Source organism: Haliaeetus leucocephalus, unplaced genomic scaffold (genome assembly GCF_000737465.1).
Source record: "Haliaeetus leucocephalus isolate CR32 unplaced genomic scaffold, Haliaeetus_leucocephalus-4.0 Scaffold0, whole genome shotgun sequence".
NCBI lineage: Eukaryota > Metazoa > Chordata > Aves > Accipitriformes > Accipitridae > Haliaeetus > Haliaeetus leucocephalus.
In genome coordinates this window covers 25,708,510-25,852,688 of record NW_010972436.1, presented here as the reverse complement: position 1 = coordinate 25,852,688, position 144,179 = coordinate 25,708,510, and the positions used below count along the sequence as shown (strand labels likewise).

The 144,179-nt window shown below is 39.3% G+C and overlaps 1 protein-coding gene across 1 annotated transcript; it reads right to left on the bottom strand.

Moving 5' to 3' along the window:
* Positions 1-46,744: 46,744 nt before the first annotated feature.
* FAM188B (family with sequence similarity 188, member B) lies at positions 46,745-127,320 on the bottom strand. The gene is made up of 18 exons (XM_010561253.1): positions 127,204-127,320; positions 125,040-125,159; positions 123,630-123,838; positions 119,738-119,996; positions 118,287-118,705; positions 102,974-103,032; positions 102,513-102,622; positions 101,259-101,375; positions 97,648-97,736; positions 92,924-93,025; positions 91,871-91,934; positions 90,433-90,498; positions 90,110-90,177; positions 70,537-70,600; positions 68,447-68,608; positions 57,190-57,370; positions 52,306-52,378; positions 46,745-46,793 (listed from the first exon to the last, which is right to left on the bottom strand). Exons 1-18 carry the CDS (start codon positions 127,264-127,266, stop codon positions 46,745-46,747), a joined length of 2,274 nt encoding a protein of 757 aa, XP_010559555.1. The 5' UTR covers positions 127,267-127,320.
* Positions 127,321-144,179: the final 16,859 nt, after the last annotated feature.

Sequence of the window (144,179 nt, the reverse complement as noted above, 5' to 3'; positions counted from 1 at the left end):
CCATTTTCCTTCCTTGCAGAAAAACATCAGTGTGCAGAACGATGGAGTCTATGTAGCAAGTTTGCCAAAACTCAGATGAGTTAAGTTGCTGCAGCAGCAGTCTGAGATGCTCAACTGGAAAAAAAAAAAAGTCCATAAATAATATTAGGTCCCAGCTTTACTTCAGAGGAGCAAAGCTGAGATCTAGGAAGCATTAAAAGTTTGGTCCTTTCCCAAAGTCATCTTTCAGTTTTGTGTTTGTGTGAATCTGTTCCCATCTCACCAGTAACGAATGGTTCCTATCATATTACCTCCTATTTTTCCATCTCTTCCTGATGTTATAAGAAAATAAGACTCAAGTGTTAAGAGCGTGCAGATTTGTACTACTCTGTAAAGGCATGCTAACACCTCACTGTTTGACACTGTGCATTCACGCTGATTCATTGGTGCTGCATCAGGACATAAAACAGTGATCCTGGCATAAAATGAGCTTTTCTAGAGCTTGCTGTAGTGGTTTAAGACATGGCTGCGTCTAGTGCCATCCCTGCACCGTATAGTCTCCATCCCACAGGTAAATTGGGGTCTGGGTCTGTGTTCAGAGGACACTCAAACGTGTTCACAAAGCAGTGACTTGAAATAAACCCTTTGGCTTGGACAGAAATAGATTACGAATGTGCACATCGTGTGGTGGTGTGTCTCAGCTAGCTGGGTAGAAACTTTCCTTTAACGGATGGTAAAAGACAGCCGGAGAGGAACCCACTATGGCTAATGTGGCATAAAGAGAGCTGGGTCACACCCTTAATTTGTGCATTCATTCCCTTCATTCAATGAAGGCTGGGATAATTATACCCCCCACTAGGGTTTGCAGAGCTCTCAGTAATTCCAGACTAAGTATTTATATTCTGCTGTGAAAGTGTGTGTGTGGTTTTAGATCACATAGTTTTCCAAGCTTTTTCTTCCAGTGGGACTATCAGAATACCTGCAAGTGGTTCAAACAGTATCTCTGTATGTGCTCATTACTGTTTAGCCAATTACAGCATGTAGCCACGTAAGTATTGCATTGATCTGTTAAATTCCCAGAAAGTGAATTAAAAAGAAAAACAAAAACATTGCCATATGCCGCAAGATTGCTTTAAAGGAGAGATTCCAAGAAATAAGGCATGTAAGGCAAAACCTAAGTAAAATAAAGTCAGCAGTAGGCATGTAAATTTATAATCTGAATACCTGTTAATAGGGAGAGTGGCTTAAATGAGGTGCTTTTGAGTGAATTGCAGGAGTTTGTAGAGATGCACCCTGTGCTGCATTCCCACTTTGTTACATGGATTACATGGCAGGAAGACTTGTGTGTCTTCAGGGAGGGTGGAAAAATGGAAGGATGACACTCAATGGCTAAGACTTTCTGAACAAGGAAGAAACAGGAAAAATCAGACAACTGCCTGGTTCATTTCAAATAGCAGATTTCTGCCATAATGTGGGATAGTGTATCCACTAGCTCCAGGACAAGAAGAAAAGGGAGAAGTCTGTGTCAACATTCATCTCCCAACGATGTAAGAGAGGAACAGTTGACTTGCATGAGAGTTGGATCAGACCATCATGGAATTGGATGGAGGTTGACTTTCTTTGCATGTAGCGGCTCTGCATCTCCTTTTTGCCTTTGCTGGACAGGAGAGGAGATGGGAATATCCTACCAAGTCCCTTCGGTTGGCCTGAAAGAACGGGGAGAATTCCCATAGTCTGGTGGCATCCAGCAGAACTACTCAGGTTTTGACCCTCAGCTCCCAAGGGATTTCCAAGGCAAACATTTAGCCCCCTGCCCCCTAGTCTGCTCCAACCTGTAGAAGAAGGAGCCACCTGGTATGGAAATAAGTATAATGACCAGGGATTTCAGAATTTGCACTGAGAAAGATGTGTGTCCTGGAAGGATGTGTCTCTGCTCAGCTGGTCATTTACAACACAGGCGAGCAACAGAGGCTAAACAGTGTTCCATAAATTGTCTGCCCCAGTAATTAATTCACTTTCTCATAATGACTGGATCAATGGTGGGAGGAAAAGAAGAGTGAGACTGGGTAATTTTCTGTGTTCTGAAAGATAGTACAAATAATAGAATTTGGCAGGTTTGAGTAAGCACGTAGCTTGGACTAGTGGGTCAACAGCACGAAAGTAAATAGTAGCTATGGGGGCTTCTTATATCAACTGTTCTGGAATTCAAAGCCTCCCAAGCTTCTTAAGGCACAGCTGGACTCCTTAAAAGTCAGGGACATTTTCTATTAGCATTTTTATTAGCAAAGCAGCTGCAGATCTGGATTAGGGTGTGAACCTGTTTTCTTTTGGTTATCCACAACCATAGATCCAGACAAGTGGAGAGCTAGGAAGGGAAAGCTAATAATCAAGCAAATGATCATTGCACAGTTTGGCTCAACTGTGTATGATGTATATTAGAATTATGCTAGGATTGAATATGGTGGAAGGAAAAATGTCAGTTTATCTGAGAGAGGGAACCTCAAGGGAAATAAAAAAGGAACAGCTGGGCTTTGTTGCTTGCATATGCAGGTGGGTTTGGCCGGTAATGTTACACAAATTGTCTGAGATGCAAACATTAGCCGAAGATCAGCAGGTCTTGCTAAATAGCTGCTCCCAAAATCAGAGTACACTGGCCCTCTGGGAATACCCAGCACGCCTTCCAGATTACAGTCCTTTTAGTGCTGTACAGATATAAGGCCAACCATGGCTGTAACCATGTAGAGGTCATCAAATTGTTATAATCATTTTGGCTTTTATGAAAAAGGAATTGCAATAGCTGAAAAGAGCAGTTTCCCCTTGCCCAGCTGACACATGATGACAGGGACTGGGACTGACACAGACTGTGATTCAAGTTATTTAAAATAATAGTTATACCAAATGTAGCCCTTACTCTTTCTTCCTCTCTCTCTGTGCAGTGTGAGGAGCCCGAAATGGGACTGAGATGGGCAGTAAATATGCAAATTGAACAATTTCACACCAATTAAATGGACGTTCTTCAATAATATTTCAGATGCTAAGTTTTCCAAAGGATTGGCAGTTTGCATTATTTTGTTCACATTTGATGTCTTCTACTCCTAAAAAACAAGTGATAGTAGGGATGTATGGTGGACACAGAAAGTAATAAAGTAGATGGTTATCTCTAGAATATCTCCTGCCATCTGGACAGCCTGAACATATCCAATAAGATGTAAGATTTGGATAGAAATTTCTGGTGCGTCATCCCATCCCAAAACAGAGTTGGACTCAAATACTTCAAGGTGTCAGCATGCTAGTGTTTCTTTTCATCTTCCACATATGAAGCCTGTTACAGGTTTTCTCCAGCCTTCTCAAAGAGATGGGGATGATAGTTCCAGGTGGAGCCTTTGGGACAGCTAGAGGTTGTGAACCAGGAGTTGTTTTCATCAGATGGCATCGTGCCTTAGCCTTCCCTGCAACAAGCTGAATAAATTAAACTTCTTAGGCTACATGGTGAAAGATTTATTTTCCTGCCTTGGATTGTATTTGCAATTCTCCTTTGAACTCTCTCCATTGTTTAGATGTCTTTTCAAAAATGTGTACTCCAGAGCTGGATACATCATTTAACAAAATGGTGTACTTCATAGAGGCAAGGTCACTTCCCGCCTTCTACTGAATCTTCTCCACATACATCCAAAAGTTGCACTGGTCTTTTTTTTTGGTAATAGTTCACATTGAGACAGTTATCGATGCTTCATTTGCCATTTGCCAGATAAATTTCTCCCCTCTCACACATAGAATCTGCAGTCTTGTCTCCCCAACATTTTACCCTCAGTTTGACTTTATTAAAACAGATTTGATTGGACTGTGAATATTTAGTCATTCCTGTCCTATTGATTATTTACTAATCTACCTTTGCTGTGATACCAGAAAACTGAACACACAAAGATATAATTTTCTCATGGGGTGTTTCCTAAGGATTAGATAGTATTGGACCAAGATTATCTTTAGCTTTTTCTCTCTTAGGTGCTTTCCTGAAGCCCTGAGAACTTGAAAGATCTCTGGAAAACTGGATCATGTAAAGTCATGGGGTGACATCATAAATCACTTCCAAAAAGGTCTCTTCTGCTGACCACATGATCTTGTTTATTCTTGATGCAGGATCCTTCATTTTCTTAGCAGAGGAACAGCTAACTGTACTGCTGTTGGCTCATTGAACAACATTCTGCCTAGTCTTTCCATCTTTTAATATATAACCTTTATTATTTTAGTGCAAAGATAGTCTGTCTTTCCTACCCAGTTCTGGAGGCCTCTTTAGTTCTGTCTGATGTCTACTGAGTTTAAGCTAAACAATTTCTTAGTTGTCTCCTTTATATCCATATCTGTGACTTTTCCTGTGGCAGGTTCTTGCAGACTGTTCTCTTCAAATATTTTATTTATTGGTTCAGGTTTTGAAGATACACTTTTTTTTCCCCAACTCTCAAGTTCCTAATGTTTGTATGCTCCATAGTCTCTCCTTATCCCTTGACTCTTTTGCACTCATATGCAATCTGCAGCAGTATTGGGAAAAATCAAAAAAACTCCCCATCAAAAATTTCTTTATGAATCTTTATGCCAAAAGCTATCATTACAAATCAGACTTGCAAAACAAGCAACTGGTGAAATTACTTCTCTGGCTCACTGCACTGTGTCCACACGGTCTGGAGAGTGGGTGAGGAATGGCTGGGGTTCAGGGCTCACACTCCCATCCTTCTGTGTGCTCAGCAATACTCCAAAATTCTCCATTAATTGCAGTTTTATGGGTTTCACTTATGGTGGGGGCAGGAATCGGGGCGCTTGAGACGTGCGGGCTCGGGGTCTTACAATGTAGTTGAGGCCCAGCTGAAACTGTTGATCTTCTAAACATTCATTCACATTGACTTTTCCAGGACAAATGCTGAGAGTGGCTCACTCTAACCACAAAATCTGTGAAAGAAGGGGAGAGTAACGCATGACGCAGAGTCCTAAATGATAAAGATCTTTCATACTTGTAGGAATTTTTGCTTGCACAGTGGTGGGTACTGAATTGCCCAGAGAGCACATACACTGGCAATTACCAAAAGTCTTGATATCTTTGGCAGGATCACATCAATAATGTTTCTCCTAGAATAACATGTTCTTGAACTGTTTCTCCAGTGTATTTTCTGCACATATGTTTCCCATCAGTAGCAGACAGGGAAGTCTTACCCAAAAGCACTTGTATATCCAGTTTACAGAGGTGAAAAGGAGAAAACCAAAAGATTTCTAACACTGACTTTGATTCTGGTTTGAAAACTTTCTGATCTGCATCATGCTTCTTTACAGTTGTGTATGTGTTAAAAGACATGAAGCCCGTGCAAGACTTTTGATGCTTTAGGACCATTTCCGACACTTGTGATCTCTGATAATTAGATAATTCTGTAGGTTAGGAGTGAAGCAAAATGTTAAACACAATTATCATTGCAATATTATTATAAACTAAAACAAAGAACCCCTCTACATTAGTCACTGTGAAGTAATCCCGGCTTAAGTGGACGTGGGGGTAGAAAAATGCTGGTGGATTAGCAGGTTTATATCAGGAACACACTGCATGGTAACTTCATATTGTCCAATGAATTTAGACAGCACAGTCAGTGGACTCAGGGGAGTCAGTCAGCAGGGCAGTACATGGTGCAATTCTTCTGCCTAAAAATAAGTATCTGGCACCATTTTATGCACTGCAGTCTCTTGCCTGGCCTCCAGCAGCCGTGCCAGAAACATGGGGTCTCCTTGTGCTCTCTCTCTGTCATATCTGCCAGCCTTAAGTGGATATCTCAGCTACCCAATGGTAAAGAGTTCCCTGGCTTAAATGGCTAACTAATGATGTGGGGGAATTTAAAAAGCAATGCCCAGGTGTACAAAAGTTGTGTGGGCCACTTTACTGACAATAAATAAAGATGGACACAGTCAGATGCTAATGCACCCTGTCCCAGTACAGTGTCCAAAACAGGTGATGCAAACCATTCCCTGGAAGTACCAGCTTCCCACTGGAGAGGAACCTGCTCCTTCATTTTCAGATGGCTGAAGATGAGGTGGATCCCAAGCTTCACATCACACTCAGTGAACATTTGTCCAATACTGTTTCTCTTACCGGCAGAGGATGAAATGTAACTCAGCCATAAGGAATTACTTCAGCCTCACCTAATTCCCTTTGGAAACCTCTCTGACATACACACAGGCTTGTGCTAGCACTTTCCACCTTGACAAACATACAGGACTGAGACAATCTCATTCCAGGGTTGGAAACATAATTAATGGTGTGTCAGAATGACTCACATCACTGCTTACCTCATGTTTCCCCTTCTACATCTTAATTCTGCATCGTCTCATTTTCCAGCTGCCACCCCTGTGCAGGTGGCATGCAGACCTGTCCGCTCTGAATTCTCCTCCTGCTCAGCGTGGCTTCTTCTCTTCACCTCCCTTTGAGGAACTAGAGATAAGCTGCAAAGTTTCATAGTTTTCAAAGTTTCCATGTTATTGGGAAAGACTATGTTGTCATTAACCATCCCACCTTACTCCAGGTGATATATTATTGGAAATGACTTTTTCTGTCCGTCCACAGAAGGGCAGATCTCACTTGGATTCTTGTCACCTTGTATCTTTTGTCTCAGATCTTATCCTATGTAACCTTACCTTGCTACTGCACATCCTGAATTTTCCTCCACCTATCCTTAACCGGGAGTTACTGATGTGTCATCTTTCTCCTCTGATCCCTCGCCTTACTCCTTTTCTATCACATAAAAGAAACTGCTTGTTTTCAGTCTCAGAGCCTTTGGTCGAGGTTATTTATCTTCTTTTCTTTCAGTATTAACGAGCTGATACAAACCTCTAAGCAAGCAGTGAGGACTATTTATCTCTTTCTTTCATTTTCACATAATCTCATTTTAGACTTTTTTCCAGGTTACGTTTTACACACCAAAAAATTATTTGTATGCGTGTTCAAAACATTTCTATTGTTCTTTACTCCCCTCTCCACAGAATCTCAGAATGGCTGAGGTTGGAAGGAACCTCTGGAGGTATCTGGTCCAACCCTCCTGCTCAAGCAGGGCCACCTAAAGCCGGTTGCCCAAGACCATGTCTAGATAGTTTTTTAATATCTCTAAGGAGGTAGACTCCACAACTTCTCTCTTTGAAACCAGCTTTCACTGTGAAGCCTGCAAAGCGCATGAGAACAGACAGCTTGTGCTGAGTTGTGAGAGAGAAACCATCTTGTCCTTTTCACAGCTATAGCCTGCTCCATGAGAAATGATGGTTCAAATCTCTGTAGTAGTAACATAACAACATATGTCTCGGTATTTTATTTGGCTACACATTTCAAAGGGTCAGCAACTGCCAGAAGCCCAGGTAATAGGATCTCTCACAATCTCATTTCATGTGATATACCCTTCAGATACCACACAAGCTAGGATTTGGGGGAAAGACCTAACAGTCCAGTATTGTGATTGAAATATGTCTCCATGGATTCTTTTTTTTTCCTCTAGGAATACATTGTTCTGTTATTGGTAGCACTATAATCTCTTCCAAGACCAGCTAAGAAATCATGAGATATTCACATCTTAAACTGAACATCCCAAAATGTCTGCCAAAAGAAACAAACCTATATGTTGAAAAACAGATTACCTATGTCAAAATCAATGCTCTTGTTAGGAACACCATGATTTTTACCTTTATTTTTTTATTTAATGGTGGTTTCTGGTGGCATTCAGCTAAAAAAAATCAGAAATCTCAGTGTTCATTTCTACATGTAAACTAGCTGCCTATGATCCCCTTATATTTAGCTGAGATCTGGAATTTAGTTCAGTTGCCTTAATATAGGCATCAAAGTGGCATATTTTTGTGTCAAGGGCATTTGAGATTCCTTTTCCCATCTGCTAACCAGCTGCTAGTCCATAAATTTGTAGACCCTCAGTAATGGCCACCATTTCCATGTAGATTCATCCCAAATGGCACTAGACCCTATCTTTAGACAACTGAATCAATTAGCAAAACCAATAGAGCCTAGGGACTTTTGAAGCTTATGTTGTAGAAAATGCATACATTTGACCAGTTGAATTATTCTCTAGATTCCACTAATTATATTGACTGGAAATCCACAGATTGCAATGGGACACAGTTCCATGTAGACATCTAGATGTAAACATCTAATCTCTGAGGTGAAACCCAGTCCATATTCCTAGACAACCTGCTTGATAGCATGCTCTCTGCATCCCAGCGTCCCATTATATTTCTTGAGAAGACACAGTTTCAAGTAACAGCTGGAAAAAACACATGGAGAAAAAAAAATACCAAATATTTGTCACATATTCTTTTGGAGAGCTTTTTTTTTTTTTGGAAGCAGAAGGTTTGGAGACCTTCCAAGGAAAGTGTAATCAGTATATATTAGGTTTTGTACAACAGCCAAATGTTACGGACAATTCCAATTATATATGAAACTGAAAGAGTCATATTGAAAGGGTCAGTTTATTTCTTGTTCCAAGAAATTTCTCAAAAATAATACCAGGATGCAAACATTGAGAAAGTAAATGCATTCACTTCAGACCATTATGAGCCTTTTTTAATTGTGATATTTATGTATCAACTGTACACTTGCTTGCTACAGTATTTTTATACTCCTTTATCCAACCTGAACTTAGATCTTTTAATTGTGAAAAGTTATTTACTACCCTTGGAAAACTCTTCCAGGACCTGACAGATCTCACTATTATAAAGCTGTTTATTGCATTACATTTAAATTACTTTTTGTCTTCCATTTTGTTCCATCTTCCTGGTTGTATTTCACTGCATTAGTAGCACTGAGTCCCTTTTTCTCTGTTGCACTTATCCTTCTCATTACTTTAAAATTGCTCTTAAGCCTGTCAACCATTGTTGGATTAAGTTATTTATAAAACTTCTTTTTTTTTGTTTCATAAATCTTAGCCTTTTCATAGCCTTTGCTGTTTCTCTGAATTCATTCCACTGCATCCCCATCTAGATGTTTTACATTTAGAATAATGTAGTTCACAACAGTTTTTCCAGCCACAATATGTCATATGTAAGTATTAAGTATTAAAAAAAAAATCTTTCTGTGGATTTTCTGTCTGTATTTTAGGATTATGATGTTGCTATTTCCTGCACACTTAGCATCTTTCATTGTTTGACAAATGTGATAAGTCTAAGTGCCTAAGTTCTGTGTTGCATCAGTTTTGAATCAAGTGTTCTCTTCTGTAAAGAGCTGTATCTATTCTGAAGAGAAATGAGAGGTTCTGCATAACGTTTTCCATCATGGATTTGCAGTGCCATTTGGCAAAGTAATATGCCAGTTATTCGTAAGAACAAAAACAAAGTGAACCCAAAATATCCAGTCTTTTTTTTTTTTTTCTTACCGCAGGTTAAAATTAGAATAAAATAATCGGCTAGATATAAACTCGGTGAACTTACAGTTTCCAGCTGCATTTTTCCTTTACCACCTGAAACTGCGAAGCTAACTGCCCTGGATCCAATTTTGAACCTGTTTACCCAAATGTAAATAAGCAGTAACTTTGTTGAAACTGAGAACATATAGAATGCAAGAATAGTAAGTTGGGAGCCCTAGGTGATATTATTTGCCAGCACAGATTTTCCCAGTACAATAAATGGAAATGATCCAAGAGAAGAAAACAATGAAGCTATCTATGGTGGTGTACTGTGAAAGAATAACAGAGAAAAAGCATTGTTGTTGGAGAAAGCAGCTGGAGTTGTAAGGTTCCCCTTCTTGCAATGTATTTCTGACGCTGTAATCAATTCCCTAAAAACCAGAGCATTAATGAATGGGCTATTATACAGCAAGTTACTCCAAGGCCTGGTTCTTTTCCAAGTGATTGTCAGCTTCACCCTGCCTGCAGTGTGAATGTGTTGGCCCTGGGCCTTTAATTCAAACCTACAAGTACTATTCAAAGATGCTCCTTCCCAGTGCAATTCTCCCATACACTACAAATTGCAGATTCACGGTTAATTAGTCTGCCACTGACCGCAGCAGGCCATGGTCTACAGCAAAGCCTGTATTCAGAGAGATTAAATAACGTACAAGCTTTCTTTAGGGCAACACCACACCATGCAAATAGTATACTAAGGCTTTCCTTGCTATGTGGCAAGCCCACCCTCTGCTTTATGTCTGCTAGCAGAGCAGAACTGCTCTTGTGTAGGGTCACAAGAAAACGGGTGTAGGAAGACAACCTTTGATATTCAGGGGTCGCACCATTTTTTTTTTTTTAAAGTATTACTATAGCAACCGACACAGGTTGAAAAACACTCTTTGATTTTGCTGCACTTCTTACGAAGTACCTGTAAAAAGTTAAGTTACAGCAAAATAGTCTCAATAGCAATATCTATGATGACAATGCATGGAAATAGAATATGAGAAAAGAGGCAAAAAAGAGGCCTAGAAAATGAGAAACAGAAATTAATCAGTGATGCATGGCCTTGTTGAGGACAGAGTGAAAGCAGATTTCTTGCATTGTTTTGAAGGTTTCAAAGAAGGAAAAAATAGTATATTTCAGGCTGGGGTTTAACTGGTATTTGGAGGACTTCCAGTGGTCACTGACTGGTTGAGCCTTGTGCTTTAAAATAAAATACAAATGGCTTGACAAACCACTGGGAATTTGCGTAGCCAAGGAAAAGAAGGGCGGCGGGGGGGCAGGCAGAGGCACATTCCTAACTCTCATCTGGATGGGATGTTAGAGTGCACCAGTCCTTGCCTTGCGTCAAGGATTTCTTGTAAAAGCAAGTCTGGGGTTGTAAAGGACGTAGGGGCCGCAGAGCTCTCAGAGTGTTTCCTGCTGATCCAATAGCCAGCACCTCAGTGTTCGCTGCTCTGCACACCCACTTTTTTCTGTAAAAGCATTCAGAAATTGTGTTTACATGTTGAGCATGCTAAGTAATAAATGCACAAGACAGGTGTGCTCAAATGAATAAGAATTCAAATGCTGTTTTCTAGGATTTATAAATACATTTATTCAGTATAGAGAATTAAAGCCTGAAAATTGTTCTTAAGAAAATAATCACTCAAAGTAATTTAAAAAAAACAAAAGGACATGAAGGTAGATGATGCAGATATTGCTCTTAGTTGAGTTATCAGTGCCAAGGGACAGATGGCATGCACTGACGCATGCTAATAATCATACAGATCAGCTTTTAATACACTAATTGTCAACATGAAAAGAAAAACATGATAGATAATCTATTGTTATTTTCTATTATTTTCAATCGGTGCTGCTGGGAAACTTGTATTACTGGGGCTGTACCATACATCAGTAATAGTGAGTGTTCAGCTGAGCATGACTCCACATGATGACAGAAAGTTTATTTTTAACTTTCTGCTCCATACTTTTCCGCATTCTACTCCATATTCAAAAGCAACTTTGAGACTAAAGGGCCACACTCAAATCAAGTGCCTATACAAGTGCCTACAACACTCGAACAGCACGTGCTGTTCAAGAGAATAATACATGAACCACAACCACGTAGGCTCAACTTCTCTATACATTCAGTGGGGAAACCAAGACCAAGATATCATTAGAAATTTAGTTAGATGCCTTCCACCAACACAGGTGAGAACCAGTGAACTCCAGCATCCCATTCTCACAACTATGGACAGGGACTGCAACAATGAGGTTCTCTGCTTCAGTGTTTCAGCCAAGAATTTGGGTGGGTTCAGGTATTTCTGAAGAGTTGTTAGCCTACCTCTCCCAGCGGAATGTCCGGGGAGCCAGCCACACCATGCTAGAGATGTTGGTAGCAACATAATGATATAAACGGTTGTCTGCTGGAGACGCACCCCAGGCCTTGGTCCCATTCGGTTTTCTAGTACAAACACAGGCAGTTTCAGTCACCTGGATCCACAAGGTACAGTTACAGGAGATGACAGGCTCTGATCCGTGGCTGGAACTCCTCTGGGGACTTTCAGCAGGACTGCTTTTAGTTCACCTGCGCAGGCATTAAGATGACCTGAAATATTCCCCATTCTAGCATTTGTGCCACAGCGAGAAAACCGAGATGACATCAGCAGCAAAAGGATGGATGAACCTCTTCAGACATTTGATTTGGAGGATTCTTGTTACTTCTGCAGTTGAGGGTAGATTACATGGTTCCTGCCCCAAAGGCTTGCTCCTAACTACTCTAAGGAAGAAGCTACACTATACTACACTATAATAATGTCTCATCCTTCCTAGTAGGCTGCCGTGTTTTTCCATTTCCATTAGCTGGCTTGGCCACAGGGCTTCTGAATTTTTTAGTTTATTTTTATGTAACAAGAATACAAGGTAGTAAGATCAAGTGGCTTGATGCCTGGCTGATTCATCGCTTTTAGGTTTATTAACTACACCAGTGTGGAGCATTAGAGGGAGGTGGGTAGAGAGAGGGTGGGGTGGGCATGAGATATTATTTGCAGATTCTTTAGCTCCCTATTGTGTTCAGTGTTTAAAAGTGACAAACACCGGTCTCCCCACACTGTAAAATGCAGACAAAATTTCCCTACTTTTGACTTTTCTCAAATACTGGATTAATAAAGTAGTAGTACCATATTAGCAGTATACTAGTAGTAGCCTACTAGTAAACAGTAGAAATATAATCAGCAAGCACTAGAAAAATTCCCATGATGACAACAAAGGGTTTGTACAGTACAGGAGGTAGGAATAAAGGATCTAGTCTAAGATCCTTTTTTGGTCTTTTCTGGCCATGAAAGCCAATGAAGTCTAATGCAGCTTGAAATCCCTCAGGCACACCAAACAAAGTCCCTAAGAGGAACAGCTGTATTGAATTGGACTTAAAAGCCACCGTCCTTGGCACTGGCCAGTAGTGTCTAGTACAGAGATGAGTGGTGTGATTTTCCAATGCGATAAATTATAACCTGCTTCCAGTTTTGACTCCACTATTTCAAATTTATGAGCTGATTGAAAAAAGGGTTCTGATATTGCTGAAATGCAATAAATTGGGCCATGAAGGAATAGGCTTAGCTATGCATCCCCATAAATTAAACTGAGATAACTACATAATTTTTTCAAACATAAAACAGCCTCTTCACTTTCTGAGAACTACAGTCTGATTTCAAAAGCTCTCCTCTGCTGAAGTCTTCCATATCCTGTCCCTAATCTCCTAAGCCATCTCAGCCCCGGAGCACAAATATTAGAGAAAAACAGGGAGATACATTTTCATTCCATGTGCTTCCTCCGCTTGGATGTGAATGGCGTTCACAACATTTCAGCTAGCCCATGTGCAAAGGGCATTGTCCTTGGATGCTAACCAAGACTGTCAAGCCATTTGCTGCTCTCAGAGACTTTTAGCTGTTCACTTGGAGCGTTTTCCACTGAGCAGAGAAGCAGGATATTGGAGTCAAGATTAAGTCCCCCCATCTCCCAGCACTGTATCAAATAAAACCTTCTCCCACCCACACATTGCTATCTCAGCATAACAACAAAAACAACCTGCCAATCTCTCCCCACACAGAAACCTTCAGAGTTTTCATCAAAAGTAAAGGAAAGGTACCGCAAAATTTCTCAAGCACACGAGGCAGAAATTGCCACCATTCCTTTCAAACCATCTGCTGTTATTTTCTTTGAAACCACTGGATGAATCAGATCGGGAACAAGGGAGTGGTTTTTTTCCTGTACCAAAACCACTCTACAAATAAAGACAAATTTTCTCCTCTCTAGAGGACCACTTGTTGGCCAGAACTCTCCATGTTTGCTGAGCAAAAACTTCAGTCCGGAAAGTCAGAGGCAAAACCAAATGGGAGCCTTTAAATGCAGTTGTAGGTATGGGGGAGACTAATCTGGGAAAGGCTATGAACACAAAAAAAAGTAAATTCAAGAAGGGCCTACTCTAAACAGGGACAACAAACCAGACAGGACAATAACTGTGAGATTCAATCTTGATAAAGCTGAGACAGCTAGGGAAAAGAAAAGCATCCAAAACATTTGCACTGACAAGGAACGAAGAGAACTAAAGATGAATATTCAGAGGCTGATGGAAAGAATATGGCAGAACAAGAAACTGAATTTAGGTCTTCCCAGTCCTGGTTATTACTGTAGCCATGGAGCTGTGGTGACTTACTAGAAGCAAGCTGGAGAAATTAATGAATTTTAATAAGGGATTTATAAGGGTCAATTTTTTATCCAAGCTGTAGGGTATGCAGAGTTTTGGGGTATCATATCACTTAATGATGTGTTAAAAAAACACAATATGGAACTTATTTGAACCATTCACATTATTTTAAAACTTTCTCTGTATGCCCCTCTCTAATCTGCAAACATGGACTCAGCCCATGAATTTAGCTGGATCACATTATCCTGCAAGTCTTCATTGGCCACATCCACACTCATGAATAATGAAGAGGTTACAGACCATTCTCAGGACAAGATGTGGCCACACTTTTAAGCCACCCAGCTAAAACCCTCATTGCCCTTCTGCTCCTCAGGTGGCCTTATCCATAACACACATTGTGAACCTGTGGTACCCACCCAAAGCATAGCTAGGCCCTTTCGGGGAAGGTACTGCTCATCCCAGACCAAAAAACCATTAGGGATTTTGCGGGCAAATTACACAGTCTGGACAACTGTGAGCAGGCTACTGAGTCCCTCTCCTGGCCCTCTGCACTTTAATGGTGTAGGTGTAGTTTTTGGGGTACACATCCAGCTGTGCCAAACTGAAGGGCACCAGCATACACATGGATAAAGGTGACACTTAAGTAAGTCATCATAAGCAGCAATAGTCCTTATGGGCATGTTTTTTGCTGAACAGACAAGGTATGAGGACCACGCTCAGTAGATAGAGGATGTTGGAAGATGCACAAGCTTGAACATAACTTTTCTCTTACTTGTGAGTCAGTTAACAAGTTGGGTTTTTTTTTTTTCACAGCCTTCTCTGCTATGAGACAAGATTAATTACAAGCTGTATAGGATTATTCTTTGAAACCACTTTGTCAGTTAATCTTGTTTTTCAGCTAATCTTGTTTTTCAGCCTCTGTGCACTATGCTGTGCTGCAAGATGGACAAAACAGAGCCTTTAAGCCCACTGCACTCATTTCTTCTTTGGGTGGTTTTGATGTCATATGAGAGCGTGTATAAATTTCATGTGGTTTTGTTCATGTAAACAGACCTTGGCTGATTTCAACCAAATTTAAAAGGGTGGAAAACTCAGAGATGGTAAATTTCTAAAACGCTTATTAAAATAGGCAGCTGAGTAGAAAGTCCTCTTAGTGAACTTTAACTACCTTTCTAGACATCACAAAACCTACTCATTGGGGAAAATAAAGAAGAGAGGGAAAATATACACAAACATGACCAGTGCAAACCAGTCTTCATTTATTCTATTGCTCATAGAACAAGTACTTTTTACTTTAAATTTAAGTTTCATTGCATCTTTAGCCTTCTGGTATTTCATGCAAATTGTCACACAGGAAAGTACATTAATCTAAGATTTCCAGCCATGACACAGTTCCTGACATTTATATTGAAGTGAAATCTGTGAGGAATATGAAGCCAATTACTAACTGCTATATACATGAGAAATAAACCATGTCATTGTCATTCAGGGTGTTTTAGACCTCCTTTTTTGCTATCACCATAATTTTATAGAATTTATTTGTAATTTGCTGACAGCTTTCTACTATTCAAACTTAGAAACTGCAAAACAGTATTTAATTTATCCAGCTTGGGCATTTTCTATTAATAGTATCTCTGAAATGTAGCCCTCCACTCAAAAACCGCCAACAAATGCAGCAAAAGAACTAGCAAAATGTATATATACACATGTATATAAATATATATGTATATATGTCCTTAGGAAGAGAAAATCTAGGATAAATTATTGAGGTGGAGAGGAAACTTTCCCAACAAGACCTATTATACAATAGCTCCCCTGGGGAAGTGATGAGCACATAATTTCTTGAAATACTGAACATGAGCTTTTTCAAAACCAACAAGTGTGCACTGGAGAGAAAACCTCTAGCAGCAAGGAATTGGACCATTTAATAGTCCTTTCCTGTCTCTACAGTTTGTGAGTCTGTGAAGATCCCTAGGGGCTAAACGAGCCACAGATTTTGACAATGCTTTCCAGTAGTCTGTTATCAGTCACAAGTTACGAAACAGCTGGGGAGTTACTAGAGCAGTTCATGCAATTTCCCAAATCAAGTCAGACCAAGCAACCTGTCACCTCGGTACATCATAGATCCAAGAGTGGAAGTGATTAATACCATGTAATATCTGACTATGCTACCCACACTGGTCTGCTGTAAACACCTGTGCCCTGCTATTAACAAAGACATTGTTCATTAATTCCTTATTAATTTCATGAAGAAAAATCAGAAAAACAAGGATGAAGACAGTCAAAAGTGAGGAGACAGGGGAAAGATATTTTTTCCCCAAGCTTTCTGTTCAGTCCACCCCTGTTGACCCCCCTTTTTCCAGGCCCTGGTCTGCAACCAGGTAGACAAGGGCAGCAGCTTGCTCAACAAACAAGCTTGTGTACCCACTGCATGTGGGTTTTGCCTATGAATCACCTTCTGATGTTGTTCCAGTTCTTTTCTGTGCATTTATTAAAAACCATTCCAAGAGTGGGATGGACATCAGACAAAGGATGGCTCAGTAGAAGAAGCTGTAATTTCACATGGAATTGCTTCAGGACTTATCAGTCTGAGGAAACTGCACAGATGTTGTATTTCTAAGCATTAACTTATCACTGAATAGGCACTATTTCAACATAATTTATATTTCAGTCTTGGGATTTCTCTGACAACCTCCTCCAAATCATTTCTAGCTGTTAATGTCCTGTCAGATTTAATGATTCTGGCTTCTCTGACAGTTTTACCCTTAATGTGAAATAAATGCCTTCCTGATGCTTCACTCAGTGTTGCTAATGGGGTGGTAGCTTAAACATTTTTCTTCATGTTTGTCTTTTGGTCTTCAGAGGCTAATCAAACTTGGCCACTGAAGGCCACTAAATGGATCCTGCTGGTAGCACTGAAAGTTAGAGAAGTCTCCTGGCCAGGTGGGACTGCAACAGTCACCGAGGCAGATGTGGAGGGGGATAAATCTCAAAGGAAGCCACTCTTACTGGATAACTAAAGACAGATGAGTTACTTGAGAGACAAAATATTTTTGCCAGAGGAAGTAGAAAGAAGGGAAAGTATTGGGGCTCTTAGGACATCATCACAGGCACAGGATCAGCTGCATTAAGCATAGGCCAGAGGAAGGAAAGTTTTTGCCCGCTAAAACTTCTTTCACTCTATACAACCAAATATCCAGGTTTCACAGTGCACACAATCTAGTCACAGCGCCGCAACCTGAATAAACAGCCCTCACGCACCAACCACAAGGATTAACTATACACACAGAGAGGTTTGGCATTTCTTTACTCAGGCCTTGTAAGAAGTAACATCCTTGACTTAGGTCAGAAATCTTCCATAAGACTGTCCTGATTCCCTCTGCTCCTGTAATGTAGTAGAAAATCTGTTCAAAAGCATCTTTGAGCTACAATTCCCTGATCTATCAAATGCTTGATTTATCGAGACTGAGCCCAATCCAATGCCAGCAGGATAAATTATTGTCTCTGGGAAGTTACCATCTTTGCAAAGACTAAATCTGTTCCTCAGGATTTGTCTTTGCTGGGCTGCAAGTCCCTAGGGACTGATTATTATGGGAAGAGAATAATAGTTAGGCGATTTATCTCCTAGATGTCGATGTAAAGGGAAGCTCCTCCAGAGGCTGTCACCAAACACTCATACCTCTTCTTTGAACAGTACATGGAGCCTAAAGTGCTGACTTCTGTGTCAAATTTTGATGCTTAAAATTAAGTGACATGAATATCTCCCTCCCCACAGTGTCCCTGCTACAGTCAACTTTCATAAGGATCCAGGAAATTTGAGGTCCTTAACCACAGAGGTGGAAGATTGTGTTTCCATCAAGAAAATGGTGATCCAGGTGACACATCTGTATAGAATACTTGAAACATTAGCAGCATCTTCTAATACTGACAGAAGGTAGACATTTCCAAGCCAGACTTCAAGGAGTACAAATTCTCTTCCCCTGTATTATGCAGATTACTGAGGGACGGACATTGTTCTACAAACATGATGACAGAAAAGCAAGACGCTCAAAGAAGCATTTTCCCCATGGCAAGACTTGATTCCTCCTTATTTGGGCAATTTTTCTGTGCCTACTTAATATGACCGAAACTTCTTTAGAACAAGACAATGCAAGAAAACAAGCTGGCCCAGAGTCACAACATGTGAGGTGGAGAAGGGACTTTTGTCTCTAACACAGCAAATATTTTAGACAACCTCATTTTTCATACTCACTGTTTACTTCTCTGATTTTTTAATCTTTTTTTTTTCCACAGAATAAAATAAGCCAGACCAAAAAATCTCCCCAAAAACAAAACCTTCTCAAAAGGTCAGAATGAAGAATGATATTTCATACTGCAGGTTGTGGAGCCATAGCATTCCTTTTCAGCAACACCAGAACCACATGAGAAAGTTTGCAAATACCATTTAAGATAGCAGGGAATGAGTCACCTTACATAGGACCTCACTGTCTTATTTAGGTAATACTCGGCTTAGCTAAAATTCTAATAACTGGTACCTGCTACCACTATTAGTAACAAATACTCCATAAGTAAGTTATCCCTTAATCTGCTGGTACCACTGTCAACATTTAATTAATCTGCCTAAAGGCCTGGTGCTGCCTCAGTGAGGTAAAGGAATGTTTTGCCATTTATTTAGAGCTAAAATATAACCCAATTGCCATTTTTAGGCACTTGAACATTGATTTTCCAGATGGGCAACACCATTTGTTTCAACAGCACAGCCAGCTAGCTTGTTTCTAAACAGATTTAGAAGCCTAATTTCTGAGCTGACAACATTTTTTTGTAATGTCTGCAATGTTTAAATACCTGTCACTCCAATGATCCTTGGTCATCATTATTTTTCTTCATTCTGTAAATGCATATTCATGAAATAATTAATTCCCAGGGCACAATGGAGGGATAAACTACTTGTGCTTCACATGCAGTTTATGTATGTGAGAAACTCCAGCTTTACAACTTTTCCTTCCACTTCTTTTCCAATTCAGTCAACCTACTACAAGGGGGATTTGTTACAGAAACCGGTCTGGTACGAAACCTATTCAACCCATAGGCTGTGAATGGAAAATGCTGGTATCTATATGAAGGGCTCACATGGTGTGTCCTTATGTGTTGGCCCATTTTAATCTTCAAATATAAAAGACACCACTATGTGTGTAGTTACTGTTTTGTGATAGAAATAGTCTTTTTTGTGTGTGTGTGTGTGTGTGTCTGTGGTATCAGCAGGAATTTTAGCAATCACTGTAACAGAGTGAAGTAATTTATGTCCACTAGGTCTTGATTTCATACAAATCCTTTCTCAAACTAATTTCTGATTTTGAATCATTTCTTTCAAGAGCAAGAAAAACAAAAAAGTAAAGTTGTTATATTCTTGTGATTCTCCAACAATCAGTAATGCAGAAACATGGGAAATAATAAAAAAAAATTACTTTAAAAAAACCCACATACATTCGCAAACTCCCCCCGTTTGGCCAATGACCACACCCCTCACAACCTGGAGTTCATCCTGTATCCATTTGTTTAAACAACTAAAGAACAATGAAACATTTCTGGACATTCCTGCAATCGCCTTCTATCCATCAGCTCTGGCAGCTGCTTGGCAACTCTTGATTTGGCCTCCAAAGTAAACCCACCCTCTGAAGAAAACACTGCAAACCTCTACAGCCAGCCTGTTTGCCTGCAAAGTGATTAATTTTGAGCGCCTTGAAACCAAAGCCAGTGTGCTGATAACATGAAGCAAACAGAGGGAGCAGCGTGTTGAACAGCTTGGAACGAACTGTTCCTGCTTTGCAAGCCAGGCTGATATTCTCACCACGCATTAGTTTTTCCAAGGAATGGAAAATGAGCACCCTGGGCAAGTTTGAAAGGCTTGAGAGGAGCTCTACCTCGTTATCCACCTCCTCATCTCTGTGATTGTGGAGACACCCTTTTGATAAACGTACATTAAAGCTCTTCATGTTGCTCAAGTCTGAGATCAGTGTCTCTGCTGAAATTCAGGGGTTTCCCTCTCTGAGACTTCCCTGAACATTCCTTCCACTATTCTATTGATAAAACAGGAATATTTCATATAATAACATATACTGATAAGACATGAAGGCTGAGATGAAGAGGTCTCTTATGAAACCCAGTTAAGAAACACTTGGGTTATCGCAACCAGATGTTATTAAACTCACCACAGGAATTACTGGCTTAGGTATGCTGGCCTGTGTTAGGAAGCATTCAAGCCACATAATTAAAACAGTCTCTTTTAGCTTTAAAATCCACAAATCCTTGCAGCTGTTGCACTTGCTAACTCCTTCTCTGGAATTCATATGACAATAACAGTTTATACCATCTTTCCAGAAAAGCGTTTGCAAAGAAAAGCTTAAAAACATCAAGAGAACAAAAGATTCCCTTTTCCTTTAATAATTTTCAAGTCACTATTACAATCTGGAGGTATCTGCCTCAGGATTTATGAGCTATATGAAAAGTTAGCCTACTTACCTACCATGTACGCTTTTATCTCATGCTCATCCCATAGTTTCTGGACATGCCCAGTTGTAGCCAAGGAAAACTTAATTAATCTTGACTTAAGTCAAGGTAAACAATTTAAAGCATTTTAAAATGCTCTCTGGGGCTCAAAAAAAAGCAAACAAGCTTCACTAACGGAATACATGCTTTCATTCCCCAAGCTATTGCTGAGGTTTCTTCAATTTGGTTGAACATCTGTAATGATTTTCCAAAAAGAAAGCAATAACTATTGTTTGTAGCTAGAGGGCTTGATTTCATGTCCCATCCATTTTTCCTGACAGTCCTCAAGATGCTCCTAGGAATGTCCTGGTCTTTTTTCCTTTTTTTTTTTTTCCTTTTTTTTTTTTTTTATTTTCTCCCCACCCCTTCCTTCACGTATAGCAAAGCACTCTGAGGAATCATGACAGACAGGGAATGGAGGTGTCGCCTGCTTGTTCACTTTTACAAAGCCAGTGTGCCCACAGCATGTTATACACAATATCAGAGGCACACATGGGGATGGTATATCTAGGGTCCCTTTATAATGCTGAGTTCCTCTTGCCTAAGTGTTTTTGGAAGGAGACCAAGATGATGTGTCATTGCAACCAGCTTCTAGCATGCACCTGTGTTTACTTAACGTCAAAACGAAGTCTGGGCTGGACATTGCTGGATAAGGTGTTATCCTCTACAAGCTGGTTAAACTCTTTATTTTCCTTAGAAAAACACTGAAATTAAGTTGTTAAATACAAGTCCTGAATACATTTCAGAGCATACCAAAGGTAATCTAAGTGGGTGGCTTACAGTTCATTGAACTATCACACATTCACTGCTCCCATAGCCTGGAAAGTTTTCCAAGAAATACAAACCAGTGAGGCAGGACCCAGCAAGAAGGTGTCGGAGAGCTGAACGGGACTGTTTACATTGCTGTCAAGACCCAGGCATGACCAAGGGCAAGAGAGGTACCTGAGAAAGGTGCTCACATTGAGGTCGATGAGCTAGGGCCGGAGACCAGCTACAAACAGCAACTTTAAAAGCCTCCAAGGACTTTTGCCAACATTTGGTGATGCCATTGGGAACCCAGTCATGGCTCACAACTTCATCTTTCCTACGTAGATAACAACAGCAACCTGTCTGTGTTTTGTCCTGAACATCAAAAGCACAACGTTCATCACATTAAATTAGCCAATACAGGGTCGTGACTCTCAGAGACACCAGAATACAGCTTCTAAGGGACTCTAAGGAAAAAGTATTATCTGCTGCTCTGTCTTGGGCTTTGGCATCCCGAAAAGAAAAGGTTATGGAAACTGTACCCTAAGCAAAATGCAAAAGGGGTGAAAAGTTGGGTTTTGTTTGTTTGTTTCCAAATACAAAATGAAGGGAATTCCCTGTTGCCTTATACAAGGCTGTGCAGTTCTGGGCAACAAAAGCTAGTGACACTAAATTTCAGTGCTTAGAAAACCATATCTTTAGAAAGCTGAGAAAATTTCACTTTAAAATTCCTAAACAGTCTTAACATTTCCCATGTACAATATCGAGATCATGAGAATAATAGCTGCAAACTGCTTTTCCATGTAAAATCTTTCGAGTGAAAAGAAACACCGAGGTATTACTTGTCCTCTTTCCACTAGATATGGGAAGGAGAAGGAGAATGATTTTAAGGTAGAATTAGATTTTTCTTTCAGATAAAATTCCACGTTCTGTTAGTCATCACAAAGGAAATATGGTGTAAATCAGCCATAGTCGGTTGAGTTCTGCATTCCTTAACTCTGCCTGAATTTGAGTCCTTTGTTATTCACACAAATATAGAAGCCTATAAAGGTCACTCAAAACCAAGCAAGAATGATACATTAGTATATCCTCATCACTGCAAGGTCTCAGCCTATGAAGCCTTTTGGTTTTCTTCTTTATGTTCATTCCCATGCCTGGTTACTTCATAACAATGATTCACTGTCCTTTATTTCTTCACTATTCTTTTATTTCAGAAATGGTTTTATATTAATTTCTCTTCTTCATATTTGATTGATGTTCTCAAATGTTAAAGTTGCAAAAATTATTTTTTAATGAAATATTCTTTAAAAATGAAGGAATTAAAATAATCAGAAAATATCATCCTGGTGGCGTACATATGCTCAATTTCTGAGCACTGTTATTTATTCATTTTGATAAAATCTTTGATTTGAAAAGACTGTTTATCATTATAGTTCTGGCAGGTGACATCTGCCTTTTTTTTTTTGTTTGGGGGTATTTTTTTGAAAATTAACTTACGGGTGCTTTAAAAATGTAAATGTAAAAGATCTCTATGAAAACATAAGATGAAAATATAACATGAAATGTCCTGGTTCTGTGCCATTGCCCTATTCTGGATTAAATATCATTGATTTTGTGGTTTTTTTACTTCATGGTAACTGTGTCCAGGCCATAAAAAACACACACTTCTAAAATATCAAGAAAATTTCCAACATTAGCTGAAGAAAAATTTTCTGTTTGGTGGGGTAGGGTGGGAGCAGAAAACATGTATCTATTATTTCCACCATGAGCTGTAAACTTCAAGTGTCACAGTAACGGGCACTTGCTCAGAAACAGTCCACACATTTATTACAGCCTATAAAAGCAATGTCCTGTTCCCATCCCTTGTTTGCTGTGAGCAGTGAGTGCCAGCACAGTAGCGTTGGTGTCTGATGTACCAGACCAAAACATCCCTTGGCAGAATAATTACCCTGTGCTGAGATCTCTGCTGCCGTGGCTGTTTCACCTCCAGAATGAGAGCTGGCTTGGTCGAAGGTGCGAGCTACACTGGGTGTACAGTGTGAAATACGTGCTGTGACACCAGTCGTATCTCATTTACTGTGCACATCAAGACTTTAGAGTTAAATTTCCGTTTTCTTATTGCAAACAGGGGTTTACTAATGCAAGGAAGCTGTTTGTTTGGAAGAAGATTTAAGCAATCAGCATTTCACAGCAAGCACTGAAGATCTACGCGACTGCAGCATTAGAAAGGTGAGGTTTGGGATTCCTAAAATCTGAAGTTTGATCTATCTGTTCTGGAAAGTGGGAAAGGAAAGAGAATGGGAAAGAAGTTTATCTTCCAAGCTGCCCTGACTTAAATATGTTTGTCCTCCCTGTTCATGGGTGCATAGTCTCTCCCCTCTGCCCACAGAGATGTCAGAAGCTCCTATAAACCTTCCACCTAGCAAAACCCCCGAAAGAGGCTGCTATCATTTGTCATCCTCCTCCTCCTGCAAAACTAACCCTCCGTCCACGTGTTCCACTGTACATCACCAAAACAGATAATAAAGACACCAAGAAAGGTTATTTTCTGTATTCTTTTTTCTTCCTGTTTCACACAGCTTCTGTGAAAAAACATGACAGGTTGTTTGAATAAAACATCCTACGTGCTTTCTTTGTTTCATCAAAAGGCTGACAAAGAATGGCTTGTCTGTCGCATCCCTCTTGCAATGTCTCTACTAGGACAGGCTGAGACAGAGGCGTTTTTGGGAGCAACAGTGCTCCCAAGCATTTCTGTATGGCTGGCCGGAACAGCATGTGTGTGCAGATAGATATTTCAGACTGTTTTGATGCACTGCGGGCCAATAACTTCTCTATGAGCCAACCAGGGGTACCAGGGATTTATTACAATTGAGGCTTGGCCAGTGGGTGTCACTAAAAATTAGCTGTAAGGGAAATAAAACAAATAAAAAAAAAAAAAAAAAGAAAAAAACATGGGGGCAAGAGAACCTGAATATTGAAAAAGCATTTCAGAACTTATTTTTGGCCCCAAGCCTTGTTTTGAATCCTTCCTTTGGTCAAACAATGGCAATGAGATCAGAGCCAGGCATCCAGTGCCCACTAATTACTATCTGGACTGACGCTTGCAGTGAATAGCTGGTAGGAGGCCCGGATTGGATGGGAAATGATTTTGCTGAAGTATCCCGCGTGGATTCCCCGGTGGTGGTGGCATGTTTCTTTATGGGCTTCCTACACTGCTCTCCCTCACGCAGTGGGGGAACGCAAGCCAGGTGACTCACTGAGATTCTGCCCCATGTTTACTGTGACGGCAACAGTCCCCTCTCCACAGGGACTTGCTCACCGTGTGGAGCCTGATTTTCCCAAGAGCGTCTCAAAGGGCTAATTTTAAATTAACAAAAGCTTTGGAAGGCAGGGAGAAGGGAAGGGGGAGGGGGATTTCTTGCAGGAGGAAAGAGATGGCAGAAATAGACTCCTTCCTTTTTCCTTTCTCTTGTCCAAGATAAGGAAACATCACATGCTAAAGGCAATTTAAAAACAACTTAAAAGGCAGATAAATTTAGTTGCAAGTATTCCTCTGGGTGGACAATCGAGATATAGTACGAGTCTTGAGCCAGAAGGTTTTTAGGAAAAACTACCAGTGGTCAAGGCAAAGGGGCAAAAATCAAGGAAATACTGTTCATATTAAAACTACCATAGGCCCAGGTCATAAACCCCTTTAGGGGAAAGATGGTCCAGTAGTTAACACAATGGACTTTAATTTATGCATTCGACCCAGGTCTCCTGCTCCAGTCTAGGCTTCCTCTCTAACTGTGACAAAGTCACTGCAACTTTTCTGTGTTTCGTTTCTCCACTCGTAACCTAATGATATTAACAGGAAGATGGCTAGGACCAACATACGAACAGCTACGCGCTTTGCTGAAATTATCATTGCATCAGTAAGAAGTTGCACCCAGATCTAAAGAGGCCTATTGTACCCTGCAAAAAACAAGGTTGGAGGATTTCATTGGGGAGCTCAGATAGTCCTGTTACTTTCCAATTCATGGTCCAAGTTTCTAACTAATTGATAAAGACTAAAACATGTAAGCCCTGCAAACTGGTCCTGTAGATGATGAGATTTGCTTCCTGAGCACATGAAGCCAGTGGCATGCTTTCATTGTGTGTGTCCTGGAAAGCTGGAAGTCAACTCATTTGCCCATGGAAAGGGGAAGCTGAATTGGGATGCCTTGATATATTTTGCTTGGAGGTGTCCTTCTGCAAGAAGGTGTGGACTGGCACATGATGAGCAGCAATGCGTAATCTTCAGAAAGCCTAAGAGATGTCCTCTATCATATTAAAGAGTTCACATTCCAATTCTATCAAGACTCAAACTCTTTCAAATCTTTAAAAGAGTGAAGAAATTTGTTACTTGAAGAGATAAAACCTGAAGATGATGAACGAGTTTCACATCAGGCTACAGGCTGATGGTTCTTCTGTAAAAACTTGAAGGGACTTGTAGCTCTGAGGCAGAGGGATGCCATCAGAAAATGACACTGGCAACGATTCAGTAGAAGTAGAGGTTTTGCATACAAGGATTATAGCAAAGCCCCCTCTTTTTATGTCTCTTGCCAACTGTCTTGCTACATTTATCGAGTGTTTTCTCAGTGGTCTTTGGGTTATTTGGAATCTGAGCCAACTTCTAAAGTTTGATGGGCCAACAAAGATACTCTATCCATTATTGTGGTGAACATGTATCAACCACAGGTCAGCACTAGCTTGAGGAAGTCTGTATAATGCTCCATCGCACTAAGTAAACATGTCTTTAATCTCTCTGTACCATCTGGAAAATAATAATATTTCTTTGATTTTTCCCTTTTGATTTTCTTTTCTGTTGAGATTACAAGTATTAAAAGGCAAGCGCTTTCTGTTATTACACAAGGATACATGAACGCGAGTATGACAAACAGGCCAAGACCTGTTCCTTGGCCCTGAAGGCAAGTGGCGTAATTAATCTCATGGCCATATGGCTAAACTTTCCTCCATGTGAAAAAAAGCATAGCCTCACCCATACTGCCTACTGGGAACAGTCTCTGATTTGTGATATTACTTGAACCATCTCTGAGCATTGTCTGGGAAAAATTACATGGAGCAGAACTATTTCAGGGATGGTGCTAACAGTTGATCACTATGGAAGATTGCAGGTTGTCATGGTTTAACCCCAGATGGTAACTAAGCACCACGCAGCTGCTCACTCACTCCCACCCACCCAGTGGGATGAAGGAGAGAATCAGGGAAAAAAAGTAAAACTCGTGGGCTGAGACAAGAACAGTTTAATAGAACAGAAAGAAAGAAACTAATGATGATAATAACAACAATAATAAAATAAAAATAATAATAAAAGGATCAAAATATACAAAACAAGTGATGCGCAATGCAATTGCTCACCGCTCACCAACAAATGCCCAGTTAGTTCCCGAACAGCGATCCCCCCCCAGGCCAACTCCCCCCAGTTTATATACTGGGCATGACATCACATGGTCTGGAATACCCCTTTGGCCAGTTTGGGTCAGCTGCCCTGGCTGTGTCCCCTCCCAAATCCTTGTGCCCCTCCAGCCTTCTTGCTGGCTGGGCATCAGAAGCTGAACAATCCTTGACTTAGGCTAAACACTACTTAGCAACAACTGAAAACATCAGTGTGTTATCAACATTCTTCTCACACTGAACCCAAAACACAGCACTGTACCAGCTACTGGAAACAAAATTAACTCTATCCCAGCCAAAACCAGGACACAGGCCATCCCTGGTCTTCTTTACTTTAACAGCATAGACCAAATCCAAGCGTACAATGACCAAGACAAAGGGCCACAAGGTTGATTAGGGCCTGTAGGTATTACCATAAAAGAAAAAAAAAAAGCATGTATTTTTCCAATTGACTTTTTGATTTGGCTTCCAGTAATTCAAATCACTAGTCACGAACACCTCCCTGAAGGAAAATACCAACTCGAAGGCAGTCTCTACACAATCACTCCTTCAGCGGATGTTCTAGTGCATTCCCAGCCATTCCCTGCAGGTTTTCCAGCTCTGGAAAATTAGCACAATATGTTACACCAGCGCATGAGAGGAAAATGCCGTTGAAGAACATGACTCTCTTGACCGAACAGCGGAGGTGTGTATTGCTTGGCTTGTCTATCGTGCACTCCATTGGCGTCTTTGAAGCACACGACTGTGAAAGCAACATTGCTCAGATAATCCTTCCCAAGTGTAGTGAGAAGGAACTGCTGGTGCCACAGAGCAAAAAAGATTTCCAAAGATTGATTCTAATTTCCTGATTTTTTAAAAAGAAATTGCTCATCTGTGGCTATTCATGTTTGCACCCTTTGCTGTCTCCAAGAGCAATATTTTCTGAGGTACTTTTAATGAACTGAACAGCCTCTCAAAGGCTCATGAGAGACAGAGAGACTATTAGAGACAAATCATTTCACTTGATTATGCGTCACAAGATTTTGGTACATTCTTAACAGAAAAGAACACAGCAAAGATTGATCCTCCTCCCACTTAAATCAGTTGGACTTTTTCTCTAAGGTGGTATCAAATCCAGAACATATTAATTAGAAATGTGTTTTGATGAAATGTTGTTATGTAGTGCGAGGCGTGTGACCAGAAAAGCAGATTAGGTTACAGGAGAGACATAGCTGGAGGTGACTTCCAAAGGGAAAAAGGCCAGGAGAGGTCAAGGTGGTAGATTTGAAAATGGAGAGCTCACCAAGGAACAAGAAGGGGAATCCACACAACCTCAGCCTCACTTCTCGTGGGGGCTTGGACCCTTCTGACTTGCAGGACATAGTGCCATAACCCCACCTACATTCTCAATAGCTTTGCCAATAGATAAAGTCATTTATTTATAATGAACTATATTTCATGTGCCTTGGCAGAAAAGCACATAGTTGCTGAACAGTTGGGAAAGTGTTTTGTCAGAGACAGTCTGGTTGAAGACTTGCTTATAACACTGTTTTCTAGAGCTCTGTTAGGCTACTTTTCTCATTTACCATCTGCTCTGGTTTTGCTGTTTTGTTTTCTTTAATTATTATTTCTAATCTGTCTAAAAGAGCACTCTTCCCCAAACCCAAATAAAATTTTCAAAATTCTTAATTTAGTCATTCAGCAGCAAATTCGTGCAATTACCAACAGGTAACATGGTCTTGATAACAGGAAATTTCATAAACTCCTTTGACAGAAATCACAAGAAATCGTCTGCACTTCTAGGTACAGTCTGTGGTTTGTCTTCCAGTGGATCTCCCACTTCCACTCTCTCTCTCTTTCTGAAAGCCAAATATTGCATAGAATTTGAATCACTAACATAAAGTGCAATGTTGTCAAGGGTTTATTCACAAGGTATAGATTCAGTCCAGAGAAAAACAGACTTTCCTTTCTGCTCTATCCTTTTGATGATAAACTACTTTTGAACAAGTTAAAACCCATTTAAGTTTTCATCTGTACCTTTACTGATAAGTGAAAAATTGACTAACTCATGAAATAATGTTTTTTCTTACATGTTTTCTTTCTTTGGTACAACTGAGATTTGGCTAGGACAGAATGTCAATCTGCCAGAATTAGGCGGAAGGCGTAGGATTCGTGGTATTTCAGACCCAGTCAACACAATTAAGCAAGCTTTGTTCTATTTTAAATTCACAGAACACATCGATCACCTTAGAAGTAACTTCCAGAAAGTTTTGTTTTGTTTTGTTTTGCTCTTAAACCATGCTAGTTCCAGGCTGATTTCCAGAACATTTAAGTTTCAAACCTGAATAAGAACTGAGGAATCATCTGAGCTGAACTTCCAGGTCCTTGACAAGACGTACCTGTTGAGAATAATAGACAGATGTTCTCCACACACAGAGTTCTGTTTAGCTTGAGGCCTCCCTGTAATATCTTCTTCTGTCACTGCAAAATTAATATTTTCAGCAGTTACTAGCCTCTTTAGGAGAAAAGTAGAGCAAAAATCTTCAACAACTGTGACCAAGCTTGTTAGGCAAATGAAAAATAAAATACTCTAAAAAGCCCTCCGATGTTCCAACAGTGCTTATCTATGCTCATGTAAAAAAATCTCAGATGCCTACATCAAAAATATGAACCATTACTCTATCTGTGTTTTGCTATTCGATTGTAAACTCATTCAAACAATATCAGGTTAAATCTAACTAAGCCTTTTCAGAGCTATAATAACCCCAAAGAAAATTACATCCTCAGCTTGCTGACAGGAGTCTTAAGGGTCAGAACTCTAAATTCCATCACTTTGGTGTAGTGCCAGGGATTTGGGAAAGAAAAAAAAATAAAAAATCAAGTAAGCTTCATATGAGTCTTAACAGATGCAAATAATTTTACTAAAACTAAACTGTTGCCTGGGACTATGTGTACCCTAGAGTCTCATCCATGTTCTATTCTGACATGTAACATGCTTTATTCTGGCATGTAAAATAAAACCTAATGAGAAGTTACCATAGATTTATGAGAAGAGAAAGGAGAATATTATTTTTATTTCATTTCTGTACTGTTGTGGAGCCAGTAAGGGATAACAATGATATGTGCCAGATACTATGATGTACAGCTTAGACTGTGGTTACTGAGCATTGATTATTATATCATATCAGCAGAAAGACATGGAAAAAGAATAATTACAAGGCATCTTCTGGGTTGCTGTACCCTGAGTTTCAGAAGATTTTTTGTATCCATTATGAATTTAACTGTTTATTTACCTACTAACTCTTAATGCTTCAAAATTACAAAGCAGGCTTCCATAGTACAATATATATCAAGTGAGATGCTTATACCTGTGGGAAAGTAAATGTTCAGGAAGAAAATCAGGTCATTTTTCTTGAGATGTTTGTGTTTGGAATAAAGCATCAAACTCAGGAAGCCCAATTTTGGTGGTGTTTTTTTTCCTGCTGGTGATCTAACACTGGCACGGACTCTTTTCTGATATTTCTCATGCAGCAGAAATATGTTTTCCCTTACAGTTTGCAACTGAATATTTACAATTTAGCTTGAGGAATTTCCTCAGGTATTATTGTGCTTTAAGAAAATTGTTCAGACAGCACTGGCACAATTTGCTGAAGGTGGCAGAAATAAGCAGATCCTGCGAAATGTTTTGCTCACCTAGGTTGTTAGTAGAGGAAAACCTGGGACATTGGGATTCAAAGCATGGAAGTCAATCACTCAGACTCCATTATCTGGCAACAAGCTCTTATTGCTTTCATGACCCAATTCTTAGAGGAGAATGTGAAATCGGAATAATTTTTTTGAAATAATCTCTCTCTGTATATTATTGGAAGCATAAGGCAACTATACCATAACCTAGACACCTCAATCAGATTTTTAAATAGAAATGGGATCAATCTGGTCCATTGTTTTTAAGCACAAAGGTAGAAAGTGAGGGAGTCCTGTCATTATAAAGCCAGTCCCTATAGCTCTCATTATCTTGACAGTTGTAAAATTGTGAAAACCATTAAAAAATGTCATTAGTTTTCCAGAAATGTCTTTTAAAAGGGGGGAGCTGGGATGTCTTGGGGATTCTCATATTAAAGTGAACTGTGCGTGACAGGTTTTTGTTCTCTTCTCAGTTCTTATCTTACAGAATAAGCCTAGGGAAAGGTTGATTAAATGCCGCAGATACAGAGTAATGATTCTTTTTGCTCCTTGGCATGAGAAGGCTCCGGGATTATCCACTCCACACGGCTTCCCTAAAAGGAGAGGAGAGCATGTGGTGCTCTCTATAAATTGCTTCCCAGGGAATGTTAAGTGAGCATTTAGGCAGTAATGATTCTCTTGTGCCTCCTTGGGCAGGGAAAGGTCCCGTTTGCTCTGGCCCAGAATAATTTTTCAGCACGTTTGCCTTGGTAGCAGCAGTGCTTTTTTCACATGCCTATTTTCTGGTGAATCAGTGATTTGGTTGTTTTAGTTCCAAGTTTTCTTAATGTTTTCTTTTCTTTTTTTTTTTCCTATGAACCTTGGTAAACAGTTCTTCATTTGTTAGGTCCTGACTGATTGTTTTCACCTGGCTGATGACTCTACATTTTTCCTTCTTTGGTAAACACTGCATGGATGTAGCAATTTATTCGCTGTTGCAACACTTTTCACTCTAATTAACTGATAAAAAGAATATCTTGGTGTAGCTTATTCTTTAGTCAAATGGCCACAGTTTTTTATATCAAATGAACAGAATTTTTCTGTTTAAATCAAGGCTGTATTTTGTCTAGGAATCTGTAACTGCTCACCTAATTAATCCATCTGGAAGTGGCCATATGATCATTTGTGTGGGGGAACCACCCATCATTGACCATGATCCTCAACTAAGCACTGACAGTGCATCGTGGCTATAAAACTAAGTGCAGCTAAACTAGGCTAGCCCAATGGACTAACACACAGATCTTTGACTTCCATTGGCTTACACGCTATTTTGTTTATTTTATGCTTTGGGAGCTACCAAATTAAGAACATATTCTCAATTATGGAGTTTTATTTGATTGCACATACCTCAAAGCTGATTTTTTTTTTTTAAGTGAAATCCTATTCATTATGAACTCAAATCATATTGATTTCAACAGGAATGGAATTTTACCTGTAAAGCCTTTTAATGGGGTACGGAAATTCTAAATGGAGTTAGTTTCTTTCGTTCCTTGTCAAAACCCTTTTTTTTCCTCAAAGAAGCAGATGGGTAGAAATGCAGTCAGCCTCATCAGTTGGTCATTAGAAATGTGTAGGCCTGTAAGGCTCTACTATGAATTACTCTACACATCTTATGCCAATATTGGCAAGAGGTATTTAAGACATCATGATACTGATGAATACTGAGAAGTATTTAAAGGCAAATCAGAAGTTCTCTGATTAATTCTCATAGAAATGTTCCATTTCTAACTTGACAATATCCACTCAAACTCACAAGGGAAATTTTTTTGATTTTGCAATGAGACCCTTCATATTAGAGAAGGAAGGTGTCAGTTTTATTCTCAAACTCCATGTTGTTAAGAAATAGGAAAGGAAAAATAAAACTCAGTCAACAAGGATTTTTCCCCAAATCCTTAAGCATATCAGGACAGAAAGAAACATAAGACAATTAGATGGTGATACTTTATATGTCCTTGATTTGAAGTTATGTTCTTTCTTCCTTGCATTTCACTTCACCTTGCTGCAATCATGTGTATTGCTGTTGTCATTATATTTTTTCTTTCATTTTCAAATTACAGAAGTGCAACCAGGATGTTTTGGTTATTTACTTTCCTTTTTTTTTTTTTTTTTTTTTTTTTTACATATATCAGTATTTTCCTAAATATTCAACACGGACTTGGCTCTCCTTTTGCATATTTACTGTGAGTTTCAGAGTGAAAGCAATTAGAACATCACAGTTTGTTCATCTGTTTATTTTAAATGGGATTCTGAATCAGTAGTATGGAACAGCTGAAAAATTTCTGAGATTTATTCTTTTTCTCCCCATCAGCTTAGAGCTCCACTGCTCTAAGCAAATGAAGTTTGCTTGGAGCTGTTCTGTTTTGTAACTTGCTGTGCTCAGGGATCATTTAAAGAGTTTGCCCTCCCTGAACTTCACAGGTACAGGGGTTTGATGAAGAAAATGATTAATTTTGTGTGCTGTGACTATCCTAGCACAACTCCCTGCTGTTGTCTACTTACATCTTTATATTGGGACTCCATTAATTTCAGGTGTCTTTTCTCTTGCTTGCTTCCCCAAGCTTAATAAACTGCACCGTTCCATCAAATATTAACAAGTTAATAATAAATTGTAGTGTCATTTACAACATGGGTGCATTCAGAAAGAACTGCACAATCTTAAGTGGGGCTGCCACATGCTGTTAATTTTGCATAAAGCAGCAGTTTTGTACTTCAACTCTGGAGAATGTTAGGGGCATTCACAGTTCTCACTCCTAATTTACACAAAGGGCAACTGCAGCATGGCTTAGTTTATTTGTTATAGTAGCAATCATTTTGGCACATGCTGGCACTGCCACTGAAAGCAGAATAATGTCACCAGAGGCCGTTTCCTACACACTACACTGGAATTGCTCAAAAATCTCAGCTGGAAAACAGCCTGCTGAGGCCTGAGATCATAAAGGGCTTCTCGTGCGTAAATGACACTGATCCTGGTACTGGAACGAGTAGTTAAACCCTCCGCAAGCTCAGAAAGAGCATGGAGAAAAAGCCCAGAAAATTACACTTGATTTTGTAATTTTCTTCTATTTTTTTCCACCAGCCTATGCTCTGCACACAGATGACACTGGCTATGATCCATGCGTAGAAAGGGGAGGGATTAAAAAAAAAATCTATACTGTTACAGTTGCAAGCAGAGAGTTCCTTGAAGCATTCTCTGAAGTCACAATTCATCTTGTATGCTGTGCTCCACTTTCAGAAGTGTATTTGTATTTTCCTAAAGTAGCTGTAAAAGGCAGGTCAGGAGGAGGCATCTGTTCATCTGACCCTAAAAGTTGTGTAGAGTGATGAGTTCAGACATAACGTTTCAAGAATAAAATTAAAAGTGACAGCTTCCACCACAAGAGGAAAACAGCATTTAACAAAATTATGTTATTCAGGTATCAATCTGTGTTATGGGTGCTCAAGATCAGACCATCACTTCACACACACGCTCACAGCCTGAGACAACCATATGTCTTTCATGAGGGGATGAAAAAGCAAAGCTCTCTCCTTCATTTTGCTCCATTTTTGGTATACAGTGGAAAACAGACTAGTGTGGCAGTAAATAAAATGCAATTTTACTTTAATCTGAAGGGACACTTGTTTTTAAACATAGCAGTGATTACAAGAAACATGACAGCTGTGGTTTTGGCACAGAAAATGATAAGATCTTCTGGATAACTATCACTTTCCCTATCTGCATGGTTTGTTTCTCCAGTTGTTCTCTGTTTTCACACTTAAATTTTTTATCTGATTTGCAGACTTATATAGCACAGCAACTGGACATGAGTATAAGAGCCTTCCTAGGAAACCACGATGGAGATGTGTTTATTAGCTTGTTCATTCAAAAAAAGTCCTTTATTTTCAAATCCTGAGCAATAAACTGAAAAGCACAAACCACAGATGAAAATAAAGGTAATGCACTGGTAAACAGCAGGTAAGCACATCTAAATATAAAATATTCCTGAACATGAAGAACAGAAGAAGAGAGTAGATGTACATTCACTGTAAGATCATAGGCAGTGGCTTCACTTCAGATTTTGGTCACAGACTAAAGTTATCCATGATATAAATTCTCTTTGCTTGAATCTGCCTAGATGATGAATGTTTTCTGGTAAGGTGAATCTTTTTATATCACATGCCATTAAAAAGCACAGCAAAGCAGAACCTGGTATTAGTCAGAGTTTTACTGGGATGCCATGGAGTTAAGAATCAATAATAAAATTGCCTAGTTCAGGTACCTGACATTTAATTTTGGATTTGTGATTAATATTGGATGTGAGGCACAACATACTGGTATGGCATTTCATAACTGTTCACCTTTATTATAGAAAAGGTGCTAGGAAATATTAAATCAGAGACCCATTGGTCCATTGCACAGATGTCAGATCTGTAGAGACATGGAGAACAAAATCACCTGAATTGTTTAGAAAGCAAGAAGTCAGAGAGATGACCTCATGGAGGGGGGAAATTTGAAACCTCCTCAGACCAAGAGCAGTGGTGATGTGACTTCACATATACCTAGAGTGGAATGAAGGACAAGAGGCGATTTCCTCACGTTGCTGAACTCAACACACTATGTCCTACAACCCCTTTCAGGAACTTTTGTTGTTGGAGGAGAAAGTTCCTATCCCATAGATTCAGAGTACAGAAAGGCCTCAAGGGGTTGTAGTTGTCCAGTAGTTCTGTTAAAAGCCCCCAAAAGTACTACCATTAAATTTATTTCCTTTTTTTTAATAGCTTAAAATATGTTTCCAGAAGCTTGGTGCCTCCCTTAGTGCCTTGCATCACGTTATGTGATTAAAAGCTAATCACCACAAAGACCAAAGTTCAGTGGGGGTCAGACAGACAACAACTGGGGAAGGCACAGGTCAGGATGACAGATGTTAGAGGCAGCTGGATCCAAAAGCCAGTGGATGCGAGGCTGACACAGCTCCATGTCCCTAGGTTCAGCCGGCTGTGAGGTTCAGCCTGTATTCCCAACAGGCGTTGGGAATACTCACAATCTCTCCAGCAACTGCTTCAGACCTCCAGACCCTCCAGTTGCCAACTTGTTGACCCCCTGGTCCCTCCAGTATTTGGCCCCAGGGCCATGGTCTCTCCCATGCCCAGCTCCCAGACCTCTTAGCCTTCTTGCCAGCTCATCTGGTTGGAATTTTGCTGACAAATTAGGTATACCCACGTGCACACACACACGCACGGGGCTGCAGTTCCTCAGGGAAACACTCACACATCCCGATGTTCCTGGTTCCTGGTGCCACAGACACACGAGCGCTGTGAGCCACGGCCCCTTCTCCAGCCGCTGGTACTCAGACCCCATCCATACACACATGTGCACGCAGTATAGGGAGCCCCTCGGCCAGGAAAATATTTGGAAATGGAGTTCAATAAGGAGACAGGACAGACTGAGAGCAAGCACAGAGCACAGCCAGCCCTGGTTCATACACGTTCAACTGCTTTTATCCCCTTATCTCTCTGTTTTCCCACCCTTGCTCCTCCCCAAGCCACATGGATTGGTCCTTCCCCCAAACATCCTATGATAAGTCTCACGTACCCTCACAATTCCTGTAAAAACAGCCCACAAGAAGTTTTACACAATCCTCAAGTGCTCCTCCCTTGCATCCCACTAGGAGTCCTGTTCCTGTGAAGGCAGCAAACCTGCAGCTTTCAAGGCCACCTGGGAAGAATTTCTTCAGCCAAGCCAAGCCATCTTGGTGGGTCTCAGCCTTGACCACGGGCTGATGACCCTCCCTGGGTAGCCCCAGGAGAGACTGAGTCAGAGTAGTCCATTGGCACTAATTGCATTATTGGGGTTCCTCCACCTATTGTAGTTCCTCAACTCCTCGACGAGCCTTTGTGTTTATGGTGATTTAGCTCTTCATCACATATGCTAATGGATTAGGCAAACATCCTGCCTGCTGCCTAGTTTATTGTTCTTCTGGCCAGCCCTCGCATGGCACCAAGCATGATTTGGCCACCTGCTGATCCGAAAATATCATGCTCTGCTGCTCCCCATTGCCCAGGCTGCATTAAGCTCCCAATGTCTGGGGAACCCTGTCTGGCCAACATCGCGTTGTGCTCTCTTCCTTTCAGCCACCCGCTTCTCCTCACCCACATCTGTGAAGGTTTTGAGATCCTATAAAACCTTCCCGATACACAGTTTCTGTCTCATTTGTTATTGTGTGCCTTTCCCTTTGGCTCCTTCCCTCCAATTAAGACACTAGGCTTTCCTCCGGGTTTCCTTCTTATTCACGCTGGGTCAAAGATATGTGATGCCTGCAACTCTGCCCCATTCACCTCCCTCCTCAAAACTCCTTTTCCCTGGAAGACTTACCAAATCAGCTGGTGAAACATCTTCTCTACCCCACTGTGAGATGTAAGGGCAAGAATGAAGAGATCAGTGAAAAAGAGCAGTAACTCTGCTTTATCAAGCAGATATTCTAGATTTTGCAGATTGGTTTTAAAGCAAAGAAATCGATTTTGACGCAGGATACACATGAAACATCTTCCCTTTCGCATACCTGGTAACAAACATGAGGGTACATAATCTCTTCCTTCCAGATTCATTCCAGCAGCCACAGGATCTGCACAACACTTCTGCTGCCCCCAGGACCGACCACCATCGGGGCAAAGCAAAGAAAGAGCCTCCCAGAGCTGCGTATCATAAAATTCAGCAGCACCCCAACATACATTCTCGAAAGCTAATACTTTGAAGACCCCAGTAAGAACAGATTGTTCGGTTTCTCTCTTTATTTTACCAGCCGTTGTAGCGTATATTTTTTCCGTACTCTTTGATGCTTTACTAGAGCACGGACTACGCTCTGAAGGTGTGGCGATACTACAACTCAACAGAAGTCAGAGGATTTACGCAGTCTGAAGACCTGGCCCTACATTTCACCTTGGCCTTTCCAGCATGCTGATTTAATTTAACCCAAGGCCAGGAATTAAAATAAAAAACAACAATTCATGCCTGGTTACATTTGTGCTTGTGACCTACGCCTGTCTGAACAGGAGTTGGACAGGACAAAGCACAATGCACTTCCTTGTTTTTATTGCTTTCATTCACTTCATGTCATGCCAAAGAAGGTTGATTTAGGAAGTTCTAGTAATTAACTGCTGATGTTTTTGACTGCTGTTCCCAAGAGACTTACAATGACTTGTAATGGTTGTTCTGTAGGAAACTCTTTCTGGAATGATTGTAGATAACACATATTCTCCGTATGGCTTTACTCTTACTTGATTATTTTTTTAAGCAAGGAACATAATTTTTCCTTTAAACAAAAGTCACCTGTTCCCTGCATCCTGGAAACCTCATAAATCACCCTTCTCCTCTTGGACCATGCTGACATTTTGCTGTCAGAGTCCACAAAAGAAAGAAGCTTCCTAATTCAGTTACACATTAGACATAGGATATGTAAAGTGGGCAAAACAAGCAAGGAGAGAGTAAAAATTAGTGCTGCCTTTATACTGCAGGTTATGAAGTGCCTTTCAGTGCTCTTAGCAGTTGAGAAAACTCAAAAGGAGGAAGCACAGGAGCAATGTGTATTTGGAAAGCACAAGTTGTTAGAAGAATTTAAATCTAGGCTGGTGCTATTAGAGGAGACTCTAACAGTTCCCGACATCGTCTCATGGCTGTTTAGTCTTTCACTCTTCAGGATGTTTCCCTGTATTTTTAATTCACTGTTCTGCTAAACATTAATGGATGCCTTAGCCCTGTTGCATAAAACCTAATGAATTCCACCCAAAATGAAAAGAAATATAATAATTATCATTCTAATTCCTCTTTCTGCGCCTTCTGCTACTCATACACACATGTATTTCTCAAAGCATATGGCATGCAGCTGTCAGACACCTATTTTCTCTCTCAGATGACTAAACAGTTGGGTATCCATAGCTATATTTCATAATGTAAAAAAAAAAGGCTGATTTTCAGATTTTCATCTACTATGTTCATCTGCTGCTAACATTGAAAACTCCTGAAAAATAATACCAATAAAAGCAGAGCAGATTCTAATGTGTGTGTTGTATTTGTCAGGTTTGCAAACTGGAATCATAACTTTAATAAAACTGGACTGTTTCTTACAGAACTGACTTGACCAAGAGCGACTCAGGAAGGATATTGTGTGTGATAGGAATTCAGCCCTGAGAAGGATGGCAGTTACAATAAAACTCTTCTCTATTGAAGTGCTCATAAAAAACAGCTTTCTTCACACGCCATTGCAAAGCATTACTCATTTGTCACACTATCTAGGACTGACATTTACCAGCCACAATTTGCTATTGTGATATTTTTCCCCTTTACTTCTATAAACCAAATGCAAACAACATATGACAGCAGATTTGAAGTCATATCAACAACTTATTACAGCTACTTAAAAACAGGAACACGGAGATGTATCATAGACAATAAGACATAAAGACACAAACCATGAACCTTTTTCTCAGCCAAAATGTAATAGCGTGCAAGACAGTTATCTTCCATGTGAGATAAATAAAAGTATGGAGCATACTGAAAACAGTATTTAGTTGATTTGCACTTGGCATGAGTTTGGCCTTTAGTATATTTTCCTCCTGAATTTAATGGTCAGTAAAGTAAACGAAGTGTAGGCCTAAAACTGCATTACAAAGAAGAAAAAAATCAGAGTAACACAAAAATCAGTGATTTGTGATGTCCTGTACCTCTAGAGTAAAATGATCTGTAGCCACTTGCATGTTCAGTGTTTAAGGTGGATTTTTGCTTTTTGCTTGGGTTACTAAAATTAATTTACTCCCCCCCCCCCCACTTATGATGATGCCTTTTTAATGTTTAGGATTTAATTCCTACCAAAACTTCACCAAGTCATGTACACAGCTGACTCAGTAACTGTGATCTTCAGTTGGGGTTTTAACTTCTTTTTGGAAATAACCTTGCAGAAACCCGGATGTCCTCAGGGGAACTGTGCCACACAGATCTGCACAGGTGGAGGCTGTGGACCACTCCCTTCCCTTAGCCAGAAGCTGTATTTTCCCATGCTCCCTGCAGGAATGATCAAGAAGTCAAGGTCTGGAGCCCTTGGCTCATATCCACAACACTTACCAAAGCAAGTACATCTCAGCAAAAGGTATGTTTGCGGAACGTAACTTTTAACCTCATATTCTTTGTGTATTGTACAGAGAGGAGCTGAACAGTTTTATTCTTTTTTTCGTTACACATTCTTTGCTGGTGTTTTGTCAATTATTAAATATTTGCTGAATTCCAGTGCACAGAGTATTTTTACAAATGCCCAGAATATTTCTTAGATTAATTTGGAAGTTCTTGCCAAATGATAAGAAAATAAGCAGAACACGCACTCAAGGTACAGATATCTTGGGTGTTTTATCAGGACTGAGGATTGTGACACAGTCTTAGTGCTGTTATACAAGAAATCTATGCTTACAAAATCTCATGTCCAGGACACCTTCCAGGTCTCAACTCTGATATGCCTTCCGTGTGTCCACGTGAGTGACCGAGTTTTATCAGCACCTCCTTCTCCAAACGCTGGCAAATTCCTGCTGCTCAGTGCTGTGATTTCTTTCACAAAGAAAGCTTTCTCTATCTCACAGCTAAAAGCTGTGAAGTGGAAGATGGGGGTAAGAATGACACAGGAGCCAGGAGGAATCTCTAACCCATCATCTCATTCACTTGTTTTGTCAAGTATATCGGTCTAGAAACCCATTCTTCTTTTCTGACCTTATCATTCACATGCAGTGGGATTCATTTGAACTAGCCATCCCAGCCTCCCGATAGTCAGTATAACCAGCGGAGATCCAGCCAGCGGCAGGCAGGGAAGTGAAAAATGCCATTTGCTTAGTAGGCACCTAAAACAAGTCAGGTGGCTCATGCCCATATTGTGTCTATTTCTTACCAGTGTCTGTAAAGATAGTCCTGAGTCACTGGTTTGCATGGAGATATCTACCCTGTTGACACCTCTGACTAGATTAGATGGATCTTGCCTAAGATTCACAGATAAGACTAAACTTCCTACAGAAGGAAGGCATCTGAGCAGAAAACTATTGCCAAGACTAGTTGACAATGTTGGAAGCTTTTGGTTTGGGATGATCACTTCAGTCACATGAAAGACCTTTATTTTGAAACTGTGGATGCTCACTATTTTCCAGTGCCGTTATAGGCATTGGTACATCAAGCAAACAGATTGTATTACAAAATTCTAGTAAGCAATGCATGGACCAGCTGCGAAAATGAAATGTGTTGCATCTGAACCCATTAGCCTTGTTGCATCTCAGCCATTTAACATCCATAAAAGAATGAGGGTTTATAAGTTCAGCTTCAGAGCTGTATTAATGTCACAGTGCTGCTTCCAGATTTACTGTCTCTCAGTATCTGAATCGAGTCTCTGCACAGGACCACCACATCTCAAGCTGTCTACAGCCAATTCCTTATATTCTGTTTTTTCACAAATGATCTCAGGTTTCTCAAATGGGCCTTGAAAATTGAGGCACCCAGATCCATGAGTTGCTATAAGACATTTTAATCTGTGCAGACCAATGATGTTCTATGTAAAGCATGCTGTGAATAGCATGTAATGCGTACAGTGCCATGGAAATCACACACTAGCTGAAACTCATCTTGATGCCAAGAGCCAGAGATCAAAGAAATAGTGCTCTAGTTCGAGGGTCTAGCAAAAGACTCAATGCTGTCATTCTTACAAATAGCTAAGAGTTGTGCCTTTAAGCACAACTTCCATGAAGTGTCAACTGTTGCAGTTTAGCATAATTCCTTCAAGCAAAAGAAAAATAAAAAAATCCCACAGCAGATGAAACTTGAAATCTTGGACTACTGATAAATATTTATCTTAGAAAAAAGTCACTTTGCATACTTGAGAGGGTTTTTCTTTTTAAAATCGGTGCTCGTTTCCATGTTGATAAAGTCAACAACTGTTATTAATGAGGGACATCACAAAAATAGGTTTCTTTCCACTGTAACAACAATCCCTCCCTACCCTGGCTGAAATGACAAATAAAATATCTGATTAAAAATGCCCTTTTTCTTTCTCTAGTTTTATAAACAAAGCTGCTAAGGAGAAACTGCTTCCTTATTTCAGAGCTAATGTTGGCTTTATTATCTTTTAGCCAATGAAAACAAATAAATGAAGAGTGCTAGTATACACAAAGTGTTCTTAATGGGATGAGTTTTCCTCAGGTTATACAGTAGACTGGGCCCTGGATCATATGAACATGCAGGAGCAATCATTTTCTTTCCATGAAGAAATGCCTCTGTTTCCTACAGGATCTTATTGCTGAACAGAAAAATAAAATAATGCACATCAGTCATAAAGGCTTTGGTTCTTGATTCTTAAGTTTTGTGTTTCTACAAACATGAATTGAAGAGACAAATTATTACAAGACAAACTTTGGTGTGGATTAACTTTTTATCACCTACTCCACAATAACTGTCCATATACCAAGTGTGGTCAATGTGAAATAATTCAGGGCAGTTTCCTCCATAGTAAACTTACCCTGGGACAGGGAAATGAAGCAAAGTTACCAAAATAATGTAAATCTAGATTTTGTATCACATTATATTTTTGTAATCATACCCCAAATCATGTAGGCACTCTAAAGAACTGACTATTTTACTCCTTCAAAAAATTGGTACCAGCATTTTCAGAAACAGCCAGTGATTTGAGGTCCTTGTGGTTTAATGGAGCTCCCAACACCAGAAAATCGTGCCTTCTTCAAGTACTTCAGTTTCAGCAATTGAATCTTTAGAGACCGTAGGCCACTTATCACTTCTGAAAAACTTGGCTTATGGCTGTGTCATTTTTCCAAGCTCTTCAGCCTTCCTCTGATTTCTAAAGTGACCATTTCCTGCCATTTCAAATTAGCCTGTTAGACATATTAGGAACAAAACCAAAAAGAAATCTGCCTCAGAAAAGTGAAGACTTGAAAACAACGGATTCAAGTTGTCATTTTTGGTCTGCCTGGGAACAAAACACATAGTGACAGCAGAAATTCATTCATGATAGTCAGCCATCATATCTCAGTTTTCCCAGATTTGACCAGTATAAGGGCAGATATGTAGAAAACCAGACACCAGCAGGTTCATCAATTTAGGTCTGAATTTTACCCACAAAGATGATTTTTTCACAAGTGTTTGCTGCTATAATAATAAAAGATTTCTTTCTGCTGTAGAGTAGACCTGCAGATGGATAAGAAACCTACTCAGTGTGTGCACATACCCATCCTGCCCAGACTCCCAATAAGATTCTGCAACATGACTGTCTCTGCTCTGATTTTGATCAAGATGATGTGACTCGTATCAGACTAAACGACGGCAAGTAATGAGATCTTTGCAGTTTCCACTACCGCTTGGGTAGGTTTCAAACAGAACATGGTGGACACGTGTACGTGGAGTCAGATAGTACCTCGCGCTTTAAACTAGCTTCAGACTAGTTGGTTTAAGCATCTGTAGCTGCCTGGGTGTAACACCACCGAGGTCGTTCTGGGCTACTTTATCCCACCCCAACTGCGCTACGGTTCGTCTCACAGAAAAGGAGGCCTAACTTCTCGTTATTATTCCACTGACCTGATGAGGCCCATGAAACATTTATAATCCAATCTCCCAGATTAATTTCCAGTAGTAAATGAATTATTAAAAAATGGGGAGGAAACCTGGGCTTTTACTATTACCATTGCTTTAAATGTTTTATTTGTATGGGACATTCTGTACAAGACAAAGTTAAATATACATTTTGTACAAAAGTGACATATATGACACCTTACCAAAATAGTACCTCTGCTTACATATTCATCTACATACACAATATGCCATGTCTGTTGTTAGCGAAGGGGCCAATTTCCAGCAGAGGGTGTATTTTTTTTATGCCACAGAAGAAAAGAGAATGAAATTAAGACATCATGCAGACCAAGTGCCAACGTCACTGGTGTCTTTTAATGCTTAATTATCAAACGGTTGCTGTTTTGTTCATTTCAGGAAGTCACATTCATTGGGTAATGAAAAAGAAAAAAAGAAACAATGAAGAGGAAAACATAATTAAAAAAAAATAGATGCATGCTGCTGGAACAGGATATGATTCTACACAGATCTGTGCAAAGGTTGTTGCATTGCCGTATAACATTTTGCATTGCCTTGTCTGATTGACTCAAAAAGCCCTGTAATGTCTTAAGGGAAATAACTTCTGGTGCTTTATATCGAATAAAAATACACAGGTCTTCTTCTTGATGCAGACAGTGATCGAGGTAACACTGTGGCATTTTTCTGAGAAGAACTAGATCTAAATTAATGTTCTGGTTGCACATTTCTTCCTTATGGAAGGCTGCCCTAGCAAACCTCAAGAGTCATCTCTTTTCCTAGTAAGGACACTGGCATTGAACGCTGGTGAAGGAAGACACAGCTTTTAGGCTCCAGCAGTCAAGGATGGTGGAGGGAGCTTAGCAATGCTGAGGTTCTCAGTGCTCCTCCTTGGTGGATTTACCCTACACAGGTGGCAGTTTGGTGAAGTGGTCCAAGTGCTTTATTTCTGCCTTTGTGAGTGGGGGCACAGGTGAATCTGGAGTTAGTTCATCTTAAATAGATGACAGGTGGACAGTGGACTTTGCCGAACAAATATACGTGGTCACAGTGACAGATAATAGGCAAGAAAGATCTGTCTCACTGAGGTTCTGTTGTCACAGAAACTGAGATTCAACAAAACTATTCTCCATAACCAGTGATGAAGGAGCCTCAAAGTTCTTTACAGCCTGTTTTACAAAGATGGTCAGAATTCAGGGCCTCCCCTCATCTTCATTTACCCTCCAAGATAAACCATAAACCACAATCTATTTCCAAGCGCTATTCACTATACTATTTCTTACACCCTGAAAAATCCTTACAGCTTCATGGGTGAAATGCATTTGAGGCAATCCCCACTTTTACTTACCATCCTACAGGCTGGAGCATAGTTCTTCTCATCCTAAAGCAAAGACACATCACACCCTGATATCTCCCCTCTTCTGAACAGAGGAGAACAGCTCCTCTGAACACATATGCACTGTAGACATCTATATTTTAGTCAGATGAAATCTGGCCTGTCACAAGGCAGCTCCCTCCTTCCCCAGACAAATGCTTAATCTTTGCTGCTCTTCTATCAGGGAGTGGAAGGTTATCTCCAAACTGACATACTTTAAAGCAGTGCTTTAAATTAAATGGTGTAGGTTTACTAGACTGAAAAATTCAGAAAGGAATTTTTTGTTAAACCTGGTTCCAAAAATCTTCCACCATTTTTCATCTCTACACTCTTTTCTGTCCAAATGCATTCTGCAAAAAATCTTAGTTTACATCATGGATGCCCTGTGAGGTAAGTGGGAAAATCAAGCTATATTTGCTTCATGAAACAAAGTGTGGACTACAGTTCACAGAAATTTCAAGAGGAACAAAGGCTTTGGATCTGGGATCTTTGTTCGTGATCTCCCACTCCCAGAAACACTGAAGCTCACACTGAGGCAAGCTCTTCCTGGGAAACTGGACTGTCTGAAGTATGGATGATGAGTGTATCTTAAAGGCAGTATTGAGTCCACCTACAGCTGACAGTACAAACATATGCCTATATACACAAAGATGAAAGGGTTTGCCAAAGGCCACGTAACATCCTTGTAGTAGAGTCAGGAATGAGCTCAGATCTGATGCTGCCTACGCCTCAGAGGCTGAATGGGAGATCTTAATCTCACAAAGTTTAAAAAAGTTTGCCTATCTGATCTAAACCAAACAAATTACATTACACTGAATTAAATAAAATAACTGAAACTCTGAGAGGCTTTACAGCGTATAGCTAGTTTGATGTGAATGGGAAGCAAAGGAGGAGACAGATGTTCACTCAAAGACTACCTAAACCTTTCTAGTACTCCGTTATGGCTTATATTCAGGCTGGTTTCCAAATCTAGCTCAAATGCTAATTCCCCGAGATTTGTATTTGCATAGTCAGTTTGGTGTCTCCATGCTACACAGGGTAGGGCCTTGAATTTTTGTTGGAAATTGATTTTGGAAAGAGCAATTAGTTTATCAGGACTCAGAGGAATTTGCGTACTGACTAGGAAGAAGGTGCTATGATAAATATCAGAAAGTAAAAGTTCTTTATTAAACTCTCATGAATTATTCACTATCAAGAGAGAGGAATAATTCTAGAAGCACCATTTTTCTGCCTTTTTTCCAAGGCATTTTTTCCATCTTCAGTTCAGTAACTTGTTCCAATTTTGGTAAAGTGTTGCCAAAATATGTCACTTGAATTGATTTCAGCATACAAACTGCTGTTTCAGTACCTCGTGATACATATCCACAGTACATCATTTCAGTACATGCATTTTATTTAATCATGAAAAATGGTCTCTATCACAGATAGGCACCATTTAAATTTCAAATCTAACAGCTCTTCTGTTTTCTTGTAATGAAGAGGCAAAGCACAGATCTTATCTATCACTTTGGTGTAAATAAACCCTAGTGTATAAGTAGTTACAATGGTATAAATGTAAAGATACTGATAGAGCTATCTCTAATCTAGAAAGAAAAATGTGCTACATCAGTGTGAGGCACTGTTACACACCAATTTCACCCAGTATAAGGAACGTACTGGTGTTATTATTCTCATAACACAAAACCACAATCCTTACTGCAAATTTTATGACACAAGAACTTTGTATAGGTCAGGCTTTATCTGAAAAGTCCATATGGTTACCAATGTGTTTAGTGCAAAACGAGACTTACTAATACCAGGTAAAGAAGTGAATATACATTTCTTGGATGATATTTTATATTTGCACTGGAGTTTTGTAGGTGAAGAACTAAGCAGTACAGAGAAGGCATGTACAGTGACAGAAATCTGGGTTCAGCATCTTTCATCAGATGCTTTGAAACAATTGCAGGATACAGAGTGGATCCAGAAAGAGACCTCAAGGGGACGTTGACGACTTCACTGCTTCATCTGTAACCTTGATTTGGTAGTGGAATCTGAGTCTACTCTCAGAAGCTGTATGTTAAAGGCAGTGACAAGGAATTTACGTAAGTGTTGTTTATATTATAAGCAAAATATCTGAAGCACGAGGTGATTGAGGTGAAACTCTTCCAGCCTGCAAACCATGCCGTTCTTCCTCATCGTAAACTGCACAACTCTTGTCCTATTTCCTGTATTGGTGGGAATAGGAATGTGCTAATTCAGTCATTTCCTTTTTGTCTTTACAAATAAAGTGCAGGTCAGGTCAGTCACAACATTGGTTCTGTGCCATTCCAGTCAATAACAGCTCCTTGCCACCTAGAAATGAAAGCAATCGTTTTACATCCATCAGTTAATCAGGTCATTGGAAAGGTAACCCAACACCCCTCAACCACGCAAAAAACCTTAGAGAGATTAGGATGGACTCATTTGGGGTAACTAATCACATCTTCTCAAAGGCATAAGAACAGAAGTGAGGTACTTGTGCCCCTGAATTTTAGGTGCCCAAGTTTGGAGGTCAGTCTCCTTACCCTTCCTCCGGTCTCTTCTAAGCAATAGAGAGTCCTCAGCAGCAGCTGATTCAGAACAAGTACCTTCATGTTGCAAAGACTGTAGGGAATCCCTAAGATGGGTACAAGAATTAACCCTATATAACCAGAATGCTCAGTCTCAGCTCTTACTATGCATTTTGCACACTCCTATATAGGCAGGCCTCTGATTAGGAACTCTCTGTCTCTGAGACCCTGAGACCGGATCATTTCAGTTAGCAGCTATCTTTGCTCCTGACCTTGGTTCCTTTGAAGTATTCAATGGCTCACTTTAATGGCAATGTTTTGTTTTTCCTATGTTGAGGCTTTGCTTTTTCTCTGCCCTCATTCCTTCTTCAGAATAACACTAAAGATGTGTACCAAGAACAATGTTTCCAAATGAGTCCACACACACGTGCACAAAAACCTTCCATGTCTTTAATTCCTGCTTATCCTCAGCTGCCCATTTGTCCTGGTTTTGGCTGGGATAGAGTTAATTTCCTTTCTGGTATAGTGCTATGTTTTGGATTTAATATGAGAAGAATGTTGATAACACACTGATGTTTTCAGTTGTTGCTAAGTAGTGTTTAGACTAAGTCAAGGATTTTTCAGCTTCTCATGCCCAGCCAGCGAGAAGGCTGGAGGGGGACAAGGAGTTGGGAGGGGACACAGCCAGGACAGCTGACCCCAACTGGCCAAAGGGGTATTCCAGACCATGTGACGTCATGCCCAGTATATAAACTGGGGGGAGTTGGCCAGGCAGGGGATCATTGCTGGGGGACTACCTGGGCATCCGTCAGCGAGTGGTGAGCAATTGCATTGTGCATCACTTATTTTGTATATTCCAATTCTTTTATTATTATTATTATTGTTGTCATTTTATTAGTATCATCATCATTATTATTATCACTATTATTTTCTTCCTTTCTTCCTTTCCTATTAAACTGTCTTTATGTCAACCCATGAGCTTTACTTTTTTTCCCAATTCTGTCCCCCAGCCCACTGGGTGCGGGCGAATGAGTGAGCTGCTGCATGGTGCTTAGTTTCTGGCTGTGGTTAAACCACACCACCACTCCAGGAATGTGACCAACACTGAATGCAAACAAGGTTTCAACCCTGCATTTGTCACCGAATGTGTCTTCAAATCATGGCAGAAGACAAAGATCTGAACCAAGACTTGGTGAAAGCAGGATGATGCTCTCCAGTGACCTCACTGGGTTGAAGTGAGTCAACTTACTGTACAGTCAGAGTCATTCACTGCATGAATTGCACCCTTGTCCGTGGCATTTCTCATGTTTGCAAGTTCATGGTCCCCATCTTCTGAGAACTAAACTATTGCATTCTCAGTGTCAAGTATTTATATCTGTTTTGAAAATCTGTCTCAGAGTGCATGTGCACAGTAGCAAGACATTAGTGAGGGGGTGGAGATGACAGTGAGTTGCCAGAGTGCCACATTCTTTCTGTCACCGAGGAAAGAATGTGTCAGCAAGGGTATGGCAGCTCAGTCCTTTCACTGAGCAAGTCAATTAAGTGTAAAACAAAACCAAAAGCTGAATTCATGCAGTATTCAGTGCAAAGCCTCAAAGCAAGAGACCATCTGAGGGTTGTTGTGAATTTTTTCCATCTTTTTTTTTATTTTGCTGAGAAAATAAAAATTAAAAAATTGCAGAAAGACTGTCCTCATCCCAGGACTTAGTAGGAATACACAACAGTGATGCCTCACATCTTAAGTTAAAAGCAGAATATGTTCTAGCTGGGGATATTCGACCTAGTCTGGCATTTGCCAGTGGTGAGAGCTGTCCCTGCCAGATGTTCAGAATATCACCCCAGAACAACCAAATGCAAGTGGGAAGTACAATTGCTACCTTCTGTCCCCACTGGATTTTTCAGATAATGCCATCAAATCATCCCTTATCTTTGTGTACAATCTTCCCAAGGCACCACCTTCTATCTCATCAGGGTGATTAAAGCTTTGAGAGGGATCCACAGAGACCCCACAGAGGCCAAAAGACACCGAATGAAATCTGTTCTGAGAATACACTATACTCTGTGAAAACACTAACATGTGCTGATACCATTTTTGCTCTTATGGCTTAGGATGCTGCTAATCACTATGCAGTGAAGAACTGGCCTTTTCTAAAACAGGATTTCAAGAAAAAGCTTAAACAGAAAAGAGTATTTTGAAGCAGGACTCAAGGTAACTTTCATAACAAGCCTTATCTCCCATGTTTATTTTCAAACCATTTTTGCTGAGCCATTTGTAGACTGAAAAGCAGTCTTTGGCTGTTTGCTCCTGTGGAGACGGATCCAAAACTTTTTTCATCTATTGAATATGCACAAGAAAAGGTGTCAAATAGTGAGGAACCTCACTCACAGGCGCTGAACAAGTCTTTTCTTTACAGACAGAAACAAAACTGTCCAGACAATTCAGCATCATCATTTCCCCACAGCATCCTGCCACAACGCAATTCAAACTGAACCCAGATTCTAGCTGCTGATTCAATTATAATTTATCAGATTAGCTACATGAAAACTATATTTGACCCACCTGGTTCAACTACAACCTCACCCAAGGGTCATGGAGTTAACGGGAACCCAGGAGGAACTGGTTCAAGCCCTGAACAATGCTCAGTCTGGAATAACATTCACAGAGTATCTCCTGTACTAATCATTCAGTATTGTTTTAGAGCACACCAATAATTCAGGATGAAATGCCCATGCTCTCCTCTCCTCTTATCCACTAAATTTCCACTGGATGTCTCACTTCAAAGCCAAACAGATGAACTAATGTGTCATATAGCCCCACTACCCCAGAGGAAAGCTGATGTTAGAGGGTTAACAAAATATACCTCTAAATTCAGATTATAATATCAGATCAAAGTTTTATTCCCCTCAGGCAGAGCTAACAGATGTTATTTCCGCCAGTGCAGAGAGACGCCGAGGATTGTGACTGTGATATGAGTATTTTTCAGGGAAGAATGGGAGAAGACGTCCGCACGGCATCTCCCAAACAACACAGGGATGCACATTCCAGACATCTCTTGGTCAGAATCTGACTGCTTCTACAGATGTCTAGGGCTGAAAGCCACAATAAAAGCACATGTACTTGTACTGACTCTTTGGTTGGGAGCCTGCAGGTTAAAGTGATACCTGTTGGTGACTAGTCGTTCTAGCCATCATCTGAAGCATTACCTGCTTTAAACTCAAATCTCGCTCTTCTGACATTTTATAGAATAGGGACTAAAATAGGGACTAGAATAGGGACTCTCTTCCTCCTGCAGAAGTAAAACAACCCTTCTCCTCTGATAAAAATAATAACAAGAAAACCTAAATACAGAAACAGTCTATTACATATGCAGTTTTCCCTTTGGGAGAGGATAAGAGAACAAACAGCAAACAGATGTTGGGCATGTAATTCAATGCATTACAGGACGGTAGTGTTCAGGTATTGAGGTAAACAATGGGTAAGGCTTTTCATGGATTAAAACAGAACTGAGTCATGTGAATAAAAGGAAAAAAACCAATCAACTTTTGGAAACAACAGTTAATCTTCTCAGTTCTGATTGTTCAGTCTGTGAAATTCTCCACACTGCCTGAGGGATCATCCTGCATTTTTTTATGAGAAAGGTTTGTTAAGTAGCTTCATCATGAATGCTTGGTCAAAATAAGTAACGGCTCTTTGCTTGCTTGCTTGCTTGCTTTACTAAAAATTAGTTTAGGAGTGTTTTCCATGGCTGTATGATAGAAAACATTTCCTTTTTATCTCCCAATTTGTTAAAATATTGGTTAGTTTGGTTTGGTTTTACTTTTCCTTATATACTGTTTCATAGTTGGAAGAAAAAGTTCTTAAACCAAAAAGGAAAAATAGAACACGAAAAACCTTTAGCAGCAAGGCCATGCTTAAATAAATATGCTCAAAGCAAATGGAGAATACTGGAAACAAGGAGCCAGACTGATCAGGGTAAATCAGACGGTCCTGAGAATGGTACAAACAAAATAAATTGACACTGGAATTTGCTGGTCATTTACTTCTCCAGTAGATTAAAGCAGGGAATTTAAAATAAACAAACATCACCACTACAAAAACTGTGTAACTTTGATACAATGCCAGGAATGGAAGATGTTCTAAGAGCACTTTTAAGTAGTTGCACGCATTATTTACTGTGTGGGTTTCTGAGGCTATATATTATTTATTTTAGTTTGTAGTCATGCTTATGTGTTACTGGAACAGAGGAATCAATACAATCTATATGTAAGGGAGTCTGGACTAATGTCACTGCTGTCATGTTACAGGATGCCTCTTCTACTTTTCTGTAACTTTATAATGGCAGCCATGCAGGAACACACTGTTTGGCAGCCACTGTGCTTATTTTTGGGGGTGGTTTTTTACAGGACAAATTGTGGCAAGGAGAGGGGGAAATTACAACAGAAATCTGAAGCTGCTTGGCTTGCTGATTTAACAAATGTTACGGTCTTTGACAATGAGGCTTTTACTTCTTGCTCCAAAGATATTCAGATAGCAGTTTTCAAAGTCATGCTGATGGAGCTGATATAAAGCTGATTTTTCTACCTAGTTAAATTTCTCCATTTTGCTTCTTTCATGTCTCACTAAACTGAAAATGTTCTCATTAACTTCAGTATAACTTGGATAAATTGCTTAAAATAATATCATTTAATATCATATAGACCTTAAAATGGCCATGAAAATCTGAACATGACAGGAACTAGCCTTGTATTTAAGGAGAAAATATGACCTAAGAACTGTCAAGAATGACTTCACAAAACACAGTGTTTTGTGATCTTGAGCTCTGTGCTGCCCATAGGCACATGGAAAGTTTGAGAAAACTGAGCCCAGTGAGCACAGGGCTTCATGCATCGAGAACGATACCCAAGTCTCCCACAGCAACTATATTTTTCAGAAAGGACTTATAAAAAATTTCTCCTTTTCTCATTATACCTCTACAATAGGAATCAATGAAATTTTGGGGATCTAAATGTAGATCTATTGAAATCAAGTTGTGCTCTCAAACTGAATTTGGCTTAGTCAGTTCTTGGTGATGTAATGAAGGTTCCTCTAAAAATGAAGTGAATGTCTTAGCCAGTTTGATGTTAACTACAATAACACACAATTAAATGTGTAATACTTATTATCACAACCTGGCCTATTCAGATCCTTTCTGATTTTTAAGCAGTAATTTTGCAAGATTACTTGCTGCATTATTTTTTACCACACTCCAGCCTTACATATATTATTTATATCAGTAACTGAATATATCTGTATGAAAAACTGTAGTTTCACTTACTTTGTCCTAATACAGTGCTCAAGTGGAGGAGTAAGGTCATTTTCTTTATCTTCAGTGCACATCTGAGTTGTGTCTGCAGAGACATATCAGACATTATTAGTGGCTGGAGTATATTTCTATTCACACAGAATACTGCAGTAGCTTCTAGGAACTCCACTCATGGAAGTGATGGACTACCACTCACACCGTAAATCTCCTAGCCCACAATAGGCACGTATCCACTTTGGACTGAAATACCCTGGCACTGGAATACCATCTCATGCCCTCGTTCACGCCATCTGAACAGAGTGGCCACAGACAGGGCCAGGAATGCTCAGAGCAGGTACCACAACTATGGCTCTTTGCAAATAGCATGGGCTTTATAGCTGACCTTAGAGCGGACAGTCTGGCACTCACTGCTTTGTCATTGCCTGAACTCTTTCAGCTAGTGGTCTACTGCCTGTTCATGTGGTGGCAGGCTAAAGGCAGGGGTGACTGAATGCAAACGCTGTTGGGAATGATCCCCAGATTGTGCCCAGTATTAGTTGTTCTGGGCCAGAAACTTTCCGAAAATTGTGCTGACTACTTACCAGTAAGGATGATCGGGGGACAGTGTTCAGACTCATGCCCTGACACATGTTAGTTTACTAATATAGAGATGGTTTCAAGGAAAAAACATGGATTAGAAGGTGAAAGATTATGCTGGAGGGATGTCATGAGGTTTTTATTTTGCAGTTGATGTCATAGCTACTAAGAAAGCAATTTTCATTACTCAAATACTAAGGACAGCGGTAGCTGAATAGGAAACCCCAAGTCCAGTCCAAACTGGGTTAAGATTCTTTCACCCTGGAAAAGAAGATTGTCCCTTGACTGTTGAGAAAGCAATGCACAGACGGGAGAAGCCAATGTTGTGTTGGATATAAGAGAGCTACCACAGACTGTGAGCATTCCTTCGGGACAGAGAGGCAATTGCACTGTTCCAGGGAAAACAGAGAGGTCAGTGTCTCAGACACTGGATCTGTCAACAGTGAAAGTAGTCACTGAACTTCTCAGGGAGAAAACATCCTGCGACCAGCTTGGATGTCAGTCTGCTCAGCTGTTTCCTGTTTTGGAGTAAAACATTTTAAACTGCAGCAGACTAGGGCTTTTTCTTTTTCTTCTTTTCTGTCAGTCATCCAGCCAATGGGTAGGTTGCGAGCAACAAACGATGCCAAGACAGGGTGTAGGATATGGGTCTGCTTCAGTGAGACTGTTGTAGACAGGATGGGAGGCAATTGCTCTTACATTCACAGCTGCCAGTCTCAGATATATCTGGCTTCCTCGTGTCATAGACAGAATCTGGCTCTCTCTTGCTTGTTGATCATGTTGGTATAAATACATGCGGAAAGCTCTGAATGACTGTAAGGGCTGGAGTAGTAGGAAATGGACAATATTTAAAAATACATAAAGTACTGGCAGTTTTCTCCTAGATCCTCAGGAACTTAGAGGTACACAGGAATCTTTCTAAGTTTCAAAGGGCCTCTTTTATCATAATATTGAAGTTTATAATGGTTTGTTAGAGGTCTTCAATAGTATTTGGACCCATCTAGGAATTCCTGATACTGATGTTCTGGATTTTCTCATAGTGAGAAGCAAGAGCTACTGTCCTGACCCTAGTACCGGTAGCAGGATAGGCATATGGCATGGCTGCCTTTCCCAGTCATTGTCAACTTGTGGAGTTTTGTAATTTTTAGACTTGAGTTCTTCCAACCAGGAGGTTTGAATAAAGGTTTTTCATATAAAAGAATAGGAAAAAAGTATCACTAAAGGTGTACCTTACAGGAGTAGACAAGGAACATTTAGCTAAGTTAATTAACTAACAAACTGCGTTAAAGTGTTTCATACAACTTATTTGGAGCAAGCAATATTGAAGTTACACTCTTCCATCCTGGAGTCACCAACAGCAAGAAAGATACGAATATGATCTCTTATATATTCACTTATATTCTAAGCTAAGGGTATTGAGAAATCGAGAGCCAGCACAGTTACAGACAAACTTGCTGTTCAGGAGATATGATGACACAGGTTCAGAAGAGTGGAATGTGAACAGACAATCACCAAGAGAAGAAATACTGCTCATAATTTAAACGGCAACCTTAGGAAGTTATTTTTATTAATTACCTTTCCAGAAGGCGTTTGCACATTGGAACAATCTCATCTTAACTGTACGAAAAAACTGTTCTGAAAGTGTCATAATCAATATGTGAGCCTTCCCTAGAAGCTGCCTCCAGTATCGGAATCTCTGCTAATTTCACTGCTTGCACTACCTCCTGTGAGACCTGCAAAGGGGCTCAGGATGCTGTCTATGACTCTGGAAGAATCTTCTGAGAAATTCAGTTATATTCTCCTTAGCAATTATTCAGCTGCTTTTTGAAAACACGTTTAAAAGGATACTGAGTTGAACGTAAGCACCAATGAGATATAAGAATGATCTATTAAAACAGACTGTACAAAAATTCCCTGTATCTTCACTTGGAGACAACATATTGTAAATGTTAACATAGGTAGGTGTTAACTGTATATATTAGAAAGGAGAAGCAGTATCTTTCTGAGCAGTACAACACATTCATACAAGTGGTCTCTGTGACATATAATAAAAATCCCAGAATCTCGAGTCAGTCCCTGGACAGCTGACAAAAGATGAGCAAAATGCATGCAAAATTTAGATACAGTGGCATGTTTTTCTTCTCTGCCTATCAGAAATTTCTACCCCAATGGAAAGGACTGAAGAACCTTTATCTATTTAGGTTAGTATGCTGAATTCACTAGAAGGCTTTGCCTGCTTTTAGGAAGGAACTTTATTATTTCCCGCCTAAATTCTGGCAAATGATCATAAGTATAAGAAGCAGGGCAAATTCTCAATATAAAGTGGCAATTGCTATTACCCCCAAAATGTAATTCTACTCTTTCTTTCTGGCTTTTTTACCTTTCTCGCCCAGTGTAATTTCTTCAAGATTTCCTGAAATATGACCTTGATTGTAATCTTCCTAATTATAAACAAGATTCCCATATCAAGGAATTCACCCTTTTGTTAGTGAAAAGCAAACAACTTCACTAACCAGCACCAGTGAGATGTGGCTGTGCAGCACCCAGAACCTCACGTTGTATCTCTAGGTAACACTGCCTAACCATCATAGCTTGTTGATATTTCTGCAATGGAAATACCAGTAATACTTAGCATTCTGATGTTTCCATCTGGTACTGCATGCATGGTTTAGATGTATGATCAATGTTACCTTTTGGATGTAAAGTAATTTCAGTTTTTATCCAGACCTAACAAAGGATTACTGTACAGCCAGAACTAGGAAAGCATTTCCCTGGAATGATGAAATTATTTGCATTTTACAGCCTTTTGCAGAATTTCACAGATAACAGAAGATTTACTAGGACACATCCCTGGAAGAGGCTATAGGTACAACAAAAAGATATCTACCTCTCAATGCAAGTTTAGTCTTTGAGGAGAAATATACAGATATGCCATGACAGATTGAACAGTAAAAACTTATACATACTCTGAGCACTTTCTCATCCAGGGATCTCAGAGTGCTTGGTAGCTCTGGATTTTGGAAACATTCCTGATTTATTAATGATAAAAAGACAGATAAGGACACCTGTTTTGGACTGTATGTTACATGGTACAACACAATAGAAAAAATGTGTCTTGATCTCTCTAGCCCTATGTTGAACTCTATCATCTGTATCACTTACAAAGAACCTTTTATCTGGGACAGGCCATGTGGGAACCAGTTGGCAACTATAGTCCTGTAAAGGTCAAGTATTTCTTTGAGATAATATATAATGTGATCACTACAATAGAATGACAGGGATTTTAATTAAAATAAGAGGATAAATAACAGGGAGAAAGATGATTCAATTCACTACCAAATCTTGTGAGATGCTAAAAGCCCCCAGCACTCCCACCATACAAAGAGCTTTGCCACAGGGACTCAATTAGAACATACAACACCCATGTATAACTCATCCTGTCCAAGAACCAGAATGTAGGTGCAAACAAGGAATACAGACAGCTTCTTTTTAAAGAGTGGACTACAGTAGAGTGGCTTCTTAAGATTGAGAAGGAATTTGATTAGATTGTATAAATATATTAAAGAAAACAAAAGATAAGTAGGATATTATTAGCAAATAGGAATTTAGTGGTCAAGAATGTCTTAATATGGCAATAAGTAGGAGCGTTCTAAGCATCAGAATACTTCTTGTCCAAATGCCTTCCAGCTGGAGAAATACATAATTCCTGTAAAAGCAGCTGCATAATTTGTCATGGTTTCCTGAAAAAATGAGTGCAACAAGTCGAAAGATCTTTTGCATGCTTGTGTTTCCAAGTATGCTTACAAGCAGGTAAGAGACTAGACTTTGTTAGCGGATTACTGCCATCTTCTGAAGTAGCTGGTTTTGGAGGCAAGGATTTCATGCTTCCTCACCCTCTCTGCTCATTTTACTACAGGCGTGTAGGGTTGAGGAACAGGAGACTTGCACTTTCTGCCTGTAGAAATGATGTGAGATGTGAAGGAGAATGAGAGTGGTTAAATATGGTTTATAATCCTGGGAGCATGAATAGGCCAGATCACAATCTGTTCCTTGGAAATCAGTGTCACTGAAAGATATACCAGTCTGTATGAAGTAGCACATGCTCACTTTTAACTCTTTCAAGAGCTTATTCTCAAAATTTTCTTGAGAAATCTAATTTCCAATTAATCACCAAAACTAATTACGGAAAACAGGAAACAGGCACACAAATAAACTTTAGTGCCTGAGACCATCATTGTTTGTATTATTGAACTCTTCTTTTTGATGTAATGCTATTGCCACTACCAGAGATGAAATGCAGAGGTACTGAGTTGTACGTACCAACTGTTAACCGTATTTCTTCTTCCTGGTTGGCCAAGCCATCATAATAATATAGATCAAATCTCCGCTCTGTTTTCCAGTCACCTAGTAAATCCTTTTCCAAAGAAAAAAGCACACTAAAGTGGCTTTCGCTGCATACCAACCAAATTGGATATTTAGGGGTCTTCAAGTAACAACCAACCTAAAAGAAAGATACAAAACATTAGAACATCACGAGGGGCAGGGGAAGAAACAATTCATTGTGGAAAACATGAGTTGTATAAGATCTTTTATTTATTATAGTCTACAAACATTAATGAAGGCTCATTATGTACTGCTGATGAAGCAGACCAGGATAGCTCTGGTAAATCATGGAACATATAAAGCAACTATTTGGCCCTGAGTTACAGGCAGGTAAGGAAATCCTTACAGCAAAAAGATCGTATACCAGATGATCAGAACCAAAAGGAACCCTGTCCTCTGCAATAACTATAAAACCACAGTGAGTTTAGGTTAGGAATACTACACAAGATCAATGGGCGACCATGCTCTTATGCAACAGCACCTGGAAGCCAGGCAAGAGACTTCATAGGATCTCAGATGACATGAGACACCCCTGTGTGAGCAACTAAACCGAGACCAAAATCTTTTCTTGGATTAAGAATATAATACATTCTTTTCACTTTAGCATGTTCTTCTAGCTTCACAGTCCAGATATGTAAAATATTTTCAGCTACTAGAAGAAAGCAATAACAGAAGCACTTGTTTTGATTCATTGTTCTTAAAAATTAAATAGTCTCAGCTGAAAAAAAACAGTTATTTCTTTAACAGATGCCTTTTCTAAGCCTTTGCCCTCCTTTAGAATGTTTGAAAAAAAACTTCTTCATAAGTAACCTAAATATTCTGCATGAAATTGCATATAAATGATTTTCATACTCAAGATGCTTTAAACTAGAATTAGTGGGGGAAGGGGATACCAACAGGATTGCAGTAGGTAAGCCAAGACCTGGCATGGCATCAACTCAGGGCGGCAATCCTAGTGGGAACATTCACACTGCTCCTGGGAACATGGAGGGCTCAGGAGTGTATCTGGTACATATAATAATGATATAACAACATGCTTTAACTTGGTCAGCCCTGAAGTGGTCAGGCAGTTGTAGGTCCCTTCCAACTGGAATAGTCTATTCTATTCTACTGATTTGAAGTATTGTTTTTAAATCTACCAGCTATTTAAAATATGGGCTACTACAGCAATTCTTTGGATTTGTGAGTAATTTCTTTTATCTATATATGTATTCGTTTATTGGTTTAATCAATTTTTTCTGCTAGTTCACCCCATAGTCTTTAAGGTTCCAGTTCAGTCCAGCAAAGGATTGAGACTAGTCTTATGTGTAGTAGCCTCACATAAATATATTATTTCTCATGGAACTTCTGTTTTAAGTATTTAATACCTGGGGGAGTGCATCTGTGGTTTTGCATCTTAATATATGGTGACATAAAATGAGTTATGGAAGTTTCCTGCGTCCCCTGAGGTCAGTGAATATCTTGTATTTTCTTCACCTCACACTAATGTGTTCTGAGACAGATACCATCCTCCTATTGCATGCTGCTGCTTTAAAGCTGCAGTATCAGTTAATGATATTAGCCCCTTCAGTAGTAAGTAATAGAGTAAAAATAGTGATTAGATTACTTAATGTAACAAAGAAACCTTATTTCTTCCAGCTAAGATGTTGGTATTCAGCTACAGCAGGTATTTTTTATTAGCTATATTCCTGTCATTGAAAGCTGTATTCTAAGTTCAAAATAATACTGTTTTTTCCATCACTGAATTGTTGAGTTTTATATCTTTGATAAATCACTCAGGGCAACTAAAAACCAAAATAAAACTTTTTGCTTTCAGTGGAATGTTTCTAACTACAGCTCTGTTTATTATTCTTAGAGTAGACAGAATCACCACTGTGCAGGACGCTGTGTATAACCATTTTTATTTTATCCCCAGTTTTATGTATCCTTTGCTAAACAGATGTTGCACTCCTGGTATGCTACCAATCTGCAAAACAAGGAATGGCAGCCAAGTGTGCAAATATATGTGCATAGAAATACAAGATCAGTTTCTCTCTCCATAATACAGACACATGGATCAAAGAAACTTTGCTAGTTCAGAGGCTCAGGTAGTTTAGAAGATGTTTGCATAGTAATATGGTAAGTGATATAATCTACAGAAATAATCTCTGCCTATTACTACCTTTACCTTTACCACTATGGGGTTTAAATCATGCTTCAGCATATGCAGTAGGTGCTAGTGGAAACTGGAAGACTTTTAATAGAAAAATTCTCATGCATGTTTTCTAGATACAGATTAATGGATACAGCTTCTACAGTGCAGCCCTCAGTTCTTCACCTTGGGCACACAGGTGCAAATGTCATCTAATATACTGCTAAAAGGCAGAAGCCAAGATATATGTAAGCAAAAATCTAAACAGCATCCTAAGTGATAAGGGGGGGGAGGGAGGTATTACTGAGATTTAGAATTTGTATCTCAAGTGTTATATGAGTACAAAATCAATTATATTCCCCAATGAGAATTTCTTCTGATGTTAGATAAGAAGTCATTAGCTAATTAAGTAACTGTTCTCTGACTCATTACTTTGCTGGTATCTATTTAAAACAGCCTTTTATACAACAGTTTTGCTTTTTATGTAAATTCTTGGCTTAAAAGTAAAGAAATTTTTTTACAAGCTTACAAAACCACTCAGAACAGGATTTATCGAGAAGGGAAATACGTAGATGCAACAGAAGATGGCAAATTAGAGGGATACGGATGAAAAGATTCAGTCTCACAAACATGCATATTTTAATATGCAGATAAATCAAAGCCAAAAAGGAACAGCCAGTCTTCTAAAAATGTGTTCTTCCTACATATGTCTGCTAAAGCAACTTCCAAGCTTCATCAAACAACATTTGACAAAACAAGATTAGGAGATACAGAACTGTTTCAAAGCACACATCCACTCCAGTTCTTACTCACATGAACAGTCCTATTGAAGTCAGGACAAATTGTTCAGATGAGTAAGGTCTGTAGGAACATTTTCCAAATATGTTAAGTTTTCAATTACAATGCTTGCAGAAGAAGGCAAGGGCATGAACTTTAAGACTATAAAAGAGTCTATAGGAGACTATAAAAACATTGCAGGTCAAATCCTCATCTCCCATAAAAAGGGAGAAGTTCTCATTTCACTTACATCAGTTATACTAATTGAGGATTAGCTGCTGCCTTCAACATGAAGTTGTGTTCGGGTGGTTGGCTGGTCACTGGAGGTTTGCTTCTCCCCAAAACCACTGGCCACTCTGTCCCACTATCATCACCTTCCAGGGGCTTCTGGCTCTCCAGATACCTCAGGTTATTCCTACACTCCAGCTTTAAGGTCAAGCAGCAGGGAATGGTTTTTATCCATAAGACTAAAATTTCTTCCTCTCCCTAAACACGTTACTTTGTCTAGACTTCCTATAAGGAACTTCCCTCTCCTATAGCACTCCCCAAAACATGTCTAGATTTTTTCTACAAAATATAATATGGAACCATGCTACTGACAAAGTAAGGACAATCCTCATTGCGAGGATTCCTTTGCCTCCTTCTTCAAGCATCAACTGTTGAGTGGTCTAAAAGCCCTCATTTAACTGGTCCATCTGCTGAGTGGTGAGTGCTTCTTCAATTGGCTGGTGGTACTGATCCTGGAATGTAACAGGAGCTTGAAGCAGGACAGGGAAGAACAAGCATGAACACCCAGTGTTCTGACTTCTCAGGAAACCCTTTAAACTCAGAGTGTGTGTCCTCCAACAAGTGCCTGCCAGAGAATGGGGCCCTTCTTTCCAGCTGTTGTATGCTGCCCTGTGAGTGTAACGCTGGCTCTGACTTCCAAAGGCAAATCACGGATATGTGACTTGAATCTACTTTATTAAATATTATTATTTGTGTTAAGGTCTGTATTTCTACTTTGCAGAACATAAAAAGAATCCTTTTTTTTTTCCTGCTTGCAGTATCATAATGCATTAAATAGTAATAATGCATTACTATTCAAATATTTGTTTTCAAACATGCTCATTAATCTTCTTCAAGCAAAAAAAAATATAAGGGGGCAAGGATGAATTAGGTGTCCTTTCATGCTGCATGTTTTCAATTCCTATGGAGACTTCACTAACCCTAATCCTCTGCTTTACAAATCTCTTAAGAATGCTCATGAATTTCAGGGACACAATTCTCATCTTTGGAAAATGTCAACCTTTCAAAAGCAAGCACCTTCAAAGGGCTCATTTTCAACACTATGGGTGGTCTTTTTCTACATCTGACTTTACTGTGTATTCACACAATAGTGAAATTAAATCTACAGACAAATATTTTTTACTGGAGAACTATTCCAATGTATCTGCCAGAATGAGTGTATGGTACTTCACCATTCAGATTTTATTTGCTCATTGAACAAGGCTATCTTTTTCCACATTTATGCCAAAAAAAATAAACAAGAAACATAACCGAGATTCTGTGTTTTTTGGACTCCATTACACAATTTACCTTGAACAAAAACAAACATCAGGTTATCACTCCTATGCAGCAGCCATGATTCAAAGAAGAGAAGATGATATCAAAACCAAGGGGGCTCACTGGATATGGCTAATGTGAAGGCATTTTTCTCCAGGAGTTTTGTTATAACTTAATATAATTTCACTTCCTTGCTTGTTGGACTTTTTTTTTTTCCCCAATTAAAATTATATTCAGTCATTTCTTGCTTTATGTTTGTTTGCCTGAATATAACTGTTATAGATGCTTATTTTCCAAAGTAATCACACGGTGCAGTACTGAGACACATGTAATTCCACAAAGGTCTGGGTTCTGTCAAACTGAGAAATTGCTAGTTGTACTGAATCCAATAGGACTGATAGACAAAAGGATAATTACACAAAGCTTTCACAGTTACAGGCCATAGCCTATTGTTTGTGATGTCATTTTTTCCCAGCATTGCAATGACATTTACTGAATTAATATTAAACAATGTTCCAACAGTGTTAAGTGTCAATGGTATAAAAATGGATACCCTTGCAACAGCCCTTGGGTGATCAAGAATACCACTGACTCAGTTCACCTATTGCACCAGCACTATTAAAAACACCAGGCCAGCCACATTACTATTATATTTGCATATAGTTAAGGGACACTGTGAGGGCAAAGTTATTGCCATTGATACACACTTGATTTCAATCAGATTAAGAAAAATAAAATTAATGTTCACAAGATCTGACATTCAGAGTATGCATAATTTATTGACTATGCCAGGTTAGGCAGAAATTGAAGAGTTTTTACCTAGAGATTTATAAATTGTAGTAGAAAACACTACTGCCATGTGGGAGCCCTAGACAATTTCTCTGTAGCTTTGAATCCTTTTTGTTTTAGAAAAGAAAATCTTTCTGATAATGAACTGCGGGGAAAAAGGGCAACATTAATGAAGAAGAATAGAAAGAGATGTGTGCTCATTCCCAGGACTACCAAACCAAAGAAAGACTTCTGGAAAGCACTGGCTTTTGACTGAAGTTCTCTTTTGTGGCCACAACATAAAAGAAGATAGCAGTTGTGGTAAGGCAAATAGTTGCCAGGTAGCCTCAGGATCTTTCCTTTATCTTTGTCCCATTCTGCTGTTTTTCTGGTATGTCCCATCAAGTGAAGATATGTTGTGGGAGCTTCAGACCCTCACTCAAGACTTCAGCACTTTGCCATTCCCTCAATACACTTGAAGGAGTTTATAATCCATTTCAGTAAGTTACTTCACTGTAATGACAAATATAGGTCAAGATTCAGTCCACTTAACTCTTCACCATCTATTTCTAGGCCCTCTAACTTAGGCTAGCCCCTAGGTTTTGGCTGTCTGTAAAATCAAACAAGGAAGAGATGGGTATTGTCAGAAATTTAGACCCCCTCTGTTCATCAGCTATAAAGGGAGTTGGCTCACCTCTTACCTGAAGAATTTTCAGCCTGTAAAGGCCCTAACGTTAGATAGGATAGATCCAGATCCAAATGCAGGTATTTATAATCTAGAGAGACATGTGGAAAATATTTGACTTATCATTTTCTTTTTTGTCTGTTTGCAAAGCATGCAGATCTGTCTTAAAAATGTGGGGTTTGTTACTCTTATTGTCTTAAACAAAAACTCTGTGATTCTATTTTATTGGAAGGATTTTGACAAGAAATCAATGCCAATATCCCAGCAACAGTGACTGGCCACTGGGAAAATAACTGTCCATGGATCAGTAGGACAATAGGACTTCATTAAAGAAAATTTCAGTTCCAGGCTAGAAAGGGAGATGTAAAAACAAAGAATGAAGAAAAGACTTTTTAACTGGCTGATGCTTTGTCACCCTTATTTCAGTCAACCTTGTATGTATCACATGTTTTTGCCCACAGTGGTGCTCACAAATGTCTTACATAAATAGCAGGGTCCCTTGCTGAATGCATCTAGGCGGCACAATATCTACCGCATACCCATTACTGAAAAATAAGTGGAAAATTAAAACCAACCATCAGTTTCCATTTTGCACATGCATATTTTTGTTGTTGGTTTCTTAAACAAGATGGTTAAAAACATCTTTCTAAACCTCCCCCTCCACAACCCCACCAATGACCTGGCTTGAATCCAGTCCATCGGACTGAGAAAGGCGCCTGTTTAGCAGACATATTTCCCAGCGAAGAAGGTTATAAGAAGGACGTTCCACAGGGCAAATAAACAGGTGAGGTGCCAGAAGACAGAGCATGTGTGCTGAATTTAATAACTCAAGTAGGTCTTGTTATAGCACAGAGTGTGCTGGTTTCATCAAAAAGACCAAAGATAATAATTCCCATCTGTGGAATTTTAATGAATAAATTCTGTTTATTTACATTTCCCTCTCTTTTTGAAAAGAAATAGGAAAAATGAGCATAACTTTTTTGTCAATGCCACATTCTCTGTTCATTTTCAGAAATGCAAAAACTAAAAAGCATCAGTCTCTTGAAATGCTGACAGCTCAGGCAGAGACTTGGACCAACGTGGTGAGTTTGGGAGGTCAGATGATAGGAGGTTTAACTACAATAGCAAGACAGGTTAAAAGCAGCAGAGAATCAGTGAAGACAAAGAAGAATCAGAGGCAAGGTTCAAAAGAGACAAGTAACCTTGAATACCTTCATTATTTTGTGTACAACAGCACATACCTAAAGTGGTTTCAAAAAGCCTTTCGGAAGGATGGCCAAATTCATCAGCCAGTATCATACTAACTTTAGAATGAGAGATTCAGAAGACCTGTACTCTCTTCCCAGTTCAGCCACCAGCTTACTGGATGACTTATTGGGATAAGCACTTTGACTTTTATTCGTCTGTTCCCTCCCCATAAAATGGTAATGATACTTGCCTCTTTTGCAAAGCACAGATCTGTTCATAGGAAATTATGCAAAAATGCTAGATATTAATATTGTTATTATTACCATTATTAATAATAGTAGTAATATCTTTTAAATTTTTCAGATGAGAATGCAGATTATCTTTCCCTTTTGTTGCTTTTAGTCTCTTAAATGATCTGGTATAAACAAGAAGAGCATCTGTTTCCATCTGTTTCTACTTTTAATGTCACAATAAGTTTTGAAAAGAGCATTTCATCATTCAAAGTTTTTTCACCTGCAATTTTAATGTGGCATTTAGGCCAAAGACTCTGACCCAAATGCAGGGACTTCCTCACTCATGACTTCTATAATTGGCCCTACCCACTTCTGTGCCTCACCCCTTTCTCTGAGGTCTTGTCCCAGCTGCAGAAACGACTCAGCTTCCCTGAGACTACCTCTAAACTGCTGCATGCTGCAGCCCAGCAAACAGAGGAGAACGTGCATCAATTTTATATGGACTGACCAGATTTTGGAAATGTTTCTATTGCTTTAAGAGCTCTAAAGAAATCCCAGGAAACCTAAAATCTGAATTTAGGTTTCTTAGTTAAATGTGTAAGATCAGATGGAATTAATATAGCTTAAACATGGGCTTCGCACAAAGAAAAGAAATCCAAAGATGTGTAACTTGCCTACCAAAAAGTGATAGAATTGGACTTCTAGCCTTTTTGCATTAAAATACAGGATCTCACTATGAAACTAAATGTTTGCATGTGAAATAGATTGAATGAATCCATCTGTCTTTGTGAAACAGTTTTCAGCAAGTAATTACATTACAAAAAATATACTGAGTATGGTGATATATTAGGACTAAGAGTGATGATTAGACATTAACAATTCCAGACAAATTACATGAAACACACATTTTTCTAATCAGTAAAGATAACACATTCGGCATGATCCAGTGAAAGAGATTAATGGATCAGTAACAGAGGGATTCTTCAGGCAGTCACTGGAGAAAAAAGGACTGATCATTTTGTTTTGATTTGCTACTGTTGAAGTTTGACAGAAGGATTAATTCAGTTCTCATGCCCTCATGATATTTTCACCTTAGAAGCCATGCCAAGGAAATTGTGGATTATATACAAATACTACACATATTAGACAAGGGAGATAAAATGGTATAGAAATCTTTCTCTGTGTGGATTTACTGCATCTAGCCTGGAATCTTGCATATCTTTTCCTAAATGCATTGGTAATTTGGAAGAAGTCTAGAGTAGGGCAATAAAAATAAGCTTTGGACAGGATGCACTGATGAAAAAGGGAGGAACTGTTACATCAGCTTGCAAATGTCTAGCAGATGAGGATGAATTGTTTAGGGGTCAGGTTGGATTAGAAGTAAGAATGATAATCAGAGGAAACCAAGTAAATGAACAGTCAGATTTAATATTAGAATATCCAAAGCACAAGCTGTGTAGTAGATATTAAAATATTCACATTCTCAGGTACCTGCAAATCTGTATTTGCACTTCCTCATATTTTAAAGCAGAGACGTGTGAGGAAAAAGGTAAGATCACAGTTATATGCACTATGATCAACTAATAAATGGTCATCTGAACAAAAAGGCAGGAACTTCATGGATTCAGATTTTTAAAAGAACGTCTGCTATATAACAGGACATAAAAATATCCTGACTTATCCCCTGAGAGATTGACTGGATATGACCTAAAGGGAGTTTTCCAACTCTAATGTCTATGATTCATCACATATCATTCTCAGGATTTTCTTACTCCTGGAAACAAAAAAAAAACCAACCAAAAATGACAGTCCTTTTCCATTACTGGTTTCAGTTACCATCCTCATAGCCACAATGTAATTGGATGTTGAATCCACTTACCGAAACACCGAGAGGAAGAAAAGAGTCACTTTGAATGACAGGCAAATGCTATTCTCAGTTCCACTACTGCAAACTATCAGTGACATTTCTTTTTTCTAAATTGTTCTAAACGTATATCTTTGTAACAGAAAGCAGAATCTGGCACCTCATGCTGAAGCCACAGTGAAGACTCCCCAGACTTGAGGCCAAAGTCCACCAGAATCTGACTTTTGTCCTAGTCCGAAGGCAGGCATTGCAGCATGCACTGAGACATATGAACTGAAATGTAGAGCAGTCACAGATGTTCTTAATAAAAAGCAAGACAATTTGCATCAGATGCCTAACTAGTGTAGACAGAAAAAAAAAGGAAACTACATCTACCGGAGTTTCTGTAACTGATTAAGACTCACTGGCTTGGAAAACAGATCACTGCTCATGAGTCCAGCTCCCATGCAAGAGCACAGTAGTAGAAGAAACGAACTCCCTCCACCATGTAATTTGCAGAATAAGTGGAAGACGGTGTCTGATTCTCTGGGTAACTTTTTATTTTATTTTTAGAGGGCAGATGGGAAAGAAATAGCTCTTACCTGCACTGACCTCACTTACCATTTTGCTACTTAGAAGTCATTTTCCTCACTAGAGAATGGAAAAAATGCTACAGTGATGCATAACAATTTTTTGAGGTTTTAAATGTTACATTGTTTATAGAAAAGGACAAGGAGCTTGAACTAGACACAGAAGCTAATTTATTTTTAGTCCAGTTTGTTCTGAACTAATCTGATTTGGATACACTGATATGCTGTCTGCACTGAATTTAAGCCTTATTATAATCTTGTGAATAATGTAAAGGATTGTGTTAATCAAAAATAGTAAAAATTATAATTTGTCAGTAGTAGGAAAATGTAACTGACTTTAGCCATATGGGAAACAGTTAGAACTAAGCTTTGTTTTCAGTCACACATTTATATTAGATAAGTACAAACAAATTCCTTGCTAATGAATTCAAATTTTTATAGAGGAAAATTCAGATGGGACTGTTACAATTATCTAATCTAGCATCTAACACAAGCAAGAGAATTTCAGATAATATCTTTGCATCAAACACAAGATTCTCTGTTTATGATAGAACATGTCTTTCCTAAAGATGTCCGTCTTGACAACAATGTCTGTTGATGGAGAACCAGTCAAATCCTTATAAAAGTTTTTCCAAAGGTAAATTAATGTCTGTCACATCTTTGAAATTTTTAATCTATCTTTTAATTTTCATGATGACTACAATTAAAATACTAATTTCAAAGACATGTTAAAGGGAACATTCCCATTATATTGACAGCTATTTTAATTGTTTATGAGTTTTTTTACTGCTAATACAATATGACCACCATACAGCATGGAGTAGAGGATTCAATCAATCTGGCTTCCCATCACATGGGAACTCATGGAAAACTGAATACTTAGGGTGAGTTTCAGCTCCAGATTCAGCTGCTTACATATACATGACTAAGATATAGGTGTCCACATGTGAGCTGGGCGTCTCAACTACACTATAATCAGTGCAGAGCTAGTGAATACAGTCAGAGGAACTTGTTCAGCTCAGCCTAGAGTACCCAATTATGTTTAGTCAGCTGATCAGCTTTCAACTCCACAGACTTCACTGAGCAGGTCCTAGTTCACGTATACAGATCTATACAGCAGCCACTTAAATAGAAGTGTGTTAGTCCGTAAGTGGACTCCCATTTCAGGAGATCAGTTAGAAATGACACAGGCATGTAAGATTTGAGATGCTGTGGACTACCCAAGTCATTCACCAAGGGGTGGCAGTTGTGACACAGAACCTGCATCCAGAAGAGAGACCATGCTTTGCCTTGGGGCATCTAAAAGAGTGCTAGATGCCTCTGAGTGAGCAACTGAGTCAAGTCCATGATTTCTTAGCTGCTATACTCACTCCAAGCCAATTTTAAATTTCATTGTTTCCTTTTTAATTAAAATCAGAAGAATGGAAAGCATACCTGACAAACATCATAGTGCTCGAAGAGAGACAGCAAACCAATATCACTGCGGCTTGTGATACCTTTCAATATTGTGATATTGCCATTTCCAGAGTCCAGCTCTATCACATTGTTGAAAACATTGGACACAGCTTTGCCAGTCAAAAGCAAGTTCACCAATTCCTGTTTGTGACATGTTTAAAAAAAATCAAACCAAACAGTAGTTAAACATCTTGTCTCTACCAGACATCAGTACAAGATTGATTCAGGACTGATAAAGTGACACATGTACCAGACCCCTAATTTATGTAGTGGCTTTAAGTTTAGGGTTAGGGTTAGGATTAGGATTGCTTATAAAAATTTTTCCAGATATTTTGAGGAAAGTCTACTCCCAAAGTAAAATGAGGAAATATTAATGGAGTTTTCGATGTTCATCCTTCCAAACTGCTGATAACCCATTTATTCTGACAACCAACTCTCAACCTTCTCATATTAGTGTTGGGGTTTTTTTGAATTAAAACATTTTGGTGTCCCTTTTTCTCTACAATGAAAGCTACAGTATGAATGATATAAATTAAAAGCCTGTACAGCACTATCTGATATTTCTGCATGTGCTTAGTGATTTATTTCGTATGTTGGACAAGATCTGTTAAAAGATTTTTTTTTTCCTCACTGATTATTTCTGGATGGACTTAAGTCTCATTCAGTAAGACATTCACCCATATGGCTTCACATCTGGTCCATATCACTAATATATTCATACTTGGTATAGCAGATTGTTGATTATTTTGTCTCCAATTGAACTAGAAGTACAGGTGTGTCAGGGGCTAAATACAAGTGAGAGGTTGTGTGTGTGTGTGCATGTGCGCATTGTGAGTGTGTGTAAAGTACAAGGAACAGAGACACTAGACATTTTGTTTAGCATGAGATCTCACAAGGGCCAGCTAGAATGTAACAGCACATAACAATATCTAGCAGCAGACTGTGCTACAGCAATAAACCAGCTAACTATTAATAAATAACATATGTCAAGAAACATGAGGGGAAATAACAAGAAGAAAGCTTCCAGAAAAAATATTCCAAATTACCATGCCTGAAGACATGAATAACAGTGGTATTGCCAGTTTGGACTTGACGTATGATTTTAAAAATACTGCGCACATTTATAGCCCCATATTTCTTCTGAAGGGCTCTCCAAAGTTTATAGGTTCTTACTGATTTTTTTAGGAGTTCTAATCCACCAGCGATGTTCCACCACCTTCCTGAGGAATCACCATGTAACCACAGTATAAAAGTCTTCTAGCAACAGTACCAGGGAATAATATGAAGCTTGCCTTTCGCAGCCAAAATGGCAGTACATTTAATGGCTGTGGACCATATTCAGACCACACAACTGCCTACGTCCCAGCTTTGGGGGAATCCATGTCCCAGAATTCTGGGATCTACATTCCACCTACATGTCCAAGGCAAAGCGTTTCCAACTGAGTGGATGCCTCTGCAGGCCTAGAGCCAGCCAGTGGGAGACATTTGGTACAGGACATGAGCTGGAATTTAGACTACATACAGTTGTGGTCTTAAGTGTCAGACAGCAATTCAGACTGCTTATTTTCAAGCACCACATGTCTTTTAGACATATATTTAATAAATCAGTGTCTCCAGTTTGAAGCACCAGTTAGCTTAAGTCAGCATCAGCTCAGTTAGCTGGGCAGTGACTGTTTACAGAGGAGCTGTACAACTGCACATGCAACCTCAGCCACCTTTCTGAAATGGCATGGAGAAAACTCAGCTTGCAGTCTCAGCAGTATCTCAGCACCAAAATCAACTAAGGAGTTCAAAAGAGGCAGATGAAAGGAGTATGAGCATATGCACACATAGGTACAGACACACGCAGAGCAGAAAAATAGGCCAAAAAGCAGAGGCTCTGAAAGCAAAGACAACAATATGCCAAAACACAAGGGAAAAAGAATAAAGGATGAAGGTGCTTGACATTATGGGGAAAAAGGAAAACCATAAGGAACTTAAAATAAGAAATGCCATCTCTGCACAGAAGTCAGTTCACAGATCTGCATGCAGAGGCATATCACATCCCCAAGACTGCACACTTAACTTACCTGAGTACAGTAGCCATGGCTGCCAATCAATCGGTTTGTAAGTACATCAAAATCATTGCGCACCCTGAAAAGGAGTGGACGATATTTAAATACAATTGCGTTTTTTCACTAGACTTAACATCTAAATCTTGGGGAAAAAAAACCCAAACTGTTTCCCAACCATAAATATATCTCTACATTTTTAAATTCTTTCCAGGTCATTTTTGCATGGAAAAAAAAAAAAAGAAGTGTATATATCAACTAAACCTGTGGCAAGCAAAAGTTTGTTAGAGCTAGACTAAAGAAGATAGTTGTATAGGAGAAAAGAAGCCATTGTCACCACTAGTTAGAACTTTAGAAATTAGAACTAGTGGACCACTTGTCTTACAGAATTAGAGAATCACAGACTGGCTGAGGTTGGAAGGGACTTCTGGAGGTCACCTTGTCCAACCCCACCACTCAAGCAGGGCCAGCTAGAGCCAGTTGCCCAGGACCATGTCTAGATAAGTTTTTTAATATCTCTAATGAGGTAGACTCCACAACCTACCTGGGCAACCTATTCCAGTACTCAGATAAGATGTTCTCACAAATGCATGTATTTGTTATGCCTATCATCAGTACTTGGAATATACCCACGAACTGAAGATGACCCTTCTTCTATATTATGATATCAAAGAGAAAAGTCCATGAAATTGCACTATGGATAATTATGGCGTAATATCTCCCCAAACCAAATTCCCTCTCCCATACTCCTGAAATTACTGAATTAGTGATTGGTTGATGACCTAATAAATAAGATTGTAACTGTGATCATTTTTATCCTGCAGATAAAATGTAATTGCAAACATTATTTTATACATAAATAAATGTCTAATCTAGTTTTGAGAAAAAACAGTGTACTATATTCTGGGACAGCTATGGCAATAAACTCCACAGATTAATTCTATGGTTCATAAAAAAGCTATTTCCCATCAGTATAAAATATGTTGATCTCAGCTGTTTTGGCTACATCCTTATTTTGATATTGTTACAAAGGTAAAGAGAATGCCTGAATGATCATCAATTAAAACTTAGTTATTCTACATACACCTGGCCTTCTCACTCTCATTTGACTTGTAAAATCTTCTGTGCACCCAATTACTCATGTTTTCTGGCAATTAGCATAATTATTTAAAAAAAAACCCAAAAGATTTTGTTTGTGATAAAGTAAGAGTTGAATAGATGTGGTTGGAGTAGAGCTAGCTAGAGATTTCCCTTCAACGTTGCTATACATGCTCTGTTAAAAAATTAATTTCTTAAGTAAAAAGCTGGGACGTTCCCTGTCTTCAACCCAAACTGTAAATAATTATTTTCTCATGGGATTTTTTTGAATGCCAAAATCAGAATGTAATATATAATTTCCAAGATTTCCAGCCCTACTGATACTTAAAATCATTCAAATCAAGTCATAGCCATTGAATCACAATTCCCTTTTTTAAAAAATTATTTTAAAGATAATTTACAAGTTAGTCTCAATCATAAAAAAGTGCTATAATAACATCTCTTGCTAGTGTGAAATCAAAGAAAAGACCATGGAAAGTGTGCCTGTGATATGGAAAGCTCTCTCATGCAACATTGCAAGGAATGGATGAGGTGATAATAATCTTTGGATTTTGGCCATTTTTTAGTTTTAGAAACAGTTTCATCTTGAAAACGCCATAGCCTTGTTTGAAATGAGTAGACTATACAATATGCGTCAGTTAGGGACGATGGGACATACGACAAAGACAATAGGAGGAAGTTCTAATTTCATCTGTAGGTACAAACAATATGGGAGTTTAGAGGTGTATCTCAGATTTTCAAGAAGAAGAACATCTGCCTTTCAAATCATCTCTGCTAATGAGGAAACAAACATCAGGCATATAGCTATGAGATTTACACCTATTCTAAATGGTTTTAAGATTATTATTCATACCTGCCAAAGACTTACCAGCTTCTGTGCAGGTGTACTTATTGTGTTATAATAAAAGGTGTCAGCTTTTAAGTGCAAGTACACTTCATGCATTGTAAAAGTATCAGATAATGGTAACAATGTGTTTTGTTTCCTGCCAGGCTGTGAAGATATTCATTGATGACAAGCAAATCTGAAGCATTTGTTCATTCTGGTGTCTTGGCTATCAGATGTCAAAACAGATGTAATGAATAAATCATTACTACTAATACTACTTTGTCCTTTTATGGAATTTTCCATTTATAATTTTTAAATCGCTTTAAAACAGAAAACCCCATTAATTTTAAGCCAGGAGACTTTTAAGGATCCCAGTCACCATCAGGCAATGAGTTAAAGGCTTGACTCTACTAAATTCCTTCTTCTTAATTTACAACTCAGTGCTATGCATGCTGCTTTGACAGAATCACAGGTCAGTAAAAAGACACTAAGAGAACTAAGACAAAGAGAACAGTGTTAATGGTAAATATTTTTTCCTCATGCAGTATTATCAGTATTTTCCAGTGTCATTGTAGTACTTAAATACTTAACTGGAGAGTGAGCTAGGAGTATGTTGACTGCTGGTGCAGAATGGCGGTGTTTGCCTCAGCTGGTAATACTGTAAAGTCTGTGAAAAAAACTATGCAGAGAGCAAGATACTGATTTTTAAAATCTCCTGGACAAATATTTAAAATTAAGCATGTGTTCAAATATGCTTAAGTGTAACCTTCAGCAGGAATCATTTCCTGAGTTGACAGATAATCAGAAAGTTGACAATGAGATCTGCTAAATTTCAGATCACTCTGTAAGATCTCCCAGCTTGATTTTTATTTTCAGTTGTACTGTGCGTAAAGTAATGTGGCTTACATCTGTACTGAAACCTGGGAGCAGAGAGTGTGAATACTCTACGGAGTGAGGGAAGCTGTGGCTTCTTCTAAGGCAGAAGCAGCCTCTTGAGACGAGAGAGAGACAGCAGCAAATAGAGTCAGATTAACATACTTCCTAATGTGCGTAAAGGCATAGTTTCAACTTTTGCTGTGTTTCAGGTTTTGCCCTGGGACCCCTGAATGGCTGAATTCTCCTTTCAGCAGTGCTGGAATTGCTTAGGCCTGCTTTTCTGATATCTTCACAAAATATGGATGTATTTTTATATGCTCACAGAACCTAAATAACATGGCAAAACTCATCTCCACATAGTTAATTAATTTTTTATTGTTCTTTTAAAAAATATTTCTGTGTAAATCTTTTTGCCCCCCCCATAATAGGGTGATCAGGGTGAGGTACCTATATACTGGGGCTTAACTGTCTTCAGCAAGCAAGCAACCATTTTTTTCTCACATTATTATTGCATAAAATGAACATCATTATGTGGCAAAACCAAAAGATGTGTAAAGTGGCTTCAGAGCAAATATCTACTTTATAGCAACTGGAGAAATCTCATCATGACAGAAATCAGCAAAATGCATCTGGTGTGAATTATACATATTTTTTCATGTTTGTTAATGCTGCTGGTTTTAGGGCAGGAATGCCTGAAATAGCCTTTCAAAAAATATCATTACATATTATAAATCTCATTTTCTCTCCATGCTCCTGTTGGTGATTCTGTGTTAACCAGCCTTGTTGAAACTGTTAGTTTCAAGTTATAAATAATGTGTTTATTAAGGATGTAAAGTGCTGAAGATGTACAGATGTTCTGAGCCAAACCTTTGACTGCTCTGAATTGTCACAGCCGTACTGACATAACTTGCTGACTTCAGGGTAGCCATGACAGTTCTTATTAGGAATCTGCCTCATGTTTTCAATTCATTCATCCATTCTGGGATATACAAATTATAAAAAAATATTCTAAGAGTTTAAGACAGATGAACAAAAATACCAGACTTAGAAGAAACCATAATGGCAGTATAAACCTTAGTACTGATGATGCATTGATAAAATAATTTACAGTGATCTGTATGAACTCTACTGAAGTTTTAAAAGTGCATAAATACAAATCCAAAATATAAATATTTTAAGCACTGGATGCTACAATATAACATAATCTGTAAACAGATTAACTTTTTCTTAGCAAATAACACTGAGTTAGATAATTAAGATATTTTAAAAATGCTTCATACACATTAATTCTCAATTTACTTCCAGGAAAATTCTTGCCAAGCCTTAAATGGAGAACATCTGAGCATTGAATATTAAATACAAAAGTTCACGTCAGTTATTTACCCTAGATATTGTTTGGATTGATAGCAGAACAAAATAAAACGAAAAATAGTGCATTCAAGTAAGTGCTAGCTGTTTTACAGTCCTTAACTCTGTGGCAAAGCTGTAATAGAAAATTGGTGACCTCACTTTGTTCATGGCAACAGACAGCTATATTAACAAACACACAATTACAAGTCTACTCCGAAAATAGATTTTGGGTTGGGAGGGAGAAAAACTCGTCTTCAAGCATAAGGATTTCAAATAATTACAATGGGGATGTGGAAAATGACAGGATGGGTGACTGGCTTATTGTGTAAATGTTCCATTTTTTTTTTTTTTTTATACTGGCACACTGCAAAGCTTTCAAATGAATGTTCAAAAAAGAAGGGAAGAGCCCCTCTGAAAAGAAAAAAAAAAAAAAAAAGATTGCTGTTTGGGATTCAAACCAGTGAAAGCAAGGAAGTGGCTTGATTCTTTATTTATCACTTTTTTAATGTACCTGCTAATTTCACAAAGTTCTTAAAATGTACGTGTACTGAGGTAATCATGCACATTTAATTTATCAGCTCTGCTGCTACAGGGTGCTAACATACTGTAGGAAGTATTTATATTTCAGAGAGATAGATCTGATGTGAAAAGTGATTAATCTATTGGCACATTCAACCTCCTATTTCATTTTTTAAAATAAATTATCTTTCTTCTTACTGAATGCAGTATGTCTTCCTGAGCACCACACATTAAGCAAAGATACTAAACCCAGATCTGCTTAACCATGTTGATCTTACGTTTAGCAAACAGCTGAATAGTACACAGTATGACAGTACACTGGCTGAAATTTGGCAAAAATATGAGAGTGTTTTTGTTACTGCTCTATTTTGTAGGAGAATCACACTTGTTCTTTCACATCTTTGGAGTCTTTTTAATAAATATACTTTATGCCCCTAAAATCAAAAGAGTTCATTTCTGAAATGCACTGATTTCCTGAAGGAAAGGGAAAAAACAAGATTGGGAAGATGACAAAGCTAATCAAACACTTAGGGATGGGCTTCATATCACTAATTTTTTCTATCTAAAGATGGACACATAAACATCAGCTAATCAGTCTGGGCTTCTTTACATTTTTGACCACGGAAAGAAACTGGTACGTCCTGAAGGTAGTTTATGTGACCTTGCTTAGATCACTTGCAGAGTAGAGGAAGAAACTCTACCGGAAAATGAATCTTCTCCATCTGATGACCATAAAGTAAAGGGAGCCTGCCATGACTCAGGCATGGCCATCTAACTGCTCTATAGCAGGGACTGGGCAGATAAATCATACTCGCAAATATGCCAGCACTGCAGACAGGCTGACTATATTTTTCTTAGATCACACGATGAGAAATGAGGTTGCTATAGAAATGACAACACCCTGTAGCCAGCCTTTAAAAAAGACTCTTTAGTTGGACAAGCGAATTAAAAACAATGCATGAACACTCAGTTTCAGTCACTTTGTTATAAATTTTAGCTCAACAGTAACAGAATTTAAGCATTTAGATATAGTAGAATCAAAGGAAATTCAGATGGTCAGAAGAAACCACTGTCAAGACATGGAGCAGCTTTCCTGTAAGAAGAGTCTTCATAGATCCTAGGACCTTTTCACTACAAAAGGACACAACCGATGGACTGCAACAGAAGTTCAAAAACTCCTCAATAGTAAGGAGATTATTGAGGAACATTTACTCACTACGTTTCATAACATGGACTAGACAACACTCTGTAGACTTATTGGGCAACCAGTTCAAGCAAACAAAAGGGAAAAGCTCTTTCAGAAAGCACCTAACTACATTGGGGAACTCATTGCCACAGGATGTTGCAAAGGCCAAAAGAATTAAAGGGTTCAAAAAGGTTTTAGAAAAATTCATGGAGGATAGGTTCATCAAGGGCTAATAAACTCAGTGGTCCGGATACAACTTCCAGTTTAGGAAGTCTCTGAATTACTGACTATCGGAAACATAAAGAATATACCAGCAGAATAATTGCTCTATATTCACCCCATTTCTTATGCAGTTTCCCTCAGCAGCCACAGCTTTCCACTATCAAAGACAGGCTAATAGGACCTTTCCTTTGATGCTATATGGACAGTGTTATGGAACTGAGGGACAATTAAATCCACATATCTCAGATACTTCTCAGAACAATACTCTGTGTTTATATTAGCCACAGTGTGGACTACAGCCGTATCACATACTGGGATAGAGCAGCATTGCAGAGGGGGGGGGAAAGGAAGATGATGTTCTCTGCATCTGGCAGGTAAAATCCAGCCATCCCAGTTACTCCCTTTCACAGAAAATATTTCTTAGCTGCTTTCTTGGCTTTCCATACTTTTCTCAGTGGTAGCTTAGGAACCTGAAATGTAGTCACACTTTGACTAGGTTTATTGAGTCACAGGCTAAGTTTACTGATACACTTTTATTTTGTACTATTATTGTTCTTTAAATTCAACAATTCTTCTCAGTCCTTCTTGTTTACTTACAACTGCTGCCCTCCCATTTTTTAGAAAATAGTTACGTCCCCTCTCAAAATCTGTTTTTTAGGCTAGAAAAGACAAAAATGTTTGTTCTTCTTTTATAAGGCAGATTTCTCATTCCCCTGGTCTTCTCTTTCCCTACACTTCTCCCATTTTTAATGAGTGAACCCAATTTGACATGGGGTTTCAATGAGGATACATCAGTGCCTTGCACAATCTATTAATATTTCTTCACCTCCTAAAACTATTTATACTGATACACCCTAAGAGCAGATCCAGTGCTGTTTTATAATGCTGGCTCAAAGTCACCATGTACTCCACTACTCTTCTCAACTCCTCATCCTGCTGTTCACAACTTATGAACCCCCACAGTACAGTAGTGAGTAGTCTCTGTTTGCATGACCTTGTAGTTTCTGTAGTTAAAATAAATTCTTTTTTTATTATCCTCATCATGAAGCTGAGCCAACTCTTTGTGTACAACACAATTTGTTCTCTGTATTGACAGTGCCTTTCAACTTTTGAGTCATCAGTACATTTCATTAGCACACCACTCCCTTTTTCCAACATTACTGTAGGGAATAAAAACTAAGTTTCATGCCAGACTGATCATTGAGGAACTCTGTCAGTAACCTTCCCCACGCTGGCAATCCTTTTCTGAGTCCCTTTCCTTTATCAGCTTTACAATTCTTAAGATCCCTTATTTTCACATTAGCAAATGACTTCTCATATGGCATGATATCAAATACAAACCCCTCTTATTACTTCTCCATTAACTAAATTTATTCTATTTTTTTTTTTCCAGTTTAACTAACAATTCTCCATTTGGTACTATAATTGCATGCTCTACTGAAGTTCAGATAGAATTCATCTATTTCATTTCCCACTTCAAAAAAGCAGCTCTTTTATCAAAGTAGAATATTAGTTCAGTTTTGTATAACTTATCTTCTATAAAATCAGACTGCATTCCCCGCCATTTTCCATTATCTCTGTAGTTACTGACTCTCTTTTCAGAATTTTGCCTACAGAATTTCAACCTGCTGAGATAAAGGCTAAGTTGCTTGGTCTGCTTTTCTATCTTTCTTAAATGTAAGCATTTTTTGCTATTACACAGTTATGGTGACCTCTATTGTGAAAAGGTAAAAAGCATCATTGTCATTGTATCTGTGATTTTAGATATTAGTTATTTCAGTATTTGGAGATGGAGAGCATCCGATTCTCCAGACTTACTGCACCAAAGATGCAATGTTACTGTATGTTTTAATGGGGCAAGAGGTATAGTATGACAAAGCATGTAAGATTTTAGGATCAAGTCCATTCATAAAGTCTGACAAAGCAAGAGAGAGATCAGAAAGCGTTGCATAAGTTTAGGAATGAGATATAGGCAAAAAGATACTTGGTTTAATTTTTCCTTCATGTTGTGTGGCCATCACTTTTTCAGGTTCAGTTCTACCTCCCACAAAATTAATTCAATTTCTATGCATGGATTCCAGTTATCTATCCTGACTTTGTACCATGGTGTTCTCCTTACTGAAATGTAAGGCAGAATATTAATTTAGATCTGGAGCATTCTTTACATTATTCCTAATATCACCCACATCCACTCTACACAGAAACTTCACATCTTTTCCTGATATCTTTTTATTGATATGATATGGAAATTGCTTGTTGTTTAATTTCCGTGACTCAAGGTCTAGGTCTGACCTTATCTGAATCACATTATTTCCAACACCAAGACTCAGACCACTAGTTCTAGAGCTATTTGTTGCTCACTACACTTTTTTCATTCCTTTGCACTCTTTCTTTAGAGATCAGAAAATTCTCCAGAGAATGAGCTAATAAGCTTCCTTCTCTTCAGGCATGTTCCTCAGCTTTATGATTTATCCTGATCTGTTCTAGAAGGAACTGGATGTGTTGGAGGAACAATCTGGATTTTTTCCCCTGTTGCCATAAGAAATCTTTCTGTTGTATATCCACACCAAAAGAGTGGATACCCAGCATATATATATATATATATATAGTGTATATATATATATATACCCAGTACATAGTCCACTTCTCTGTTCTGTGGACCCATGCTGGTGACAGGCTTCCTGAATTTTCTTAACAGGGAAATAAGTGTTACATGTTTCTCCTTATTATTTGTTCAAATCCCAGTTTTTTTCCCATTATTTTTTGCATTGTTTCTCAATATACCAATCCCTTACCTAGCAAGATGTCAAACAGAGTCAGTATAACAACCTGTTTGTCTTCTTGATTGTTCCCTTTTTTGCTGAGTTTGGTTTCATTTTTTCGGTTTCCTTTACCACTAACATTTGTTCCTTGTTCTTCAGTGCAGCAAACTTCTTCAAACCTAATTCAACTCTTCCTCTTCTTTGCCTTTGTGGTCATTTTTCCACCTGGATCACATTCCTTATCTAGCAGGCTATATAGCTTCCTTATCTTCAGATCTTATTTGACAGATGCCTACATATTTGTGTTGTGTCAGACCCTACTCTCCTTTCCTGTATCTTGTCTTCAAAATCCCATTCTACTATCATCTCTAGCTTTATTCCTTTGTCCCTGGGTCCCCTCTTTCTCATGTGTTATAAGGTGACATTTCATACTTCAATATATTCCACTGCATATCCACTTTTGAAAAAAAAAAATCTCATAGCTTCAAATCTTGGTCTCACATCCTCCTTCAAATATTGCTACGGCTGTCTCACTTATTATCCCTGCCTTCTTGTCTTTCTTTGAAGGGAAAACATTAGCTTCTTTCAAGCAAACGCCCTTCTTTATTGCCTCTTAGAAGCTGAAGCTGCAATCTGCACTTCATCAAGGTTCTACATTTATTAATATATTTATTAATGTAGCAAGCAATTCTTGCCCAGTGAACACTCCAGCTAAAAGGGCCTCTGTCTAATTTACACAACAGAGCCTCGAAGACAAGGAAGATCCTGAAGATTACGTATTGCATGCAACCTATCAAGCAGGAGGCACAGAAGTTCACTTACCCAAACAAACAAGGACTCAATTCTTCCCTACAAAGGACTGGATCCCACACAAACTCTCCTATTTGCTCTCCTCCCACTGTTTTCGGTAAATCTAATCTCATGCTTCCTCCATGTTGTAAAATCACAAATGGATCTTGGAGAGGTCTGAGACTCTCAAATATGGATTTTTCAGTTAGGTCAAGCTGCTTGTTTTTTAGCACTGTAACGTAATTGACAGCTGTTTCCCCTTAAAAATAGCTGCTTCCCTATCTTTTTCAAACACCAAAAGACTAAGCCGTAAAATACATGATGACATGTATTTATATTACATAACTGTAAACACTGAGTGAAAACTGCTCACACACGTAATTTCCCCTTGCTGTTGGTCTCCCAGGCGTTCTCAAGAAGGGGGGGGGAACTACCTTTGAAAAAGTTTTCCCAGAAAACTAGCTCATATTTCCATCAAGAACTGAGTATGCCCCATGTGTCTGGATCTTTTATGTGAAGTTGTAATTGCTTTTACCATTGGACAAGCCAAATTGTCATTTTATAGAAAGCCTCTCTTCAACAGCCAAATAGCATGAGGAGAGTAGGTGCATTTTAGGGGAACTCTAAATTAGAGATTGGTTCTGAGACAGGAAAAGGTGTCAGTTAAGGAAAGTGGATTGAGGGTGGAGGACCCATTGTTCCACCCACAATTCATGCAACAGAGCATCACTTTCTTTTTCAATGTCCTACGTGACTGAAAGAGTTTAAAAGTCAAGTAACACGTCAGAATCAGGATTATGTCACAATAATTGATACAGAAAAGGATACAGAAAAAAATGGCTTGATACAGATTACTACAATGACAATTATCTTCTGTTATACATCTCAATAAAAACTTGTTTTATTGAGTAAAGGTACTCTTCCCAGAGCTTGGCTTTCAATATTTTTTAATTGCACTAATATTTTATAATTTTAATATGGTTATTTGAGATTATTTAAGATTCTTTATCATAATGAAGTGTATGGTTAATTAAGAGTGGTTATCCTGTCCTTGCAGCAATATGAAATAATCCAGATGAAAATGGACCAGCAAATCATGTCTGAAAGGCAGGTAACATCATGGCTAGAGATGCCAAAGTTCAGTAGTCAATGTACAGTTTCTTCTCTGATTTGTGGCACCTTGTTCTGGCCACAGTAAAGCAATGTGCTCACATGCTTACAGCACATGCCCAACAAATCATACGTATCTGGAAGCTCTTTGATAAATCAATTCCCACAGGCTTCTGCTTCCCATTTGTGACATGTCCCTCCTGTTCTATGAAAATTCTATAAAGCAGGAATTGTGTGGCTATGGGTAAACAACTGATCTTGAGGCCAGGTAAAGCATGACCCATAGTAATTGCACATACACATGCTCTTACCCTACAGCAAATCTGAGATAACTTTCTCCTGTGTGAAACAAGGATGAACACATCTGTTTGCCCTATAAGTTAGTGCATATAAGGTCAGAGCGATTGGGGAGTAGTAAGTGGCATGCTGAGGTTACTCTGGATGTGGCTTTGCTCTTTCTGACTCTTTGGCAAGGAGAGCTTCTGATCTTTATTACAGCCCATAGGTATTACTGTACTATAAATATATAATGTACATATATAACAGTATGTCTCATAGCGAAATGCTGTCCTATGGAGATGAGTAAAGACAGAACTGTTATATTTTTTTAAAAATTGATAAAAACAGTTTGCCAATGGACCAAAGCAGGAAGATTCTTGGAATATGGCTTGCAACCTGACAAATAATTACAGAAGTAAAACCAAGTTGACAAATGGATATACTTGAGCATAGTACGGCGCATAATAATGATAACAATGCATAGTTCATCCAACATCCTCTAAGCACTTAAAAATCAGATTCCTTAGATAAGCAAGTTATTCGTTCAGGAAGGTATAATAGTTCTGTAAATGCTGAAGCTAGATGCTCTGCATAGCCAGAGAGGGATTGTAGCCTCTGGTCCCTTAGCCTGTCTGATCAGGCTTTCCTCTCACTTGAAGTTCAAACAAGTAAAAACTTCTCTCCCCTGTAACATGTCAAGTGCAGCTCAGGTTCATTTATTATGGGAAGGATTTTTTTTGAGATGGAATAGGTATACTGGACAACTACTAACATGATTTAATGCTTGTGTGTGTTTATTTCAAGGATGGATTAGAATGAAAGATGAAGGAAATTTAACTTCCCTGGTTCAGTAAAAGGGTACCACAGGAATGAAGAATAAGTACTTAAGGGCACAGAACAACATGGTTTTAATCATATGATTCACTTAGTAAAAAATTGTTAATTGATAGAAGATTTCAGAGAACTAGATAATTTACTATTAACTAGGGGCAGACTTATTTGATGTGAGAAGTCCTAGACTGATAAGGAATCAAAACATGTTTTATTCCATTTAATAAAAAGACATTGGCTTTTGAAAAAAAGAAAAGAAAAGAAAAGAAAAAAAAGAAAAAACAATGAAAACTCCCAAATTCAGAAATGGAAACAGCACAAATAATTTTGAAACAGGACTGTACACATTTCTGGTGGAGTAAACACTACAGAAGGATAGTTATTAGAGTTGTGGGATCACAATAAGGAAAAAGGTGTTGATGCATATTTTCCTAGGTTTATAAGTGGCCAACCTTAATGAAGTACACACCCTCCTCTTGACTTGCAAAATCATTTTCCTTTTTTTTCACAGATAAAGCCATTGTTTTCTTTATTCTCACAGAAACACTTCAGAGAAAAATTTGAAAAGATACCCAAATGACCAATGCTGACTATAGAATTACATTTGTGATCTGCTATCAGTAAGTGATAATGTATCCCTAAGTCGACAAAAAAGATTGCAAACACTGGTGGTTTGATTCTATTGGTCAGCAAATTTGTGAGTAACACAATGAGTCTGTGTGTCAGATGAGGTTCCATTTATTTTCTCCAGGCAGCTTGAAATCGGCAGTACACTGCTTTTCCACAAAGGAATTTGACCAAGGAATTTTCTCATTGAATACATTCTTTGCTCTAATAGGTTCTAGTAATGATGGTTTTATGCAATAAAGCTATTGCACTGATTAAGAAAAATACAGCAATGAAAACAGACAGTGTGACTGGTTGGTAAGAAGTTGAAATTTAAAGAAGGCTTTTCAATGAATGGATCAGAATCAGCCACATCCCAATATAGCAATGGCTTTGCATGAGTAAGCTCAGTGAGGAAGGTGCCAAGTGTTAGAGGTGATGAGACAGCATCTAGCAGAGAAAGCTTGTGCTGCAGTTCCAGTACATGCTGTAACTTCAGTAAGACTGTGGAGTTTACTGAAGCTGCCATTACTGGGTCAGCGTAAACCACTCCTCAATATTCATCTTTCCTGCATGCAATGTGCCATTCTTGGATGCAACGGTGAGGCCCACATGGTGGCTTGCAGCCCACCTTTAAGCCCAGTCTCTCCTATGTACATGGAAAATATCTTGTAGCTCTTAACAACATGAAGATTTTAGTTCACATTTTGCACATTCAGGAAGATTGGTCCCTTGAGCTAGTACAATACGCCCACTATTTTTTAATTTTTCACTGGTTGTAAAAAAAAAAAAGAGGTTACAATTGTTAGTGACTAGCATTCCTTCCTGTACCAGAAGCAACAACACGTTCTCAGCAACTTCCTCAGGAATTCTCACTCCTCTTTGGCCATTTGTTATCAGTCCTACCAGTGATGATCATTAGTGCATGGAGTATGATAAACTCATTACCAAAATCTACAAAGCAGTGCAAACCCCTGCATTTCCTGGCATGCGTCCCCATTAAATAAAAATACTTAGATTGTCAGTGATTTAGAACAACTCCCTGACAGACCTAGCTGAAATCTGGAATTTCCGTTTACATGAAAAATCAGTAACAATGTAAAAATTATGGAGCCAGACCAAAAGTCAGCCTATCCTAGCATCCAGTCAGCAGCAGCAATAGCAAACATCAAGGCAGAACACAAAAACAGGGTATATGGAGATTACATCTAGACAGGTGAGTTTAAAGATACCGAAGCATGCATGTTCCAGTAATTTGTCTAAATTTATTTGAACCCCTTCATATTTTTGGCCTCCTCATCTCCCAGTACTGACAGTTACTTATGCTGTGGAAAAAAAGTACTGTGGTTTGTTTTGAAATCGAAGCCTGAGCATTTCCACAACATCCCCTAAGTTTTTGGGCTCTGAGAAATAATGTATAATCACTCCTTATTCAACCTTATCATGGAAGTCTAAATATTTATCACATCCAAGTTATTCCTCTTCAATGCTGAAGAGGAAAGATTTTATCTGTCCTCACACAGAAGCTAGTCCACACTAAAGGGAAACTTTGGTTTTTGTCTTCCACCGTGTGTCTTTTCTGACCGGGGGAGACAAGACTACATGCAAGATAGAGAAATGAGAAGATCATGTATTTATGCAAAGACATTACCATGTTTTTATTCTGTTCTCACTTCTTATCACCCTAACTCCCAACACATTATTTCTTTTTTGAATTGATATGTTCAGATAATTAAATTACTAGTAGTGGTGCCAGCATTTGTCTCCTTTTTTATAATAGCCTATTTAAAGCCCATCACTAGGTAAGTATAGTTGAGAATCTTTTTTCATCATGTATAATGCTTTGCACTGAAATTCATCTCCCATTTTATTCACCAGTTACTATAGGACAGAATTCATTTCACCACTTGATGTTTACAGTGTAAAGCCTCAATATGATTAGGTAATTGAGATTTTCTTTTTATAGAGGGGAGGTAAGTAAGCATTTCAGGACATGATTTATCTCATTCTAAGCTAGACAATCAAAATAAGTCAAATGAATCATGATCTTTTTCTCTTTGCTGACCGTAAAAGAAGCCTAGATGCAAATATTTCCATAGAAAGTAAATAAAATAAAATAGATCATTACCCTCAAAATAGCAAAAATCTAAGAAATAGGAGTTTTAGCTAGTAGTTCTCCTTCAAAATCAAAGAAAAAAGATAGGCGCTGCCCACAGCAATTCCCCTCACCTTTCTTGGCACTTATTTTCAGATAGGATGACTCTCTCTTGGAGAGGCTTCTCTCTTTTCACTGATTACAGAGGGAGCTGGGAGGACTGATACTTGGCGTAATTTTTAGAAGGCTAACCCTAGATGAAATTACTCCAGTGTTGGCACTATGAGATCCTTCTGAACTGCTAGAACTTAGTCACAGATTTAAGAAGGTGCTAACAGGTCTTGATCATTCTGATCCGCACCAACTACTGCAGCTATCATTCCCAAGTTATGTGGCATGGTCACAACTGCGTGCCATCTTCCATCTTACAGACATGGGAAGCATCTGTCCACAGATGTGACTGCTCTGAGGAAGTCTGTAAGCTTTGTGGTCTCATTATCCTGCACTTCTTCTAGATCAGTGCTGGATGGGTTGAACTGCACAGGTCTTGGTACAGCGGTACTTATCCTTCAGTTAATCAACCTCACTATTTACTCCACATTCAGTGCTCTTCCTTTTAACTTGTAATTAATGCTTCCCCACCATATAAAATAAGGTATTATTATTTTCTTCTAATTACATTGTGAAGTGAAAGCTTCAGTAAACACTGGAAATTTTCATGGACGAGAAAACATCTGAAATAATATTTTTGATTGAAAGAAACATTTCAATATTCATTAACCAAAATGTCAGTCTTCTTTTTGTTGAGCCAAATGTAAATGCTTTGGTTTGGTTTCACTGGACATACCTCTGCATCTTAGACAATGTTGTTTTTTGATAACCATGGTTCAAGATTATTCCATCCTTAGTCTTCAACTTGCTTACAAGAAATGCCAATTATTTATAGAAGAGATATTTAACAAGGGTTCCCAGAGGGTCAGCGTTGTGGGCACATGGTGAAGAACTGACCCAAACAGAAGCATTTCAACATGATTTGAGAATGTAAAATATGTCAACTTCTCAACTAAAATTAAATAATCTATCTAGCTTTTTCAACAGAACATGCACACAAAAATCATGACAACTGAAACTTCCATGGAGGTTTGTTTTGTTTTTTTTTTTAACAAACCCCCTCCACTGATTTTGTGTTAAAAAACTGGGACAAAAATAATCCTAGGGAGATTTATTACTGTATGAAAATTCCATTACCTAAAACAACTCTTATTTGTCTTCAACTATTCATCCAGAACTATGCCAGTTATGTAAATAATTACTTACAATGCTTGTAACACTCACTAAATGGTACATATTTCTTGATGATATGAGCAGTGAGTTATTTGTCTTGATATTTGTAATATCCTAAGAGAAGTACTATGACATAGTCATTCAAATCTGTTACTGAAAATTACATAAACGAAACTTAGTTTGCACTTCAAAAAAAATTTATGCAAAGGTCTGAAAACACATTCCACTGTATCTAGTGACACAGAAAAATTCCAGTTTCTTATAAACAAAAGATAGGTACCAATGCCATGTATTACACAGTACCAAGTTAGAAGAGTAATGGTACTTTAAAATGATGATCTGTGAGAAAGCCATGAATTTTCCTCATAATAAAGCTACATTTTACAAACAATTCTGACATTGTGGACCAGAACTGTAATAATATTTAGATACCTAAAAATGCAAATAGGCACCATAAGGAATTTTCATGTTCACTTCAGACACTTAGCTCCCCCAAATACAAACACAGATGATTGATTGGCCTTGTCATAATCCATCTGTTAAGAATTTAGAGGTGATGGGAAAAATAAGCTCTTTGCTTATATTATTAAAGAATGTTTACCATTTTGTAACAAGTAAAGCAATACAATCAATAGCAGTTAGGACCATTGCTGCTTTTGGTGATCCTACCAAATGCCAAATATATTGTCACTTGCTCAAACACAAAAAGGAAGCCTGCAGAGGGTGGAAGCAAGGACGGGTAGCCTGGGATGAACACAGAGAAATTGTCCAAGCAGCCAGGGATCAGGTTAGGAAAGCTACAGCCCTGAGAGAATTAAATCTGACCAGGGACATCAAGGGCAACAAGAAAAGCTTCTATAGGTACATCGGTGATAAAAGGAAGACTAGGGAAAATATGGGCCCTCTCCGGAAGGAAACAGCAGACCTGGTTACCCAGGACATGGAGAAGGCTGAGGTAGTCAACGACTTTTTTGCCTCAGTCTTCACCGGCAAGTGCTCCAGCCTCACCACCCCAGACGCAGAAGGCAAAGCGAGGGACTGGGAGAATGAAGAACTGCCCACTGTAGGAGAAAATCAGGTCTGAGACCATTTAAGGAACCTGAAGGTGCACAAGTCCATGGGACCTGATGAGATGCATCCACAGGTCCTAAGGGAACTGGTGGATGAAGTGGCTAAGCCACTACCCATCATATTTGAGAAGCTGTGGCAGTCCAGGGAAGTTCTGACTGGAAAAGGGGAAACATAACCCCCATTTTTAAAAAGGGAAAAAAGGAAGAACCAGGGAACTGCAGGCCAGTCAGTCTCACCCCTGTGCCCGGCAAGATCATGGAGTGGAACTTCCTGGAAACTATGCTAAGGCCCACGGAAAATAAGGAGGTTATTGATGACAGCCAACATGGCTTCACTAAGGGCAAATCGTGCCCAACAAATTTGGTGGCCTTTTATGACAGGGTCACAGTGTTGGTGGATAAGAGAAGAGCAATGGATGTCATCTACCTGGACTTGTGCAAAGCCTTTGACACTGTCCCACACGATATCCTCGTCTCTAAATTGAAGAGACACGGATTTGACGGATGGACCACTTGGTGGATAAGGAATTGGCTGGATGGTTGCACTCAAAGAGTTGTGGTCAATGGCTTGATGTCCAAGTGGAGACCAGTGACGAGGGGCATTCCTCAGGGGTCAGTACTGGGACCAGCACTGTTTAACATCTTTGTTGATGACATGGACAGTGAGACTGAGTGCACCCTCAGCAAGTTTGCCGACAACACCAAGCTGTGTGGTGCGGTTAACACGCTGGAGGGAAGGGATGCCATCTAGAGGGACCTGGACAGGCTTGAGAGGTGGGCCCGTGTGAACCTCATGAAGTTCAACAAGGCCAAGTGCAAGGTCCTGCACATGGGTCTGGGCAATCCCAAGCACAAATACAGGCTGGGCGATGAGTGGATTGAGAGCAGCCCTGCAGAGAAGGACTTGGGGGTGTTGACTGACAAGAAGCTCAGCATGAGCTGGCAATGTGTGTTTGTAGCCCAGAAAGCCAACCGTATCCTGGCCTGCATCAAAAGAAGCATGACCAGCAGGTCGATGGAGGGGATTCTCCCCCTCTACTCCACTCTCATGAGACCCCACCTGGAGTACTGCATTCTGCCCTGGGGCCCCCAGTATAAGAAGGACATGGACCTGTTGGAGTGAGTCCAGAGGATGATCAGAGGGCTGGAGCACCTCTCCTATGAAGACAGGCTGAGAGAGTTGGGGTTGTTCAGCCTGGAGAAGGCTCTGGGGAGAGCTTAGAGCAGCCCACCAGTACCTAAAGGGGGTCTACAAGAAAGCCAGAGGGACTTTTTACAAGGGCATGTAGTGACAGGACAAGGGGTGTCAGTTTTAAACAGAAAGAGGGTAGATTTAGATCAGATGTAAGGAAGAAGTTCTTCCCTGTGAGGGTGGTGAGGCACTGCAACAGGTTGCCCAGAGCGGTTGTGGTTGCCCCATCCCCGGCAGTGTTCAAGGCCAGGTTGGATGGGGCTTTGAGCAACCTGGTCTAGTGGAAGGTGTCCCTGCCCATGGCAGGGGGGTTGGAACTAGATGATCTTCAAGGTCTCTTCCAAACCAAACCATTCTATGATTCTGTGAAATACCTTTATTAATCTGGACCTCTCTGCTGTAACTAGCTCAGAAAAATAAGAATAAATGACATATGCTATAAAATTATCACATTACTTGTGTTAGAGTGCAGAAGTGGAGTTAAGCCAATAGCCTGTAGTGTTACCATAAGCAAAAGAAATGAAGAAATGACAACAAAACCAAAAAAACAATCTGTAAACACTTGTAGGAATCTCAGTAGGTGAGCAACTGAATGCGTATCACAAATTTGGACTAAGTTGCTATTTATTTTCAAGACAATACAGAGATGTTAGAAATAAAAGCTTACATAAATCAAACCCATGCTGCTTTCAAGCACAAGCTGCTCTCTTAGTGTCAGTTGTTATTCCAAGTTGTCAGGGAACAGTTTTTTCACTTGCAGATAACTCTAAGACATTTTTTAAAAAGTGGAATTTGACAAAATGAAGAAAATGTTTATATTCTGACCCACTCTGATATTCACAGTACCACAGAAATACATTTAATCTGTATAAAAGCACAAAAACCTGCAACTGTGCTTGGGCAAGCCTCAATGAGTTTTTAAAAGAGGTTATAATGACTACTGCTTAGTTAGAGCTCAGCGTATTTATTACACCAATAAACTGAGACTAGATTTGTCATACCGTACTTACACCATCTAAAAATTAGCTGCCTAATCCATTTTATACTAGCCTTTCTTTATCATTATCATTGACGAGAGAGACTGGGGCATCACAAGCAAGTTATTCATTCCTACCTAAGACAGATACCTAAAGTATGTGAAATAAATAACCCTCTAAATGAGTCTTGCTTTCAGCTGTCAAGAGAGGGAGCATAGGCAACTACCTTTGACATGATGCCTAATGTTTAGATGGAGTCATTTATATCAGATAAAGTGGACTGATCACTGCCACTTTAACAGCGCCTATATATATATATACACACACACAAGTGTATGTGTATACAACAAAAAAAGACAAGATTAGGTGAGTAAATCTGCATAACTTCCCTATATTTATCAGAGTAAACATCAAGACAGATTAAAAAGGCCAGAGAGTTAAGTACATCATGGTTGTTTCCTCACTTTGCACAGCTTGTTTGCTTTGCAGTTTATGAAACAGGGATACAAAGACACTCACAGATTGATAGATCTTGATAAGATGACAGACACAGTCAGAAGGATGCACCCACAGGGACCAATTTCAAACTGAAAAAGAAAAGGACTATTTTTATTTTGTTTGTTGTGTACATTTTTTGTCCAATCCTAAAGACACACAAATTGAACTGAAAAGCTGAAAGAATTGTTCTCATTTATACTAAAACTGAATTTGTTGCTCTGTTTGTTAAAATGCAAGACATGTCCATATAGTGTTTGAAACAATGTTCGGAAGACATCATAGGGGACTGATAAACACTGAAACCTGAACTATAACAGGTTTTGTATCTTCTCTATACACAGTACCTGATGAATATTTTGCTGAAGAAATACAATCAGATCTTCATATCTTGTGGCACTATGTAGTATTAGCTGGGAAGAAATGTAAGAAGAAAAAAAAAGTAACTGAATCAATAACAATTCATTTTTATAATCCGAAAGCTGGAGTAAAGTAGCCGAAACTTTAAATCTAACTGGAAAAATTTGAATAAACAAAATGGAATAAAGATCTAAAGAAATCTACCACTTACTGTTGCTAAATGGTATAATACTGTATCTCCACACTTCGTATATTCTGAATTTTTAAATACTGCTTCCTGTTGTTTTTAAATTCATTGAACAGTTTGATTAAACTTTAAGCATTGTTTTTTCAATGAAAAACAATTCCTAGAAGAAACATAGGAATACTGCAGCTTTAGAAGACATAGAATGGGCAAGTAGCTTAGGAGTTTATACCTATGAGGTGACCCATCTATAGCAGGCATATATCAGAGCACTTCTTATCATAATCAGAGAATACGCCCATGAATACTCCTATTTAACATGAAGTTCAGGAGAGTTCACAGACCCAGGCCCTTATTTCAACATTCTTTGTCTATTTTTCCATCTTCAGATTTTGACAGAAATGATGGTCTTGCGGATACTGTGTGAGGAAAGATGAAGCAGTCTGGATTATATTCCTTTCCATCACATTTTCACTGTGGCTATATCCACATGACCTTTGATAAGCAGTACTTAGAGGCAGCATAATGGTGCTAGTTGCACTCCGAAATAGCCAGCAGCTGAGAATTCTGTTAACGTATTAATTATCTTGTCTCTTGGAAAAGCATATTATAGGCAAGGTTTTCTGCTGCATTCACCCTATTATACAGGTTTTCACCTTCAGTTGTTCCAAAACTGTCTGGTTCTGAAAAGTTGTTGGCACATCCATTCCTCCATTTAGGAGGCCAGTAATATTTCCTTAAACCACTAAAGCCTGGCTTATGGCATCACTGTTTGCAAAGCCATCTGAGAGCTTCAGATGGAAATAAAGGCATAACTGGAAAGTATTTTGCCATTTAGATCTTCTGGAGGGAAAAAAAAGGCAAAGAATTCTGTGTAAGACAAGAAGAAAATACTGCCTTTTGATGCTCACGGCCATGCTGGTCAACTTGAAAGGATCCATGTTCACTTTTACTACATATCAATAAAAGTAGGCACAGTTTATAAGCTTGAAAAGTAGACGGAAAAAAAAGGACTTCAGAGAGCCCAATTGCCCACAGACACTGGGAGGACTCAGAGCCAGCCAGCCAGACTACAGGATTTTGTTACTTCCTATTGGTTTTTGGATCACAACTAACTAATTTGACATAAAAGATTTTAAAACACTAAGAGAGCAATGGAAATCAGATTCATTGTACTAAAATAAGAAAAGCTAGAAAGAGGATATATGGAGAGTGTTACTGTGAGTTACGCAGAGCCTTACAGTTTCTAAGATTCCATCTGCCTTGTATTTTCCTATGGGAGTGAACTGCTGTCTTCCTGATGGCCTGAAGAGAATATTCAGACAAAACCAAAGCTCATGTTAGAAGGAACAAAATGGCATTAAAGAGAAATCAAGATGTTATATTAACTGAATGATGAGCCAAAGATTTTGTATTATTATTTTTAACCACTTTTTAAAAAAGGGACCTCTTGCATAATAAGTTCATATTACATATTAAACAAATTTTTATCAATGAAACATATACTTTAGCTATGCTGTGCTCTCAGTATACTTAATATCAATTACAAGTTTCTCTATACAGAAAGAGGATAAATATAGGTTTAAGATGTTAATGACAGTTTTTATTGGAAAAGAATATTAAAGCAATGACATTAAAACAAGAAGAACATATGTACAATATCATCACATAGGAAGGATTTATAGATGTAAAATATGCAAAATATCATTTGAAATGTCTTTGAATTTTCTGCTTCTATTTCAGGTTTGAAGAAGGACTTCTGTGCCCAAAAGTTTCTCTGTTATTTTTCAGCTATCTTAGTTGATCTAATAAAAGAAATGACCTATTCTCACAAAACCTGGCTCACTTGAAAATATCATGTCACATCCAGTACAGCCAAAGCAAATCTAAAAGTTAGATGTCTTGTGTACAAGCAGCTTAATTGCATAGCATAAACTAAGTAACTAGTAGGAAGCTACAGCAAAAGGAAATTAATCCCAGCCATAATAGAATATCCTGCAATACAAAATTGTTGGAGTAAAATGCTGTCTCTGGAAAAATAACTCTTGATAATGGTTTTGGAGGAATCCTAGCCTCAATGAAATCCACAGGATCTTTCACAGCAATTTCAAAGAATTTGACTATTTTGTCCAAGCTACTGAGACAGCAGAAATGACATTTTGCATTTCTCCCTAAGCCATTTTAGACTGCATACATACATGTTATAAAACTTTCATTTTGTAAACTATGTACATATATAACAGACACAAGTATAAGAGCATTGTACAGTAACTAAAACCGCTTCTCCTACTTACAGTGCCACAATTGCTTTTTCATTGCCTCCTGCACGCCACAATATGTCTGCAATAGCCATGGTGAGGCATTTGGTCCTGTGTACTTCTGAGGGCTGAAGACAACTGCAGTCCAGGAAATGGAAGAAATAGACAAGTAACAAAATGTGTACTGGGAAGCTTACTCATTAGAGGGCAAACTGCCCCAATTACAGTATACATAGATTCATAGCAGGTTTGCAGCTAAAAGAACAAAAGCAATTTTCTGAGACTATTTAGGTGTTGCAATGCCTAATAATGAGGCTCCAGCAAGCTGCCTTAGAAAATAATCATTTAGGTATCTCAGTTCCTTCTGTAGTCAAGAAAAGAGACAAATTGGATGGCCAACTCAAAAAAATCCTGTGAGCTGAACAGGAAGCTAGTATTGTTACTGAGAAGACGTACCGGGTGTAAAGGTACAGTTGAATCTGACTTTTCTCTGAGGATTAAGCATCTGAATGAAATGCCATGAGACCACTCACTGTGCATGCAGTATGAAGCCTTCTCAGCACTAGACTGAACAGGTGATAGGAGGATGTGATGCTGTTGTTTAGCACCTAAAGAGCTCTAAGGAGGGAGATGCAACTGAAGTTACCACTGGAATATGGACTTTCTGGAACCATTCTTTGAAGTGAACCACCTTAAATCTCATTTTAGGCACTCAAGAAGGTACCTTGGATCTTACTGAAGGTAATCAGATCCAGTGAATAGAGCTGTATCTAGAACAACTTCCTCTTTAGATTGCTAGTAAAACAAACTGGGCACAGTGGGTAGGTCTTCTCTGAAGTCACAAGCAAAACAGAAATTTGAGGGAAGTTAATTCACCTAGGTCAAGTGTTAACAGCAGTGTGTTGCATTTGGGTGATCTGGATGAGCTTATGTTGCTCATAATGATGGTTAGACTGCTGTTATGGGTACTTAAGCTAAGCAATTGTAAGCTTGCTAGCCTATGTCTATATATTCTACAACGATACCCTTGTAATACAGGTGAACCTAAGAGATAAAATGCACAATCTCTATTTCTAGGAGATCAATACTAAAAATTGTGTCTGATTTATAAGGAATGGTTAAAACAAAACTGTTATTAAGACCAATGGACCAAAATCAAGAGAAGACTAAGGTATGATCAACAACAGGAACTGATTATGCACAGATCTATAGTCATACCCTGGAAACTAATCTTCTAAAAAAAATAGTGGATGCTCTTTCAGATTACATATTTGTAATTGGTTTGACAAAAAAACAGGTAAATGTACTTTAGGGAACAATACTGTATCGCCAAATAATGGACAAGAGAAGCTAATTCATCTTTAAATCTGTAATAAAATTGTTTTAATATTCTGTAACAGGATTGTTTTATATATTAAATATGGATTTTAGTTTATAAAGGCCTTCATACTTAATTTCTTTCTTAAGTTCTTATTTCTTAACTCTTGTCAACAACATAATGTTCTTACTTAGTACTAAACTTCATCTAAAGTACTATCTGCAATAAACAGTATGCTTGCATTTTTTTAATAAGGTATGCCCAAAGTGGTGACCTAAAACATTATGGTGACTGACCTAGTATTGGTCTGTGAAGCCCCACTGTTTCTGAAATATCTTCACTTAGATGCTTGGCTTGGAAGTTACACAATGATATGCAGATCTACAAGATGCTTACAGTAGTTTATTGATCTATATGTAAGCAACGCTGTCAACACATTTCCTACAAGCTGTGTTTTGTGAAGTCTTCTAATACCTCCTGTTATTCTAATTTCCAAGATGTGAATGGAGAAATAAAGGACCAGGAGGCCAAAAGCCACACAATGGAAAACTGGCAGATTTAAAAATAAAACCCAACATCCATGAGCCTGAAGAAGAGGACAACAGATCCATGCCCCTGGGAAGCACAGAACTGGAATTTTCTCTAGTGGCTTCAAGAATGGCAGTCTTTGAAATTCAGATATTATCAGTCTTAAGAGTGTTACCAGCATGGGAGATGATGTCAAAACCTGTTCCCAGCATTTCAGTAAAAAATCTAATAATTCAAAAGACTAAACAAGAAACACCAAACATCAAAAAATTAAACAGACTTTCAAGTTCAATGTCTGCCTTGAATATAATGTTCATTTAGAGAATGCTTCTCCCTCTGAAGGATGTGAGATATGGGAAATAATTGGTGAGAGTTTTCAAGTAAAAAAAATATAATCACAACTTTCTCTTATCTCTGCCTGTGTTCTAATACAGACACTCAGAAATTTATGGGAAGCATAGCAACTAATTTACGTGTCTGAAAGAGGTAGCAGAGTAAGAAGGAGACATGATAATTATTTCTTGAATGTCGAAGAAGCCTGAAGTTAAACACTTACTGTGAAGTGGTTAGTAATTTGAAAATTCAGGTTAGAATTAGAAAGGAATATTAATCCTCTCATTTCAAGCTCTAAGACTTCCCTCTCTTTCTGCCTAAGAGTTTCTGCCTGTGGCAAACACATCATAAGAAAAATATGTTTATCTCATGAATAAAACAGTCCATCTTGCTATTCATTTTAAGGAGCCTGGAGGCTTTTAGCATTTCTGTGCATAAAGACAAAGAGCTCACCTGCTAACCTGAAATCCTACAGAGAATTTCTGCATATTTCAGCATCATTTTTCATATACAAAATATGTAAAAACAATTTTAAAACCATGCGGATAATAGGAGGGGAAAAATAGGAGAGGCAAATGTTGCCAAGTAAACAGGATAGTTTGTAGCTGGCATGAGTGGGGACACTTATAGTTTAAACAATCTGGCCTTAATCCACTTATTTGGGTGCCACATAATTTTATGATATTTACTATCACTGAACCACATTGAAAGAGGAAAAGGTTAACATCTCTATTTTTACTAAGGATGACCTGAGACTCAAAGGGACCAATGAGCAGATGATCAAAGGCTGTCCTCCAAGCTGAAACAAATTCTTGGCTTTCACAACCAGAAATAATTCTTTGGTGAATTCTGTGGAGGTTCCTGGTCATAAAACCTAAATATGTACTGATTTTCTTGCATGCAAGTTTCTGAGTTTTCTCTTTTATGTGGACAAGAGCTTCATTGTGCCTTGAAAAGTCTACTTCCATTATAAGCTAAATTAGAATAATAAAGTTTTGCTAGCTAATTTTTGCACTTTTAAAAAGTGTGCTCTGAACAGCAGGTTCTTGATAGGAATTACAGACAGATGTGATGTACTGAAAGAACTGAACAGAAGAAGAAAAAAACTAAACCGCATAACATTGCAGAATTAACTTGACATTACACTCTGCACATGTATTATACCACTGACCCTATCTCTTTATCAGTCCATCCTAACTGCCTTTAAGTGACTTCAAGGAACAGGCAATTTTCAAGTGATGAATTCATAGCATCTTGTTTATTTGGCCCTTGTCTTGGGGTCTGCTGGCAATCAGTGCCAATAACGACTAGCAACAGCAATAGTAGTAGTACCTGTAAAACTTTCAGTATTGTATTTAGACTCTAAGCCTGTTTTTCAACATTTCTACTGGCTTACTAGGTGTCTTGTATCAGGACTGCCTACACACTAGTACTGGACCTGGGCACCAGTGTGGACCCCCTAGGGCCTGGTAATCCTTTGATTCTCATCTCCCACCCTGGGTGCTGAAGGCAAATAATGATGTTCTACAGGTGCCTGTTTCATTCCATTATTGATGAAAACAGCCCAAACAATGAATTTACATTAAGTGCCACTCAGACAAAACTAATAAAAATCAACAGAGACCCTGTCACTTTCCTAAAGAGCTCCAAGCAGAAAAGTGTATATTTATGGCCAAATTTTTATACATGATGAACATTTTTACATTGTAAGGTAATGAAGTTCAAGAAAATTCTCAGCATGAAAGATTTTCTTCTGACTAAATTGGGGTCAGTGTATCACCCACAAATAACACAAGGTGGTGGCAGCGTAAACCAGTAAAATACTGTTGCACCTATTCAACAAACTGCATCTATAAAGCACAGGAAAGCTTTGTGAAATTTTTCTTTTGTAATGGACTTAATTTGTTATTGAAAACAAAAGGTGAATACAAGAAGTCTGGTAATACAGTAATTTTTTTAGACATTATTTTCCAGCATTTCATTGAATAAGCTCTGTTCCTTCAGCAAAGTGACAAGTATGTTAATATTATAGAAGTGCAAGCAATTTTCCTTGACACTAGCAATACTTAACAATATTCCTTTAAAGTAAGTAGAAAATACACACAGAGAATTTAAATTCAAATTCTATTAAGGAGTTTAACTGTGAAAGATCAAACACAGTAGCAAGAAAAAAAAATTATAGCTGTAACTTTAATTTTTCACCCTCCCTGAGATTCATAGTGTCAAAAGCTGCATGAATTTCATGGTCTTTCAAGCCTTGATTACATTTTCTTTGAAATCATATCTCCATGGGATCTCAAGGTTAAATAATTTTCATTGGCCTCAATTCAAGCTGTTGGATTTTTTTTAGAGGTTCTTGGGTTAATGACAAGCAAGTAATTTACAAATAAAACACCAACCTCTAAATTCCTACAGTTGAAAGGGAAGTAAATACAAGTAAATCATACGCTACTTTGTTTCTCTCTCAGAGACAAAGAGAAGTTCAATAAGTTCAAACTCAAAAGGCTCCTCAGTGGCTGCAGCAGAGAAAAAAAAATTAATTCTGTATGGAAAATATTTCTGATGTCAACTGCTGACTTACCGAGTGTCTTTATTCCTGTTACTGTCTGCAAAGATAAGCTGTTGTAGGACACAGGCTTGAACTGCAGCCAGTACTCCACATGGGCCACCCTAAGGGGAATAACGGGACACTCCATGAGCAAAACAATTTGCATTGTTTGATGCTGGTGAAAACTTTTGCAAGCCATGCGCTTCCATTCAGGCTTAAGCCGTTCTTTCATCTCTCTCTTTCCATCCATGACTTTGTAGTACTCTCTGTCACTCCATTTTTTTGCAAGCCAGTGAAAATCAGTGTTACTAACTGGTATTGTTTCCCACCTCTTTTTCCTGAAAATTCCTAGACATCTATAATGTCAAAGGAAAGGTTTTTTAAAATCTGTTCTGTGATTATGCAAACAAATGAAAGATCTCCTGATCCCTATTGAGCCACAGTGTACCTTGACTTCCAGAGAGAAATCAAATCTGACTGTTTTCCAAATGGTGAAAATAAGCCTTGGTCTTTTACCTCCTCTGAGCACTATGCCCCCCCTCAAGTTCCCACTTACATCACTAAACAAAAATTTCAGTTTTATGTATAGTCCTCTGCACCAGGCAGCTATCTAACTGGGGAAGAAAGAAAATGAATGAAGTTTGAACCTTTCAAATTATTCATTTTGAAAAAAAATCACAATACCAATAAATATCATATTAACTTTAAACTTTATGGAAAATAGATAAATAGCTGTTCTGAAAGACTGTGGGATGGAGTAGCAATTCCACAGCTTATTCCTTGCTTATTCCCTGCCATCTAGCCCACCTGACTCTATTGCACAACCAAGACCTTTTCCTATGGGTTAACTATATGGCAGAGACAGCTGTACAAGTTGTCCTGAGAAGCAAATGGTATGCCCTCTTCTTGTCTAGAAAACTTCATCCAGCATAACTCCCCTTGTCACTCAATTCTCTCCCAGGTGCCTCATATCATATTATTTACTCAAGTAATCTGCTGAGGAGACAGAGAAAAGCCATCGTTTGTCTGGAACATCTAAGCATGAACGGAGCAGGCTATGCAGGACACAAGACTAACATCACAGATACCACAATACCACACATCAAATTGGTAGTACTGCAAATTACTGCAACTTAACAGAAGATTCAGCATATTAAATCCCACAGATGCTGTCCCACGTGTCTGTCAGCACATGCTGCCATTCTCAGAAATGGGTTCACTCTTAACATTAGGAAGTCCATTACTTTAACACAGGTCCTCCCTAAACCAGCATCCCATATAGGCTGACATATCAGTGCCAGCTTTGTCTACCAAGGTCACGTAAGAAAAACTATGAGAGTAAGAAAGTATGGACCACCCAGCAGGTTTTCTGGAGAGTCTGTGTTCTGATTTTAACCCATGCCAAAGTCTATGCTGTTGTTACTCTCCAAAGCATGAGATTAACCCAGGATCACACTGCTGTCATATGCTACAGTTGCGCTCCTGATTTCCACAGTAGATCACAACCAGGTTGTGATGAATCAGTTTAGGATCTGTCAAACTCCTCTCAAAACCATGGAGCAGAATGAGAAGTGCAGCCAGCACTGCTATTTTCAAATAGCAATGTGACCAAAGTGATCAGTCTAATTCTCAGGTTGTCCTAAGTATGGCATCAAGCCTAAGGGAATGGGACTTCCAGGTACATGCAGTATGCACAGTATGCAACCTAGAAAATAAAGGTCCTGTAATCAGAAAATAGCTTAGATATTGATACCTTCCATTTCCTCATTTACATTACACACACACTACCTCTCTATAGTGACTTACATAACTAATGAGTGAATCATCTGAAATATATAAAGGAAAAAAGCAAGGTTTATTTCAGTCCACCAGGGAAAGCCTCCCAGTCAAAAAAATTACGGGAACCATTCTAAATATCTTCTTATTGCACCACAGAAACTTAACGTAAGAGAGAATCAAACATTTGTTCAGCTGAAATGAATTTTGGAAGTGAGGAGGTATATATTACCTATCTGAAATAAACACATCTAAGCAAAACACTCTGGTTTACCATTCCTGTTGTGGAATTTACAGTAGGAATTTAATGGCCAGTGAGTCACTAGAAGTGATGAGATATCCTTTCTCTAGCAGCAGGGTCTGGAAACACCAAAGTAACATTTACTGTGGACCAGTGAACATTACTACCATGGTTCCTTTTGGAGTTTAAATTAACATTTAATATCTTTTTTCTGCTAGGTTTTCTTCAAACATAAGCAGCTTTTCTCTGAGATCATCAGCCTAATGAAATATTTAACTAGACAAGGTAAGTTAATTAAACATCTTAATGACACATTTATTAGCCATCGTCCTTGCCCCAAAGCCTCTCTTCCTCTCATTTCTGTATAGTACATAATGGTCTACTTCTCTCAGGCCAGATAAAGATTTTCTGCATCAGTGCAGAAGCTTGATGAGTGTTTTGTAAAGAGGAGTCTACTCCTTCCCTAGTCTTTACTGAAGTCCTCAGATCCTTGCTCTTTAAGAGAAGAGACCTGGTGCATGGATGTCCCAGAAGCATATATCACAGGGCAGAGACAAAAGCATTAAGCTGTAGGGGAGGAGGATGCATTTTTACAATGGATCTGTTTGATTCTGGAGGCAGCTACACATCCTCACCCTGCGTGTGGTCCCTGGTCTGAGTCTACACATTGGCCAGATGAGAAACCAGGCTGACCAACTGCATCTGGCATATGGAGCAGAAGGACAGTCTGAAGCACTGCAGTCTGAGTCTGTAAGAGTCAGGTGCCCAGGCAAGGTTGAGAAGATAGACACCAGATGAGTGAGTTTCCCACTGAATGCCCTAGACCAGAGAGATCTTTGTTAGCACCAAAAATTTCTATGGATTGGGTATGTGCTTTCCAGGCTGACCCTAGTCATAGCACGGTGGTTTTACCAACTCGGGTCACCACAGGGACCTCCTGGGGATTTTAGAAAGGGCCACTTGGTAGATGATGCCGAGGAATTGATAAAAACCTTGTTTTAGGGAGGAGCTGGCATCTTGTGGCTGCAGTCCAGAATTACAGAAACATGGCTGCAAAAGAGGTGGTCCCACCAGCCATCCCAGAGTCCCAGCCTCAGTGACACTGCAGGGGCATTTGTTCCCTTTTGTTTTAGGAATGAGCCTCATCATGTGACCCCCATATCTTTAAGAGGCAAAAATCTCCTTGTGATTTCCCAGGCACTGCAGGCAATTTTTGCTATGTCATCCCATTTTGAGACAGATAAAGCTCTATCTTAAACTTGTTAAACTCTGCCCCCCCAATTCCTTTATCTCTTAAAGTCCACCCTTAATTTATGCTCTTTTATTCTTTTACCACCACTAGCTTTCAGCTGAAGTGGCTTGTCTTCCTCCCTACGAAAAACTCCCCATCACACATACATATGTGCACACTTTCTGTAGCTACTTTAAGTTTCCCTCAGAAATATTCTATCCATCTCAAGTCTCCTAAGAAGACCTGACAAGGTCACATCATCCACTGGTAACTAGAGAAGTTAAAGAAAGAGAAAAGTCTTTAGAAGACTTTTTTTTTTTTTACTGCTGAAACACACAGCCTTTGTAAACTGAGTGTAAAAAGCAAAGATCACTTTAAAGAAGTCACTTACAGTACCTTTTTTTGCACAATGCCGTATTTTAACTGTGGTATGTTATTAAAAGTAAAACTCTGTATTTTCCATTCTTCACTGAAGCAACAAAGACTAGAGCCAAACAAAAGATTTTTTAATTCCTATAAAAAAAAGGAAAGAAAAAAGTTCTCATTTTAAAAACAAATCAAAACATAGATACATTTTCTTGCAGTAATTTGTAGAAAAGAAAGGAGGAGTGTGGAAGGGTAATGACTAACTCACTACAACCACCCTTTTCTGTTTTATACATACCGTAAATAGCAACACTCAAATGAAAAGGAGCAATTTTTTCCTTTTCCTGCAATATTCCTTCAACTCACAATGCTGTGTGCTGCTCAGCATAGGAAACTGTTTATGCAGATTGTCTGGGGCACAGTTTCCCATGAAACCGTTACAGAATATTGACTTAAATTTAACAACTAGAAAAGCAACACCTACTAATGGTTACATTAGGGAGAAAAGGACCCTGCTGAACACAGTATGGAGAAAAGGCAGCCGGTTTTGCCTGTCAGAATTGCTGGTATGAGATAAATGTTACTCAAATGTTTAACTGCTGTATGTCGGATGGCATATCAGCATGTGCCAAATTCAGATCTTGGCCCTGAACAACTGCAGACCACTGCTATTCAGGAATAGCTACACTGAAGAAATTGCATTCATGCTAAAGTAAAGCTGAGTAAATAAGAACAGACTACTCAGTGTTTGTATAGTTACTTGGACCTCTTTGATCTAGAAATGAAATTGGAAGACACCCTCATTATCTCTTCTCTGTTTTTTCTTTCCCTCTCTCTGAATGGAAAAGAAAATATTAAAAGTATTTAATGCTTCCATTTCTGGTCAGAATGAGGAAGGTAAGCACAGGATAAACAGTGATAGGGGAATAATAAACTTGTTTTAAACCACTGTCAATTTAAAGGACTGGAGAATAAGCACGTGAATAACTGACTGGAGGCATTAATAAAATAATACAAGCTTCATTAATTAAAACTATTATCTGTGCTTCAAGTGGGCTGATGCATTCTGGCATGCTCTTCTGATATTTTTCTGAATTTTGGCCAGGCATCCCTACATTGCTTTTTCACCTGAATACCAAGTAAGGAATATACTCAGGAATGAAACAGCACGTTAAGTCACACAGAAACATGCAACACATAGCAACCTACTGCAGCTTTGGCTAACTTAACCGAAAAAAACATTCTCACACATCTATTTATATTTACCATCATAGTTAGTCTTACTTTTGCAAGAGAAACATCAATTGCCTTTGATACTATGTGAAGCATATACAGTGTTGAAAGATCTGGGTTCTTACTAACTTCTCCAGTTGTTTCTTCATCCTCAACATCAACTAAAAGAAAAAAAAATAATCATATAATGTGTTGCATGAAAAAATTGCTTTCCCCAGCAGGCTCAGTGCCAGGGGGCCACCAATATGACAATTAACACTTTCTTGTCATCCATCTTTATAAGAAAAGAAAATATAGTTTTAGTCAGAAAGGACAGATAAAAAATACATGAACCAGCCTTTGTTTGATTACTTCTTAATGACTTCTTCACACAGTCTTACCCAAGAAATAATAGCACATGCAATTACTCTGACTCAACTAAGGGTTACAAAAGAAGCAACTCATATATATTTGGTTACAGCTGCTCTGAAGATACGATGGCAAAAGCCAAACTGAAGCTTGATGTCACTTACCTAATTCTAGGACATCTTTCATCTGATCTTCTTTACAGTAAGTGGATGTTGGAGACTTCCTACATTAAAATTAAGCAAAAAGCAAATGACCAAATGTTCACTTACAATGAGAAAAGTTGTTTGAATAAACAAGAAGAAATATGGAATATGCCCACACAAAGATATATTTTTTTATGTGTGTGTAAATATATGTGTATATATATCTATATATGGGGGGGGGCATGTGTGTGCATGTGGAGAGAGAGAGATAATAAAAGATGCAGAAGATGATGGATAAAAACATATTCAATGGCTTTCACCTTTAGTTTTTAAAACGTTCTATACAAAGGAGCTCAGTCTCATATTTTTGTATGAAGAAATAAATGGTGTTAGAGCAAAAACTTTTTCAGTGGAAGAAAGCAAAACTTCAGGAGTTCATCAGGAAAAGCCAACAGCACAGAGCAATATACTGCAATTGATTCAGGATTTCAGTTCTCTTTCAACATCAGTTTCATTTCATTTGTGTGAATTCGGTATGTCTCAGGTCCTGCAAGATCATATATAGGGGCAAATTTTATACTGTCCTGAATTTCAAGTGAGGATATTTAAGTATATGTGACTGCCTCTGAGTTCAAAGGATCAGGATATAACATAAAATTTACATCCCTGATGGGGACCAGGATGAGATTCAAATTAGTCATTAAACTACATGAAATATCCAAATAATATAAGTGGGAATAGGTGGTAGACTGGCTTCCTTTACCAGGGTAATTTTGTAATCCACTAAGAGGTAGCAGTTGTTCAACTGCGCTTGTGATTTAATTGTATATTACATAAATAACAGGTTAAAAATTCATATAAACAACTACTAAAAGGACTAAGCATTTAAACTTGGCTATGAAGTCAGAACTTAAATAGAATGTCAGATCTTCAGACATGAGATGGGTTTATTCTTTCTGTTGAATTCATACCAAAATGAATTTAGAACCAAGGAAAAGTTTCAAATAACTACTGTAAAAAGATGATGGGGTTTGGTTTTTTTTCCAAAAGAGCAATACTGCATCATTGGCCTTTGCTTTGGAAAAAAGGTATTGCACTGACAGTCCTTTCAAAAATAGTATGGAATAATTTCCTCAGCAACATTCTTTGTATGCACGATATTATTATAGCAACAACTGCTGTCATATCACATACTTTCCATTAACTTAATTTCCTTTTTCAGTGTGTGAAAGATGAATAAAAACAGAACACAGACATATCATATTCAGGGCTTTTCCAGTTCAAAAGCATTTTGGCACCTTTCACACCGATAATCTTTGATACTATAAGAAAAGAAACACCTCTATTTCTCTATGAACAAGTTAAAGGGTTTATGCAATGACATGTGGATGGCTACAATTCCGAAAAGATAGAATGGAAATGAATCACCCATGTTATTAGGGACTTGAGGTAAAAATAAATAGGATGCGGGTCAATATAAATAAGAGGACTGAGAGCAAATTTGTATAGTGGCATAAGTAGTACTGAGCTCTCACTGAACATAACAGTACTTTTAATGTGATATAGAGCTTAATATAGTTGACTGTGGTATATTTTAAAATACAATCAGATCTCACCTTGCTTTTTGCTAATACTGAATTTCAGCTGATATTCCTTTCTGCTAGCTACTTGCTAGTATTTCATCCCTCCCGGTGAGGGAAAGGGTCTCAATGACACTAAATTTGCCAATAAAATGTTTTTCTGCCAAGCACTCATGTCACTTAACTGTACTTTGACATAACCACAAGCCACATTTTTGTTTTGTCTGAGACTGCACACTATTGTCTCTTATTTCCTAGAGAATAATGTGTTTCTTCCTAGGTCAACCCATTTTGATTTAGTATTGCAAAAACAGAGCTCTTAACACTTTAAGAATGCAGCACTACGGGTTACAGCATCCTATTCGGCCTCATTTGCTGCTTCAGAAGGGCTTGGGTCTCTTATAGGTACTGTATCATATCTCGTAGCTTCATTAGATGTCCTGGATACCTTAGAGTCTCAAATAGCACTATATGCCTATGTTCAGGCACGTAGAACACTGCCTACATCAAATTAGCAACCCAAACACTTCTCAGTAGTGTTTCATCTCAAAAGATCTATAAATGAAAATAAAGTCGACTATGGTACAATTCATATATAGCTCACCGGGTACCAGTTTTTGTAACATTATTGCTTCTGGAAAGTCTAAAAAATTTTGGTTCTACACCCATTCCAGGAAGAACCAATGCTGGGATGCAAAGTGCTTTGAATTGTCAAAGCTGAGAATTCCCATCAAGCTGAGGAAAATGCTGACATGAAAGATTGATGGAGGGTGTTTTCTGGTTAAGAGGGTATTTTTGCAGGTGTAGGTTCCCTCCTTAAGGGGAGCTTGTGTTTCTCAAAACACTCTCAGGACATTTATTGCAATTTCCATTTCAGCAGATGGTTACTGTTCCAGGAAAATTTATTGTACATGTAAAACCATACAGTTAGAATACTGAGGAAGGGGGAAGTCATCCGTCATGGCAGAAAAATGGGACAGGAAGAAAATAAGTTTCATTATAAACATACTATACAGTACTTTCTCTAAATATTTGAACATTCCTATCTGATCTTCATGCATTTCAGAAAACTGAATTTACTCAGAATAGCTGAACTCGCAGAGAAAGCACTTCTTGGCACAACAATGCATGTACATTCCACTATTTCCTATTTATACTACCATACACAAGAGGTCAAAATAAACAAAGGGGCTTAAAAAATAAACACTGATGATCGGTGGCTTTAAGATGACTGTGTTGGTAAAACTTATTTCACTGCCTGATTACACCAGCTTTTCCACTGGACATATACCTTTTCTGCATAATAATTTAGTGTCAGCAGGATGCCAAGAAGTCAATCCTCTGGTCTTTTGCTGTTATGCCATATACAGACATATGTGACATTCTTAGTATAGGGAGTAAGATCTGGAGAGTAGGTAAGAAAAAAATTAGGCTCTGTTGCTATTTGCAAAAAGGTAAACAAGGCCATTATATGCGATGCAGCTTGCCACTGCTTTGGGGCAAAAATATAAAACCAGAATTATTAAAAGCATTTGTAAAAATGCAAAGAAAACGGATCATAATCAATACTAGGCAATATATTTCTATGGGAAAAAGACCTTGTCAAGAAGATTTAATACAAATTCTGCCATGCTTGCAAGTCTGGTTGACAAAGGTAACTGATCTCATACACTTAATTTCTCCAAATTTCCTTTTTAGTTAAAACCTGCATCTGATTTGATTGGCACATGAGCAGTATGAAAAATTAATTCATGAACAGATGGCTCATTGACAGATATAAAAAAGCTAAATGAAAAAATTGCCATTGAAAGGGTCATTTCTAATAAGCTCACACACGAATCTGTGTTTGTCCTGCTGAATTTTATTAACTGTAGTGACAATTCAGGAGAAAGCTACATCTTTGCTGAGAAGGTTTGCATATGAAAAAAAGTATGATTATAATCACGGCTTGAGCTACAAGATGGTTTGAACTACATGATGAGTTGGGCTGACCTGAACAGAATGCTCTCATGGGCAATGAATGAATATTTATCTCCAGCTATAAAACCAGACTGACTATAATGTAAGTGTGGCTCCTTTATTCATACTGTACTCTATCAAAGATTTTTCAGTGCAACACTCCCACATTGGAATTTTCAAGGAGCACAGTACCACTCGTGAGAACTGACCATTACATTCAGCAACTCAAAACAGTTGCCAGCAAAATAAACAGGTATCAGTAAAATAAAACTCCATTCCATTGATTCCATTATATAAAGGTGCTTACAAGACACCAGCTAAGAGACTCTACGTAAAGCATTGAGAAGGGTTCCCAGACTTCAATGCTCAATCAGTTCATATCAGTGGAGGTGAATAGAATCCTCCATTCTGTTTGTCGTACATAAAGTACCCACTCTGACTGGTTTTGGCCTTCAACTGTTAGGACATTTATTTTTAAGGATGTAGAATTTTTGTGGCCTTACATTCCTGTCAGAAACCTCAGATTTTTAACAGTCCAAACCACTGTAACCTGATGAATTTTAGCAAAATAAATTATCTTCCTGAAAGCTAATATCAAATGTTAAATTGGAAGACGACAAAAGCTTACACTGAAGAGTGGGGCAGTTTTCTTATCTCATTTTCTTATAAAAAAAGGTGAATACAGATAACAGCCTATTGGTAAGCACATATACTGCAGAGAGAGATTTTACCTCCTGGTAAAGTAGTCTTAGGGAGATTAACACATAGGGGGACAAAAATTCCTTGTGCTACCTGCAAACAACTGATTGTTTTTAAGGAGTGGGTAATTTCTCATGCTGCTTCCTACTGTGCTCCCCCCAAGGCTCGTATATAGACACAGTGAAAGGAAATGGTGTGAAGCTCTATGAGCAAAATAGGATGTATACTGTCTGTTCTTGCTTTACATTTGAGAAGATCTAGACTCCCTCTGTATTTGCATGAACAAGGCGAATTCTCAAATGACTGAATGCATTTTAGGCAATGGGTTGGACCTTTCCAGTTTTACATCCTTTCCAAAAATAAAGAAATGATACAGAAGCCATTTGCCATTTCCAGTAATTGCAAAGTGCTTCTTCCTATGGAGTGCTGGAAAAATACTAAAAGGGCAAATGGCAGCACACACAGATGTTATGTCGAAGGCTCTGATGCCATAAATCCATTGGCACAAAACAAAAGTCACAAAAGTTACTTTTATTTTAGGTTCTTTTTTCCGGTCCAAGCATTATGTTATAAAAGGTGTTACGCAACTCAAGATACTTGAAGGTTTTCACTGCTGAGTGATTTGGCAACTACAGTATCTCTCTCTCTCTGTTTTTGTATATAGGCTAGTTAAATCCATATTCCCCAAAGATGACCCCGTTTTGTTTGACAGCCATTCTTCTGATTGCCAATTGCAAGAGACAAATAAAGACTTATTCCCCGACTGGCAGCTGCACACACTGCAGGAGGGTTTGGTTAGTCTCTCAGGGAAGGTGCCGACTGCACTATTCTTACTGTGCTTCCTGGATACAAAGCCACACCGAAGCATTGACGAAAGCTTGAGATGACGCCATGTGCTTCTTCATGCAGCTTAAGGACAATGCCTGGTGCTATGCACAGATCACAAACTGACAAAGATGGAAGGAAACATGCAAAGGTAATTTACTACTAGGCTGCTCCAACTCTGCATTCTTTTCCGTTCTTTTGCCTGAAGTGTTGCACTCTGACTAAACTCCTGTTTCCCAGAAATGCCACCATTGCCCAATACATCCTCTTCCTCTTATAGTGGGAAAAATTTAACGAATTTCTCAGACATTGCTCATACACTCTGCATGTCACTGAGTATGCTGGCATACACTGAAATCAGTTGGGGTTTTCTGACTGATTTTAAACAGGCTCTAGTTTATAACAATATGGCCATCTGAGCTCAGACCTCATTTCACAGAATAGGCTATCGAGGTACTTACTTTCTACCCTCACAGGAAAAAATTCCTCAATCACCTGTGTCAGGAAGTTATCATCAGTGCAGTCAGAAACCTCCTGGATTGCTTGTGCTCTGCTTTGTTGCTTATGCTGATGGAGGGAATGTCAAATCCTGCTCTGGACTTGTTCAGAAACTCATGGCCAACATTCTCTGCCAATGTTCTAATGTAAATCAGCACAGCGTGTGGCCAGGAATGATGCAGGATAAAAATGTGTGAGAGGATCTTGGCAGTTTTAGGTTTCAATCATGTATAACTGACAGGTATAGGCTTGGTCCTCACACAGAAAATAAGCTCGTTTATTCCTGTTAATAACAGAAAGCATGAGTATTAATCCTTTAAGCACCATAACACTTTAAAAATATTATTTTGAAAGTCCCAGATATCTAAAAGAATACAAAAAACCCTGCACATATTTTTAAAGGACTTAAAGGATTTCTTTGAGGAAGATTAGTACTTTGTTTTCCTCTAAGGATCTCTTAGCTCCATAAAAGTGAATTTTCAGGGACTTTTTGTTGGAACATATGAAAGGGAAAAGGCAGGAATTTTCAGTAACACAATGGGTTCACCTGTATTCATCTCCATTCAGGATGAAGAAAGCCAGAGGTGGTTCAGATGGCAAAGTAAAGCCATTCGCTCCTTGTCAGTCTTACATAGAAATGCAGGGAGTTGAAGGGAAGTACCTTTGCTATCGGAACACATATTGCCTTACCACAGATTAGACTGACTTCATAATTCTACTATAAAGGCCAATTTGGAGAAAAACACACTAAAACACTGAGGAGACATTTTGCATTCAATGTGCTTGAAACTGAAAGTAAGAAGGCATATGCCTGTGATAAACTGCAGTGAAATATGGGCTAATGTGATTTTATAGTGCTGAGAATCATGCCCTGAGCAGCCGGTGACTGTTCTTATGCCGTATTAGTGAGACTCACAGTGCAATAGAGTTAGAGCAGCCCTTAACTACATGGAAGAAATATAAAACAAATCAGTAAAACCTAACAGAAAAACAACAGCAAAATTTCAGAGCAGGAAAGATAAAAATACAAGCAGGAGATATAAGCTTTAGACGAAAAATGTCTAAATGAACATGAAAATTATATAAAAGTATTTTAACAGTGGCAAATATGTAGCAAGGAACAGAAAGATCAGTCAAAAACCAACTTTAGCTACGGATAACAGGGCAGTAAAAAGCAAATGCAAGGTGAATATAAGGGAAAAATTCCTAAGACTAAGGACGCTAGACACTGGAATATATTCTCAGGGGAGAGGTGTTACCTGAGTAATTTAAGACTGGATTAGACAAAACCCTGGAAAAAGTATTACAGCAAATATATATATATATATATATATAGAAATGAATAATCTGCCATAGAAACAAATGACCTTAAAAGGTCTTTTCCATCTGTAATTTCTAAGATTCTATGAAATATGAGTAATGTTCCACTAAGGAACTTGGTATCTATGGCAATTCACTAACCCTACCCTATTTGTGTTAGAATGCAAAGCACTGCTAGAAAAAGGCTTATTATCAAATAATAAGTGATATTTTGGGAACCACTAAAGAGTGCCCAGCTAAGGCAAACTTAGCTGAGAGACTATTGCAGGAAGAGAAATTCTGGCTCTGAACTCACTGGCGCTTGCTTTCCTGGTGGTGGAGATGAAGTGCATCAGAGATATTTAGGTTTTGGTTGGAAAAGGCATCTGAAGCCAAGCTACACAGTCATAAAATAGCCCTTACTGTCTGAAATATCCATCTGTACTGGCAGACTTCTGAAAGGAAACCACTAGCTCACATTCAGTTTGTAGCCAAGACTGATGGCAAAGCAAAGGAGGGTATGGCAGACACAATTAGAAGAACCGGATAAGTAGGGTGATTGTTCACAATGAAAGGATGAGTGGAGAATCAATTATCTTCCTTGCTCCTGAAATTGTATTATAGATCTCTGCCTTTGGACAATGGGATCCACTGCTGTATCCTTTTGTTCACTAATGGCAGGAGGAAATTTTTGTTCTGATGTAATGATATTCCTATTTCTTTTTGCCTGTCTGATAGCCATTCCCTTTTAGGTTCTATGGAATTGGCAAGATATCCTTAACTTCAGGTCCTGATTGCTAAGTCCTTTAGTTGCCCTGGGTCTTTGATTCCAGTTTTACACTTTTTTCTTCTTTCATTGCTCTGATTCTAGTTTCTATGCTATTTTTCTTTTAATTGGGTGAGGGAGGGTGGTTGGCTTTACACATGAAAACTAGAAGTTCAAACATCGTAATATGTTCTTCTTCTTAACTACCAGAGGTGAAACTGAGGTCTACAGATAGTATCTGCCCATCTAACTCAGCACAAGGTGGTTCCACTACACTGCAGAACTGCCCAGTCAGAGCGCAGCTGGCCAGCTCAGAATTACTCATTTAGAAACTATTCAGCTGAGAAGTAAAGGGTTTCCACATCCCTATCACACCTTACATTGACAGAATTAAAGGACATGGAAAATTAGGAGAGCACTTCAACTTCAGTGGCTACATAAGCAGCAATTGTAGTATGTCTCTGTAGCTGAGACAAAAGAACTTTCTCAACTGCTGTGAGAAGTGCTTCTGCTCGCCTTTCCCCAATTTTGTTTGCTCAAGCTGTGAAACATGGGGACATCTTGACCTTCTAACACCATTTAGCTTCCCCAAATAACTTATTATTCACCATGGTCTTTCTGGAAAAGCAATAGAAAAATTTTAATCCAAGGTCAGGCATCAACTTCAACAGCTATTTATTTTTTTACAGTTCCTAAAGGTCGTGAATTCCATTCCACTATAAAGCCCCATTCTTTATTCTGTGTGCTCAGTTTAGTGATAAATACTTGCTTTTTGTAGGGGATTCAGCATTATGGAGAATCACAGAATCACAGAATGGTTGAGTTTGGAAGGGACCTCTGGAGGTCAACTGGTCCAACCCCCTTGCTCAAGGGAGGACTGACCCTGCCTCAAGATATTAAAAGTGGCAGAGAACCTTTCCTCACTGCCATTTAAGGCTCTGCCCAGGTTAAAAGACTTGGGAAAGTCTTTAATAGTTTGCTACCTTTGATCTGAATATGTTCCTTCAACATCGTCTCTCCCAAGTTCCTGTGGAACTTGCAGCATTTTAACAAAATCATAACTACAGATAGGGCAACTTTTTAGTTGGAATCTTCAATCATTCACTTGAATTGTGTATTTTTTAACATTATTTTTTATTCTCTTGAAAATCTCAAAATAAAAAAATTAAAAAGTAGTGAGTCCTCCACATTTTGCTTGTGCCTTTCACAAAACTGACACTACTGAGAGGAACGAGCACTCAGCAAAAAGGAGAACAGTGAGAAATACTCCTTTGAGAATGAACTATAAACAGCAGCATCAAAATGACCTGAAAGGATAGATGAGGTTTCAAATTCTCCACTGAAGTGGCACTGAGACATAAATGTCATTTTTAACTTGTTAAGTTAAATGAAATTTCTATGAAGGAGTATGGAGGAATTACTGACATAATTCTGTATACAAGTGTGTGTGTGTAGTTTGATATCGATATACAAATACTAGATTATGTATTTGTCTCCATATGTTCTTGGAGAAACATTTTTCATTTTCTTAAAATGGAAGGTTCTACAGTAAAATATTAGGAGTGCTGTATACATTGTATCAGTTTATACAATCAGAAAACTCATCAACAATCTACCTTTGCATGATAAAGTCACATAGGAAAATATCACGAACTGATTCACTGTTAATTACTTCTGCTGCATGATTTCTCTGTCAAAGCAAACCTTTACCTTTCCTTATTTACTTCATATATTTATGATTGCACTACTATTATGTAGTTTAGGCAGAAAAGAAATGTACTGTGGCCACTGAAGCATTTTATCTAAACTATTAAAAGCTAAAGCCATGGAATATGAAAAGTCAGAAAACCAACTCCTGAGAAAAGTAAGTTTAAAACTCAGATTGAAATACTGTCCTTATAATAATCTCCTGTACCTACAGATTCCAGCAACCAGCACAGTTACCATTACCAACACCACAACATATATGGCACAACAAACAAAACACAATGCCTCACCCAGAGGGTGGTGGTAAATAGCTCCTTTTCAAACTGGCAACCTGTCACAAGCGGGGTCCCCCAGGGATTGATATTGGGCCCAACGCTGCTTAATATCTTCGTAAGTGATCTGGATGATGGGATCAAGTGTACCCCGATGAAGTTTACCAATGAAACCAAACTGAGTGGGGAAGTGGACACTTTGGAAGGGAGAGGCACCCTGCAGGAAGACCTGGACAGGCTGCAAGAGTAGGCTAACAAGAATCTTAAGAAGTTCAACAAAGACAACTGGAAGGTCCTGCCCCTGGGAAAACTTACCCCAGGAGTGCAGCACAGGCTGGGATCTACCCGGCTGGAAGGGGAGCTGGGGGTCCTGGTGGACAACAAGCGCAATATGAGCGAATGGTGTGCTGCTGCGACAAAGCAAGCCAACAGGCTGCCGGGTTGCTTCAACAAGGGTGTCACCAGCAGAGATAAAGAAGTCATTACGGCACTCTACTCAGCGCTTGTCAGGCCACACCTGGAATGCTGTGCTCAGTTGTGGTCCCCGCTATACAAAAAAGCTGTGGACAGGCTGAAGAGGGGCCAGAGAAGGGCCACAAAGATGACCAAAGGATTGGGAAGCCTGCCATAGGAGGAAAGGCTGACAGAATGGGGGTTGTTCAGCCTTGAGAAAAGAAGGCTTAGGGGAGACCTTATCACCATGTTCCAGTATTTGAAGGGTGGCTATGAAGAAGATGGAGACTCCCTTTTTACAAGGAGTCACATGGAAAAGACCAGGGGTAATGGATACAAGTTATGCCTGGGGAGATTCCAACTGGACACAAGAGGAAGATTTTTCACAATGAGAACAATCAGCCATTGGAATAATCTCCCCAGGGAAGTGGTGGATTCCGCAACACTGGACACTTTTAAGATTCAGCTGGACAGGGTGCTGGGCCATCTTGTCTACACTGTGCTTTTGCCAAGAAAGGTTGGACCAGATGATCCTTGAGGCCCCTTCCAACCTGGTATTCTATGATTCTGTGATGGAGAAACTAAATTAGCTGCTGTTTGCTTACAGCTGAGGATACATGAAGATTTGCTGCCACCTATATATTGCTTTTTTTTCTGGATTAATTAAAAGTAAAGGAATTAAAAAAAAAAAAAGGCATATCGATTGCATTCACAATTACATCTGAGTAGGTTTGTAAACTCTACAGCATATTATACTTTCTTTATGGAATAACTCCTAGTGACATAGAAAAGAATACAATCATGTCATAAAGAGCTATCATTGACCCAAGAGAACAAAAATTTCTGTTCCCCCTGTAATACAAGGAAGAAGATAATCCTTTTGTTCTAATTCTTTGCAATCATTATTCTCCCTTTTCTGGGGAAGAATTCAGACACTGTATTACCAGGAACTACGTAAATAAATGAAGCTGCAGGTGAACAAATTGTTCTTCACGTCTATCTTTCTGTGATTAAAGGAATGAAGTGCCCTCACTATGTAATGACAGTATGTCTGCAAGGGGATCAACATTAAGTCTGGAGTATACCGAAAACACAACAAGCGATTTTCTATTAAAAGTCAGTATTTTATTACAGTTATGAGCAATTAGGTAATAACTGCAGTTAAGCACTGGCCTTTTAAACCATCACTAGAGTTACCTGAATTTGAAAGCAGATGGTCTCAGCAATAGTTCAACAAACAAGCAAAGACTACATCTGTATCATTAGTCTCCATTTGATTGATTCACTAACTTGATTCCATTTTTCTAAAAAGAAACAAGGAATTGCAGCAATAGCAATGCAAATAAATGAATTTGCATTTTTTTTTCCTATCTGTGGTAGGTGTGTTGGTCTGTCATTTTGGAAAACTTACTGCTCACTCTTGAATTACACAGCTCTCTTTACAGGTAAGCATTTAATTTGGGTCATCACAGAAATCCAAATGCCTCCTCACTGTCAAGATAGCAAATAGTACCTATTTGGACAAAGACAGAAGCTCCATTTCTTACTGAGGACAAACTTTTTTTTGTGAAATATGGTACTTGGAGGTCTAACTTCATGTTGATATTATAAGATTGAAGTAGCAAGTCACAAATCTGGCCTCTTGACACAGTTACCCTGCTGCACACACTTCATGCAGTAGCTAAGAATTAGATAGTTAATGAAAAAAAAGCATGATCATTTCTTTCATTAAAATGTGTGAGTCAAAATACTGTGGATCTGTATTTCCCCAAGATATTTTTATAGCTAGGTATTTCTGCCCACTCAGTTTGTAAGCATTTATTCGATAACATTCAGCTTGTCTTTTGAAGCATGGCAGTGGTTTTGCTTGATTTTTTCCTCACAGGTAGACAATGGATGCCTGTAGCCTGTATGCAACAAAAGCATTTTTTGCATATGAGAAGAGAGAATGAAAAAGTGCAGCAAATGGAAGGAAAAATAAGATTTGTATGTCTTTAGTTTTCTATGGGAAACAAAACCAGAATTGCAGATGCCTGTGAATGAACTAGCTGTGGTTAATCCTACAGAGATTTTCAACTACTTATCTAAATACTTAGATTAGTATTTATGTCAGGAGCATCAGGTAGCAGTAACAGAGAATGCAAGAGAATCCAGACAAATATCCACTCCTACATTGTAATTTTTCATGCCTCAAGTGCCTCAAAATGCTCAAGCACTCTGGCCAAATGTTGAAAGGCTCTCAAACACTGCAGGATTTGGCCAAGGGGATATAAAAGTCTTGCAAGAGCCAGGCCTTATATTGTAATGGTTGATGTTTATCTGTAGTCTCACTTCCACTCTCTGTTACTTTCATTTAACTTCAGGAGTATCAGCAGTCCTGCTGATTTCAGTGTGAGTTTTCAGGAGCTCAGAGCTCAGCATGAATTCAAATGCTTTACTGGCTTTAACTCAAATCATCTGGCAGGAATGTCCCTGTTTTCTTTGGAAACAGATTATCACATGGACTCTGCTTAGGAAATAGCTCCCTCTTCTGTTCTCGCTGAAACCAATCCAGTCCTCTGCAGGAAGAAATCTATTTCAAACCACTTACTACAGCAATGGAGCACTGGACCACAGTACGTTGCACAAAATGGTGCACTGGGGCAGTCCTTGTTCAGTCCAGCTTCTACGTTTCTACTTCCTCCACAATTACTGCATAAGGTTGGGAAGTGTCAGCACGTCCAACTACAGCTGAGTGAAGTTAGCACAAGACATTTCTTGGTCAGACGCAGTCTTCCCAAAGAATTTTAACCAGTCCAATATGCCTTTGACACTCATAAATAATGTACTATATATTCACTGATTATCAGATACCAGGAATACGCTTACTCTTCTCAGCTTTGTTGGGGAGCTGTCAAAAGCCTGCTGAAGCTGTATTGTCTACCTCAATTAATGCTGAGCGTGAAGTAATAAACCATCCTGAAACTGGAAAGGATCATAGAATCATAGACTGCTTTGGGTTGGCAGGGACCTTAAAGACCATCTAGTTCCAACCCCCTGCCATGGGCAGGGACACCTTCCACTAGACCAGGTTGCCCAAAGCCCCATCCAACCTGGCCTTGAACACTGCTAGGGATGGGGCATCCACAACCTCTCTGGGCAACCTGTTCATGTGATGGGTTAGCACTACCTTACACAATCTGTCAAGCTATATGAAACAAGAGTTGTATGGAGTCAGACCCTGTTGCTTTTGCTTCCACAGTGACTTACGAGCTGGCTCTCTGCATCCACACGGAGTCATGAAAGGCCTAATAAATCCTTCTGGAAGCAAAATATCAAAGGTGGATCTGCAGGCACCAACGAGTTCCAGTTCAGCAACAGGTGGACTTGTATTACCTGGGTTCAGCCATTATCTGACATAGCTCGGCTTTCTAGTACATTACATAATGGAGAACTGACCTCTTGTGGGTTTTAAGACTTAAGACTGTAGTACTTTGGCCCGTTACTCAATAATCTTTTACAAATGAAGTTAGCTAACACAGATAAGTAACTGCATAATGCTGGTGGCTATTTTCAGTCACTTTTTGGTTCCAGACAGGAAGCAAGTGCCACTCCTGGACCATGTGCAGCTCCAGTAGATCCCCAGTTTGTGAACTCCCACAGCCCATACCGTAAGTGTGGAGAAACCTAATATATCATTGCTTCCTCATGATCTCAACAGGGCCTTAACACACTGCATCTCAAGATTTATAAGAAATTAAACATGAAAACAAAATAGTAATAATAATTTTAAAAAAATCTGTGATTGCAGTTTTAGCATATTAATGAGGATTTTCAGCACTTAAAAAAAAGCAACAAACCTCGCTGGTGTTAAATTTAGTAAAACAAAAATACTACTTTATGGCCTGCAGAAAGGGTAATGGCATGTGCCTTAGTTTGTGGAGCAGTAGGTGATACAAACTTGAAAATATTTCTGCCAATAACACACACTCACTTCTAGCACTGGGAGCGCACCACAAGACCAACACTCAGGGTGCCAGAGCCCTATGTATGACTATATTATTGACCTGCTGTGTGACGTGTAGCATGCAGGTTTCTCTACCTGCTTCAGTTTTCCCATCTGTAGTATGGGCAGAGTGATAATCACCCCCTGCTTAAAGTTGTTGAAGAGCTGCTGACAGGAAGTGCTAGATAATGAGGCAGCAGTTTTTATTATGCAGATTTTATACATGCACAGACAGGGCACAGTTGCATTGCACTGCTCAAACCTAGAGCATCTTCAGCAGTTCAGAATTCCAGACTGGTTAAACTCTGATGGATGACTCAACCTGAAGCATTTCAAAACCCAACCCAAGTCACAGCCCCACTACAAAGCAAGCTTTGAGATGTGGCAGTCTGGGCCCTACTGCTTTAGCAACCCCCGAATAAATAAAATCCCATGCCTCCCACTCTTCTCAAATTCTGCACAGAAAAAAAAACCACCACAAAACAAACCAGAACAAATCAATTAAGAATATAAGACAAAGAAAGGCCAAAAATACATATTTGGAGGTCACAGAAGCAGGCTCTTCTAAACCTTTTCTATCAATGTGAAGCAATGCAGCACAATAAAAAAAAAATCTGAGCTAACTTTTGAATAAAATACTTTGAGACACAGGAGCTGTGTGGCTGCAGCATCATGAGGACGCTAACTGGGCTTAGTCTAAATACTGCAATGACACGGGCTGTCCTGCTTCAAAGACACAGCACAGTGTCTCTGCATGGTACAGCACTGTGCTGGTAGCTAAACCAGCCTGCTTGGGCATGGCTTCAGTATCTCAACACAGCAGTGCACTGAACCATGTGGACGTATGTGTACACTTGGCTGGTATTCCTTAATTTTATCCTCTGAGGTTTTCTGGATGTACTACTGCAATATTTAGAGGTAATCAACACTATTTCCTAAGGAGCAAGCAACATCTCCGTGGAACACTGTAGATGACCTTCACAGGTGGGAGTCACTTGTACTGCTTAGATGTCTAAATGGTCTAAGTCTGAACCTGTAACTAGCTCCCTTTTGAAGCAGTAAAGAGAAACCAGCACCTCTAGGTTCTCTCCACTGACCAAGAAAGGAGTCTTCAGTGGTTTGGGATGTCAAAAGTTAGTAAGTTAAATCTTAAAATTTCTCCACCTTTCAGTATCTTCACCTCTTCCAGCTTCTTCCCCTCAATGAAATCAGAAGGCATATCTCAGTCACTCCTAGTCCTCCATCAGATTTCCTCAATGTTTTAGTATAATATTCTTACAAATATTCTTACCTGTGGCCTGACAACCGACTCTCATTTTTCTTGAAGGATCTTTCTCTCTTCTCTCTTCCAGCCCCTGAATGTCTGTGAGGGCCGCTCACTTTAAGGCTTTTTTCACTTCTGTCTGTACCAAAGCTTGGAACTGATTTTCTTTCTTCTGTCTTGGTCCTCTCTCTTTCAGACAGCAGTTTGGCAAAAGAGTCATCTGTATCTTTGGGGATGTTTCTTAGTTTTTCAGAGGCTGAACTTGTGTGTGAGCTTGACATAGTCTTTGATGCAAACTCCTTACTTACTTGTGTTGAAGATCCTTTGCTTTCTTGAAGATCAGTGCTTGGGACACTCAGCTCATTTTCTTCATGTTCTTCACCCTTGAACTGTGCTGTGCTGCTTATGCTAGTGGATCGTTTTGGAAGCCTCCTTTTCTGCAGGTCCTAGAAGTAAGTGCCATTAAAACCATAGATTAAAATTTGAGCATCTTTAAATAAACATGAAGAGAAAAGGAAAGCTCTGTCGCTAATTTCTGAGCTAAGTAATTTGTTTGTTATTAGGAATCAGGTTATATAGTAAATCAGATTAAAAAAAATGATAATATATGACAGGCATACATTTTCACTTAAAATTTGAACAGTATTAAAGATGCTATATACCATTAAAAACTGTTTTCTTTTACCCAAGAACGTCAACAAAATACCTCCTAAAAGCTTAATTCTGGGGTTGTACCCAACTCAGGAAACTAAGAAAGACTGCCCACTACAGGTATCTAGTTTCTATTTCCAATCAGAGATATTCAGAAAAATCCAACTAATTCATTTAACTTCCATATTCTCTTCAGTATTATCTAAATGGTATGCTTAAAATATTTCAATTTCTCATTATTACAAGCTTAATTTTACACAGGAGAAGTTCCTGTCTATATAAAAGCAGCAAGAGGGAAAAAAAAAGAGGCAAGAATTTTAGAACTGTGTTTTGAAAATACTTACTGATGGAATATGGTCTGACTGACCACTTTAGAAACATATTTCTAACCGAAAGTACTTTTCAGTTCCAAACTGCTACTGATTAAATATAGGGTTTGGGAAAAACCTGAGTTAAACAGATACCCATGGCTAAGAAAACTTTGAAAGCTGTAGATACTGCTAAGATGAAAAAGCAATTTTCCTAGGAAAATGGAAAATCCCATCTGTCAAGAGATATCAAGAATGGAAAAGATTTATAAAGCAATTCTGCAACCTAAGATCACAGACATGCAGGGGGTAGTTACAGGTAGTGGTGATATCTGAAACAGTTTGAATTTCTGAATTAACCAGAACCACTTCCCTAACTTACCACATATTTTCAGACTGCAGATTTAATGGATTAGCATGCAGAAGTCATTTTCACATTATTTGCAAATGACTTTATCGCAGAAGGTTAGATATAAAATCCATGGCCAAGCCAAATATTTTGTAAGTGTTGGAAATCACCTCTGGTGAACTTGCTACTGGTCCAGCCATCATTCCTCTGACAATGAGACCAGACCTGGGCCTTGGCTTCTCCTTCATGTTGGATTTCAGCTCCTCAGAAATCATTGCTGCTTTTAAATCTTCTTGACTATCTTTTAACTTCTTATCCCCATCAGAGGGTAAGTGGCTGTTGTGTATTGTCCCTGTGTGGCATTTTTCACTTTTGTGCTGATGTTTTCTGGATGGAAGGATTTTATCTAGTGGATTCTCAACATCATATCTATGAGGAAGAAAAAGGCAAAACTTCAAACAGCAAAAAAATGCACAATGAAATCAATGAAAACGTTTGCTTGGCTAATTAAAGCAGTGCTGTCAAATTAAGTTACTTATCTAGCAATAGTACTCACTGCTGCTTTTCACTTAAACATCTATATGTAGTTCTTCAGGACATTATTTCAGTATCATTATTATGTGTCACAATTGGTTATATGTGTAACACTTTAATCTTATGCTTACTTATTTTGATATGCACCATATCATAACAGAAAGCAAACTATATATATCATACCAAACAGGTCCTAAGCTACCACCAGCAGTTCCCATTCCTTCTTCATCTGCTTGGTTGGCAGATTGAAAATTTGTTAACACTTTTGCTAACATCCTCTGCTATCAGATAACTTAGACTGACTCTACTGATCCCTTTCACTCTTTGCTCAAATGTAGAACACTTACTTTAGTTCAAAAAGAAAGGTATTTTTGTATTTGGGCTTTTCCTTGATAACAGGCTGCTACACTGCTGTCATTTGACATCTTCCATATTCTTCAGCCTAGTCCTCCAGGAAGCAACACAAGGTGTAGTTCACTGTTTGCATCTGTTTTCCCACACATATATAATGCTATAAACAAGCTTTTCTGAAATGCAAGTGAGATTCACCTGGATCTGTGACTCCGTTTGTACAACACAATATGAATTTCTTCCTTAAAAATATCTTTTAACAAATCATGTTCTTACTAAAAAAAAAAAATCATCATTTGAGCCTGTAAGAGATCATGACAAGTCCCAATTTTCTTCATCAGGATCTGTTTCACTGTCTGCATAATATTACATCACTGTTAAATATAAGTACTTTTATTGAGTAGTTCCCACTTCACTGAGACCTCTTTTGTGTCAGCTGATAAATTCATATTCTGTGTAACCTGAAAATGATAGCTGCCTTTATGACAACTGTCCATGAACTTGTTTTTCACTCTAGGATGTTTTTGTCCATCCTATTTCATAGTAAAGCAATTCCTTGAGTTGAAGCATCTCGTATCACAAAAACATTCCTTTTATTTAACCAGTTAAAAATTGGTTTTTGAAGTAGCGTGTCTCTTGTTGTGAAGACAGGCTGCGTATGTAAACTGAAGGGAACATGATCAGTCTCTGGTAGCATTAGGAAATCTGAGGACTGTTACTCCTGACCTGGGACCATGTAACCCCTCATTGCCAAAGGGCACAGTGTGTCAGCTTAGAGACTGTTTTAACAGTTACAGACATTAAAAAAAACTTCAAGAGGTAAGTTAAAAAGAAAGAAGGCCCTTTAATAAGGAACCAGTGAAGAGTACCTGTCTAATTATACTCTCCACTCCTGAAAGCATTGTTAAAAATTATCCAGGTAGTTGAAATTAAAGCTAATTTCAGGCACTAGCTGGTTGACTTGGTAATGCCTGATTTTTCCTTGGCCAGAGGGGATGGAAATGGCTAGGAGGATCACAGAGCTGCGCTTTGCCATGGTGTTTCTCTCACCGGTTCATTTTGTGGTCTGAAATAGGACGTGGCTGAACCAAAGTGGCAACCTGCCCACATTAGTCCTTGTTATGGCAGCTTTGCAGCCTCCTCCTGCGGCCCTGCTGTGGAAACGCAGCCGAACCGCACGGCTGGGACAAGACCTGATCCAGGGGAAAAATGGAGCCACACATCCAGGAACGCCTACCTGTGTCTGAGGGTCAGATTCGCAGCTGGTTTCAAAAGAAAAATCAGTTACAAATACTGGTTTGTATCAGGACAGGCCCTGAAACCCACATTCCCCTGTCACACCCACTTGGCCCATTTTTCCTTCCTTGCACCTGCAGCCAACTTCGGCCTCCCCCACCTCAGGAAGGCGTAACTGGTGGGGTTGGTGCATACAAAGGCATGAAAATTGGTACAAAATCACACAGGATTTAGATGGAAACCTGCCCATCAACACAGGATTTTGCCCTCTCCAGAGCTGGCAGCTTTCAGTGTGTGGTTGGGTAACGTTTCCAAGCTCGTACACACAAAAGGTTGGGCATTTCTGGTTTTTGCTTTCCAATTTGCCTTTAATCTACCATTTTTGGCTCCCCCCCGCCTCACTGGCTGAGACAGCGAAGGGGAATACTTCAACCTTTGAGGGATGGTGCCCGTGCCATGTTGGCGAGGGGCCCTTCCTCACAACACCACACCATCCCCCCGCTCTCTGGTCGCCGACACATGTTGCTTCTGCCTGTGGGGCTTTACTTTGCCTCTTTGAATTTGTGCGTTCATGTATCTGTGGATAATGAGCGTTTATGTGTGTGCAGATGTATGTGTGGTGGGGGGGGGGAGGGAACGACTCAATAACAACACTGCGCATGTCTGTCCCGCCAGCGGAGGATTAGAACCATAGAGAACCCTCCAGTGTAAAGCAGAGCGGCCCCACAACGCACCACTTCCTGAGCAGTGAAGGGCCACTCTGGGCCAGCAGCCGAGCACTCACTTTGCCGCCCCCCCCCCCGCCTCGCGGGAGGGAAGCGCTCGGCTGCCAATACGCATGCGCACAGCGGGCTAGAGGTAGCTGCGGGCGGGGGGTGGGGCGTCGCCATTTTGTTGGGGATGGGGAGGATGGGTAGAGCGGTCTAGTAACTCTCTGGGTGCTCCTGTGCGCTGTCAGACGGGGGTGTTAGTGTATCCCTCTGTAGGAGGAAGCTTATTGCTGTAGTAAGAAAGGTGTGCAGGCACTGGAGAGGCTCGCAGGGGGAGTGGAGCAACTTGCAGTGTCTAGGGCAAGGGGAGACAATGAGGCAGGTACAAGGTCTGAGGTAGCATGAGGTGTGATAGTATCAGACAGAGGGAGAGAAGATCACTGACAACGTGCTAGAAGCTTCTGTAGCTGAAAAAGAGAAGCAGCTAATTCTTCTTTTGCACTGCCTCCTTTTCAAGTGTCACTTCTCAGCTGGTAGCATCAACTCAAAATCTTGGCTTTCTTCCCCTATAAGGAAGGAGTTGCTGGGGTTTTGCAAGCACTGATGCTCAGGCTTAGCTACTTGGAGCATGCTGTGTTCAGGATGAGGAATAAAATCAGATTAATTCCCTGAGAGTCAAGGCTGGGAAGGTGAATGACTCCTTTGTGCCCATTTTAAAAGTTCTGTACTGAAGCACAGTTGGGGCTGTTAACTCCACCTTGAGGCAGTAATAAATGCAATTGAAAGACTTGGTTACATGCTGTTTTCAGGTATTTTGCAAGATGGAAATAACCTATACTGTTAGTAACAATATTGAATTTAAGATAATAGACCTTGGTTTTGACATGTAAGGCATGAATATATGTGTAGTTTCAGTGCATGTGGTTAGTTTCTCATCAGACTGCTTCAATTTGAGTATTTCCAATTTACAACGCATAAAAGCTCAGATTTCTATGTGCTTCAGTGACTGAAAGATGTAATTGAGATTATCAATTGGTAGGGAACATAATATTTTTGAAGAGTGGCTTGCATAGGAGATTTTAATAATTGGAAATTTAAGCTATGTGTTACTAGGATAATTAATAAAAGGTAGTGTAGCTGAAGGTATAAATGATAATACTTTTAATGCTATTTCCGTTATTTAATTTAAAAAAAGTTACTAGACAGGCCAAAGAGAAAAATAAAACTGTACCTGTAGGCTTGAGTTTTGCTTTCATCAAGCACAGTGGCACTCCCACACACATGATCTTCATCCAAGAAGTCAGGTGGATGAGATGTTGAGCTCTTACTTTGAGGAACTGACAGAGCAGAACTTGAACTGATGCTTCTGGAAGTCCCACGGTGCTCAAGGAAGTAATTAGTAATAATTTCAAGAAGAGTTTTCAGTGGGTTCTCCTTGGCCTATCCAAAAAGAAAAAGTTCTCAGTGACTATTGAAACTCTTTGTTCATCTTGCTGCAGCCTAAAATAGGATATTCTTTTTACACTGTGCAGTAGCTGAACATACTAACTACATTCTAGAGTTAGCTGCTTATGGGTGTATCCCAGATGTGACTCTACAAACAATCCAGGAAACTGGAAAATGTCAGCTAGAGAATGTCAAGAGCTTCAAGGTGTTGCTGTGTTAAATGAAGTAAGGGTGATACAGAAAAAGCAACCTGTTACAGCCATTCCTTATTCTCATTGTACCTAAACATTGCACAGTATGGTAGCTGTGCTAGAATACACCTTTCCTGATGTTACCTGGTGAATGTCAGAAGAATGTAGAATGAACTGCAAGTGGTTTTAGTACCTGACTTCAGTATTTGGGGTTTATTTTATCAGAACTTGGTGAGAAGCATAGACTATAGAACTCTCTTGTGCTTGGGATAACTGGTAATTATAGGGCAACACCCCACCCCTCTTATTACACTGTTTCTCAAGAGTACTCTGGAAAAGTGTCCTGTGTACATGAGTATTTTGTTTAAAAAAAATAAAATTAAATTAAAAACACCACAGATGTTTAAGGCTTAAGTAGAAAATGCTACAATGTCTGCTTTAGTGATGCAACTACACTGGGAGATTTTTTGAAGTGACTTAATACAGGATTAGCATCATGCGGCTTACCAAAAGCATCATGGTGCCTTAAGTCATGAGTGAACTGGAAGTGGAAATTATCCATTGATGTCCCTGTCATCAAATATTGCTGTCTATATTGCATTTCAAAGAATAGTAAATGCTAGAAGTGTAATTTTATCTGCCAGGTCTTACAAAAAGTTGCAAATAGAAATGGGCATGTATGGGTACTTCCAAAATTGAATAATCTAGCCCTAATGATGGAAAAGGTGTTAAAGTGAGTAACTGCTCCTGGTTTATTGGATGTTGCAGTTTGTAACAAGGGTTCATGAACTGCCAGGTTCTCAGCTTCGTCCCATGAGCTGCAATCTCACCTAAATGTTAAGCTCTCCATTCCTCAGAGAACTGTCAGTGTGTCTGCAGCAACGCAGTACCAGACACAAGCTTGAGTTCTCTCCAGTTTGGACATACGCTACAGTCTTGATCTGGTTGGCCCAGTTTCATGGTATCTGATACCACATTTTGGGGAACACGATCTGTTTCCTTACCTTGTTCTGTTTGTACAAGGAGTGCAGATGTAGGACATTTCGAAGTTCATTCCTGTTATTGATGCTAAGTGCAGAACGTGGAAGCTCTCGGTCCATGGTAGTGATGGTTTTCTTCAAACCCTGCAAAGGAAAAGTGTCAGATTTTAGAGTACTTGAGACAGTACAACTTACTAAATCTTTTATTCTTGACTTTGTTGGATGTAATATGAAACTTCTGGATGGCAGTAATTATTAACAAGCTAACCTTTAGAACCTGTACTTTAATGGTACAGTTTTGCATTATTACAGCCCACAGATGTGAAAATAATTAAGGTGGCTATGTTGTCTGTGAGATGGAAATTACCGAACGTGAAAAAAAAAGACCTCCATTCAGGTGACTTCAGCTGCTGAATAGCTTCATAAGACTGACTGGTCTGTATGAGGCCCCTGCTAATACCTGGGCTTCTGGTTCAAATAGTTCCAGAAATACTGAGTTTACTTTTTCCATCAAGATGTGATACAGCTTTTCATATATGTGATTCTGACATGGGTAATTACAGAGTCTGAATATCAGGTGTATGCTATCTCTTGGTGGGTTCAGAACAGGTTTCAGAACCTTTATCATGAGTTGAAGTTACTCCGGTCAGTCTCAGGTTGGAAGTCAGTCAGATCTCCATGGCATCAGCTGGTTTGGGGTCTTCAGACTTCCTCAACTACTGTGAATCTGTAGTCTGCATACATGGGCGCTTCAGAGACAAAATGTATGGGCATCTCACTTTCTGGAGGGAGAGACTGATTGCTTGTGAAATGTCAGAGTCAGATCCCAAACTAATTTAAGTGGTACAACACCAGACCACCATTTTGAGAGAGAAAGTCCTGATTCCTTCTATGAAGGGTTATTGTTACAAGAAAGGATTTATTTTTCCGCAGATGGATTGTCTGGCTCAGATTTAGGGAACTGGGCAAGTTGTGATAAATAAAGGATCGTTACCACAGTTGGCTCTGATGTGTATTAAAGATTTGGGGGATGCAGGGGAACACTTGTGCAGAAGCACAAAGGATTATCAGTGCCCCTTGTTTTGACTCAAGAATATATAGTATGAAATAGATGTGGCAATTCAGGTATAAGTTACTATGGTAAGCTGTATGGTCTGTTTTACCAGCAGGACTTTCCATTTCTTTTTATGCTTTTATTCAATTTTACCTTTAAAGATATCCAACTCAGAAATGTAAATGTCTTTCATTTGAAAAATCTTTGCAATCAGTTGAGCTGACAGAATCGAGCCTCTCATACTTCTGGCAGTAAATGGCAAATAATGAATTCTGCATCTGAAATTCTGCTGGCAAATGTTTCAACTTTGTTCACAAACATTGAAAATGTGCATTTGGAGACTTGATGCAAAACAGAGGAAGAAAATTGAGGTCTGTGTAGCACTTAAGACAGTGGCTGTTTAATTTCTGATACAAGCTAACTCATTCCTGACACTGAAGGACCGACTGGGCTGGACATCAGCAGTATTTCCTTAGGATTTAACATAAATACAAGGTGGTAGGTACTTTCACCTGGAAATGTGAAGGTGCCTTTTCTTCTGCTCAATCCCACACTCCACACACCTATGTATAGTCCAAAGTTTCCTTTACAGCATTAACTTTGTGAAAAGTACAGTGGCCTCTTACCCCCCCTTCTCCCTGTCCCCTTTCCCCCAGATAAATCTGCTGTCTGCCAAGCTATTACTGAAAACCAGGAAAAAAAAAAAAATTACAAAAAAAAATTACCAGTTTCTCTAGAACCACTACCTTTTGCCTTTTTTTTTTTTTTAAATGTCCTGGGAAGTTTTATATGCCTTTTGTAAACACAAGGACAACAGCAAGATAGGTAATTAATGAGAAAAAAAAAAAGAAGAAACTGCTGAAAAGAAGAAGAATCTTGGGTTCTGCAGGCGCGTGTGGCTAAGAATCAGGCTTTCTCAAACGAGGAGGAAGCTGGCGTCCATAATCAGGAATAAAAAGGCATTGTGGGAAATGTAGTGCAGATACTTACCCAACAGGCTTGTTACGGTTCAGGTCTAGCTGCTCTAGGGCTAGAAGAAGTCCCCCCTCCCAGTATTCCTTAATCTTTTAGCACTTAACATTTTTAATGTGTCATTCTCATTTGTACTAGCGGGAGAAAATCGAGACGAGTTACCTTTCTACTGAGAAATTCTCTCACCAGTGATGCAGCCACTTCTTCCACAAAGGAGTTGTCCATTTTTTAGCCCAAAGTGTGCTTAGGGGGCGTATTCTTTACTCCATCTAACAAATCATTCAAGTCTGCCGGCATCGCAGCTCCTCGGTGCGGCTTTTCACCGCTGCGGTCCTGAAGCAGCAGCGGGTGGATGGCAGCGGCGGGGCTGTGGGCAGTCCGGTTGCTGGAGGGATGTTGCTGTGGAGACCGTGTCATCGGAAGGAGGGAGAACTCCTCCCCCTGGGAAGGAAGCCAGGGAGAGACCTAAAATTGAAAGGGCTAATGGTGTAACACTGCAGCAAGCATCTCGGTAATTGCTTTAAATAATAAAATTGGAGAAAGGGCTGTTCAAATCTAAGAGAGGGGACAGTTTTCTGGATGTTTTGTTTTGTTTTGTTGTTAAGAAGCATACATACTTATTTGCAATCTATTAACTCTTGTGGTAATGCAGCTTTTAACCATATATGTTTCTTTAGTCAAATTGCACTCTTGTACAAAACAAACAAAAAATGCAGCTGCTAAATTGACCTTAATCTCTCATACTGGCGATGTCTAGGGTGGGAGCATTCATCAACTGAATCTTCCTTTTCAGATTGCACCTATGCTAGCCAGTGATGCAATATGCTAACCGGAGGGATTGTGGTGAGCAATGCTTTGAGCTCGGGGATCTGATTTAGGTTGGAGAGGTCATATAACAGAGTACCCTGCTCAAAGCAGGGTATTCTCCCAGTACAGAGATTCCGCTGCCTAGGCAACCTCTTCCAATAACTGACCACTCTTGGGTGGATAAACTATTTTCCTTAGGTAGTTAAAATTTCCCTTGCTACAGCTTCTGACTGTTTCATCTTACCCCTTTAACTGTTGTGCCCTGTGAGGCGAGTATGGCTCTGTCTTTTCTTTAACCCACATTCAATAGTTCTATATAGCATCTAGACTCTCACCTGGTCTTTTTCTCTTTAGGCTGAGCAGACACTGCCCTCTCAGTTGCTCCTTGCATCTTGTGTGCTTCAGCCCCTTAATTGCCTTACTGGTACCTTGCTGTACTTGGTCAAATTCATTCATCATTCTCTTAAACTGAGTAGTGAGGGAAGAAAAATAAACCAGGGTATTCCATATGCAACCTCAGGAGTGCTTCACAGAGGGCCATTTTTGCTTTTACTAGGTGCCTTTGCTGTAAGTGCATCCTACTGACTCGTTTTCAGCTTGTCTGCCTGCTCCCCAAGATCCTTTTCTGCAAAGTTGCTTCCTTGCGTAACCAACAGTTAGGCTGTATTTTTGAGTGGGTTTTTCATTCTTACTGCAGGACTTTGCATTTGACCTTCACATCACCCACCAGTTTTTCCATATGCATGTGTAGCAGATCAAGCAGAGCACCCCTCTTCATCAACTCATCTATCCAGCACAACTTCAAAGCATTATTGTCAACACACTCCAGAAGTCTCTTGGTTGGTTGTGCCAGGCCACGTATCTCTTCCATGAGGTGTTGAGGTGCTTAAAGTCCTCCATGAGACGCAGGACCTGGTGACGGTGAAGCTTCTTCCAGTTCTCTGAAGAAGTGATCATTTCTTCTCGATGGAACAGACTCTGGCAGATCCCCACAGCAATGACTCTTTTGTTGACCTTCCTTTTGGTTCTGACCCATAAGCTCTTGGCTGGCCCATAATTTGTTGCATAGTAGATCTCTGCTTCAGGCTGCTGCTTTGCATACAGCACAGTTCTCCTCCCCCCTCTTACCTGCTTCTCTTTTCTTGAAATCCTGTATCCGTCCAGTCAGGTGAGCTATTTTTAGCCTCTTCCAGACCTGGTGTTTTGCTTACTTATGGGTTAGCTTTGTGTCCAGATGTATCAAATGGTGTACCCACAAGAATAAGTAGCTGGGTTTTGTATAATTTTACTTGGTAGGGTATTGGCTGAAATCTCAGCCTTAAGTCTGCCACGCGCGTATGTCGACTCTGACTGACAAAGGGTGGAACGTGGCTCACTGAATAAAACCCTACAGTGGAAGAATGGTCAGTGCAAATGGACAAGGGTGATGTGCCTATGAAGCTCAGAGGATAATGCAAAGAAACAGACTTTATCTCAACACAAAGAGAACTAGAGGGTGGACTTTGTTTCATATAAACAGCTATCAACAGTTGAGTGGATCAACTGGTGGTGTAAATGTTTCTCCCTGAGTGTGCATGTCTTTTGAGTTAGCCAGACCACCATAGGGGGAGTGTGTGCATGGCTCAGCCCAACACGGTGTAAAAGCTAAACATCTAGCAAAAGCATTCTGAAGAGAGCAACGGGCTTGACCTGGCTTCAACCCACATATTTCTTCCCAGTTACCAGGGATGCCCAGCGTCGTAACAATGAACATATTATAGAGACTAGTAATGGGGATCATACTGGTATTGTGATTGAACTGCATACTGCAATTGCTATATTTTGCTAAGTGTAACTTACATTTGTATTGTGGTGTGATGCTTTATATCACACTGCTAGATCAGAAATCCCATGTAATGTCAAATATATTCATATAAGTAAATTTGACATTAAACATTATACCCTTTACATGTGGAATATCTAAAAGAACCTGGTCAGACGGTATTGGACTCTGACAGGCTCTTGGAGAGCTGGAGGAAACAGTATTTTGCAAAAGTTTTGGTTAGTTTCTCCATATGTCTTTTGGGGACATCTGGGGAAAAGAAGATTGCCTTGTGCTGGAAATGAGCTATCACATGCCTTCAGGATATCGGGAGGTAATTTGCCAACAATTCAGTTAATCGGACATGCAAAGGGCCTGACTGTTGTGGTTGTCAATACCAGCTGTCTGCCATGCATTAACTTGCTGGCATTTTACATTGTCCTAGAACATGATGCAACATGCTAAATAATGCTTGCTATGATATAGGTGCCCCTGTCACTCCTTTCATTCCAGGAAACTGTATTCCAAAATGAAAGTGGAACATGATTTTGATAACAACAGTTTAGCAGTAAAGGTGCTATCCCGTGGGTCTAAAGACAGGGAGATCACATACCAAACTGCCATCATGGACAAAACAGATTCAACTTGGGGAAATTAATTTATTTTCAATTTAAAAAATAGAGTATGATGGTGAGAAACAAAAGTGAAAACATTCCCTCCACCCCTCATTCTTCCCAGGCTCAACTTCACTCCTTCATTCCTGACTCTTCTAAGTCCTTTCCGCTGAGTGACACGGGGGGATGGGGAATGGGGATTGCAGTCAATCCATAACAGCTTCTCTCTGCCACTCCTTCCTCTTCACACCTTTCCCCTGCCCTGGCATGGGGTTCTCCACGGGCTGCAGTGTGGATATGTGGTCTGGCATGGTCCTCTCCATGGGCTGCAGGGGAACCTCTACTCTGGTGCCTGGAGCACCTCCTACCCTTCCTTCTTTGCTGACCTTGGTGTCTGGAGGGTTGTTTCTCACCCTTTTTTTCCTTATCCTTCACGCTCTGCTGCACAACAGTTTTCCCTTTCTTAAATACGCTTTCACAGAGGCACCACTGGCTTCGCTGATGGGCTCAGCTGCGTCCTCCAGTCAGCCCATTATGGAGCCGTCTGGAACCAGCACTGTCCAGCATGGGGGCAGCCCCTGATCTCTTCTCACAGAGGCCACCTCTGCAGCCACTCTCCACTCTCCTGCTACCAACACCTTGCCATGTAAATGCGATACACTAATCACTGAAATGTCTGAAGGAATGGGGATAGTGTAATGTAATCACCGCTCAGTGACTGCAGCACAGCTCTGGCTGTGAAGCGTGTAGCACTGTTTAAAGACATTGCACAAAGTATTTTCAGCTACTTGAAATTACACGTTCTCTGCTGATTCCACATGGACCTGGTTTTATAGAGCAGGAAGAACTCCCTCCCCAATTCCTGGGGTTGGGGGGTAGGAAACCAGTATTGATCAGATGAGAGTAACAGACTGCAGAAGGAAGCCCTGCAGGTGGTAGTGCAGTGGGAAGCTGCAGGAGGCCTGTGGAGAACGTTATATGAAAAGTCTGGGTAGCGTGTAGGGGAAAAATCTAGGTACAGATAGTGAAATACAAAGGTAGTGTAATAAAATACAGTGACAAAGCTCAGACCTTAAGAGCTTTTCCTTCTGAATGTCTTACAGTCTTTTACTCTCCATTTCTCTTAGGAAAGATGGATGCTGTTACGCATTTACAAGAAGTCCAGCACTGTTTACCTGTAGCCAGCTTTTGGTACCTCAGTTTCCTTCCAAAAGAGGTAACAGCTCTTGGGAGTTAATTTTCCCAAAGTGAAATATAAGTGCCAGGAATGCCCTCTGGCGCCCGTAGGTCGGTATTGCAGAACCGAGAAAAGCTCTCGTCCATGCAGCCACCGACTTCGGTACAGGGAGGGTGACACTGGCACCCTCTGGTTGTTGCTGTTACTGTCCATTGCAGTGACAGTGTTCTCAGGGTTTCATTTAACGCTTACTAGTAAAAGTAAGTTGATTATAACCTGACAAAGAGATTACCTGGGGTGGTGATGCAGGGATTGATTTTCCCTGAAGTAACTCTTGGGGTGCTCCTAAAAGTGGGTATTCACGTGTGCTGTGACGCAAGGTCTCACCAGGACACAGAAAGCAATCTCAAATGAGATACAAACAGAAAGAAATTGGGAAACTGCATTACAGAGCTGGGGAAGGTTTACTATTAAGCTATGCCAAAGAATGGTGGGCTTCTGAAACAGACTTTCTGTAACAACGTTCTTATAATACTGATTTTATGAGTTTTACCTAACTAATCTATGCAAAGTGTCTCATTCTTAGTGTGTCCACTACAGTGGTTATAGTATACAGTGATCATAACTGTTACAGGGACTGGGTAGTTGTTGAGCACGTGGGACAGCATCTCTCCAGTATCCACATGTATTAAGAAGTACTCAGCAGGCTCAGTTAGGTCTAAAGCATTTGCTGCATTGGCATGTGGCAGATCTCTCAACATAGCCCCACTGCAAAATTAGGTGCCAATGACATGCTCCACCTCCCTGCAGCTCAAGGCAAGAACCCCTGGGGTCATGGGGTTCCTCAGCTGAATAAGGTTGCACCAGGCAGTGGGAAAGGGGATGTGCTATTTCTGTAGAAAATTAATGTAAGAAAATTCAATGTGAAATCCTATGGAAGAGGATTTTTTTACTACGCAAAATCTTTCTTGCTTTACATACTTTTTCTGCTAGTAACCTTGCTACCCACATACTCAGAAGCACCAAACTCTGTATGTTCAAGTGGTCTGGGCAAGATCACTTCTGTGCAACATGGAGAGACGAGGGACACTGGCTGTCAAGCCCTCACTCTGTCTTTTGGGTTCCTCTTGATCAGCAGTGATAGGAGTTGGAGGGCAACTGCTGGGGATGCATATCTCATGCTCAGCATGAGCATAGTTGGGAGAACATTTAATTAGAAGCCTCTGATGATGTTATCCATTTTCCCAAGGTCAGAGAGCAGCAAGAGCAGATCCGCTCTGCAGAGGAAGGTGAGCTGCGTGTCAAGGGTTACCACATCACAGGTAAGCAATGGTGACATCACCAGCAAGGGTGCAGTCCGGCTTCGCCCAAGCAGGGCAGACCTATCTGGAAAATGAACTATTTATAGACAGATAGTCTAGATGTTGGGGAGTCCTGTTCCCAAATGCTGTATTAACTAAAAAGAATTACTTAAAAGCATTGGCTAGACTATTTTTACTGTGTTTCTCCAAACTTACTGCCAAGTCTGGAGTACAGTAGCCACAGCCTTATGGATCTCCGTAACTGCATATTCAGATCATGGTAGTTAGTAGTGATAATGCCAAGATGTTTCCCTGCAACAGCAAGACAAGCTGAGTCATTCTAATGTTACCAGTGTAGTATCTTGTGTCACCACTACTCATGGTGTGCTCTACAGTCCAGTTTGATCAGAGAACAGAGTTTGGAGCGCTGCATGGCCAGTGCTCCTCAGGTTTGAGAAACAGTGTTGCAGGAGAAGCAGTCTCCTGGGGGGTTTTACTTGAGCCAGTTAGTTGTCCACCACTCCTTGACCATGATTTCAGCCCTGATTTAAAAAAAAAAAAAAGAGAGAGAGAGAAAATAATTAGATAAACACTTCTATCTTCCCCTTTCCCAGTCTCATATTCCTTTATTTTCACTAAATGATACATGGAGTCCATAAAAATTCCCCTCATGAATAGATGGGCAATGTGGGAGTTTGAGGCAATAAGCATAGTGGTTCCTGCTCCAGCATGGTGTCAGCCATAGGCTGGAGTACTCTCGGGCGCATACGTGATCTGGCGTGGTGTATTCTTTCCCCTTGAGAGTTCCCTAAGCAGTTCCAGATGTTCCATTAAATATATTTAAGCTCAAGTACTTCTCTGATTCGATTAAGTTTTGGCACACATTGGGTTTTTCCACTGTTGTTTCATTTGACTTAGGGCAGCCTGGAAGTTATTTTGCCTGACACACGGTAGTTTGTGATGTCCTCCCCCACAGGTCACTATTGTAGCCCCTGTTTCTTACAGCCTTATAGGCTTCTGGTTTAATTAGTCATCAAACTCACAAATATTGCCATCCCAGATTTTAGGATCCCAGTTGGTGACAATCATGGCAGACACTGAGCTCACCGACTGCTCACATAGCAAGCAGCTGGGGTAACATAGCATTTAATTTGGCTGGTTCAGCACTACTAGGTACTGAATATATGTGATCTAGAAACTTTATTCTGGTTAGGGGCTAAGGGAAATACTGTCAGTAATGTGAGTGACAGTTCCAGCAATCCAGCAAATGTGAGGTCTGGAAAGACTTTGTAACATAGTCTTTGAACATTGTGATGTCTGTAAATACCATTATTTTCCACAGTGAGTAATGCACAATGAGTAGAGTAGATCTGGCTTTTAAAAGGCACCTGGAGTTGGCTGACATTTTTTGGTACAGAATTTGGAATACAACAGAGTCTGTTACCAATGCAAAATAATTAGAAGAAGTTATGTATTGCTTGTATAATTGCACACAATTATGTATGTGCTGCAGTTTGTTGACTCCCCTTGTTCTCTGCTTTGTACTGGGAGAACGTAATTGCACTTAAGTCTGATGTTTTATATGCTGTTTAGAATTGCCTTTATTTGTCTAGTTAACATTCCTGTGTTTTTTTGTAAAAATGCAGAACATTTCATTGTATGTTAAAGGAGAAAGTGAAATGCATGAAGATTTTCTAAATGTGAAATGCATAAACTTCTTGTGAACAAAAGGCATTTTTTTAAATAAGGGCTTTGGAAAGTGACTGATTTGTACAGGAGAGGACTTGACTGGTATTTGAGGTGCTGAACAAGAAAGCTCGTTGACCTCCTTGTTGCCAAAGCATTTTTCAGGTCCGTTGTTGTTACTTTTTCTGTTGCCTGTCTTTTCTTCAGCCCTTAGGTCAATCGGACATGTGGGGAAAAAATGAGTTAAATGCATGAGATAGAAATAGGTGACTCAGACCTCCATATACACACATAGCTGCAGAATAGAGAGACACTTACCCAGAACAGTAGTTAGAAATAAAGTTTAATGAGGGTACGGGACTGACTGTGTGGACCAGGTGCAGAAAGACAAACATACTGACCAGCCCTGGCTAACACACATCACCTCCTTCTAACTCCTTACCTTTCTATTTTAATCTTTCCCAAATCACCTTAATCCCTACCTTCACCTGCCTTTGGTTCCTTCTCTAAGCAGCCTTAGTAAATTCTGAACAATCCTGTAAAGCTCTTCCCTCCATCGTGTAAACCTGCCCCTCAGTCTGAAAGATGCACTGGAGAGCCTTTTCACTGTCTCATCGGTGGCTCTCCTGTGACAGCCCTGGGAGGAACTGTGGTAAGGGCTCTTTTTCTTGGGGTGAGTTATGGGGGTTCCCTTGCCTGTTTTTCCTCTGTGCTCCTTCAAGCTGATGACTCCTGTGATAGCCCAGAATAGTTGGGGCAGAGTGTTATTCAGGTTCTCCCATTTACCACTGTCTCTCTGTGCTTCTTGGAGTTGGACTTGATGATCCTTATGGGTCCCTTCCAACTTGAGATATTCTATGATTCTTTGTGAAGATGAACCTTTTCTCACACAACCTAACAGATGTCTTCCTCCCTGTAGCTTTCTCTTCTCCACACTGAGCAAGCCCTGTTCCCTTAGCTGCTTCTTAGAGGATGTGTGCTCTAGCCCCTGACCGTCTTGGTGACCCTCTACTGAACTCAGTCCAGTTGATCAATGTCTTTTTTGTACCAGGGGTCCTAAACTGTATGTGGTCATGTAGATGTGATCTAATGGGGGGGGGGGATAATAATTTCCCTCAGTTGATTTTCCTCAATTAACAGACCGTGCTCCTTTTAATACAGCCCAGGATGCTGTCGGCTGCCTTTGCTGCCTGGGCACACTGCTGGCTGGTGTTCAGCATGCTGACTACCAAGACCTCCACGTCCTTTTCCACAGGCTATTCCAAATAACCACCATCTCCATGCACTCAGAAGTGTGATCCAGGAGGACTTGTTTCATCATTTCCCCACAAACTGAAGGAAAGCTGACTAGCTTGTAGGTCCCTGGGTAGAACTTTTGGCCTTTTATTGAAGACAGGTACAACATTTGTCTTTCATCAGTGACTGAGGACCTCCCTGGATCTCCACAATTTTTCAAAGATGATAGAGAGCAGCCTTACTATGATACCAGTCAGTTCTCAGCACCTGTGGGTGAAGCCCATCTGGTCCTATGGAATTGGATGAGTCATGACCCTAGACCCCAAGGTAGGGGCTCTGAAATGATACGGAGTCCTGGTAACACATAATGTGGGCAGCTATTCCAGCCTGCTCTAGAGGAGTGGTTTGATTCTTGGCCACTTATTGAGATGTCCTTGGAAACAGGATGAAACTTGCCTTTGAGACTTCATGGGAGGTCTCTGGTTGGTTGGTTGGTTGGTTGTTGTATTAATCATTGTTTAGGGTCACTGATAAAGAAGAATTCAGGTGTCTGGTCCTCTTCCTGCTGAGAAAGTAGGTCCTATCCCTGATACTTACCCTTCTTGGTTTTGCCTTGGGACTAACCTTTGTCTAAATGTCACGGGTGTGGGTTCCTCTGTGGAACTACCAAACATTTGTGTGTGTTCTTGATCATTTGGGAACTTTGGAAGGAAGAGTGTGTGTTGATGGTACAGATGTATCTGAATGGGTTTAAAGAGGTTTTCTGGATGGCATGATGGCACCTTCACTGACTTGACCAGAATCTGTGGTGAACCAGATTCCTTTCTGCTTTAAAAAAAAAAAAAAAGAAAAGAAAAAAAGAAAAAGTACTGTATGTAGCTGTAATTTTACCCTACAATTTAAATCTCCTTTCTTTGTGTCGCCTAGTATAATGGATTGATCTTTGCATGTCTACATTATATAGATGCAATTTTCTCATGAATATTCTTATTCACATGAATAATTGTCTTTCCTTGTTCTCTACATTTTTTCCAAGATAAATTACTTCATGTAGCAGCAGTTGAAGTGCTACATTTTAAACATTAAATTAACCTTGGATGTGAGACATAGATCAGCAACATCATGCTAGGAAAGGATTTCTATTAAATAATTGACAGATTCTTTTAAAGCAGTGCTTAAGCTCTTGAAGGCTATGACACCCACTTCAATTTATAGAATTTGGGTTTGAGCAAAATGATGCATTTAGCTTGAACTTGGCTCATTAGTGCAGATATTCATTAGAAATAATTTCACTTTAGTTCTGCAATTGTACATTTTATTTAAAAATGTAATGTAGTTTGTGTTGACTGTATTCTATTCTAGAGCTGCTGTTAACAGGAATATAGGAAATTAGTGCTGATAAGCTGGAAAAGTATTAAAATACATAGTAGGAAACAGTATTGCACAAGAAAACTTGAAAGGCTTTTGAAATGTCCCCAGGGTGGTTGCTCTGGGAAGCATGGTACTGCACTTTGATCATCACCTGGAGGTGGTATTAGCATGTTTCTGAACATGGAAGCTCTTTGGTCATGTCCAGGATGTGATGCCTTCTTTCCACCCCTGAGGCAACGTAACTTATTAATGAAAAGTTATTTCAAACTACAAATATATCATGTCCATGGGATTCCCTTTACCCAAATACTGACTGAAAACACTCATAAAAGTCCAGCAGCCTAGTGAGGCTGGATTTCCCTTTACAAATCTGTACCAATTCTTTCCAAATAGAGTGAATTTGTGCACGTGCTCAAGATTTATTCTTTATTATGGACTCTGTCACTGCCAAGGAGGTTACTCACGAGCCCGTAATTCTAAGATACCTTCCGGAGCCCTTCTTGTAGATGGGAATCATTTTAGCGGCGCTGCAGGCCTCTGGCAGAGCAGCTGTTTGTAAGGGTGGGTAGCATGCCTTTGCCAGCAGTTTTGCAGATTCACATTTGGGAGAATGCTACCCAGTTCTGGTGTTTATTAGTATTATTGGTTTGGTCCAATATTTCTTGTGTATTGAAGCTGACTCATTATAAAGGATGTCAGAAGAGACCAGTGCAAGAAATTCACTGAGTGTTTTTGCCTACCCCTGAGTGCTCCTATTATACTTTCTTCATCAAGCAGTCCTGTTGATTCCTTAGCTGGCCTCCTGCTTTTAATGTTTTAAAAGAACTTTTTACTATGAAGCTGAGTATCCATTGTAAGGTGCTGTTCAAATTCATTTCCATCCTCTTAATTTCTTGTTTACATTTGACCTGCCATGTTGTATGGTTTTTATGTTCTCTACATGTTGGCAAGCTTTCCATTTCTTTAAATTCTGACCTTTTTCTTCTGACAGCCTTCTTAACTCCCTGTTGAGCCAAGCAAGAATTAATTGTTTGGGGGGGGAGGGGGGGTGTCCCCTTTTTTACCTTTTGGTCCATGTTTTATCTGGGCTTCTAATCCAGTATTCTGTGTAGTTTCTAGATTGCTTGTAGATTTGATTGTTCCTGCTTTTGGGGCTGTTCTTTTCCTCTTTTTTCTTGACTAATAGCCTTGTTTTTACATTGTTCCATTTCTTCACATTTTTATCTAGCGCTTTCTTCACTCACCTGCTGTTTTGTATAGTAGCCTAATTGTGTTGTGATCACCACTAAAGAACAGCTCTTCCAGTGATTCCACTTGAACTGGTTCCCAAGCACCACTTGAATCTAAATCCAACTCTCATTTGGATTTCTGTACAGGTTCTTCTAGGAGTTTTGTTTCTGCGTCTCGTCCTGATGAGTTGCTGACCCATTCTGTATGTAGGTAATTTAGCTCCTCCTGTTGCTACCAGTACAAAATTTACTGCTTCTGTGCTCAGCATTTCATGATCACTGTCATTGCCCTGATGGAGGTCAGTAGTGTCCAGTTCTAGTGCTAAACTGGAATTAGATTATAGGATTCCTAACCTCAAGGATTCTTCCATGCTTCTCTTTTCCTATAATATCTTCATGCTCTTACACTACAGCTGTATATAATTCTTTAAATATATTGGAACACACACACCCATACATGTGGCTCTATTACTTTTGCAAAGTTGATAACTTAGGATTAGTCGTCCCATTGTTGAAAGACCCTGTTTTCACTGGGTCTTTGGGATGTCTGTTGCTATTGGGGTGGTCATTAGATGTCAAGCATTTCATTTGACCCCCCGACAGGTCTCCAGATTCAGTAATTTGACCAGAGCACGCCTGCCTTATTGAGGCTGCTGCGGTGCCAGCCCTGGACTCAGGAGGGGGCACCCAGTGCTCCATGCAGCTACATCTTTCCTCATGGGCTCACATCTAGGTCAAGACCTCTTCTATTCATGTAGAACATCACCATTGTGCTGAATTACCTTCCTGGCCTGCACCTCTGGACCACCCGCTATGCTAACCAGTTAGTCCCTGTTTGCACACCCTGTCCATTTTATATTTGTGGGTGTAAGTTAAGTAACAGGTCTGACAGGAGTCTGCTCTGTCATCTCCCTCCAGGCAACTTAGTATTTGTCATTTAAAGAGGAGACTTGAAACAAATATCATCTCATTGACCGTTTATTGTAACTATCTTCATTTAATTGTTAGAAATCAATGGTAAAAATGACTGGAAGAGTAAAACAATAATGGCAAGAAATTTTGAAAAGCTTTTCAAGGATGAGGTGTTAAATTCTGATGCTTAAAAGCTGTTACACTGGTTTTCAGCTCAGAACTACTGCTGTAAATCAGTGCTGCAAAAATTAGCCTGTCAAAAGTGATACATGAAGAATGCACTCTTAAGAAAAAAAACATGCTAAAATACCACCCTCTGAACATTTCAGTATCAAGGTAGCTTTCTGCTGTTTTGTTGACTGAAACCAGCGGAATCTGCCTGGTCCACAAGTGGATTCTGTTTATCTGGCTATGTGTTGTTTAACAAGTATATTAAATCAAAAGATTTGTTTGAATAACTGTCTTGTTGGAGGTGATTTGAATTCCTCCAGTGTGGTTTGGCTAATGTTTTCTTAAGAACTTTTCTGATGTGGGATTGAAAAACTGTTTCATTTTGTAAAAAGAAAAGGCATGGCACAGTGCTTTTTTTTTTCAGCATTCTTCATTCCCCGTCAATTTAAGGAGGATTGGGAACAAAGGGTAGGGCTTCAAAAAAGCCTTCATTTCTGTACTGCATGGTAGCCTTGGCTGTTTCTCTAAAGGTTTGTGCATTTCTGCGTATTTCAAAGTTACAAACATAGAGCAAGTGATCACAGAGATGCCAGATGCAGTTTGAAATACAGTAATGTAATCCTCTGTATAACTCATGAAGTGTAAGTTATGGCATTGTTTCAATCTCAAACTTCATCTTTTTGTCTTGCTTCTCTGAAAAAGGAGTACTGGTTTAATGGGAGCATCAGCTTTGTGTTACAGAAAAGGTATGAAACACAGGTAAGAATTAAACTTCTTAGAAGCAAAATAATGAAAGCAAACAATTTGTACTTTTCTACCACTGAGTTTTATAATTGCATCTGAGGCCTTGAGAATAAGCAGCTGTGTAATTTTTAATAATGTTGTAATATTTCATATAGGTATGTGATGGATACCTTGTTCTTCATCAGCCCTGTTGTTAAGGGACTCCTGGATATCCTGAAGCACACTTCACTGTTAACTATACGCGTGTGTGTAATGACATGTGTATCTTTTGGGTACGATGCTGCTATTAGTTTCCTAATATCAGGTTGTCATACTCCTGGGAATATTGCATTTTAAATAGTCAAAAACTAATTTAGTCAAAATCTCTGGGACTGTTTGCTAATGCAAGATGCTAAGCATTAGAAGTCAGAGACAGGTCTTACCTTAATGCTTGGAAAATAGTTATAAACAAATGTTCATCATTATCCTCTTGCAAATACAGAAGCAATACAACTTAACAGTGGGACTGTACTTGGAGCATTCATGCAGCACCTGATAACAGCAGGCTTTGTTGCTTGTTCTTTGTGCAACTCTTACATGGTAGCTGATAGACTATTTCTCTTGTATTCTCCCCTTTTTATTTTATCCTGTCTTACTGGATAACTGTCCTGAAGTCTGCTGAGATTCTTACAGAACTTTGTTGTCCTACAATTTATCAAGCAGAAGAGAGAGAACACAGAGGCCATGGATGGATGCATTTCATATCAGCCAACCTCTCTTCACTGCAGTCTATTTTAGATGACTATACTTCAACCAAACTTATTTTTCCTTTCTGTGATATGCATTCTTTGTTTGCTGCAGCAGTTGTGTGGGCATAGAAGTACTCATGAGCCCATACCACCATGGAAACAAGCTCCAGTGGCTTGATACTATGGTAATTTAGATGGCTTGTTTAGGATCCTGAAAGTATGAAGCTCTTGTGCAGTGTTTGCAACTGCCCGTTACAAAGTGCATTACGTTAAAACATTGCCCATTTTTCTTGGCTATGTAAACAACACGTATAAAGATAGCAATTCCTCTGGTCCATATGAGGGGATATTCACCTAGGTGGCTGCTGCACTCTCAGTAAATGCATCTTTCCCACCCCTCTGCAAGCCTCTCTGTGCTCTCTCTACTCTTCATAGGAACTGTTGCTACTTTTCTGCATAGAAATGCTTTGGTAATAACCATTCTTCCTTTGCTGAGTCCACCTGCCACCATCCCAAAAGTCAAATAATCAGAATAGGGCTGTTCTTTGTGTCCAAAAGGAACAGGCATCTCATCTCTCCTAGCAGTTCATGCAGTGCAGTAAGTGAAGCTGCTGATACCTATTTCTGGACAGGAGTTAAGGGACCGATGTGACATTCTGAACTCAAATTGCTCCACTATGTGGAGGGCACCAGATCTGCTGAACAAATCTATACGTTCTTCCCAGGATTAAGCAACAAGAAGCAGTAAGGATGCTCTTCCTGCCAGGGCATATTCAGGTGTGCATAAGGGATTTCCTCTTCTGGGATTCCATCAAGAAAGGAATGGCAGTGGAAGAGGGCAGCTGACAGAAGGTGATAAGCACAGAGCATCTTAGGGTACCCTAAGACAGGATACATGAGCTCCTAACAGCACCCACAGGAACATGAACAGCACCCACATAAACATGAACATAAATGGCCCAGTGCTTTTACCCTTTCCATCAGATCTGGATGGAAGTTCACCAGTGAAGAGACATTTACATGCCTTGCCTATTTAGATTCACAAGCATACCATGTTGGCAGATCTCTCAAATATTATCACAGACTCCTTCATCTAATATCCATTTCTGGGCTTTGCCCAAGAACCTTAACAAGTTGTCAGCTGAGACCTTGGGCTTCACCAGATGTGGATCTTCTCATACTCACCAGCTAGTCCAACTTGAAGTTTGTTAGCAAATCTCACTGGACACGCACACAGAATTGACATTCTGTGATGAAGCAGCCCCAGCCCCAGTGCCTCCAGTTGCTTGCACCAGGACCTACAGAGTCCTGCGGCTGACAGTCTGCTCCTCAGTTGCTGACACTTAGATCACCCTCAGACACAGAGAACAGAGTGAGATCTCACATGAAATAGTTAAGATTAGGATTTAACAAGGAGATAGGGTAGACTGTGGTGGTCAGGCACAGGGTCAGTCAGAGAAGGGTACTGACCTGCTTACACATAGCTAACCCCATTTATTCCCCCTTCTCTCTATTTTCCCATGCTTTTCCTTTCCCCGTGCACTTTACTCTCTTCCTTTCTCCAATCCTATGCCCTCCTAAATGAACAACCCATCCTTAATTACTTTTTCCCCATTGGTCATGGTTTTACTATATCTGCATCCAAATTTGGTATTTCTGATACTGTTACCTAGGTCATCTGCGCCTTATGTGGTATGACATTACCTGGGTCCTGTTGGCCTCGTAAGATCTTGGTCCCCAAATGGTCCCTCTGATTACCTCTGGAATTCAGCCATGTCTCACATAACTCCCCCTTCATCGTGTGTGAAATTCAGCCATCCTTCACAGTGCTATATATAATTTTCTTCAGCTTTTCACTCTGTTATTTATGTTCAGCAGATTCTAGTGTTGTGTCCACTAGTTTTTCATGGTCTGTTCAGTTAACTAAACCTCAAGCCAGTGCCCAGTCATCTACTTGCAGACCTTAACAGAAGCACTGTAAGTTCGGTGGCTCACATTATTTGTTTCTACAGTGTTCTGCTTCTCAAAGATCCAGAGAAACTGATAAACTTTGTGGGATGATTTCACTGCTTCTGAATTCTCACTAGCAGCAATAATGACTGTGTGGAAAATCAAGAGTATATTTTGTTATTGAAATAGGAATTGGCACTGTTGTCAGGAAAATAATTAAGTCCAGCAGTAAACAATAATATGCTTTGGCACATAGACTGAGAAATAAACAAAATGCAGAATAAAATTACAGGAACAAAATACATGCTCTGATTGTCAAGTCAGTTTTCAAACGTCCTTTTTCTCTTTTAAGATTTTTTTCCTTCAGCTACAACTTATGTTTAATGCAAGAATATGAATCAAAAGAATACAGGAGATGTTACATTTTTCTGTGCATATCATTGTCAGCAAAATAAATTGTTGCCTTGACCCTATCACACTTTTCCTTGCTTTTATGCATTCTGTAGGGCTTCCTCTCCAAACTAGCCTTGCTCTTATATCTCTTCTCTAAAACCTTTACCCTCGAGCAGTCACTTCTTGCAGAATCCAGTTATTCTGGCTGAGATAGAAATGCGAAATTTTGATGTGAGATTGAGATCACCTTTCTTTCTTCTTTTTTTTTTAGGAGGGGATTTTAGGAAGGGGTTTAGAAGAAGGTGGAGCAACCAGAAGGCCCTGCCTTAGCATTTTTTCAGACGCCTTTAAAGTTGTTAAGAATAAACAGAAGTGCTCCACTTCCTTTAGTTTTGCCCTCAAATTTCTCAGTCCATCTCAAGCTTTTCCTCCTGCTGTGTGTTTGTAGTGGTTTTTTATTTCAGGTATGAATTGATCACCATCATCCCATACCAAATTCTTGCTTTTCTGTTTCTTTTGTACACGGTTACACTATGCACTGGCATAGTCGAGCAGTTTTCTTCTTGGTGTCCTATTGTCCCTTTTTCTAAGAGAAAATATAAATAACTACATCCCTTTGGAGCACAGTTCTATCTCAGGGAAATTACAGTGTTCCCCCCCTCCATCTCTGCAGGGTGGCTGTTTGAGAACAATGCTCTGCATGCTGCAAAACACTCTTCTCTTCCCTTAAAATGTGCAACCAGCTTCTACTATTAAGGAATTCACCTGCTGTGGGCAGCATGCTCACTGTTTTTTTTTCTCAGCACTGAGCAAACTGCAGAAGGTTTTGCCATCTGTCCTTGAAAAGCTTCTCCTACTGTAGTTTTCAAAGGCTTGACGTTTCCTTCCTTTCCTTTTCTCCCACAATTTGCAGCTTACTGCACACTTCTGTTGAAATTGAAGTGTATGCCATCCCACTCCTCGTGGTACTTTCTGTCCTCATGTTTGTAGGCAGACTGAAGAAGGTCACTTTGCCAAT

Bases quoted from the DNA above. Each gene is read 5' to 3' on its own strand.
- FAM188B (XM_010561253.1), bottom strand. From the start codon at position 127,266: ATGGACAACTCCTTTGTGGAAGAAGTGGCTGCATCACTGGTGAGAGAA. The intron at 125,160-127,203 runs GTAACTCGTCTC...TTTCCTTTGCAG, and splicing joins GAGAATTTCTCAGTAGAAAG to GGTTTGAAGAAAACCATCAC. The intron at 90,178-90,432 runs GTACTGTGTATA...TTTCTTTTTCAG, and splicing joins TTCAGCAAAATATTCATCAG to TTTGAAATTGGTCCCTGTGG.